A 128,561-nucleotide genomic window follows, 5' to 3' on the forward strand; every position below is an offset into this window, starting at 1 on the left:
CTGTATGCATTTGATCATTCATGGATAATTTTGCGATGCCTTTTAGATGAGAAGATATGGTTGGGTGTTATGAATTATTTTATTTTCATATTGAGATTTATATAGTATATGTTTCATTCATCATGCATGAATATATTTAATTGGCTATAATATTTATTTAAGTGCAACGGATTAATGTAAATATGTATATTTAAGTAATTCCAATGAATTGATACATGCGTCCATGAATATAATAGTTAATTGTATACAATGAATTGATATTATACATGAATATATTTAATTAGTTACAAAGAATTGGTTGATGCATGAATATAATTAATGAAATATATATAAATTCATTTATTTTCAATACATATGTACTAAATTTGTTGAATTTAAAAGTCTCTCTTTTAATTAATAAAATATTAATCTATCGATAAATTAAGATCTCTCTGAATTAATAAAATTTCATGGTCCCAAAATTATTTATTTATAGAGGTTTTACTGTAGCAGAATTGGGGTTCACGCAGGATTTTTTAAATCACAACTACCTGTTTAGCTTATTTTTAAAACTCAAGGGTTTTTTCAGCCATTTTAAGATAACACAGGGGGATATAATGTAATTTGGTATTTTTTAATATATTTTTATATATTGTAATTTATGACATTATTCGATGTATGTATTATTTTGATTGGTTATATTTTAATTCTTTGTTATCAGAATATACAAAATTTTATAGAAACTTAGGATGGTTGATTTTTAGACTTTTTAAAAATAATTTTGAGATGTTTTTACTTTTATTTTACTGTTATATTGAAGTAGTGTTTTATTATCTATACTATTATAAAAAAAATATCTTGTTTATTCACAAACGACGATTTATGATACCTCTATACCAACATTTTGTTATGTCGAGAATACCCCTAAATTAATTTTCTTTTCTTTATTTCTTACTTTTGTTCTTTTTTCTTTGTGAAATGTGATGCGTTTGGTTTAAGATATGAACAATTCTAAATTTGGTAAGGATTGATTAATGCCTTTTCATTACATATTAGGTTTATATATCTTATATATATATATATATATATATATATATAAATTATTTTATTCATGTTTTGTTGGGTGGGTGAAAATAATGTAAGTGGATTATCTTTATGGACAAGTGGATAAGATATGCCCAATTCTAAATTTGGCAAATCTTGATTAATGCCTTTTCATTATATTAGGTTTATATCTTTATATATATATATATATATATATATATTTAAATTATTTTATTTTATATTATATATATTTAAATTATTTTATTTTATATTTTGTTGGGTGGATGGAAATAATGCCGTGATTATCTTATATGAACAAATGGATAAGATATGAACAATTCTAAATTTGGCAAATCTTGATTAATGCCTTTTTATTATATTAGGTATATGTTTTATATGTATAGATAAATTATTTTATTTTATATTTTTCTGGGTGGATGGAAATAATGCCAGTGATTATCTTATATGAACAATTCTAAATTTGGGATAATTCCTTTCAAGTTTGAGGCTAGGAAACCTCTTCATTGTAGATTCGTTCGGTCCTACAGTAGGTTTAGCGTTCATTGTATTAGATGTGTTCAACCCTCGCGTCCTTCCATTACTGGATGCTTCGTTAGGCCACGACTCTTCTACTTTATCCCCGTATTGAAAGATTCGATTGCGATGTGTAACTAATTTATTATTTTTTATAATTCAAAATATTTTCGAACTCTGTTCATTAGAGTCAATTATGCCACTTAATTATATAAAATATAATCTAACAATTAATTATATAATTTACCATATCATTATCACTTTTTTTATGAGTCCATAAAATTTCCTATGTTTGAAAAAGATTTGGTTTTTAATTTTTTTTTTTGGTGATTTGTTTCTTGAGTTCATGAAATATATGATTTACTAATTATAAATTGTTTTGTTTAATTTATATTTATCTATGTTTTTAAATAGTAGATATTCCAATTTCACAATAAAAAGAAAAAGAGAAGAGCCCCAACACCAGGCCCGAGAGGTCCAATGGAGCAAGAGGATTTAGGAAGGCTCTCAATAACCTTCCCCTATTTTTGGCTCTCGACTTTCCTGCTATGGTTTTATGGCTTGTCGGTCAATTGCTTGCCAACTGGTGTCTTTTGCTTTTTTGACTGTTGGTGTCTTTGTTTCGACAGTCTTTTTATCTTATTTTTTACATTTTGAGATTTTTACCTCATTTTGTAAAAATTCTTTCTTTTTTCCTTCTTTGATTTTGGTTTGATTTTCTTTTTGAGTTATTCGGATCTTTGTCCCAAATTAGGGTTTTTCTTGTTTTCACATCAAAAGCGTATGTGATTGTGCTAATGTCCTACATGCATCATGTTGCATGCCGTCTTCCTTGTGGTCTCCATTGCTGTCAACTTATTTTACCAAACGAGCATTCTTCTCTTTCGAATAAGCTTTCTGCAAACTCGATGTTTTTTCGTATCATGAAGTTTAATATGAATCATTCATTTAATTTATTCAAAAATATTTTAAATGGATATTTGACTGGTGAATGGCACTGGATTGGCCATGGACATAATTAAGTTACACGGAGGAACTGCTGCCAATTTTCTTGATGTTGGTGGAAATGCATCTGAAGGACAGGTAATTCTGTTGTGGTCTCTGTCGAACACCAGTGTTCTTTTTGCTTTCCATGAGATTGCCATGCACAGTTCTGAACTCCATTATGTCTCTGTTCCGGGTTCAACTGAAAGTACCAGTGGTTGTCCGTCTTGAAGGCACCAATGTGAACCTAATATATTACATGTGTCAACTTATTTCAAACTTGTTGGTTACATAAAATTTGATGTGTGGGAAATATCCTAGGTTACAAGAGCTTTCCTTCTTTGAGGGAGTCAGCTAGTCTCTTGGAGATACAATAAGCAGTTGATTGGATAGTGATCATTGGGTTAACACCAACGGCGCTTGGGAGAACACTGCCATCACACACAAATAGGCCCTTTGCTTCCCAACATTCTCCGTTTTCGTCGACTGCTCCATCTTCCTCATTCGCCCCCATTCTGCAGCTGCCCATCTGATGAGCAGAGCAGTAAAGAGTCCAGTACTCTGATCTAGACCTCGGTCCTCCAACTGCTGTAACTGTGTCAAGAAACTCTTCCAAGTCTTCATTCTTAGTCCCTTTACACCTAATCCTCTGTCCATCACTTCTAAAAGTGCCCACTTCCGCAGCTCCCGCTCCAACGAGAATCCTCAAAGCTCGTCTCAAACCCGTTTTCAGATTTTCTTTGTCAACTGCACTCAACCTGTATTTGATGTGTCCTTGTTTTCTCACTTCCCCGGAGCCATGATCTCTGGGTAGTGCAAATAGAACTGCAGTTCTAGCATATTTAGTCATCCTGTCATTCATATCACGTCTCGAGACCCAAGGGAACAAGGCGCCGAATGAGCCAGGTCCAAGTGCTGCAGCTTCCACTATAGCTTGGATATCTGATTCTTGTTCAGATTGGACCTTATGGAGGGAAGTTAAAATCCCACCCTCAAAGCTTTTACCTTTGAGTTCTACTAAAGATTCTGGGAAGTATCCCCAAACCAATGAAACAGGGTGGAGATGCAGATTCTTGCCTATGTTCTTGTTCTGCAGTCCACTAGATATCAACAATGGGGGAGTGAGGAGAGAACCGCAAGCAGAAACAGTCACTCTTGCTTCTATTTGAAGCTTCTTCCTGATGTTCTTGTTTTCAGCAGTTGCAATCACTCCAAGGCATCTTTTTCGATCTTTTTCCTTGTTGTCAGTAACAAGCATGAGTGCTTCAGCTTTACATCCAGTTAAGATTACTGCACTGTTCTTGACAGCATCAACGAGCCAAGTGGAGTCAGTTCCCTTTTTATCCCCTCTTCTGCAGCCATAACAGCAAGAACCGCAGTAATGATAAGTCGATGAGTTTCTTGGCACAGGCTCAACTTTTAGGCCAAGATTTTCACAACCTCTCCGAAGAACTTGGTTTTGAAATCCTTCTTGCACACAATTTTCAGTGACACCAATCCTCTCGCACACAGCATCCACAGCAGATTGATATTCATGGCTGCCAAAGAGATGTATCTTATTTTCTGTAGACCATTCTTTCAGAATATAATCTGGAGTTCTTATGCAAGCCGACCAATTTATAGACGAACCGCCACCAAGCGCCGTTCCTGCCATGACCATTATTTTCCCATCTGTAGTTGTTAGCATCCCACCAGATTCATATAATTCAGAGAAAGCAGGTCCTTCAAGACCAGAGTAATCTTCTGGGACAAAGTAGTGACCTTTCTCCAGGATCAGCACTTTCTGGCCTGATTTTGCAAGAACCGCTGCAGCAACCCCTCCCCCACAACCAGATCCAATAATCACCACATCGCATTTGATCTTATACACATTTTCATTTTCATCCTCAGCAATGTTTATACCTTTTTGAACGAGGGATTTCTTTAGGGACAACTCATCTTCATTCATAATCTCGATAATACCTTTTTCAAGTGGCCTTTCTTTCTCGCGCTTCGTCTCTCTTTCGATGGCCTCCACCTGGTATCCAATTGCTTCCCAAGCAGGGTTACTTGAATTCTCATCAGTCTGCAGCACAAAGGGTTCCTAAGAAATATAAGAATCAATAAAGCAAGCCCCCGTTTACTTGGGAGAAAAGATCAGTGGATCAGAAGTATTACCCAAGAGAAAAAGACAAAGAGGCACATGATTTTCAGCAACAAGAAAGCTATTCTTAAAGGCAGGAACAAAGTTTCTCTAGACCATTTCTGAAGAATAGCTTCCCTTTTCTTCAAGGTTAATTCACAGAAACTGTGCACAAACGGCCACTTCCAATCCAAACAAATCCACCCACAAAGCAAAAGTGTTCCCAGTCTGCTTGACAGAAACTTTAACACTAAGCTCACTATGAACACGGCTGCCGGAATCCCCCTCTTCACCAATAGCTCTGCCACCTATTAATTTACAAGGACCAAGAACTGAGAATACATGAAACCATTTCGCACAAGAAGCATGCATAGTGCCCAATAAGCTGAAAAATCCACAAAAAGTCTACAACACTGCAGAATCTATACTTCAACTCAAGTCAACTTTCACTAAAGATCCTCCTTTAATAATGAATATTTCATCAAAACGTACAATCCTACAATAATCAACATCGAAACGAGACAAAGCACGGAAGAAGCTTCTGTCAAATTCGCCGCTGGAATCAGGTCTCATTCGTAATATAAGAACTACAATAGCCAAGAACACTATGAAGCGCTATAAACCATAACGAAACGAATCAGGAACCGTAAGCACGCAGAAAACATTACCTCATCAGGGCCTGAAGACTTGTAGAAGGAGTGATTAGGCTGGTGCAGCAAATTGGCGTCATCATTGTCATTATCATCAAGTGGGAGGGGAGGAATAAGGGTCTGACAAATGGCAGCCAGTGACTGGATCTGAGATGAAGAGAAGCCATGACTATAGCTGGAGCAGTTCCTCCTGCCTCCCCTCAACAAGAGATGGGGCTCTTCTCCCTTCATTACTGACCCGTTATCTTCTGCTCTGCTATTCCTTTTTATTTTATTCTATGATGATGACGATGATGTCTAATTCTGATATGATTATAGTATTTCACTACAATAATGTCTCCAAAGTGGAAGTGGGACTTCGGAAATTCTATGAGAATTTGATTTGACGACGTGAACTTATAGTCTTGGTGTGTTTGCAAAGATATGTATGATGAGCATTTCTTGAAAGTAGCGTTTCTCATCTGTCGGCTTCTGGATGAAATTTGGTTGGCGGCTTTTCCGTTAAGAATCAACTAATCCATCCAAAAATCTCAACCTAAATTAAGTTTAATCTAATCTAAATTAATTATATAACAGGTGTAATATATTTTTTATGTAATTAGTGTAAAATTCAGTTTAATATATAACACGTGTAATATACTTTTTTTTATAATTAGTGTAAAATTCAGATAAAATGAATTTTGTTTAGTCGAATTTGATTTTGATAAAAATATTTCCTAATTTATGAGATCAAAATTACGTATCATTTTCTTGTATTAACTTATTATTTTACATATAACTTATTAAATAATAAATATTTTTAAATGTATTTTGTTTCAAACAATATATATTAGAATTTGCACACACATAGGTGTGCCACAAATTAATAGTTATATATATATTGAAGGGCACCTTTGATCAAGATGCACAATTTTAACTTCTAAACTTTTTAGTTTTTTTTTATTAGGGAAAATAGCATTCTCAATTTCATAAATTAGGCATGTTTCATTTTTGGTCCCATATATTAAATGATTAATATATTTAGTCCCGTAACTTAAAACAGTTAGGATTTTTTTTTGTCTTCATCTACTTTTTCCACCAACAATTTAATAGTGTATGTCACGTACCGAACACGTGGCTGTTAAGTATTTTTTGTTAGAGAAAAAATTGACCCTTCTTCCTGCAATAGCATATAAATAGTCCATTTGACCTACTTACTTTATATTATTTTTATCTGGCTTCGACTTACAGAAATATGGAGAGTGGGATTTAATTTCTACAGAGAAGAGAGAAATCCCTATTTCTTTCCCCCTTATTTTTGAAATACTAAATTTGATAAGTCTTGAAAATTGGACATTTCATTTTTCAAAACTTGCATTGTTAAAATATTTAGGATAAATAATAATCCTTAATAAATAAGAAGTTTGTATCTTTTAGAAAAAAAAACGTAAGATATTTAAATTACTCTTTTTCTCATTTGTTTTCATTAATTGAAGCGATGCTTAAATTGCAATATGTAACTGTTTTTTAAATTGAATTATTTATGTGCTCTATGCATTCGAGTCAATTATTGCACTTAATTATACAAAATATAATCTAACAATTAAATATATAATTTACCATATTAATATTAATTTTTATGAAATTTCATATGTTTGAAACATTTTTCATTGTTTTTCTTTTTAATTTTTTTATTATTAAATTTTGTTTTCGTGAGTTCATGAAATGTATAGTTTATGTGTTAATTATAAATTTTGTGTTTATCTATTATTTCAAATAATAAAAAATATTTCAAATTCATAACAAACAGAAAAGAAGAACATAATAAGTTAAGGTATGATTATTTTTGTCTCCTTGATTTTTAATATTTTTTTTATTATCAATTATTTCATTTTGAGTTCGTAATTACGTGGTTTTATGTATTAATTAAAATCTTTTTATTTAATATTAGATTGTCGTTTTGTCTTCAATTAGTCGAGTTCGGGTCAACCCGAAAAAAATCCATGTTAGGCCCGGCCCAATTCAAAGTCATGGGCTAGTTGTTTTCATAGTATGATCATGAAAATGGGCTTGCAAACATTATCAAGGCCCAACTTATACCATATTCACTTTATATGATATTCAATCCTCCCTTGTGAGTTTTGAGTTGTATGAATATAAATGTATGTCTATATTTATATAATAATTTGTTATTTTTTCGTCTTGTTTTAACTTATTCAATTACTGATGTATTAATTTAATATTTGTTGATCTGAATTATTGATGTATTGAATTAATTATTAAATTTGAATATATTGATGATGTAATGCACGGTATACGAATAAAAAACATAAAAATTCATGAACAGACGTTTAAACATAATCGAATCATGCCCGTACATTGAACTTATACTAGCAGTTGAAGCGTACTTGATAAGTACGTATCATTTAAATTTTTATTTGCTAAAATTAAGTGACTGGAGAGACGGTTTCCTCGTGACCAAATGCAACTCTTCGCAATTCATTTTTCAAAGAAAGAGCGAAAAATGGAAGATTTTTTAAGTAAGAAATTTTGGAGAGACAATGCTAGCGAATTTAAAATTTTAAGAACGATACTGAACTTTAGGGACGAAAATAATATATTTCCAATAATTACTTTGAAATAAATAAAATCGAAAGTGCAGAAAAAATAAATTAAATTGCAACAGGCTCTTCTGTGGTTTATCGTAATTGTAAATATATATTTGCTGTTTAAAAAATTGCAAATAGTCTATTGTAATTAACGATTGTCTAACAAATATTATTTTTTAATGGGCTGTTACAATGGGGTATTTGTTAGACGGTTATTAATTTTAAGAGATTTTTATATTTTTTTTAAATAACAAGAGATATTCAAAATTTATGATAAATTTAGAAGAATTTATTGTAATTTATAAAAAAGAAAAAAAAAGTCACCCAAAAATGCAATTTATGATTTATTATATTTTCACGTAGTTGAAAAAATTTCCCCTCTGACATTAGTTTCTATTACAGTGAAAGAAATTAAGAAAAGGGAAGGAAGCAAAGACAAATTCTTGAAGCAAAGGTGAAAAGGTTTAAAATGGGGCAAAAGGGTAAAAAGCAGAAGAATGGGTCCCACGCGACAGTGAGGAATATGGGGAATATAAGACCCGGAAATGGAATTCGCATGCTCTGTCAAATGGATCCTCCGTACTCCTTCCCTGTCCACCCAATGAAAGAACGACACGTGGACGTAGATGCTTTAAGTAGTTACGCGTCGCTTTCTCATTTACAGAAGGGACAATCGGACATTGGCGGGACAAGCCGGCGGCGGCTGCAGTGTCGCTGTCGGCTCCGCCGCTGCGCTCTTTTGTAGCTCACTAGGGAGGGCCAGTGCCAGTTCTGTGTTTTTCTTTTCATTACTTTATCAAAAAAAAAATTGTTAGATTTTCTATTCTATTACGAATAGGGGAAATAGTTAAATTTTTTAGTATTAAATATCAATAATTGTGTAATAAATAATTAATTAATCTAAGTCAATAAAATATTTGAATATAAATAAGTTTCAAAGTAATAATAATATTTTTATAAGATTTACGTTTTCGCTTAATTGCTCGACATTATAAAATTGTTTCTTATTCGATCAACTATTGTAACTACAGATTTATAAGACGTGATGGGTCTCCAAGTGCATAATAAAAGGAGAGTGAATCGGCTCGAGAATGCGCTAACCAAAGCGAACGAGAGAATTAAAACTTAAAATTCTCCAAAAACAAACTCATAATCACAATAGGATTAAAGAAAAATTAAAATAAGTGTTGGTAATCATGTGATTAGGAGATATTAATTATTCAAGTTGTTGATTTGGAAGGGTAGAATGGGGAATAACAGGTAGGGGCTGCCTTTTTTAAACATTTTGTGCTGATTAAGAAAAAGGACAAGAAAGAGAATAATGCAATTAATTACCTGCTGGTTATTTAAGAGGATCACCGAATTAATGGGAGCCGTTGGATATTTCGGCGTTTAGATCAATAGATGTGATGTGATGGATCCCATCATTATCCATTTCGCTCCCCCATTCCCATGCAACCCAGTTTTCTATACGTAATTTGGACATGCGATCTACGTTATTAAATTATATACAAAATAGTAGATGATGATCAAAAGTATTATTTTTATAAATTACGGACTAAAAATTAAGAAGGGCAAACATGCTTAGTAGTAATAATAGTAGTAGTAGTAGTAATACTAATAATAATCCAAGTTTTTTATCATGAGTTGGTGCTATATTTTATATATATATATATATTATGTGTATAAAACTTAAGTTATTTAATTTATAGATATTTATTTATACATAAAGTATGATACAAAATACAATTTTAATTTATCATAACGTACTTGAATTCAAGCAAAATAGGAATATTAAATGTCATAAGAGGAATATTATAGAGCAAGTGTATATAAATTTATTATTTTTTAAACTTGAATTGAATAAAAAAATTTCAACAGTAAAGGTCCTTTTCATGCAATTAACCTTAAAAAACCGGTGTACTATATTTGTATGCTAAATATCACCACTGCGTAGATGACAGACAACAATAAGGACAAAGTTGTCATTCCACAGTGTTGCAAGGAATCAGCAAAACAAATCTCTGCAAACAACTTTGTCCTTTTGATCTCTACCTTTCTCGACAAAACATCCTCTTGTACCCCCTACTCCCCCCCCCCCCGGGTCCCGACCCCCATATAAGGCCACTCGCGATCTCTCTTAAAAAACATTCATACCATTTTCAGTCTCCCAACTCCAATGGCGGGATTCACTCACACTGTCGCTTTGCTCTCCCTTCTCACAACAACCGCCTTCATCTCCAGTTTTGTCGTTTCACAGCCGCCCCTCGATGCGGCGGAGCAAGAATCGGTTTACCGGATTCTTGAGTCTGTCAACTCTGGAATACCATGGCGCTCCTTATTTCCGGACGATCTCTGCTCCTCCTCCCCTCATGGCGTCGTCTGCGACTACTTCTCTGACTCCGCCGCCTCGTCGGACGGCCCCGGGACACCCCATGTTACGGAGCTCAGCTTTGGATATGTTTCAGACTATTCCCCCAACCCGCCCTGTGATTCCAACTCTACCCTCGACCCTTCCCTGCTTGTGCCGCTTTCCCATCTCAGGAAGCTCTTTTTCTACAAATGCTTCACTCTAACACAAGTCCTATTTCCAGATTTCTCGCCATTGTCTTCTCAGAACCGCTCTGCTTCCTTGGAAGAGCTGGTTTTTGTTGAAAACCCAGGATTGGTTGGGTCTCTGGATGGAAAAATCAGTAACTTGAGGAGTTTAAGGAGGTTGGTTTTGACAGGAAGTGGTGTTTCTGGCGGGATTTCAGATGGGTTTGGTCAGTTGGTCAATCTTGAGCAGCTCACAGTTTCAAGAAACAAGTTCAAAGGTGAGATTTTGATGGCTGCTTTTCAGAATTTGAAGAAACTGAGGGTTCTTGATTTAAGTGATAATGGGTTGGAGGGAAAAGTTCCAGAATCCATTGGAAATTTGAGCGAGGTGTTAAAGATTGATTTGAGCTATAATGGGTTGTCAGGGAGAATACCTGAAATCTTGAAGGGTTTGAAGAGTTTGGAGTTCTTGGATTTGAGTTACAACAGCTTTGGTAATTTTGGGGTGCCATTGTTCTTGGCTGAGATGCCAAGTTTGAGGGAACTGTATTTGAGTGGGAACTATCTCGGAGGGCAGATCCCGGAAATATGGGGAAATCTTGGGGGTATTAAGGGAATTGGGCTTTCAGGTGTGGGACTTGTTGGGGATATTCCCAAATCAATGGGGTTACATTTGAGAAATCTGTGTTATCTAGGGCTAGATAATAACAGGCTTGAAGGGGTTGTTCCTGAGGAGTTCGAGGATTTGGAGTTTGTGAGTGAGTTGAATTTGGAGAAGAACAATTTGAGTGGGAGACTCCCATTTTCTGCAGGCTTTCTGTCCAAATTAGGTGGAAAGCTGAAGTTGGAGGGCAATTCAGACCTTTGCATTGATCAGGCCTTAAGGTCTGCCAAGATCAGTGGTAGACTGGGACAGCTGAAAGTGTGCAGACAACCAGATATTCCCCAAACTGCCCTTTTCGATGTGAATTCTTGTCCAACCCTACATGCTGCTTCTTTAATGGCAATTATCCCTATTGGGCTTTTGCTTCTTTGTGTTTGTCTTTTTCTTGCGAGTTAGAGTGCTAGTTGTTGAGATGAAACATGTTACATATTTCTTGAGATGTATAAAAATTGCCCAAAAAACTTGATGAATTGTTGATAGAAAATCAGTTTTGGTCTTTTCTGGAACTGTTTTATTCAGACAATCTAGTGGGCAGTTCTGTCTGGATTGATTGACATTAATATTCACATGAATTGTTCCTGAATTCTGAAATGTAAATATGAAGGGATTCCAGGCTGTTGTGCAAGAACCTCAGAGAAAACAAAAGCCACATTCATGGCAATCATATTAGAAATGAAGCTAGTAGATGTGTTCTGATTCTATAATTAGTTCCAAATAAGAACAGAGATTCAGGGGGGAAAAGGGAGAAAAAAAAAAAAAAGAAAAAAAGAACAGAAGTTCATGGTTGGTTTACACAAGGGATCATCATCATCATCATAATCATGGTTGTCTAAAAAATTTTCCTCGACTGAGTGAGCTCTCTAGCTATCTAGGACAAAAACAGAAATGATTATGGATAAATGTAAAACCAAAACAAAGCAAACAAAAAACCAACATATATCTCTACTCTTCAGAAATTACTCTTCTTTCCTTCTCATTATCATTTACACTTGGGTTGGGATCTGATTGCTCGTTATTGGGTCCAGCATCGGATGTCCCATTAGAAGCGCTGGCACTGGAGTTGAGTTTGGATCTTGATCGAGTTGATCCACCACCATTGACCGCCTCCTTGGACTTCTTTCTACGTGTTTTCTTGGGGATATCCGGCCTTGATGGTGAATCGGACCCCTGGCTTGATTCTTGTAGCTGGCGAGCGGACCTAGTGCTGCCTTCCGTCGTAGTGGACTGGTTTCTCTTAGGTTGCCTTGATTTTGTAGAAGGATCTTTCTTCTTTGGTGAGCCACCAGGGCTGCCGTCTGCTGAGTGGTGGCGCCTGGAGGGTTTTGGCGCCTCAGGGGGGTCACTTCCCGGAGAATCTGTTGATCTGATGCTTCTCCTTGAATCTACAACAATCAAAATTCTAACACGAATGAAATGTCTCGTCGTCTGATTCTTCGTTCATCGTATGAGCAAGCGTGTCGTTTTGGTAAGACAATGCTATGTATTAAGGAGGAAAGAAGAGGATGAGAATTGATCAAACCTTCAGAAACCCATTTGATATCAGGGTCCTCTCTAGTTTCTCCATTGAGTTCGAGCGGTGCAGATTTAAACTCTTTCATCTGCACAACAATTTGAGCAACAAAAGGATTAAGGAAATGTTTTGTCCGAATGAATGTATGGTGTGATGAGGAAAGGGATGGACATTACCCAACTTGGGGCATCAACCGACGGTCCATCCCATCCTATGTGAGCGACATGCTTTACATCTGTGGGAAGACCAATCTGCATGTCTTGTTCTTTGTCTTCCTCTACATCACGAAAACCGGCACCTCAACTGTGATTTTATTACAAAGACAAAAGGGAAGAAGAGTGGATGGATGGACTAAGAAATACTCACCGAATATCTGGGAAATGTATCTGAGGCCTTTGAAGAGGCCTTTCACCTTAGTCGACATCGTTACGTTTCTTTCTTCTTTGTAATGGAAGAAACCTACCCTTGTAAGGAACTCAGTTTAATCCCATAGACTTTAACAATTCAATCCATGCAATGTAAGAAGAAATAACTGTAATGTCTGCACCAAATACTCGAGAAAGTCATAAACCTTTTTTTCTTATGGATTCTTCAAGTTCAAAAGAGAGGAGATCAAGAAGAGGAGAAAGATATCTGAATTTCCTCTCCGGCTTGGTTGACTCTTTTTTTTTTTTTTTAAGTTTTGTTTAATTTTTATGAGAAATATATGTGATGGGTAGAATCGGAGGGGCGGTGGTGTGAATGCGAAACCTTTGGTTTTCAGTGGCAATGATTGGTTTGGTTCCTCATGCATCGTTGAAACAACAGCAGAGCACCGTCGAATATTTAGGAAAGTAAGGCACCAATTTTATCCCAGAAAATGGAAAGAAAAAAGTAGGGATGGAGAGGACGAAAAAATAGAATGGTCAATTAGAACCAAGAAACATATTTGTTTTTTCACTATGATCGCGGGTAATGTACCACGGTTTTGATTTCTTATCATTCGTATTTTGATCTATTTTACTTCCATTTTTGTTGTTTGGGAGGAATTGCACCATAGACTTGAAGGTTTTAACTAAATCCAAAAAAAGATCAAAATTATCAACATACTGACGTGTGTTGTTTGCAAGAATCTACAATTTCATACAATATAGTAAAATACACGAGCGTTTTTTATTTATTTTTTAATAAAGCATTATTTGTTCTTTCTCCATCCTTGGACTAGATGTTAACATACTAAAGACGTTTATACTTGTTATATAATGATTTTTCTTGACTCTAATTATTAGTATCTATGTATGAAAGAAAGTAGATCTAAATAAATAGAATGAATAAGTAAAAGATTTTAACGAATCTTTTTGATGAATTAAAAGTATTGACACCATAACTTGATTGCTAAAATGAGCTCCAACCTCATATTTATGCATTTAGCTCCTCGAGTGAATTATGAAGATTGTTTTCTATAATAATTAAACATTTAAGTAATTAACCAAAAGAATTTCAGGTGAAAGTTTTTATGACTGCTTGTGTAAGAATACTTGTCTTTTGAAAAAGGTTAAAAAATATTTTATATATATATATATAAATTCTTTTCTCATGCTTATGGTCTTACAGTAGTACATACAAATGTGCTAAACAAATATAGATAAAATACTTATTTAAATTTATTTAATCTAAGAGATGAATTTAGTACAGTCAGAATCGAATTTAAAAATAGTTGAATGATTTTTGAAAACTTTATTACAAGATTGTTAAAGTTGAATGATTTCAATTAATTTATTTATTAATCAAGATACTATCAAAATTGAGTTTTAGAAAATAACAATAGTATTATTTTACGTAAATACCACTAAAACTAACATTATTATAAGGATAGTTTTGTTGAATCAAGAAATGAAAGAGACCTTTTTAGCCTACTCATACTTCTATAACAATATACATACTTCTATAACAATATAGATAGTGTTCCAGAAAACAAAGTTATAATAATATAGATAGATAGAATACTAAAAGTTGATCATGAAAGAAAGCTATCAAACCACCGCATAATTAGTGCTTCTCACCTTTTTGGCCTCATTATGTATAACTGCGTGATCTTATCTACATACCCAAAGAAGAATGAACAGCACTTAGCCAGAGAAATGAAGCAAGATTTGCTGCCACTGCCAGCGTAGCATAACAAGCTGCATTTACAGAGGGATGGGACCAACCCAAGCAACAAACTCACTAGATAGTGATTAAAGAATTACTGTATAGCAGAAGAAAAGAACAGCAGGTTCTAACATCCAACTTCACCTTCTTGCTAACCTTGGAATTGATGTGGGTTATGAATTTACAAAAGAAAGCCATGTATAGAAGTTCTTGGGTCAAAAGTACATAAATAAATTGTTTTTTGTTTCTGATTTATTAGCAAGGCATACTGCTTGATACTGAATAAGATTAAACCAGGATTTTAACAAGTCTTCGTTCGTCATCTATGATGACTTGAGACCATCCATGCCAACGCTAGCCTGCCAAGGTCAACATAAATAAATTATTATTTACACCAATTTTGAAGATTGCCTACCCCATTACTTAACATAAAGTATTTGAATTAAGCCTTACTAATCATATTCAGATATCAGAGTCTGAAAGAGGGGGAAAATAAAAACTAATCTAATGATAAAAACATGAAGATGTCCGCCAGAGATCTTACCAAGAACTTGTGGTTCTCCTCAAGAAATGGTGCGAAAGTGGCGCAGAATTTTTCGATATCACTATTCACGTCACCTTTGCCCCCTACGACTTCTAAGAACTTTGTCCTATCAGGAGCAAGCTTCATAGCAACCTGTAATTTCAGTTACGATAAGCATTTCAAAGGCTGATTTGGAGTATACATTGATTGCTAGCAGTCCGACATGATGTATGAGCTCCTGATAAAAGTTAACAAAGCAAATTCTAGAGAATGATTAAGAATGCAGTTAATTGTTCATGAGTTGATGCATAAAGAAGGGCTTTAACTGTAATGCAATGCTAAATGCTTGTATTGTTTCAACTCTAGACACAGTTATATCCATGAAGAAGAATATCAAGATGCCCTATAACTTCAGTATCTTCAACCAAGAAATTATATATTTGGTCAAGGTTGTTGGTGTGTGTTTTGATGTTGAAAAGTAGTGCTGCTCTCAGAGAACAGTAAAACTGAGACTGTGAATTAGACGCTCCTCGCATGTCACCATTGCCACCTTAATTGATCTCCTTTACTAAATCCCTGATCACAACCACTCTAAATGGAAATAATGTGCTTATGAGTGTTCACCGTAAAGCTTGAACTGGCTAGCCAACCATGCCACTGTTTCAGAGTCTTGTTGTATGAATCAGTACAAGCTTGAGACATCGCCCAGTCTTGATGGTGAATTAGATTCCGAAACAACTCCACCAAAAAATCCATAGCCCTACAAGTTACACAATGATGGTTTACATTTGCTGTCAAGCAACAGATGCTTGTTTTAGTAAGAACTTACAAATCACGTGCATGCATGTGCGTAAAATTGGATACGAGCAACAGAAAATTGATTATGCATTAATACAAAGAGACATAGCTTTAGCTCATTTCTACCTTGTCAACCACAAAAGACCATTGGTGCAACTAGATGAGCCTTTAGCAGTCTTAGCATCAACTTCTTCTTGTACCATGCTGTATAAATGTTCATACTTTGTTGGGTTGGTCAAGTATTTGTTCTCCAACCTCTACATTACAAGAAGTGAGGGTGTCATTTTGATTTAAGAATATGCTCAAGAACGATACCCCAGTGTGAGGCCAGTTAGGCTGATTAAAAGATAACACACATTGGGCAAGTATATCATATGCAGAGGAAGAAGTAAGTTGCTCACAGTTATATTGCCTCCGATATCAGATTTCACAAGTGCCATAGCCGCTCCAAACTTATCTGTGCACGAGCAGTAAAATGAGCCTCATTCATTAAATCTGTTCACCCACATTTATAAAAAGAACTAACCCATATAAGAACATACAGGAAAATGTAAATCTTAGTAGACATCTCAGACCTCAGGAAGACTCGTGAGAATACAGTGCCTAACAGAGAAACGACAAACATGAGACTTAACAGACACATCAACAGATACTTACCTCCCAAACAAAGCAAAAGTTCACATATTGCTTCCAGGTTCAATGGCAGCTCAACATTTACATAAAAGTTCATTCATCTAGAGTCCTGATTTATAACAAATTAGAGTTGCTTATTACATCCACTTTTAGCTATGAACTCAAGATTATTACTACATGTCCAAGGTGAAGGGTAGGAAAAGGAAAAACGAATCAACAACTTTAAATGCTTGACTGTATATAACCATATAACATAAGATTCATCATCTCCCCCCCCCCCCCAAACACACACAAAAGGAGGATGTCACTCATGAAACTTTTGCCTAAAGGCTGATGGGTCAGGCTAGCATGGCCAGGGAGCAAAGACAATAATAATGATACACAGTTTGTAATTTCTGCAAAAATGAAAAATGACCATAATAAAGAACCCGACATTTAAATTGGATCCTTCCATAAACTCAATAGAGATTACCTATAACAGGTAAAATAAGCTTGCATACATCCAAGAATGGCTTAGTCAGGATTACTCCATCTGCTGACTTAACATGCTTCATTCCATCCAATGCAGGGGCGAAAACTGTCCCTTCCATTTTCTCCTTAACTGCAAACATTGTATAATGTTACCTTTCAAAATAATGGAAAAAAAAATGGAGTCTGTTGGATCCTGGATTTGAAAGAATAAAGGAAAGAAACAGACTTCTCTCACGCTTTAATTTCTACTGAATAATATCGAAAATCTACAAATAAATAGACCAAATTTTACCATTGGAAATACAAGCCAGCAAAGTGGATAAATCACAAAAAATTATCTCCCTGAATTGTACTAAGTTGCCAACTTAAATCATTCTGCCATCCGGATACAAACTAAAGGAATAGGATTCGTCGTAGAAACTCAGGATCCAAAAGAACTCCAATCCAACATACCACCATTTAAACAGCACTCATACAATCGTCAATTCCATTCCTACCACACATGATACGGAACTGAATCGAACAATACCAGAAAAATCATTTCCTCAGCAGGCAAAAAAGAAAAAAAAAAACATCACTGCCTGACATTGACTCCCAACCTAGATCTAGAGCATCAACAAAAACTAAACAAGCCACCAGTGACCCCAAAAGTCAAAGAAATTCAAAAAAACGAATCTGATCTCCGATGCCGTAATTCAAGTCAAATACTGAGTTGACTACAGTTGATCCACTCCGATGTTCTCGCAATTGTTTATTTCATCAACACAAATTTCAACGAGCAATCACGCATCTAAGAAAACCAACAAATAACTAAACCTACCAAACAACCGACAAAGCATTGAATCGCATTATGAAACTGCACAATTACATGCATAAAATTGGCGGAGAAAACGCGAGAGATACAGATCCGGATGTACCTGAACGAATAGAGTGAGAGCGTAGATAGGACGGCGAAATCGAATTCAGAAACTTCCTGTATACATACACTACTAGTAGTAGTAGTAGTATGATATTTGATGGGGTTTTGTAGTAGTAGCTAGCTTTAGAGCAACGCTTTTTTCCCCCTTTAAGGAACGAATCTGCGTATTGATGTTTTGGTCACACCAAAAATATCTGCCTAAACTATACCCATATTTTTAGCATTTATACGCGAAAAAATGCAAGCAATTTTCCTGATTTGCAGTATCTGCAAAACACTTTATATATATTAATAATATATTTTATATGTGTAATTTTTATAAATATTATTTAAAATATATATAATAATAATAAGTTAATATTAAATCTATAAAAAATAGTTACAAGAAAATGAATAATTTTTTTACTTTTTCTTTTTTAAAAAAAAAGAATAAACTATGGAAAGATAATAGGGAAGTAGGAAGTTAAATTGATGGGTGGAAAGTTAATAAATAAATTAATTAATTAAATTAAATATTAAAATTTGACGTATAAAAGACACCAATTCATGCCTCTTCAATTATATATAATATAGATGAAAATAAAAAGCAAGATACTTTTTTTTTTTAAAATAAAATAATTTAACTCCTAAGTTGCTCCGTTTAAGAAAAAGCAGTGAGTAAATTGTTACTGTTTTAGGGATAATTTGCTCACTTAGAATATTATAGTATATAAATAGCATTAATCCTTGACTTACTAGTAAGTTTCAAACTATCGAGATGTACATGCAAAATAATTTAAATATTTTATTTAAAAATAGTGAGGAAAAAACGATAATATATGAATGAAAATTGAAGAGAGGAGAAAAAAAGATGATAAAAAAAAATCAAATAAAATCTTATGTAACATAAGTCAAAGATGTTGAAGTCGTCCTCTCTCATTGTGTGGGCACAATTAGGTATAAGTTGAAATTAATAATATTCTTCTAAATAATTATATTTATATCCTTAATGTATGTCTATTTATGCAAATTATCTCTATTTTTTATATAATTGTCAAAGTTATCCACGACAGTTAAACATCAGAGTAATTTAAATAATGTTGTTGGCGTTTTTGGGGAGGGGTGTGTGTATCATTTTCCAAAAAGCTGATTTCAAAATGTATAGAAGATTAGGAAATGTAGCCATAAGTATCCTCTTTTCTTTTTTTAATTTTATCAAAAAAATTATTTTGTGTATGTGGAGTGACACCCATTATAGTGGATTATGGTTTGCAGAGTGACACCAATTACTTTGGCTTTCTTTTTTCCGAAAATAAGCACAACACACAGTTACAAATTCCCCTCCTCTTTTACAAATTTATTCAACAGTCAGTATAAACTGGACAAAATGGAAAAGGAAAGAAGAGAAAGATTGTGATTCTTTAATTAGCCAGTTCAATTTGGCTGGGTTCAATTTACATTCCTATCATCAAAATCTCAGATTCAACTGTATAACAGAACGGGTGTTACTATAGACAATTACAATAACCGGGTTGATCTGAGGGTTGATTTCTTTTACAAAGAGCTGTGTGCAATACAACGACTAGGGACGATCCATGACAAATGCCTATCTACCAAGAAAAGTTGATTCCACAACTCAAAAAGAATGGATACAAAAAATACAACAAATAAAGAAACAAAAAAGATAAAAAGAAACTAGCTGCCACACTGCACAAGTGGTTACTCTGGTTGCTTTGCCTGCATTCAAAGTTGAGCAATGAGACATAGGATAAAGGCCAGAGGAATATAAGTAATAAGTATAGCAGGGATGCATCTTGCCTTGCTCAAATACTTCTTGTGAATTTTCAGTGCCTCTTTTAGTGCTTTTTTGGCATCCAAATTTCCTGTGATTTCGCCCAAGATCTAGATAGAGATTTCCAAATAGTGCATGTTCGTCAAATTAAAAGATGGACAAGCAATATGAAGTCGCCAGATCGGGGAAAGAAGTACCTTGACGACATCGTCCAGGCCTTGAGCCTCTTTCAGAAGTTGCTTATTCTTCTTTTCAAGTACACTAGCAACAAGGAAAACAGCAAGGGCACCTCTCTGGTCTGTCCATCCAGTTTTCATATTTTCTCTCTCAAACTTTCCATACTGCTTGAGCATCTTGTTATTTACTTTTTCACCATTTTTTACACTGCCAGGCTCACTTGACTCCTCATACAGCGAATAGATATTTGGATTATACTCCATGGCCCACATGACCTAAATTACAAATTTTAGCAAATAGCAGTAAGGGAAGAGAATCAAAGAATATAACCAAAAGTGTAGTTTGATAAAAACAGAAACCTGTTATAATATTTCCATCCAATGGAAAATGAAAAATGTGTGAACAAGGAGGTAGTCTACAATCTATGCAATTAAAGAATTTGTGCAAACCAGGGTGCTGAAAGGGCAGGTTCAAGTAAAGAATTTAAAGCTAGATGGTTTCTTTTACCTCCCAGAGATACATTGCATCCACAAATGAGAACTCCCTTCGGAAAAGAACCATTAGCATACGAATGGCAAACAAATATTCCCCACCATCCACCTCCTCTGCCAAATGGAAAGGTGGGCTTAAGTCAGGGGGAGAGAGAGAGAGAGAGAGTGAGCACAGACTATTATATCAATATACTCCTACAACTTTATTTTTGTTTCTTGACGCACACAGAAAAATTCTAGAGAGAGAGAAAGCATAATTATATCAATAGGTTCCTATAGCTTTATTCATGTTATTTGACACACAGACACCAGAATTAATCTTTTGCCACCCTTTCTAATGTTCCTTTTTGGGTAGGTGTCTCAGTCCATACACAGGGTAGAGGGGACCAACTAATATGGAAGACTCCAAAAGATCTCAGTCTTACTGCATGAATTTATTGCACAGCATGCAATGCATTCCTAGATAACCAATGAAACCCCAAACTTTTGCCCTCATATCGTAAATGTTTCCCGTTACTAAGAGTTAAATGTACAACTCAGTAGTCCTTTACCCGAAGTCACTTCAATGAAAGATATAAATCCTCTTATTGTGAGATGCAGAATTATACATGGAAAGTTCTACCAAGGAAGCTGCTATACCAAGGTGATTATGGAGCTTTGGGTCAATGGCTTTAATAATTTGGGCAAGCGTACCCAGTTGCGATTGCACTCCCATAGAAGTTGTGGTGCACCTGAAATTTTCTCTCTTTGCAAACAAAAATGAAGAATCAGTTATCAATGCTAGACAAGTTAAAACCTTAAAAAGTCATAATTCTTCATTTGAGAAATACCAGAAACACAGTCTACCCTGATAAATCTCAGAGGATATATAGCACTGTATCCATTAAAACACTAGCACTCCTACTCTTTGAGGAAATACAGAAATACATAATTTGAAAGTTAATCAACACTGACGTAATAAGCTCATCACCATTTTGCTTAGGGCAATGGAATCTTACTAGTCTACGCATTGCACGTTCGAAACACCAGAAGGCATCTGCTTCATTTTCAAGAAGGATAACCATTGGAGAGCATATATCATTCATTCCTGCTTGAGGGAACAAAATAAATACAAACGGGTAAGACGTTTCACAAGCAGTTCTGGTGCCTTGGGTTAAACACAAGTAATTACCTTGAACATACCCAATGTCTTTGTCCATCCAAGTGTAGACAGCTAGAACATCCCAGAGCTTTGCCTGATTAGCTTCATCTTCATAAAATACAAGAGTACGATCAGTCCGGACAACATCCAAACCTAGAGCACAAATTCCAGTGATTGTGTCAGTTGTAATAATCAGCAATGTATGAACATAACCCTTCAAGCATGTGTGGCAGAACCCTCAGAGCACAACTATACTGAAAAAGGTTGCATGAGTGAGCACATGAACCAGAACCATCATAAAAGGGACTCACAGGCTTTTACATTTTATTATCAAGAAATCAAATAAAAGAAATATGCACAAGAATGTTACAAGAAAATGAACAACACAAAATTCTCGACAATATTTAATTTTAGATCGAACTTAATGTGAAAATTAAACTATGCCCAAGGACAAACCAATTTGAGGCAGGCTAAGCTTCCACTGGATCTCCCTTTCATCTGAAGGGCCACTATTTGACATGGCACCATTATTATCTTCTGTGTTAGCGTCAGCGGAAGCATCTTGCACTGGGCAGCCATCATCAGAGATTATAGCTGTTGTGATGAACTTTCCACTGCCAATGGTGGGTTCCATCTTTTGACATACAGCTTTCAATGCAGCATACTGTTCCCTGAATGTAGACAAAGAGTAAATAGATGTGCTTCATCTATAGGTCATTGAAGTTGTAACTCTGACAATAAATCCACACACATATTTAAGAATATATGGAACACATAGTAGTGCAACCCCACCACGATCAAAACTGACAAAGAGGTCTTCTTCAGTAAAGTGTCCATTCCGGCATTCCCTCCACATCAACAATCAATAAAAAACCACAGCCATGTTTATCCCAAGCAATTAGAAGTTGAGGCAGATTCTCATTTTAAGCACATAACTTCTGATATTGCAATAAGCTCGTCAAACCATGTTACCAGTGGTTCATCATCCATCAATACTATAATGTGCCCCGAAAAATAAATCTATAAGATGTCAATAATGTAGCTTACAACAAGATGACAACAGATTTTTCTTCAACCTACAACTACAAATACTCGAAGTTGATGTTCTCACATGTGAATCGAGATGGACATAATACCTTATTGCACCAAGACCCCATATTAAGAAGCCTGAGAGGTTTTTGGCAATGAAATTAAGCAGCATATCACATAGTAGCACTAGCAATTGAACTTGAAGGGATGGAAGATAATTCACAGGTACCACTAGCCCTTTGCTTGACATATATACAAGTGAGGCAATTCCACTCAAGACTCAAGTCAAATTATCAGATTCGAAATATCATGTGTAAACAACCAAACTAAAACAAATTATTCCCATTTCTTCCCCGCATTCCATTAGCAAAAAATAGGAGAGACCAAACTTCAATTTCATTCACTTGTGCCTCAGCATAAATAAGGTCACTCGGTTATACTCAATAGCTTATAGGAGCTGTTTCAAGTGAAATAGGTTCCGTACCTTCTCCGCTCCCTGACTTCATTCCTTTCATCAAATGTGCTGTTGGGATCATAACATCCCAACAAGAACTCCCAGACTACCCCTTTAATTGTAGGATGAATCCCCTAATATAGTTGCCAAAAAAATGAAAGAAAATTAGCATTTTTCTAATCTACACAGCTAATAAGCTTCTATGCCAATGGTTATGCATGAATATTCTCTTTTTGTGTGAAAAAAAAAAATCCAGCTCAAACTGCATGTAAGTATTAAAAGTGTAGCCAACTTGATTTGTGTTCTAAAATGCCCTTTCCTTAATTGGCAAGCAGGAAATCCAACTTCCAAGAAGTAAAATCCTATGAGATTCCAAAATATTAGCAAAATAAGGTGCATGTAAGGTCATTTCTGTACGGCCATTTAGTATTAAGTCTATTCTAGATACCAAATAACATACATGTCTTTGATGCGACTTGCAGTCATAAATTGATGATCTCTAATCATTCAGCATAAATACAACTCTCAGCCGGATTAGCTGCAACAATAGGAGTTCCCCGATAACATGAGTATCTTTAATGGAATATAATGTTAGATTCATGCATGGTCCACGTGCACAGACATCAATGTTACGAAAAGGATGTAGATAGCCCCAAATTTCATGATCAAATAATCCTTCAACAAGATGAGTGATATTCTGATAAGCTGAACATATAAATCACTGAGACTTGTAGTGAAACAAGCACATGGTTTTTTGGGATATCGGAAGTACTGCAGGCCAGCACTTTTGCCCATTTTGGATACAGTTTTCCTTGCCCCATGTTGCCATGCAAGGTATCACTGACAAAGTAAAACAGGCGCTCATGTCAAGGAAAACCAATGAAGAGAAGGACATCAGTGCGGGATTGCCGTTTGAAGATTCTTATATCACTTATAACAACTAGTATTGTTGTGAAGGCAAAAACTCAATACTAAATGTACACACCAAAACTTAAATTTACCCCTCTTTGGATTCTCCTGAGAACACCAGCTATATCCAAATGGCCATCTTGAGAAAATGCTGCATTCCATCTTCTTGGACTAAGAGTCTTGCCTACCTGACAATACAGTCAGATAAAAAAAGATTGTGTTATCAAAATAAGGTCTGGAGCAAGTATGTCATATTACAAAAGCAAAATAACAGCATAAAAAAAAAAACAAGTACATTAAATATAGTGGTTTACGATGATAAGGATAACCATAAACAAATGGTTTAAGCACACAATATGCACTTCTCCCTTCCAACGGAGCATTTTCAGAAACATATCAACCCTACATGCACTGGCGGATGCAAAAATTACATTCAAAAGTCACAAGGATAACTCATCTGGTAGTCGAATATACGTTCAAGACTGCATGACTACTTCAAGAAATTTTGAATAATTATTGGATTCCTCAAATGACCGTGAATGCATCTAAATCCAACCACCCAATATAAACAAATGCTTAAAGTAATCAACTAAATTGGAAATCTGAGCAAGACATTTTTGCATACCCTGGCCTTAAATCTGGTCTTGGCAACATCAGCTAGGCATTCAGGTCTAATAGGATAGTAGGCATCCAACTCCTCAGTGGCTGAGTTGAAAAACATCCTGGTCGAAAATAAGCACCAAGTTATCCATAGCCACTACAAAACGTAGTTGCTTAATCGAGGGGGAGAACAGGAGAAGAAAATCAACAAGGGACCTACCCGTCTTTCCTGCACATCATGCACATAGAGTTTCCCATGTCGTCTAAAATCACCCAGATACAGACTAAAATCAACATTATTCAGAGACCCATGTTTACATAATAAATTAACAATAAATGATCCATCGGATATACCCATTTTATCCTCTTGCCAGCTAAATCAAGTTTACAATTTTGGATCAAACTTCCCCAGTAAATCCATCTCTCTCACAAAACTATTACCAAATCACGCATATACATACATAAATTACGTTCCCAATTTGTACCTCGGAATTGGCGTCTAATATTGCCGAAATTGGCACAGCGATTTGCGTATGAATTCTCGTCAACGATGCTCCAACGACAAGGCTGAGAATCGGAATACGGGTTGAAAAGTTCAGAAATGCAGAGAAATTTTGATTAGGGTTTGATGATTGAGGATGATGAAGAAAACAATTGTGGACGTCCGAAATAATTTGGTATGGTACACACACTACGCACACTGTGTAACGGTTCTTCGTTTACCACTCTTCTTCTGTATTTATGTGCATTTATATTTACCATTAGTTAATAATGAGACATATGTGCTTAAATTGTTGATATGTAAAATTAAAATGAATTGTCTTTTTCTATAATAATATCTTTTAGAAAAAAATTATATTTGAATTGAACAAAATAAAGAAAATATAATTCAATCATTAAAATACAATTTGATTCAAATTAATGTTGTTACTGCTTTAATCCTTTGTGGATTGCAACCCACCCCATTGTCTTGTATGCAAATTATCCGCAATACGGTTTTGTTAGGTTTTTTCGAATAAAATCCTAAAAGAATTAAGTCAATTCGCATGAAATAAAGTTGAGATGGAAAGTTAGAACTCACAATCATTAATACACACCAATCTAATTTACCCCACAAGTATTTATAGGATTCTATATATTAAAGCAAATAAGAACCACTTGTCAAACAATCAACCAACATATAGAGTGAATATCAATGGTGGCTCTTTTAGGCCGTTGGTTCAGGTGGATCGAATCGTTTCCGACACAACAAAAAAAGACGCAGACTTTTATTATATTTGATAACTTCAAAGTTTCAGAGGGTTAAAGGAACTTTTCATTGCATAATTCCTATCACAATTACAAAAATAATGAAAAAAAAAAAAGGGTACATGATAGAGAAAATAAATAGAAAACTTGTCATTATGTTTGGTTTTATATTTCATCATTTTTTTAGACAAGATAAAACACGTTCTATATTATTTTTATGTTTTTTACACATTATTTGTGTAATTTTTTTTATTTTTCAACTTTTTATATATAATATATATGTATACACTTATATATAATATAAAAGAGACATGATTTGACAATGGACAATAATTTTTGTCTCCAATAAATACAACATTAAACATACAATATTATTACATATACATATTTTTATATGTAAAATATATGTGATTCAATGTACAGTGATTGTTGTCTTCCAAATTCCAACATCATACCTATACCACTTATTTAAAATATTTTAAATTATCTCAAAACACAAATCCTAACATACCACACACATTTATTTATCTTTATTTTTTTCTCTCTATCTCCAAAATATCAAAATAAAACACTCAAAATACAAATCCAAACACTACGTATAATTTTCTTATAATAGAATGAGTAAATATTATTATAAATTTGTAAAAAAAAAAATAAATAAAAATTGCATTTAATATTTTGACTATGTTACCAAAGTTGAGAAGTTGTATATGTACAATACATGTGTGGGTAAATTGATCATATAGTGGTTTTTTCCTTTTCTTCTCTCCTTTCCATTCTTATTTACTCTTTACTTCCCTAAGTTGCACAAATACTTTTCTTAAATTTTTTAAATCAATTTTATGATAATTATTATATTCATTTATTTAATTTCAAAATACAAAACATACTACCACATATAACTAACAATTGCATTTATTGTATATGATTAAATGTTTTGTAATTATAGTATTTGAATTTGCCACGCCTACTTGTACGGTTGTCATGTTATTGAAGTATTGATTGTATTATGATTTTATCACGACAGAATGAATAATTTGATTTAAACAGATCACTAAATATTGAATAATTAACGATATAAATCAATGTAAAAAAGTCACCAATCAAAACGTAACAGATCATCAATTAAATTGTACATTTGTGTACTTAGTAAATACAATGTACTATAATAATAATTTAATTGTCGCCTGTATTAAATATATTATTTTCATCGTCGTTATTATTATTATTATTAATAAAATTAATAAATTGGATTCATAATGGGCCAGCATTACCGGGCTAGAGTCTATTGAAGTAACAATGAGCCCACAGACGAATCCATCACACCAAAATCCACGCAGCCCAATACGAACAGACAAAAACCCTAACCCTAATTCCACGTTCAGAAACCTTTCACTTTCACCCCCGCCCTTGCTTCCCACTCGCTTCTTCTCCTAGTCCGCATTCGCAGATTGTTGCCGAAAATGGTGAGTCTCTCGGAATGTACTTATGTTTTTTTACAGTAGTAGTGTAGATTGGATTTTGTGGATTTTGATTGTTTTGCTTTGTTTGTTTCGTGTGTAGCCGTTCAAGAGGTACGTGGAGATCGGAAGAGTGGCCCTCGTCAATTACGGCAAGGAGTATGGGAAGCTTGTCGTTATCGTTGACGTAATCGACCAGAACCGGGTACGTATCTTCGTTTCCTGTTTCATTTTTCTGATGGATTTTGCTTGCGTTATTCAATCATCCGGTTGCAGTCCTTATTATGACCTCCATTAGACAGTTTTACTGTTGATTCTGCTTCTTGATCTTCCTCTGTCACGGTTTATGCTTACTGTTGGATGTAACTAAGGTTGTTGCTTGGTCTTGCCTGTGTTATCTAACTCTTACTTTTGTGGGTGGTAACAATGGATTTTCCGCGGTTATCTAGATGGGTGAGAGCAAGTCAGACTGATGATTTAGGATTGGATTGGTTTCTAAAAATCAAGCTTTTTGTGTGCTTGTTTTTAGCTGTTGATGATTTTATATCAGTGGAAACAGAAAGAATGAGCTTCTTGTTACCAATTTTGACGCCTACCCTTTACTAGTGAATAGGTTATCTTGCAATATAGCCACTTGGGATGTTTGTGCAATATGTAATCATGCCGATGATAGATTATCATCTTATCATGAAACATTAATCCAAGTTTTTATGTATTATCTTCATCTCAATGCCATCACCGTGAATAGAAGTGAGGCATTAATGGATAATGACTCAGTCTGATTAATGAATTAGGGTATCAGCTACTGCCTGGCTTGCCCGGTAGCTAAGTTTGAATGGGGATGATGATTTTTAAACTTGTCCTACTTGTTTAATTTATACCATCAACTGACTAAATTTGGCTTCAATAACCCATTTACCGAATGCAGGCCCTAGTCGATGCTCCAGACATGGTACGGAGCCAGATGAACTTCAAGAGGCTCTCTCTCACAGACATCAAGATCGACATCAAGAGAGTTCCAAAGAAGAAGACTCTTATAGCTGCTATGGAGGCTGCCGGTGCGTGTTTAGATTTGGAGAAGATTATACCAACATTTGATTTGGAAATGAAATTATAAAGCTCTGTTTTTTTCTGGCAGATGTGAAGGGCAAATGGGAAAAGAGCTCCTGGGGAAGGAAGCTGATTGTTCAGAAGAGGAGGGCTTCCCTGAATGATTTCGACCGGTTCAAACTAATGCTGGCTAAGATCAAGGTCTGGACATTGTGCCATAGGCTATATATATTATATATATATCTTCATATACTTAAGTAATGAAACAGATATTATTTTAGAGAAGATGCTTCGAAATGGCAATATTGTTACTAGTATTGTGGACTATGATTGCTTTACTCATGCATAATCTTTTGGACCTTCTTACCGGTAAAGGTTCGTCAGAAGTCTGAATGTTTGTTATATTTGAGTTTGCAGAGGGCTGGTGTCGTCCGGCAGGAGCTTGCAAAATTAAAGAAAGAGAGTGCGGCCTGAGCAAGTATAATTTCCGATATTTAAGAGTTTGGCGTAGGGATATGAAAGTTGTGTTGGTTTATCATGCGGATTTACTTTCTATTGAATTCATTGCGAAAAGAAGAATACTCCAATTTTGGCTCTTATGATTTGAACTTATTTGAAAATCATTATTCTCTAAACCTTTTTTAAGCTTTGACATAGCCTCCGGCATTTCTCTTCCATAACTTCTGGGGCTTGCTAATGATTCTCAAATTCCAAGTTCAATTTGTTGCATGTTAAATGTTCTACATTCTCGCTAATGATGTCTTTTTCTCTTGTCGACATTGACGAGCCATTCAAAGTATGTGAATTAGTTAAGTTACTGCTGGGCAGAATTTCATGAGAACCTTAGGAATGGAAGCAGAAGTAGCTCTGCTAGAAAAATCTGTTACTTATAATATACATATTTGGAAACAATATATATACGCCAAAATTTTGTGAATTTATTATGTATTTCTAACTGAAGATCGTCGCATTTGAAACAATTAATTAATTGTTTCATTACTTTTCCCTGGTCAAAAAGTTATGTAATTGAGAATTCTATATATGATGTTGTAAGTAGAAGTGCCGTACATGTTTTAGAAATCACAAACAAATTTACAGTGTTCTGTTTACTAAGGTGGAAATCCAGTAACTGGTATGGTGGATAAATGCTTCTAATTATATTTATTTATTTATTTCACAAATAATCATATTTTTTATTAATTAATATGATTTTATAATTTCTCATTCATTTTATTATTTTTTGTTTTATCTTCGTGGCTTTTTTATTTAATTAAATAAATATTATATTTCCTACTAAATAAATAAGTTCTACACAAATATATAGATAAAGTTATGAGAAACATAAAATTATCGGGGTCGCAACTGCAATTTAACAAAAACTTCATCATAAAAAGCGAGAATATTAATATTATCAATGTTTTATTCTTCTTGAATTTTTATTATTTTTAAAAAAAAGTCGTTGAAAAATGTGAAAAAAAATTAAAGGTATTAATTCATAAAAATATTTTAATTTTTTTTATAAAATATATAAAAAAATATACCGATCGATTTATAAAAAAATTAAATTAAAATCTAATAGATGCAAATAAAATGAATTTATTGTTTGACGAATGTCGTAACTTTTAATCAATAAAAAGGTATTGTATAAGTATGTTAATCTTTAAAAAGAAAGTAGCAGTAATTTAGGGTGGGGAAACATGCAATTTGTCCCTGTTTTAAGTGCAAAATATTTTTATAGAACAAAAAATAACAATTTATTCTTCTATATTATAAAAATTAGAACAAAATATCCCTTTATATCCATGAGTATATTACACGCGCCCCTCTGAATTTGGAGATGATTTTTAGTTAATAATAATAATAATATATATATATATATATACATATAACCACCTTCTTCTTCATCTTACTCCCACAGCTGGTCGTGGCTGTCGCTCTCCAACCCCTCTCTCGTTGCCTATCCAGATTCGCCCCTTATCCTTTCCCCCATCCCCATCTCCCCTCCCTAGCTCCGTCGCCCCTTGGCCTTCCTCACCAACCCGTCCCTGTGCTCCCCTCCTCCCCTCCAATACCATCTTCCCTTCTCTCTCTCTCTCTCTCTCTCTACATATGCACATATATATTTTTGTTATATTTAAAATATATACATTATTGTATAAGCATATATATATATATATTTGTAGATATTTTATTCAAATTTAATTATGTATATTATTAATTAATTAAAACGAAACCGTTGATTTGAATGAGATGAAATTTAATTCATTGACTTATTAATAAATTTGGACTTTAAATTAAAATTAAGATCCAATAATCTTTAAATAAGAGTATAAATGTCATCTTAAATTTTAAAAAAAATTAAAAAAGGTGTGTGTAATTTCACAAAACGCATCGACGAATATTTTGCTATATTTTTTATAAAATAGAAGAATAAATTGGTAGTTTATTTGTTAATAAAGGGATAAATTGGATTAAAGGTGTTTGAGAGTTGGGGAGTGAGGAATTGAGAACATATTATTATGCTCCAGAAACAAATGGGATAATAAAAAAAGAAGAAGCGAAAAAGAAAGCTGGAAATCCGGAGGTGCATTCCTTAAACCCTCCAAGTCGAAGCACGAATACACGCACACAACACAAGCAGCTCACCGCGTACGCATAACAATACTATTGATTTATATAACTCTATATATATATGATCCGCATAGGTAATTGAATTCCTGAATACCAACATTTATCCGTGTGCTTCATCGACACAATGAACATCTTCTCCAGAAAACCTAAGCCCAAAGGTTTGTTTTCTTTACTTTTTTATTTATTGTTTCGCACTCTGACCAACTCTGCTTCGTTTCATTACTATTATTTCGATCATTTGAATGAAATCCATTCACTTTGTTGTTTCTGTGTGAATTCGTGTACAGTGGGTTGTCTCCTGAATTTTTATTTTGTTTTCTTCTTTTTTTTTTTTTTTGGGTTCTATTCGTCTGTACACTAGTCCAAATTTGTAATGCTTGATTGCAGAGGCGCTTCGGGAGAGTAAACGGGAAATGGCCAATGCTACTAGAGGTACTTGTTTCTGCTAGTTTTTATAGTCTGCCCGTTATGATTTCACTTTATACAGTTCTATGTTGTGATTCAAGTGCATGTGTTACTGTATTTACTTGAATTATGTAGATTATCTGTTGTATTTGTGTCGTCTGGAACAAGTATCATTCTTCCTGATGGCTTAAGCTGTAATATCAGTTAACAGCCACAAATCATAGTTGTTCTTTCTTGGAATTTTGAATTCTGTTAGTCGTCTCCTCTGTTTTGTGGATTGGTTAATGCTTGACATATGATCAATTACAAGACAGAAGATATGCAGTTTGTGGTGTTTTGGCCTTTTGAGAAAGAGAGATGGAGTTTTAGTTTCCAACTCACGTGTAGAAAGAGATGGTGATTATTATTTCTACGTTTTCGTTATCGTTTCTTAGATTATTATGTTTATGACCTGTTACTTGCGTGAGCAACACAACCCCAAGTGAAATATAGTTATATTTGGTCTGTGGTCTTCGTTTAGGTATCGAAAAGGAAATCCACACATTGCAATTAGAGGTACGTTGAGATTCTTGATGTGTTTTATTTACTGTTTTCTTTGTGTTCTTATATGTAAGAAGTAGGATGGTTGTTTTGTGATGCAGGAAAAGAGACTTGTCGCTGAGATAAAAAGGACTGCTAAAACGGAATGAAGTGCGTAGAAGATCTAAATTACATGGCTTATAAAGCCTACATAACGGAACCAAATTACCATCTGAGAAACTACTTCTTATCTCCTCATGTCTTTTGTTCTCCCTTCATTTTCCAGGCAGCAACCAAAATCCTAGCACGTCAGCTAGTCAGACTTCGGCAACAAATAGCCAACTTACAAGGTAGTCGAGCTCAGATGAGAGGTATAGCTACTCACACCCAGGTACATAATTAGATACTCAAACTCATTTGTGATGTTGTTTCAGTGGCTCTAGGACCCAAGGTAATTTATGTGACTTCGTATATCTGTTTGCAGGCAATGTCTGCCCAAACTTCTGTAGCTGTTGGTATGAAAGGTGCCAGTAAAGCTATGGCAGTGATGAATAAGGTTAGGTCATTAGTTTACATGTATTTTAATCATCTTTCTGATATCTGCAGCACAACATACCTGCAAACACAATAGCAAAATTATAATTGTATGAGATGTAAGTTCAGCAACCAGCGGGTATGACCATTGTCTAAATACAGTGATTATTTTGCAGCAAATGGCCCCTGCAAAGCAGGCAAAGGTGATTCGGGAATTTCAGAAGCAATCGATGCAAATGGATATGACCGTAAGTTTATATTTGTGCTGAGATATTACATGTAGCATCTGAAGTTAACATTTTCTTTCCTGTGCTTTCCTTTCCACGCATGCTCGAACATGTAGACTGAAATGATGTCAGATGCCATTGATGACGCTCTGGATAATGATGACGCTGAGGATGAATCGGAAGAGTTGACAAATCAGGTGATATTTTGTATATCCAAGTATTGATTCGTAAGTAGCAGCTTAGAACCAAGTCTAGTGGCCAAAGTTCTTCTGACTATTTATCTGGTGTTCTCCTTAATGTTGGTCAAGTTTAAGTGGTACCTAGATTCAGAAAGAGTGTCAAATGTTTTATGTTACAAAAGATAGATTTTGAGGTTCTGATGTCTTAGTCATCAATGGGCATCTCAAATTGCATATGGCACTGTGGAGGGCTATCACAGACAAGAATTGTATGTGAGAAGATGGTAGACGTTCTTTGGATGGCAGATCATCTAACTGATATCTTTGACAAAAGTCTCCTACTTTTCTTTTTGGTATGCCTTTCAGTCCTAATCTACCCCACCAGAGTGAAGAATGTAGTTGAGAGGGATTTTTGGCCATTTACATCTATGATATTCTATAATATCATACCAAGCACCAACTGTTAAACTTCCACTTCAACTCTACACTAATATAGACCAGCCATTTAAGTTTTGCACAAATGAGTATTGAAGATCTGCATACAAATTGTCCGTTGAGGGCGCATGAGATTTGGTTTACAGGTCTTGTTTTCTTACACTGTTTCACATTATGCATTTGAGCTGCAATACATTCACTCCTATGTGATAAATGTTTGCAGGTGCTCGACGAAATTGGTGTGGATGTTGCCTCACAGGTATGTTTTCTCTTGGAAAATCTTTGCAGTAGCAATGGATAAGCAGTTTTAACATCTAACAAGCAAGTTGCTTTTGTTTCCCAACTCACTTGCAGTTGTCATCTGCTCCCAAAGGAAAAATTGCTGGCAAGAACGTTGAGGATGTCAGCAGGTATCCATCTACTATCTTACCTTGTTCTCACTCGAGCACACATGCCGATCTTGTATTGTTTCTAACCATCTCCCTCTTTCTGTAGCTCAAACGTTGATATACTTGAGAAGAGGTTGGCTGCTCTTAGAAATCCTTGAGCTGCAATCAAGACATCTCTCCTGAGTTACTGTGGCACTGCTAAGATGGACAGCTCGATGTCTTAATTTTTACCCGTGTACATAATTCTCGTCAGCAGCTGTTGATCAACCTTTCGTGTTCTCGCTTATCTTTTCTTTTTGTTTGGTGACATTTTTGGAAAAGTTGCTATCTTATCTTTTTAATGTTAAAAGTACAAAAGTCTGATAGTATTTTAAGATAGAAGTAACTAAAGCCCCTTATGCTGTACAACTGTACCCATAAAAGAGATGAACAGATAAATAACCATATATGATATACCTCCAAATCCCAAAATCGCTCGGGACAGGAGAGAAGCATGCACCACGAAGAAGCAAGTCATTTTTTCCTCGGAACGAATTCTAAGTAAGCGAAATAACAGACAAAAAACATATAGAACGGAATAGAAAACTTGGCGTCTCTGTTATATTCATATACACAAGTACAGTTTAAGTTTAGAGCATTGTACAGGCACGTTCATGATTTACTTGACGACCTGTACTCTTTGACATCAAGAGCAAGTAGACAATTCAGCAAGTACTACATAAGAAGTTGATACACATGGGAGGGCGGTACATAAGCATTTATTATAGCTACTTGTCTTGTAAAAATAGAAAACAGCCGCACATAGAACTCATCAATTCCTTGGATGAGCATACATCAGAAACAACTCTCAACAAAAACGTGACCAGAAACTACTGTCCGGAGGGGGGCTTCGATGAGCATCAGTTGTGGTGTACGACAGCATTTTCACATTTACAAGGATAAGATAATGTGAAGATTTCCATTACACTTCACGTAACCGCTTTACAAGAAATGTTGCGGTCACTTCCTAATTGAGAGGAACTCGAAGCTTCGAAGAGGATCATCACGAGTGCCTTTACCAACTGCAGCTCGAGAAAAAGATGATGGCTTAGGCTCAATGGCAGGTTGAATTCTTTGTGTGGTGGACAAACGGCCAGTGCTTGAGACTATTCTGCTTGTGCGGCCGTCGGTGAGGTCAGCAGATGAGCTTGGTTTGCTACTTGTAACGGCTGCTCTCTTTGTGGAGTTGCCATTTCGAGAAGTGCGGCCTTTTTCTGAATCAGGTTGCTGAATTCAAGGAACCGTAAAAACCTCTTAGCATAAATTCAACATCAACACATTGACATTGGACATCAAGCACAATACAGATTACATTGAACACATTCAGACCACACTACAGTAAGTAGTTTTCTCAAAGCACAAGTAACGTGTTGATGGAGCTGACTTCATGTATTAGCTTTATATATCAAATTTTTGCCACCTCATGCCAGAGTGGAGTGGCTCGTCAATAAAAAGAATAATTCCAGGAATTCAGATGCAAGAAAATTATGCAAGCTAAAAGCTAAAATGATGCCTAGTTTTATATGGGATGGAGAAAAGAGGAAATACCACATCCTTGGATGAAGGCACATCTTCTGACGTCCTGTGTCTATGTTCACCGTGCCGACCAGAAGTTGTAGGGTTTTTTCTAGAGAAAACTTCAACAGCACCAGAGAATTTCTCTCGAATATCTTGCCCCACTGGACAAGACAACCAAATCAGAGAAGCAAATAGGAGATTCATAAGCAGATGCACATCATAAAAAAATGTACACTACAAACTGAATGTATTGATTCATGCAACTCAAAAGTCTCATCAAATTCCTCCTGTATTTAAATCTTAAGACAACATAATTTGACCTTCTCATGAGAGAGGTCTGTTAAGGTTATATCCCACAGCATTCACTTGTTTTCAGGTTTTAGAATGCTTCAAATTGGGAGTGTGCAAACTTTCATTACATGGCAGAAAGGCTAGAAGCTGAAAATTAATTCTTGTCATTTGTTTTAGGCATGATAACTTAATTAATCTGGACCCTATTTAATTTTTTATATTATAAAGATAATACACTTCAATATCATGTTCACATACTTTCACAAGCAAAGCAGCTATAGACCATTATCAATTCACAGATCATATAACTGCACCTCTGACCTACCTTCATGAGATTTATATTTTCGTTGCTTATTTTGGTCAAAGAGGATACCTGATGTTCTTCCTGGTCTCTCACCAGATGTTCCAGCAACAGCATTACCAGTCAGATTCTGCAATCAAGTCAATAACTAAATACATTCACACTATCCGAGGACAAAGAATATTAAGAAAAGATAAGAATATGCAAAAACATACCCTTGGTCTGGAGCTTGAACCAATCTGAGGATACTTCAATATAGTCCAATCAAACACATAATCAAATTGGTAACCTGCATGAATAATTAGCAAGTGCATGCTGAAACAAAAGATACTCAAAAAGAAACTAAACAATTGAAAAACACAAAACTTTTCACTAAGAACATCTCCGCTGCAAGAAAAAGTTGGTCAAAAAGCATAACACAGTTATATATTCATTACCTTCACGAATAAATAAGTCCCGGAAAAGCCTCTTTAAATAGGAGTAATCTGGCTTGTCCTCAAATCTTAACGATCGGCAATAGTGAAAATAAGATATGAATTCCGATGGATATGATTTGCACAGAACCTGTAATAATTGTACATCATGCTTATCTTTCTCTGACTAACCGGTATCTGATAAGTGATAACAACTCAAATACAGGGAGGAGTGCTTAACCCAAGATGGGGAACCCAGACCAGAGTTAGCAGCATTTAAGATAATATTAAGATACTACTTGATTAAACTACAATTTGGTCTTTCAAATCATACAAAACATGTACGAGGAGAAAACTTCATGCGAAACATAATTTCTTCGTTTTCAAATACATCATGATTCACTAATGTGTACAAGTTATGTAGATTACAATGACCAAAGTACTCCTTAACCAAATCTATTGAGGCAGGCAAATCAAGTACCAGGATTAGTTGTGATAATCAAGCAGTTGTAAAGACATAGCAGGTGTAGATTTTCAAGACAGACAGATTATAAAAATGGGATGGTAACTAACTATTTTCTGTTTAGAGCTTATCTTATCAGTTTTAGCATACTGGGGAACAAAACAAATTGAAACAAGGACAAGCCAAAATCAAATATACTAACATAGCACATTAATATGTACCTCAATTGGAGTTAACATTTTTTTTTCACTGATCTTGTCATATTTCTGCTTTTTGGTGCCAGCTTTAAGTCCCTGCCAGGGAAGGCTGAAATAAAAAGAAAATGTTGAATAGGTAAGGAAATGCAGAAGTCTGGTTACAATTGACGGATAAATAATTCAGAACAAGGTAGGAAAGATGCAAGAAAATTTAACGGGCGACATATACAACCAACCTTCCCCTCAGAAAATACATTAGGACATAACCCAGAGATTCCAAATCATCCCTACGGCTTTGTTCTGCACAGCATAAATGAAAAACAACCAGATGAAAGAAATTACATTTGAGTTCCAGACAATAAAAAGATTGTGATTATAGGAAACATCACTAACCAACTCCAAGGTGAGTATTGACACTGGCATAGCGAGCAGTACCAGTGAGATTCTTGTTTTCCCTGGGATGAAATGTGAAACAAATACTTGATCAGTATATTGATGCCAGTAACTCAAATATTGGCTTTGTGACATGAGCAACAATTACATTTTGAGATGACAACACCATATACATATACATCGTCATAAACCATTCAAGGTTTCCAGAAGGCACAGAACCCGCACCAAAGGAAGTTACAACAGACTTGTGGACACGGATTATGCTGCCTTCATACATCATCTATATGTGGCCAAACATTCTGAAAATGGATATGTAAGTTTTTCAAGATCTCAACCATTAATGCTTCATTTTCTGAAAGCATCAAAACCGTATTTAGATTACTAGAGATGCCAGAATCCTATGCAAAGAAGTGATATCATAATGACTCTATGTCCATGAAGAACATAAGAAAATGGTAAAAACTAAATCAACTGCATTTGCTAAACAATGTCCAAATTTGTTCGCTTATGAGAAAACAGAGAATATCTGAAGTCAACAAATTATGTTTTCTGGTTCCACCAAACAGCCATACAAACAATTCCTTGAAAAGAGTCAAAGACCATCCCTAAGTAACTAGAAACAGAGTAAAGCCGACCAGTTTCAAGACATCCTCCAGCAAGTTGCAAGTAGAACATTGAAACCTCAATGCATTTTCCAAATTAAAATTCTAAACATGAATTCTTTCTTAAACAGCATACAAACTTGATGTCAACGTTTATGAAGTCAGCATGCAAATAATGCGATTCCACAGAAGTAATGGAAGATACATAACTGCACATGCAATGGAGATATGCACGAAACAACACAATTTTGACCCAGTCAAAATATGTTACCTATATGGTATGTGCTTATGAGTTTGAAGATCCCTATACTTTTTGGCCAGACCAAAGTCAATGATGTAAACCTGCAATATACACGAAAAGTGTCCAGATATAGATGCCACCATAAGGCATGCGACAAACATTGGCATTTCAAAAAGCTCCATTGCTGGGGAACTATACGCTAGTAGTAGGACAATTTTCTCCAATCACTCAAAGAATTGAACATACGATTAAAACTCGGGCAAAACATTGAGCTTAGTACAGGATATAGTGCCATATTACCCTTTGAATAAGTGCTTTTGAATTAGTAATGTCATAAAACTAATTCAAGTGAGACAGTGCCTTGAGAAAAAGAAGTTTTTATGTTAACGAATAGTCTTATTCTTGGATATCTCAGCAAGAAATACGACAGATAAATTTGGGAGAGAGGGGGTGTTTTATATGGTGGCAGCACTAGAAAAACAATTTTCCATCCTTTGCTTTCAGTTTGACCAAGAAAGATGTTAAAAAGATAATTAAGGAATAGAAATTTGTATAGTGGTCAAGGATAAAGGCATACAAAGATACAAATGAGTAACAGTCTGTATGAGACCAAGAAAATTACACAGCATACAATCTAAATAAGCCTATGAAAACTGACAACGATAGAAAGACATGCCTGATTTGCTTTGCGCCCCAAGCCCATCAAAAAATTGTCAGGCTTTATATCACGATGAAGAAATCCTCTTGAGTGCATGTATTCAACTCTATTAATCTAAAAACAAAATACAAAGTTAGTTATCTTAGACTAGAATTGGTTGTCAAATATCAATCCAAGAAAACGCTTAAAAAATCACAAACACTTACTAGTTGATCTGCGAGCATTAATACTGTTTTCAAGGAAAACTTCCTGTTACAATAGTTGAAGAGATCTTCCAGACTTGGGCCCAGAAGGTCTATGACCATGACATTGTATTCGCTCTCAACTCCAAACCATTTCAAGTTGGGAATGCCCGCTATATGATATGAGAAAGCAAGAGACTTTTAAATTCATATTCAATTCATTTCATGCTTCAGAAGGGAGTGATTTCCACATAACTATCAATTTAATCTCACATTTACATGTAATTAAATGAATCATAAGAGAGTACACCTTTCTGAAGAAGATGCACCATTGCATATAACCATAAAATCATATTAAGAAACTTTAGTCTATATCTAAAGATTCTAAACAGATTTCAACCAAAATATTCAAGGACAGCGGAGAATAGCACAAATAAGTAGCAGAAAATTTGTAACTAAAATTTCTAGAAAATCATATTTGCAACTCTAATCACCAATTCAGAGATCATGGTCAATCAGGATGCCCTTGAACAAACATATTTGATGTCTAATCCAATAACTACATGCCTCCATGCAGTAGGCAATATTCTGCATGCAAACTTGTTGTGAGAGGGGGGCAAGAGGAAGATAGCAACTTACTTCCTCCTTGGAGGAGCATATAAATTTTTGACTCATAGTGAAGTTGAGGATGCTTGGTCTTTACAGGTTCCTGGTAATGCATCAGAAACAATAACAAATGGGTGATGATACTCAATATTTCAGTCGGTAAATAAACATAAAAAGATATAAGCTATTCTCAGAATATCAAATAAGAACTGAATAAAATTAACTAGCAGAAAGAAACAGCAGGCTGTTGTAAAAGTTAAGAGGCACCCCCATTAGGCTATGCGTGGCTCAAAACTGAAATGAGATATTATTAAGTTCAGTCCGGTTTGTCATAGTTATGCAAGTTACATTATGAACATCATAAAAGGTATTGATCTTAATAAATCTCTAATACTGATTAACTTTAGGTGTTGATTCCAGTAAGTTCATTTTATGATCGCATTAACAAGCAGACACTTGGTTAATTTTGTTTATTGGCTAGTCTTCCTTGGAAGAGGACCCAAAAATAAAATCATTTGTGCAGCTACCCAGTGTTTCAAACTCTCTGTCTTGATATGTAAAGTAACAATGATGTAACTGGACTAAGTAAACATAGATCCATGCATCAAAACAAAATCAGGACAGAAGGTAGTACGATAGCCAAGTGACATATCACAGCTACCATACAAATCAATTCCAACAATTGCTCAACTTCATACAACACGAAGAAGGGTTAATAAGAGAAGTAAATGGAAATTACACAAACAATACCAGCTTAATGGCAACTTCCTCTCCATTTTGTATGTTCACACCTGGATCAACAGAGCAAACAGGTGTATGTTTTGTCAATAAGAAAGAATACACTAGTAGCTCCTCAGAAATACAAAAAATATAAAATACAAAAAGCAAAAACTAAGCTTAACAAGACGATGAAAATAAGTAGTACCTAAAAAGAGTTCACCAAATGAACCACCCCCAATTTTCCTCCCAAGCTTAAATTTCCCACCCACAACATGATCCATGACAAGCGATTCAATTCAACAAGGCCCAAACTCCAAATATACCCCTCAGCTCCAGAAAGTATTAGACAAGTGCAGGCTTAATCCGGGACCGAAAAAACCAGAATTCCAGCCGATAAACACGCCCAAATAGTCCAAAAACAACGCGAAGGTATTGCAAGAATCCCGGTTCACCACAATGGATCCAAGAAATCAGCAGAGAATCATCGATCAATAACTCCCTTCTTTCCCCGAACTACATCCTCAAAAGGGCACAAACCCTACATCGAAACCCTAATTCTGAGCTCATCCCCCCTCCTCATTCGATCTCATTGATCAAAACCCAAAAATGACCGATCAACATCAAACACAGATATGCACACCCGCGCAGTAAGTTCTTTTGTCCAATTATTATAGGAGATGAATGAATCGGAAAAGGAATTGATGATGATGATGATGATGAAGAATAATACAAAGGGGGAGACAAATGACCGAAAATTGAGGGATTAGAGAGAAAAAAAGAGAGAGAGAGAGAGGGGAGAGAGAGAGAGCGAAACAACGGATTTCGTGTATGAACTTGTGTGTGTGGAAAAAGCAAAAATGCGAGAGAGAGAGAGAGAGAGATGATTGATTATGATTATAGTATATGAGTTGAGTGGTCGGAAAAAAGAAAGCAGTAGACACCTATTTTATTTTCTTTTCTCATTTTCTTTTTTCACCTTTTATTCTTTTTCATCTTTTTTTGTCTTTTTACTATTTTTACAATTATTAAATTACTATAAAAATATTCAATCAAAATTCAGTTTTTATCCCCCAACAACACATCAGCCTAACATGTCAATTTACTTGATAAAATTTTTAGACTTTAGTTGAAAAACTGTGAATTTATGTACTTTTATGTTATTATTTTTCATTATGATGTTCCTAAATGTTTTATATTTATAGTAAAAAGGAGTTTAAGTGATTTATAAGTTTTAAAGTCTTTTTTTTCTAACGAGACACGTTAATAGGTCAAAATCGTGGGATTTCTCTCTATGGAATCAAAGTTAGAGGGAATAATACCTTGAGCAATGAGGTATCTATTGAATTTCAAATCGTATTATTTGGTATCGTCTATGGGAGAAAGGTTATGTGCCCCTCCGAAGCCCTTTGTTTTGGGGCTAATGATGTAGGTAAGTGTCATATATTAATTGCAAACAAGTAGTTTGAATAATTTATAAGTTTTAAAACTTCCTCTTCCTAGCAAGGCTCCTTACTAAGATAAAGTTGCACAGTTCTTCCTTATGGGACAAAAACTAAAGCAAATAACACCTCATGCAACGGGGCACCGACCGTCGCAAGCCGAATCATTTAGCGCAGTCTGTAGAAGCAAGGTTATATGACCCTCCCAAACCTCTCATCTGGGGGTTGATGGTGTAAATAAGCGTTCTATATTTGTTGCAAATGAGGATTTGAGTGGTTTATAAGCCTCAAAAATGTCATCTTCCTAACGAGATGCCTCAATAAGAAAATTTTTCCCTATGGGACTCAAGGTAGAACGGACAATATTTCGCGCAATAAAACATCGATCGAATCACAAGCTGCATAAAATAATAATAAATAGAATAAACTTAAATTACATACATTTAGCTGGAATTTAGTAAAAAAAATTTACTTGCCAATTATTAAAGAACAAATAAATTTAATTAAAATTTTAAATTTCAGTATATTAAATAATATAATAAATTGTATTTAACTAAAGAATAAGGAGGATGATACCAAATTATTATGTGGTAGGGCAGGACGTACGAGTCCACTGACGAACGTGCAGACCCCTAATGAATGGATGTATATGTGTGAACATTATTCTATTGTTTAAGGTATTAATTATTGAAACCATATCATACAATTTTGTCTTCCAATTCTGTAATTAATTATTAAAATTGCTAAGACTTACAATATTTTGGTCCTTGGAGTTGGTGGGGTCAAGCTTATTAGACCATTTCTTCTCCTATATTATATATAATTATATTCTCTAATTCCTCTTAGTTTTTGCTTTGCTGGCGTAGTTTTTAGTCAAAATTATTCTTTGTATTAATCAAAAGTTATTAATTTCTGACAAAAAGTTATTTAAAATTCATTTTTATATGTGGTATTTTTTAAATATAAGTGGGAAAGAGTTTGATATAATGTCATTATTTTCATAGGAAAACTTATCAAGATTTCGTAATATGTTATAACTAAACAAATAATTATGTGTATATATATGAAACATTGTAATTATAGATGAAAATTAAACCGTATTGAGAGAGCGCAAAATGTCGATATTTTGGAATATTTAGAGCATTAAACTGTCCCGTTGAATGCGAATGGAACTGTTTGAAATTTTTTTATTCAAATTCATCGATCCGAATGTATTCTGACAATATTTAAAAGGTCTGGACAGGCAAACTTATTGTGAGTTTTGATTCAAATTCTGCATTATGAACATGATCTACCAACAACTTACATGCATCGAAATTAAACTAAGATCACAAGAAATGTAATTGTGATGGATGAGTAGTCTATCTGAAAGAAGTTTGTAGTGAAGTCCAAGCAGAGGCAGTGTACAAGCTAGTGTCCTTCCACCCCAGCCTAAGTGTTCCATCTCCCTGCACAAGACTGTATCCATTGGCAGGAGGGAACATGTTGAGTATCAGCTGTGCTTGCGCCATTGAGTTTGTGCTCATCGGTAGCTGCACGAATCCGTTCCTCGACAGTTGACTCCTCCAATGCCTCAACTTGTCTTCCCCACTCCGGGCGGGGCCTCCGATTGCCAGCACGTTGGTGATCTCCCTCTGTAGGAGGCAGTGCTCCACACGGTGCCGCCCTGGATCGTCGCCTGGCAGGAAAGCCCCCACTGAGTCGAAAAGGGTGGAGTAGTAGTGGAGGGAGCTCACAAACCTGTCTAGGAATGAGCCTCCATGTGCTATTTCTTGCTCAACTAATGTGATCACCCTCGGGCTCAGGCCCTGGAGGAGCCTCATTGTCTTCCAATCCGGGCCGGTAGCATCGTATAGTGAGTGCTGCATCCAGTGCACTGCTAGCGTTTCGCCTGTCCTGACGTGTAGTAGTGATATATCCACGATGTCTCCACACTTTTTGTCTACTGGATGGAACTCGAAGCACAATCCAAGGCGCCTGGCGAAATTGGAGAGTTGCTTGCCCGTCTCGGCTAATAACTCCATCGAGCTCCCCAGGCCCGTCATCCGCACGTGAGGTGGGCCCTCTGCCCGAGTGGCAAGAATGTGAAACAAGGCTGGCCATTGCAAGCCCTGCATTATGTCAAGATCAATGATGTGAATCCGGTGATCATGTCGATGAAACGCCTCCAAGATCGCCTGATTTGAGGTAAAGTGCGCGAATTTTATGAATGGGGAGACGTTGTTGTAGACTTGGAAAGCGGCATGGACAGCCTTGATGTCGATCAGGGGAGAGCAAACTCCTATCCAGGAGTTGATCACTCTACTCAACATGGCCTTTGCAAAGTAGGCAACCACTCTTTCTGCACAGGAAGCTCCATAAGGAGAGGCCATTTGTGATAGCTCAAGCAGCATTCTGTGGGCTTCACCAAGATTATCCTGAGATATGGCAACCGCACACTCCAAGAGAAGAGTAAGCAGGTTCAGGCCCGGTTCGTCGGCCCCCGGGCTTTTAGCACTACTGCTTATAATTCTTTTACTACTTTCAACACTGAGATTGCAAGTTTGATCATCTTGATCGTCACTGTAGTACTGGTGGTGGTTGTGCTGCAAGAAAACCGACCCCGGGCTCTCGTTTGAGCTCTTCCTGGCTACTTTTCGTGGCCGTAGCTCTCCAAGTAGAGCCGCCACGGTGCCAACCTCCTCATACACAGGCGGCATCACGCCCTGGAAGTTGCCGGGGAAGTCATTTTCATTGCTTTCCGGCAAGTCTTCTGTCATAAGTTGCTTAGTGACATTTTCTACCCACTGAGACAGCTGCTCATTTCTCTCCAAATTCTTACAAGAACTACTAACCTCAGAAAATCCATTCCCGGGGTAGCTTAGCTGCTCCTGAGGTTGCATTACATGCAAGAACCGAACAGAAATTCTTGTCCAAGTAAGAAGAATAAAGCTTGTGGTGGGAGGGGATGAGAGTGGGTGTGCAGACGAGTATTTGAAGAGTGAAAAAGGAGAAAAGAAATCGTCAGAAATTGAAATCAGGAGTTATATATTTTATTGGGGAGAGCTTTCGCCGGCATAGTGAGACAGAGAGATGAAGATAATGGCTAAGGGACAAGAACACGTCGGTTTGGTAATAGTTTTATGTAATAATTACTACGATTGATTGAATTTGTATCGTAAGTTTGTAAGTTATGTGCTGTTCCAAGAAACCTTTGATGTCGTGGACTCCACGGTTGAAGGAGTAAAAAATATGAGTTAAGGGGAAACTTTTAAAAAGTATTCCAGTATTAAAAAATATGTAGATTTTTTAGAAAATTTTTTATTCAAATCAACCACACCACACCTCTGGGGTAGGAAAATCATGATCGAGAAGTCATGTGATTGGTCATTTATTTTTCAATTGTCAATCAATCACATGTCAGGTGTATTACAGTTGTCGTATAATTAGTTTCAATCTGGCCAAATCTAATTCGGGTTAAAATTCCCCATAAAATTCAAGAAGGAATAAAGAAAAAAATATACAATTCTGATATCAGTGTGTAGAAATTCTTATAGATGGTAAATATAAAAGCATATTTTTATAATAAAATTTAATATTTTATAAATTCTAAAAGTATCTTATGAGATGGAATAGGATTGCACGCAAGATATATCAGCCATTGTTCCCGGTCAATGAGGTCAAATTTGCTTTAAATTCATATGTTAATGAAAATTTATCTGTCTAAATTAAATTTATTGTAATTATTATATGATTGATTGTGTTTTTAATGAATATATATAGCATATTTACCTTAAGATTAAATTAGATCGAACAGGATAAGAAAAAGAAAGAAGATACGCTCGTTGTTTAATACAAATGATCAAATTATTCGCATTTCCATATCATGCTCGGATACGCTCGTTGTTTAATACACCAAATAGTTAGATGGTTGACACATATCGCACTATTTAAAGATATCGGAAATGTAGCAAGTATTCATACGCTCGTTGCATAAAACATCATATGTAGCACGAATTTAACTGATGTAGCCAGGACTGTTGTTGGACAAAAAGCCAACAACAAAGACTTCATATAAAGAAAGGTTGCTGTAAGCCTGAATGTAGAAGCATTACTTGCAACCAAAGCATTAACTCATCAGAGATGTTAAGAACACTGTTTTCGATTTGTACAAAGTTCCAACTGAAAATCAGTTCTGTACTTTTCATACAACACTGTGGTTTTAACACAAGACAGAAGGGAACCACAAAGAAAGAATTAATTACAGACAAATCTGTCAACAAACACCCCTCGGTTATGGTTAGAAAGAAAATGGTAAGGCAATAAAATTCCAAATCAAGCGCTAGGTGCAGTTCTATGAAAGTCGAACCAACTTATGTTCATTGAAGAGAAAAGAGCACTATAACCCAATGGGAAAATCATTGTTCTGAGGAGCATGAAGAAAGAAATGGAGGTTATGCAGGGGTGATTAGCTGGATTACTCGGCTTTGTTGTGTCGCTTTTAAGAAAGGCCATCTTTGGGAAGGCGAACGATTCATTAAAGTTGGCAGAGACTTATTGGCTGGCTGTCTCAGATGATTCCGACTCCTCCTCTGTTGAAATAAGATGTGATAGGAAGTTATGATCACAATTATAAGCTTGATGCAAAAGTGTAAGGTATGATGAAAACCATTATTGCATATATTCCCACAAGTAGAGCATGCTTTCAAAGAAGCATACCAAAGAGTGATTTGATTGTTGGCCTCTTTGAAGTTGTCTTTTTCTTCTTTAGTTCAGCTGTGGCAAAAAATCACAAAACAAAAAAGATTCAGTATAAGTCACCATGAGGATTATACTAATGAAGCTACAGATTGTACTACACATGCACACAGATAAATCCACACCCACGCAGAAAGAGAGAGAGGGGAATACCCATTCCAGGTACTTGGTAATCATTCACAATCTCAAAGTTCTTGTATGTGTAGCCAACAAAGTTGATATCTTTGGAAGATAGCATCTGTAAGTGGAAAAAACAATAAGCTTAAGACCAAGAAACAAAAAAGAAAGGACTAATTACATGTTCAATATTTAAATCTTATGTCTGAATTGATGGATTTGGAGTTACGGATATCAAATCCACGATTACATATCTTTTTGAACTTGTTTAGATGATTCTATATTACTAAGGATGTCAAATCCTTGAATTCCTATTTTGTGATACTATAACGGATATAAAATCCGTTTAATGAAGTCATTTGAAATCATTTCTCCAAATTCTTTGTTCAAATCCAAACCTCTTAATCCAAATGTAGCATAATGGAACCCTCTTCACAAACAATACAACCTAAAACTGAGCAAAATGGTTGCACAGATATCGGGCAGGCAATTGAAATGGACGGTTATGGACTTATGCACAAAGTTCGCGGCAAATACTAGACATTTCAGGCAAGAGCTAAATATCCCAAAGAATGGGCAGCCATCTATTGTCCAAGCTTCATATCAATGTAATTTCGATTTTCCATGAGCTTCAAGCAAAATCTGCAAAAGCCCATGCCACACAATGCAAAATTACCTTAAATTCGACGCCAGCGCTGATAATTAATTTAATATTATGGGAATCACTCTCGTATGGATTTTCTTTCGCAGTCTTAAGGTTCTCTATAACTGTAGCCTACTTAAAATAGACTAATTCTGTCCATACTAGTTTACTTATGTCCTGTTCTCAAATTACAAGAATAAAAATGAAAATTGTTCTACTCTAAGATTATATAAATAAATACAGAGCTCGACCCAGCTAGATATTGCTGGGTTTTCAAAGAACAAACAGTAAACGATAATTCAGGAGGAAAGAGTAAAGTAAGTGGCTTTCAGCCTTCAACCTGTGTCCAAATCTTGTTTCCCTCGAAACCTTTTTCACTACCTGTAACCCATATGAGCAGTAGTACAGGTTTTTTTCTGTATGCCTAAGATAAAGCAAAAGCAAGGCCAACAGAAATGCAAAATGTAGTAACTAGTATTATCCATGTACAATTTCTCCCTATGTAGAATACTGCAAGCAAGTACAAATATGCACTACATGTATAATAACTGCATAAAATTAGCAACTGTTTTCAAATATACATTCAAGCATACCTTTCTCCATGGACCAGATCTTGAAGAAGTTTGAACATGATGCTCAGACTGCAGCCCATGAAACAGTTCTAGTTAGCTACAAATTTTCTTTGATATATCGTCCAAACCAAAAAAGTTTAAAAGATGGTCAATGTCTCATTTGGAGACACCAATACCTCTTCAAACTTCTCAAAATTTTGGGTGTCCAACTCATCTTTAACTTCAGGAATAAACGCAGCTTCCATATTGTATATGTTGTCCCAGTCAGTTCCATGAAACCAAGGATGGGCCTAAACAAGAAGACAATTTACCTAACTTTCCATCAACTTAAGTAAGTGATCAGAGAACTTGGCATAGAACACACCGTACAGCACCTTTATTTCATCTGCGCCTTTTGAACCAAGCCTCTGGTTGACACTGCAAAGGAGTTTGCTTATCAAGTCTTTTGCTTCTATAGAAAGTTTAGCTTCCTCAGGAAATCTTAGATGTGTTCTCCAGTTCACTATCTGCATTCAGAAGCAAGAGAACCAAAATTAAATTCAGATTTCTTACTTCACCTTCTCTACTATATTGCATCTAAATGCAACGTAAGAAACGTTTAGCATCATATGACGTCAATTAATTAAATCTGGTGAGGAACCAAAATGCATACAAGAAAGATCGAAGCATACATTTTGTTGTCATAACACCAGCGCAACAAATGAAAGGAGTATGCTCTCAACAAAGAAAAAATCATACATCAGAGTTCTGTAATTACTGATCCATTGAACAAGCATGAGCAGAATATGAGAAAAGTTTATCTCCTTAAACTCGAGACGATTATGGTCTTACCTTCCGACATGTGGACATAGGATCATCAGAATAGAAGGGTGGATAACCCACAAGCATTTCATACATGATAGCACCAAGTGACCACCTGCATAACAAGGGAACCTCATTGTGAAGTGTGAACGAGATCAACTTAGCACACCCTTAACCCAACAACAACCGGTGGGGGGGGGGGGAGCTTGGTTTGATAGATAACAAAGATCACAACAGAAGAGATGTCCAAAAAACATTTTATTGAAACATTGAGGAAAGACAAAACCAAAAAATAATTCATATATCAACAATCTCTCTCATACATGCACATATAGATTTAGTATATCTAATTGAAACTCAAGGTACATGAGGAAATATTAAACTAACCAATCACATTCCATTCCATAACCCTTCTTTAGCAAAACCTCAGGAGCAATATAATCGGGTGTACCAACAGTAGAATAAGCCTGCACCCAGAGAATAAGTAAGGAAAAAGTCTATTTCTCAAAGTACTTTCAATAATCTAAAGAACAATTGAGTCAACTAACAATTTCACTATAATTACAGTTCAACATGAATTCACAGGGCAAAGCTATGCAAAAGAGGATATGCTAGCAGCCAGTTACATATTAATATAGTAGTAGTGCAAGGTAAACCACGATTTGCCTATCGCCACACTTACGAGCATTCTCCTATTCTTCTGCCAATGTTGCAATTGCTCTTGTTGTGTCCTTTTCGGAGCTGAGCGTTCATCACTTCTTGAAGTTCCATCCATGTTTTCTCCAACTGAAAAGTCTTCTTCTATGGTACTACAGTCTAGAGGCTTGCACAGGCCAAAATCGGATAATCTTAAATGACCATATCTATCAAGCAGTAAGTTATCAGGCTTAATGTCTCTGTAGCAAATCAAATGTAAAGAAAAAAAGTTAGACAAACATAAATAGCACGGTCAGAAAGAGGAAATACAGCATGCTGACTTGAAACTATGCATTCAAACAAGCCATCTACAAACCTATGTATATAATTGTGTTTATGAATAGATTCAATTGCCAAAACTGTCTCTGCTACGTAAAATCTGGCCTCGTCTTCAGTCAAGGTATCTTTTCTCATTAATAAAGTCATCATATCTCCACCCGGAAGATATTCCATGATAAGATACAAATATTCATCATCTTGGAAAGAGCAATATAGCTTGACAATGCAATTACTCTCCACCTCTGCAAGTAGATTCCTTTCAGCTTTCACATGTTCAACCTAACAAATACACAATCTAAGGAGCAGTGACACAGTAAATATAATCATCTCAGAATCATCCGAAGGTCAATTATCAATTACCTGGCCTCTACGAAGCATTTCTGATTTCTTAAGCTTTTTCATTGCATACACAGAGCCTGTTGTTTTTTCCCTACAGACTCTAACCTGTACAGCAAACAACCAATCATTAGGATTTTTTATTTCAGCGCTTCTCTAATTAGAAGATATTTAGATATCCCAGAAAATCTGATTCTACAAATCCAATTAGAGAGCACCTACTTTAAAGCAATGGGTTTGGAATGGAAGCACTATCATTTGTCCACTCCCTTATGCGTGCTCCATATATATCATTTCTCAATTCAACATTCCATGATAATCCCATGAGTAAGGGTTTATGTATTTGCTCTCCTCAATGCAGGTCAATAACCTCAAGATATGAGTCATATCTAAAAAGTATTAAATGCGATCAAGCATTTAAATTAAGTTAGAATGGAACCCAGTCTTCCATCTCTCCGCCACATCGAAGAGCAGCTTTCCTATCAACAACTTTTCCCATCCCCTACCATAACTGCAATCACCACTGCTATAGGTACCAACGCCCACAGTCATTCCAGCTACCACCATCATCCCCGCTATTTTGCCATCATCAACCCCTTTTTATTCCGTTCTCCTAGTTGCAGAGGAATCTCTCTTAGCACCAAAAATTGGCTAATGCACTCTACTGACACTTACAGACCCAGAGGTTAGATAAACCAGGACTCGGCCAAATTGAGGTTCTTGGCAGGCTGAGGACTCGATAGGAGTCATGTATTATGAAGTTAATTCTATAAAATCAACTGGAGCAAGTTATGAAAACTGAGGCAGGCAAAATAGTTGTAGTAATTTTACCTCCCCAAAAGCACCCTTCCCAATCATTGTCAGCAATTCAAAATCATCAGCACCCATTTTGTGCCTCTGGAGACGCATATATTCAGTTTCCTTCTTTTCTAAAAATTTTAATAGGTTATTTTGATCTTCCTCGGATACATCAGCATCAGCTAGCTTCTTTTCGAGTAAACTTCGCCTGTTAACAAACAAATGTGAAACGAGAGCCACTTGTAAAGAGAAACAGAAAAGCGGGAATTCCTATCTCGTAAATTATATAAATCCAGAATATGATGGTGTAACGAAGTAAATGATTAGAGAAAAGATTCGCTGGGGATTAATTGAGAAGAATAAACCACGATTTCAAGAAAACTACTTTTTCTTTTTATTTTTCATTCAGTGAGAAAGAAACGAAAAAAGAAAACAGCAGTACAGAAAAATAAGGCAACCTGTGCCTTAAATTTAATTTTTCTAGTGACAATTTTTGCCAGTTACAACTAAGTAATCATACTGACCCAGGGTGTTGGCAAAGCCTTTTCGTCATTTCCTATTATTACACAATTGTTCATCTACTATAGCCATTTTCTTATATTATTATGACATTGTTCCTGATCATGGAATCACACATTGAAACAGAGAACCGCTATCAACCGCAAACACATGCATTTCAATTGCAAAAATTACTATCTGATGCAAAAGCGAAAAAAAGGAAATTCCTTGAACAAAATAGAGATGCAAGAAGCTCAATAAATGCAACATACCGCTCTCTCCTTTCCTGAAGATTTTTCATCTGCTCCTTGTAATGGTTTTCAATATATTGCTTGGCAGCAGCTACCCTCTGCTTTGTGAGATTTGAGGCTTCCTCTGCCGAAACTGGTTGTGGGTCTTCTCTTCCACTGTTTCCCATTGAATCCTTCTTTCTAGTCGATGACCTCAAGCGATCTCGTGGTTGAAACTTCTGGAACCAACTCCTTGCTGAATCCATTGATTTCTTATCCTCAGCTTAAGAGGCAATTTGTACACAGCTGCCCAGCCAAGTCTCTCATTGTACAGTGACACCATTCATTTCATGCACCAAATGAAAAACCCACCTATATTAGAAAAACAATCTTAGTACCAAGTTTGCATCTGAATAGAATAATGTATATCCAAGTTACTATATACGACACCAGGCAAAATCTCAGTGAATAACACCGGAATCACTTTAGAACCTTAATCATACACAGAAAATACAGTACATAAACAAGTTACAAACTTACACCAACCCTGCCAAAATAACAAAACCTACCAATTTCAAAGCATTATTCAACTCTTAACAAACCACAAAATATAGCAATTGCGTACATCACTCAAACACAAACAAAACCGGATTCAGCCACATGAACAAGATTCAACACAAAAACTAGAAAATTTGATCAAGATGGAAAAACACGAAACAAAGCTTCCCACAAAAGGAACAAAACACATCTTCCCGTTCTGGCGGCCTCCATGAAACCACCACTCTATATTTCACACCAAAAGGAGAAACAAAACAAAGACAACAACACCAACAGGAACCAACAGAAAACCATACCCTCAAACGATCATAACACCACCTTGATTCTTGAAACTCCCTTGAATTGGAAATAACCTCAAGAATTTCACCAACCCTGTTGGAAAACCCACGAAAAGTCAACGGCCCAAAATTGCGCAGAAGCTCCAAAAATCCACTCAAGAACATGCGCCACAAAATCAAGACACAAGATTCCAGTCCCCAGAAGAGATAGATAAGAATGAGAGAATAATCCAGCGAAGACAAAAGGCAGAGCAATCGGCAGAAAGATCGGGTTACCGCCAAAAATCCTAAGAGACGGAGAGAGAAAACCGATCCGCGAAATACAACCGTGCACGTATACACCTATACACATAAACAAATACATAACATTATTGATCAAATTAAAAACAAAAAACTAATCCGCCATTTTCGCAGGTCGGAGAAAGTAAGGTCACCTTCGCATGATACTAAGACGTTTTCTCCACTATTAATAACTCTTTTCTTCTTCTTTCTTTCTTTCCAACTTCCGCTCAAATTTATTTCTCCACATTAAATACTCCGTACATGACCTTACTGTAACGTAACAACGCAGTACTAATTTATTATATCTTATATAAAATTATATGAATAAATTCAAATAATTCTTATTAAAATTTTAATTTTTTTATGTTTAAATTTATTCATTCAAACATAATGTTTTATTATCTGTGCTGTATGATTGATTTAATTGCATTAATTTGTGTTAGGAGTTGACTAATAAAACCACTGCACATGGATGTCAATGCCCTTTAATGTCTTCTTCTGCAACAATTATATATATAAAAGATGGGCAGATTATGCAGTTGGAATCTATTAATTCCACATTATTATCACTATTTGGTAATTTATGATTTAAAAAAAAAAACCTTAAATTTGAATAGTTGTTTTCTTTTTTCTAATATAGATTAATTATCTTGATTTTGAAATAATGTGATTGTGGGTATTTATTGGATAATTTTTATATATATAGAGTAAATTATTATAAATTCTTATGAGGTTTGTCATGATTATAAATATCAATTCATGATGGGTATCTTTCAAAAGGGTATTTTTAATTTTTTTAAATAATAAATTTAAAAAATATCAATGTAATTTATCCCATGTATATGATGAAGACAAATTCTGAATATGGGTGCATAATAATATTCTTGGCTGAAACCTCAACATCTGTTTGGTTGTGTCTGGCTTGTAACTTTGCTAGGCTCCACTGCTGAGCACGGAGTTATGATAGTGCTCGTGGGGACTTCTAAAACATGTGGGGTGAATTTAAGAATCCCAACGCCATTCATGTCGTCTGCCTTAATGATAATAAAGTTGGGGTTTTAAAAACACTTCTTTTCCCCAATATTTTAAGTTCCAGTTATAAGAGTCTCTCTATTTTTGCAATAACAAAAATCTTATCTTAAAAAGTAATGGGACATGAATCCTACATTGCGTTTGACAATTTTGTACGTGTCTCATATGCAAAGACGAGTAACGGGGTTAACATGTAAGAGAAAGTGAGAATAGAGATAAAATTATGGGTGAGGATGATAAAATGGGTGGACGTGTCTTGGAGTAGGAGAAAATGAGTCTAGATTTGTTTGGCAAGAAAAAGTGACACGTTTAGTTGGTGTTCTTGCAAATCAATCCCATTCACCACCTACAATTTCTGATATTTTGTGACTTGTGTTGGAAGAAACAAGTATAGGCATAATTCAAATTGTGTGTCAAAAGGGTTTCACAAGATAACGCACATATGCCACAAAAGTAGCATCCATGAACAGAAAATGTGATTTTTGCCAAAATGAGTGAACTGTAACGATACATAAGTGTGAATGAAATTTTCAAATCATATGACCCTAAAGACGAATAAGAAAGAAAGCAGACACATATGTTTTGTTTTGCTACAGCAGCAAGAACAAAACTTCTATAAGCAGATGCATACTTTGGACTGTGGGGTGGGTTCGATCTTGACTGAAACACAGCGGATCAACGGTAGTATGCCATATGTCTTGAAGACCTAAAAGGAGAATTATCAAACGGAGAGGATTTCTGGAGTGGGGATGGAGAGTTGACTGGTTTTTTCTTTTCAATCTTAGTTTCAGTCCGGAGCCACGACTCAACGACAGAGAGCAAATTCATGTTATTCTTCAGTTCTTTCAGATCAGCTAGTTTATCTGACCTCTTCAGTACACCCTCTTGAACATAAACAAGATCGGTTGCCCAGGTCTCCAGCCCATCAAAAATGTGAGTTGCATAAACAATTGTTGCTCTTCTCTGAAAATATGACATCAGATGAACGGACTTAACATTGCATTTGATGGTTTTTTATAGTTGCGGACTACATAACCCATCACGTATTGTAAATAACTTAATGCATAAAAAAAAAGTATAACGAGCAATTCCTGATGTTACTCTTAACACATTGTAGTCAAACCAGATATGGTGACGCAAAGAGGCTTAAGAAGCAACTAAGTTCCCTTGGTCCGACTGTAGAGAGGATTAGCATGGCATACCTGTTCACACTCTTCCTTGAAAAATTCCAGCAAATCCATCCTAGCCACGACATCCAGGTCGACAGTGACCTCATCAAGCAAAAGTACCTGGATAGACTAGCTCATTATTAGCAAAACGACCAATAAACAGAACAATTCCAGACAGAGACTATTAACATGTAATCTACGCCACTTAAGATTGATAACACATAGTAAATTCGATGCCTTCACACCCACCACTAGAACCCACTTACGTAACATACCAACTAAAAGAAAACAACTCCTGAACAGTCAGAAATAATGTATGTATAGCTATAGAAAGTGAAATAAAACAAGAAAGCAGCCATGAACTCCAATAGAATTTAACATCTCACTGATCACACATTTTGAGACAGCACATAAGCACAACCTAGAGAAATTTTAGGGTATAAAGCTTAAACATTATCATCATCTGGTCAGCTATGCAGACAAAAGTTACCTTGTAAGGATGAAGGAGACCCATGCAGATCTGGACTCGACGACGTTGACCATCAGAAACTTTGTGCATTCTCCAATGAAGATCAATATCCAACAACTCAATCAGCTTATCTCGCCTAACAGGGTCAACCCCTTCAACTAGATCACAACACGGAAAAGCAAAAGAAACTTTTGGTAATTCCTTAATTTCTAATTCTCACCAGACTCAACCGATAACAACCCCTTGGATAGAAAATGCAATATAAACTATCAACTTTATGTAAATAATTTAATGCAATGGATTCGGGAAAATCCACAACCACACAGAGTCACCAAAAACTGGAATCAAGAACATTCTGCACTGCTAATATGAAATCTACCAAATGGATTAGTCACGAATTGATGTTGAAACCAGATAATCAACCGTATAGACAAATAACGAATAGAAATAGCCATCCTACGCACCTCCAAAAATCATATGTTCTGCAGAGAAGTCTCCTTGGAGCGGCAGCTCGCCCTAAATTTTCAGGAAATAAAATAAAAAAAGAAATAAACTCAATCCAACATCCAAATATAGACATACCACAGATGAAGCTGGAAAAACCACTATCATCTTGTTGATAAAGCACAATAACAATAATAATGATCTCAGCAATTAACAACACATTAAAACTGAATAAGCTTTTTGACAACCAAATTCTACAATCTCACACCAGACCATGGAAATACTGAGTAGCAAACTTATCAATACATGTAATTCTTGCTAAGCAGAAAAATCAATTAACACCATTAGACTTCAAAAAACCACAATGAAAACAAACTTAACATTTTCGGTGAGTTTATAATACAAAACGTAATCCATGAAGAGAATTTAAATGGATGGAGACAACTCACAGCAGAGCCCACAGTTTTACTCCAAGATTCTCCCAAATATGCCAAATCACCACTGCAAACGAGACTCGTGTCGTGAAAAGCCGAACAGTTCAACACTCTCACCACATCTCTCCCTCCCACCATATGCTTCCCCGCCAATATCCTCAGCAAAGTCGTCTTCCCTGTTCAAAAAACCAACACTAGATAATAACACAAATACGGGATTAAAAACATTGAATCCGCAAAGAATGAAAACGCGCACCAGATCCATTGGCGCCCACGAGGAGGCACCGCGATCCTGGGTAGATGTTGAGACTGAAATCGAAGAACAAAGGGGAATTAGCGTCGTAGGAGAACTGCATGCCGCTAACTTGTATACTATGTGATTCTTCCCCCATTTTCTAATCACTACTGATGGGCTTGGTTTGCCCTGGGTGGATTTCTTGAGTTCCGGAAGCGGCGCCGCCAACCAACCGCCGACTGGTCTCACTGCTGCTCCCCCTATGGATTGGCGGGTGCACTGCCACGGGTTCAAGATCAAATATATGGACGGGATGCAAAACAGCTGGAAATCTTGCACCTACCTCATTAATTGGTCGTCAATTCTGAAGAAAAACAATTTAGATTTGTTGAAAAGTGAAAATTACTAGACTAAGAAATCAATTTGATCAAACTATCAAGAAGTTAATCAAATCAACATGATAATCTGGTAGTTTATATGGGTTGAAAGGGATCTTTTACAGTTTTGGTTTTTTATCTCGATTTTATCTGACTTCTCTAATATGCGTATCTTAGTGTAAATATGTTGCTTTTTTTCTTTTTTTTTTTTTTTGGGGGGGGGGGTGTTGGGGGGAGCGTTGTCAATTTTAATGTTTGAAAGTACATTGAAAAATAAGAATAATTCGATAGATTGGGATATATTATATAATCAGTTTTGATGATTGGTTTAGTGGTATTTGATATAATTTTTTGAAAAGATTAAATGAAAATATACTTAATATTACTTTTAAACAATATAAAGAGTATTACAAACGTGTTATTATACATACTATAAGAGAAAGGATGCTGGATGGATTATGTTTTGATTTTGAGCATTTTTTTATAAGGATTAATTATTCACATAATCCTTTTGAAAATTAGTCGTTGTGGCACGCATTTCTGCATGCATATAATAAATAATTTTTTACACTTAAAAAATATTATGCATAAAAGCAAAATATACAAATCACTACATTATATTAAAAAAATAAATAACTAATTTCTTAGTTAAATATAATTTGAAAAATTGAATAAGATAGTTATTTTATTAGTTTAAGGACATTTTTAATTTTATAAAAAATTGATGAAATGGTGTCATTAACCGTCGTTTATGTGTATAGAGCCCTTTTCATTTTAAATTAGTATATATATAAAATTATACTTTCTTAAAAAACAATTTCAAAATTATATTTATATTCTTTTAAAAAATTATCGATTTACATTTGACTTTCTTTCATTAAGATTTGAACGATAATATTGACATAAACAAATATATATATATATTAATTTTATCTCTAATTTAATATTTTTATACTTATAAAAGAATAAATAAAAATATATATACATACTAAATAAGAATAGCATCATTACATTTTTTTTTTCTTATAAGTAGAAAATTATACGGAAATCATTTTCTTTTCTTTTCTTTCATTTGTGGATTAGCGCGCTTTTTTTCATAATTTCACGATTTTATCCTCGAGGATACAACCCGTCTTCTCTTAACTTGTTTCATTTTATTCCCCTCTCTAAGAAGGAGTTCAACTCTTTATCCTCACCTCTCCCCTCCACTCCAATGGTTTCACTTATTGGAATGGAGCTTACTGTTTCTAAAAGGGATACTTTGCTCCGAAATCTTAAAGAAAAAGCCACACTCTTATCTTTTTTACATAGATAAAACAAGAATGAATGATATTATATATAGATAGAGAGTTTTTCTTTTTTTCTTTGGAAGATCTTGGTCCCGGACAACGAGCAAATAATAGATTTTCTTTCTCCCCAACCTCTTCACATTTCCCTTTCGACATTTTTCCTCTTTCTTAATACAACAGCATCAAAGACACCAAAAGTTGTAATCTCAAGTCTTCAGAATGCCGCCCAGCCAGCTGCAGAGGTTTTCGCAGACTCTGATCCAGCACTGGATGGAAGGTTCTTCTGCAGTTCCAACCAATAGGAGGCAAAATAATATGGTGAATATTTTATCTTGCTCACTAGAACATCAAGAACTACTCACAGCTTGAAGCTAAAAGCACACACAGGTCATAAGTTTGGAGCTAATGCACAATGATATACCTTCATGCCTCCATGGCACAAAGTTGTTTCATTTAGAATGCAGAAAGTCTCAGATTTTTTGCATGCACCCTCTGTCTATCCTACACAAAACTACTTCCTTCAACTTTTGTTTTCACACAAGAGTAGAACGATTATCCAGCAAGGTTAAGCACGCGATACTGGATATAGATAAAACAAATGACTACTGAATATGCTTAAGTAACTGAATGCCGAAGAGAGTACATCTAGACCTCTTTAATAGATAATCCGCAACGTTCCTTGTATAGAAAGACTGAAAATCATATAAACAATTGATAATAGTGAAATGGTGAACTACACACATGATCAATTGCCACTGACCTTGGTCTGGGGTCCTGTCCCTCTTCTAGAAACACTCATGATCTTTATCCATCTAGTAATGTTCAGAATTGCGCCATCAATTACTGATAGCCCTTCCAACATTAAAACTTTCTTTGTTGACTAGAAAAAGAGTTGAAAGGCCATCAACTAACCATAGAATTGCATGCTGAATTTACAATTATGCAAAAAAGATCCTTGATTATAGTTTCTTCCTGAAATTCATTTTTAAACAGCAAAGTTTCATTTTCTTACCTCAAGGATTAATTGGCTCAGATTACATTAGATTAGATAAACTCACAATTATCCACCAACAGACCCAAGAAAACTCAGAACACAGAGGACTCTCCCATTATGGAGAAAGTCATATTGTCCAGCGTGAAGAAACATAGCAATAACCAGTCAAAGACTCAGAAAAAGAAAAAAAAAAAAGAAAAATAGCAATACTGCTAATTCATCTAGATGAAAAGTTGCTTTCCGTAAATTAAATAAAGACATTGAACAATAAGGTCGAAAACTGTATCTGTGGAACAGTAAAATGTTTTACACAGAAAACCTTATATCAACATCGTGAAGATAAAAACTAAAGAAATAGACAAGTTACCAAAAACTAGCTTAGATGACTGGAAAAAAATAAGACATACCTCAAGTTGAGAGAGATCTGAAAGAGCATCAGTTGAGTGCCTTGAATTCTCCTTGGCTCCTTTAAGAGCAATGCCATGACTGCCAGAACTCATCCTTGCGGCAGCAGCATCATTGGGCGGCGGAGGAAGAGGAGACCTAATTTTGATTGCTCCACCAGGTGGGGGAGCAAGGCTTAGAGATTTAGGTTTTCCTGTTCCAGACAATCCCGCAGCGGAAAGCATGCCTGTTTTACTTGATGGTTTATTTTTTACATTTATTCGAATCGTTTCCCCTTCCTAAAGAAAAACAATTAAAGTTAGCTCCAATTAATTTTAGATCACGCGAGAGGACAGGAAAAATGACTGTGAAAACTTGTACTAGAAAAAAGAAATAATTTTAAGACACTAAAAGCACATTTAAAGTTAGGCAAATTTTGTTTAAGAACAGGACAGGAGGGGAAAGACGGCTGCCACAATTCATTTCTAGAAAAAGAAATAATTTTAAGACTATTAGTTTATTACCACTTACCATAATATATTATTCTCCTTCAAACTAAAAATCACATATTGCAAATTAAGTCCATTATCGTGATAAGAAAGACAAGAACAACATTCAGAAAACTAATTCATCATATGGCTGCAGGTAGGTATTAATTTTTGACACAATCTATAACTGCATATATAACATCCTGGAATAGTATATAACTCATAAAAAGGAAGTAACAGCATTAGTTTCTACAGAATCTTAGTTTTGAAGAAAAAAAAATAGCAATTAGGATTAAGCAATTCCTCACTTAGAGACTCTTCTGATACTAATCACATGCTATTAATAGTGCAAAGAGAATGAACTAAAAAATGATCAACTCCGTGGAAGTTGAATGAGTTCAAGAATTGGTCGTTCCTACTTCTCTGCGGAATGAACTCAATCCTACATTTCCTATTAGCGCATCTGTTTGGAACTAGTGCTGCAGTTTTCTACCAAACTAAGATTAGGGAGGATAGAGAGACGGGCCTAATCTATTCCAGACTAGATCGATGCCAAACACAACCGAAGTTCAGTTCTCGTAGCTGTTGAAATGCGTAAAATTGCTATATGTCTCATGCAAAAGCATTTCGCCAATGCCATTAATTGTTTCCTCCTCAGGCTCACATCACTAGCAACCATTATTCGACTACCTAAACTTATCCAAAACCATCCGCCTAAAAATCAACAATGAACAATTACCAAAAATAGGTCATCTCCAAGAATTTTAGGAAATTAAACAGCAAAATTCCTGGTCATCACATTCTTAACCTTCAATGTAAATACAGCAAAACGTTAACATATTTAACTCTAGAATCAGAACTTCCATTTAGGAAACAAAAACACCAAGTAAATCACCTTCAATCTGTGATTAACCGCAGGATGTAAATCAATATGCCCCTCCTCCCCACCCTCCCCACCGCCAGCGCCACCATTTCCCATCTCCTTCTCCACCTCCCTCTTTACATACTTCTCGTGATCCGACAACGCAACATTGAAATCAAACGCCTCGTTCCTCTCATTAAACCCCAACCCTATAAACGCGTGTTTCCCACGCCCGTCCTCGATCCTCAACACGAAGTACCTCGACGAATCCAATACCGACTCCACAGCAGCCTCCCTCTGGCCCGGGTTCACAAAGCAAGCGGCAAAGAGCTCACCCGAGTTCGGGTCCTCAAGTCGGATCTCGCATCGGGTATCGCATGAGACTACCCGGAGTCGACCCGACCAGATCTTGTCGGACTGAAGCCACTCGCCGCACTTGTAGCCGCCGCTGGTGGGGCGGGGAGGGATCTTGTATACGGAGACTTCACGGACTACTAGGAGGGTGTGCTCGAAGGTCTCCTGGTCCTCCTCGTAAGCCATAACTACTCGATTTCAGAGCTCTGAATTCGGGTGCAATGGAATCCGGGATGCTTTTAACAGGATTTTTGTTAGATGGGTGGAGCCGGCAAGTGGAAGAGACGTGGGTTTTAAGCGTGTATACAGATACTGAAATGTCAACTGTAAAATAGTAGTAGCCATGCGGGTCGGGTGGTGACCCGGGCCAACTGATGCGGGTTTATCAATTTTGCAATATTTTAATTCAAATATTTTACTATAAAACAATAAGTTTCTCTTTATTAGTTTTTGCAATTCATTAATAAAATTATAAATATTAACTTTTTTCCAAGGAATTTCAAATAAATTCTTTTTTTACTTTCACTTTTATATTAAAACACTTATAATTTGTTGGAAAATTTCAGTTTCGTGTAATGAAATAAACATTTTTGAAATATAATAATCGGAGCTATAAATAAAAAATATTTAAAGCCCCGTTGGACAAATAATATCTAGCAGTTAGAAAAGCTATCTACGACAATATAATTAAATAGAAAACTTACAACGATATTGTAATAATTTTCAGTCCGATGGTAGTCGTAAGAATTAACCAAATTGCAGAATTGGCCGCTTGCCTTGAAGAAAAATAAACGCTTCGTATCAAGTTCTTTGGGTACAATATTATTTCTCCCAAGATAAAATGGTTTCATTTCATTCAATACAGCACTATACTGACAAACACCTTAAAAACACTCAAAAACTCGTTGCAAGAACACTCAGTTGCTGTTTAAAATTGAATATTTTGATTTATTGAAAATTCAAAATTTAAATTGTTCCAAATTTTTTTGCTGCAAAAACATATATCCTAAGACATTCGCCCAAACACCCATTGCTCAGAGCTGGGGGCAAGCGCGGGTAAAGCACCCCCATGTTCACTCTAAACTCTATAACATTTGAAACTCGTATTTAAACTTGAACTTAATATAAGGAGTTAATTGTATCAATAAACTTCTTATGTGGAGAAAGAAATATGAGTGTATAACACTCACTCCCGCAACACCTTGTATACTTATCAAATCCTAACATACCCTAGTGTGGGACAAATATTTTTTCTCTTTTTTTCAATCTAATCTACGAATTTCTTCATATAATTAATTAAAATTACAACACAAATTTCACTAACTCAACTTATATATTTTTTTACAACACATTATCATCTAAGCAATAAGTGTTGGTGCTTTTATTTACTTGTTTGTTTCTATATTGGTGTCCCAATCGAATTCAATTTCAGGAAAGAATCTTTTTACTTGTAATAAAAGTTTCTATATAAAGATAATGTGTGATAACAAATAGAAATAATGAAACAACAACAACAACGGCCTTAATCATTGCAAGTGAGCTTATTAAAGGAGCAATATTGCTGACATGGAAAAATCCTAATTAAGTATTACTTTCATTTGTTGAATTTTCGACTGTATTAATTTCAAAACTTATAATATGAGAACGAAATGTAAAAATGTCGAGATATGCATCTTGTGGAGTGATTTTACATCACTTTCGTATAAAAAAAATTCAAGTTGGAACCCTGATAGATCTAAGGAGTCGGAAATTTTGAGGACAAAATCAACATAGTTGAGAGACCGAAAGTGATATTTACCTTAATTAGAGTATTAAGTACACAACTATTTAATTGAATTAACCTTTATTTTTGTCATGGGCGTAGCTCTTTTTGCTTTAAAGGAATCTTGAGCTAGGGGTGTTCTTACGGGCTAGATCTTGGGCCCGGCCCACACTTAAGAGCCCATTTGGGAGAGGGTTCAATTGGAATTTCAGAATACGTCACCCTTTACACCAGACTCTACACACACAGTCTCTGAAGCCAAACTCCATTGTTCAGTCACTGAAACGAAGACTCCAAAAAGTCGTCTTCAAGTTTGCCAACTCTCTCAATTTTTATTTTTTCACATATTGTAGAAATATTGGGGTTTCAATTCATTGATTGTCTTTTCGATTCAGCAATAGCTTCTCCAGGGATGGCCAGAAACTTGGGATTTCTGGTTGTAGCGCTTTTAGTTCTGGCGTCGAGCTGTGACTCGGCCATCTTCAGCCCGGTGTCCGAGTCTCATCGATCTGCGGCGTTGGAGCTCTTTTCGCCGATTGATGGATCTTTTGGAAGGTGAAAATTTAAACCCTCTTTAAACCCATCTCTCTCTCTCTCTGTCTGTCTGTCTCCTGCGTGCCTGTTTTTATGTTCTTGCAATCTAAAATTGTTTCTTTCTACCCTGATCTGGAGAAAACATCGCGGTGGTGTGATTGCGGAGGCAAAGGGGAAAGATTTAATCTTTCTAAGTATTATGGCCTCTTACGTAATGATGAATTGGAAGATCTGTTGTTCTATATAAATAGTAGAGGGCGAATGTGATTAATTGAGCAATGCCTTCGTGCTGAAGGAAGAAATGACTTAAGATTGTTTCTGTTCTGAGCATGCAGCCTTAAGTTCTATGCTAATTGTAGCTGAATTTATTGTTTGCCTTCATTCCCTTTGTTAACAAACAAGTGTTGGTCTGCAAGATTGGTTCTGCTTGTATTGTCTTTTTATAACTTTTAGTTAACGTGGGAAATTTATTTTTGACTCCAGTGTTGGGACTGTATATGCATTGTGCTAATCCTTCATCCTTTTATGTTTTTTTTGCCATCATTTGTAGAATAATACTGAAAGGAAGTGGATGATTATAATATTCGATGGTATCCCAACTTGAATAATGCAATAATATTTTTTGATTCTTTTCTCAGCTTAAAATGACAACTTCTATGCAGCCTGCTTTGTCTGTTATGTCCTTTCAGCATTCTGTGAAGTTAACTTTTATTGTAGCTTTTTGTGTTGAAAGTATGAAGCTTAAACATTAGTGATTTAAGATAATTGGGGTTCTAACTTGATTGTACTTATTTCCAGTCTGGAGGAGACATATGAGGCACTGAAGACATTTGAGGTTCTTGGTATCAAGAAAAAGCCTGATATAAGAACTTCTGCTTGTGCATCCGTAGTGGACACTCTACAGTCTACTTCTTCAGCATTAAAGGATTTATTCCATGCATTAAGAGTAAATGGCATCCTGAAGTGTGATCTAAGCAATGAGGCTTTTACGGTATTAAAAATTCTTATTTCCTGTATCAACTTCTTTTTGTTTAGAACTTGTCATCAATTGATGTGAAATGTATTTTACTCACTTTTTACCCTTTTCGTCTGCAGGGAATTGAATCTAGACTTAAAGATTCTCTAAATGCTGCCAATTCACTTCTTGATTTTTATTATTCCATCGGAGGTTTAATGCTTGTAAAGGTAGGGATTTTGTTTACTAAACTCTATAAAGCTCTCTGAACTCTGAATCAATGTTTTTATTAGGTTTCACATCAACTTATTTATTACAAAGAATGAAAGAATACTAAGTCGTAAAACTAGGTCCTTGAGACGTAGCATTACGTATGCTGCTTGTATATGTTATGAATATTCGACAAGATTGCTAATTTTCTATGCTTCTCTTACATTCTAAGAGAACCACTGAGTTGTTATCTCTACTAGTATTTCTTAACTACTTTTTCCTGTAACTTGTTTTTCAGTTATTTCTTGTTTTGGCATGTAATTTTTATGCTGTGCTGAGTTCGAGCTTTTTATCTTATTGACTTGCTGTACAGGATCAGACTTCTGTAGTGCATGTTCATCTGGGAGATGCTGATAAAATTTTTCGTTCTATAAAGGTCAGTTCTGGACTTTGTGCATATCTTGGATCAATAACTATGCTTTGTTTAAAGCCTGTTGCTCTATGTAATTTTTTTTTGGATCGCCTAACCTTGTTGTCAATCTTAACAGGCTCTCAGTCAGAGTGATGGGAGGTGGCGCCTTAGTTCCAACAACCCAGAGTCTAGTAATGATGCTGCTGGTAACTAATGGATGCTCTATATTTTAAGTTACATATGCTAGCCAAACATAATTTCAGCCTCATATAGTATCATGGCTCTTGATTGACAGATAAAATATTTTTTATTTTTTTACTGTAGTGTGGTATCTTTTACTTGTTGTTTCCCACTGTGCTTTATAGTCTTCTGAGTACCCTTACTGATATTTTTGTTTTACAGGGATAGCACTTGAAACCCTGGCTGGAGTTATCTCTTTAGCATCTTCTGAGATTGATCATTCTTTGGTGAGTGAGTCTTTTTTATTTTTACTTCTATTACGAACAAATTGTGACTGTATCCGGACAGCTATATTGGCTATAACTTTTATCCTGCAAATGTTATAGAGAAAACACAGTTACTCTCACTCATCTGGCCTGAGTGTAATAAGTCAATTGACATCAAAGGTGCTTAACTTGTCGAGTGTCTTTTCAACGAGACGACACTGATTTGTTATAACTATTATACCCATATTCAGGCTAGGTTATTCAGTTTATGCTTGTTCCTATCTTTTTCAAGTTCATTGAGTACATTAATCACCAAACTTGTCTCTCAGAATATTATGAGGCTATATACTGCATGTATATGAGCTATACTGACCTTTATGGCGGTGTCCCTATTATCTTTTGTCATTCTCTTCCATGCATAACTCTCACATTTGGCAATTTCTCTTTAATCCCCAAAATTTTCAAATACAAATATTTGTCCTGCAATTTTTGGCTTCTCCTTCCCTGAAATTTGATTATCAGAGAAAACTAGAGAAGGAAGTAAGTTTAGAATGAAAATTTAGTTCTGATATGGGTTTTGACTCGGCTGCTTTGTGGGCAGAAAACATAATGAGGGATCAGTGATATGACATATCTTTTCAAGATGTAGAGTAGGTGGAGATAGGTGCGAAATAACTTTTGGGGAATCTTAGAGTTTAGGATTTAGGGTAGGTGGGTGAGAGGTCTTCCCCAGAATCCAAAGTATTGCATGTTTAAGAATCTTTTTCCCCTGAAACATAAGTTCATGAAAATACCGTGGCATCCAACCACAGCTGTGGTAGCTAATTCTGATATTCTGATCCAAGTTTGCTTTCCATACCAGATTGCCACTTTGAAAAATGACATTGCAAAGCTCTTTGATGGTATTGAAAGATACGGTGCGTGCTTCTCCCTCTCTCTTTCTCTCTGAGAGTGAGTGTGTGTGTGCCTGTCTATCTCCTTTCTTGTGTATCTTTTTCTTTTATGTATATATATGGGCTTATAAATTTATTAAGATTACTTTAAACACTGTGAGCACTTTAAACATTGTGATTCAATTATGCTCACCGTACACCCTCTAATCTACCAGCTTCAATAGGTCGCCCTTTTTCCTCTTGAAATTCTAGCAAAATGTCCTAAATGCAACTGTAATCTGTGTTTTGATGCCACCACATTGATATTAATTTCCTATGTTGGATGCTGGTTTTGCTTCTGCTATCATCTTCTATTATATCTAAAGTGGTGAATCAAAGATTAAATTTTGCTATTGCTTTCACTTTTTCTAGAATGTAACTCGGCTTATAAGATCAATTCATTCTTGCGTCATACATCTTATCTGTGCTGTTGGGACTCTTCTTTTTCAGATGATGGGACTTGTTACTTTGATGAGAAACTTGTTGATGCACGTGGGCATCATGGTCCTCTTTCAGCCTCTGCATCAGTTGTCCGTGGAGTCACAGCTTTTGCAGCAGTCACCTCTGAGAGTTTAAATGTATGTTTATTCGAGAATATGGATTCTAATTTGTATAATGTGTACTTTCCTGTAATTCTTTGTCTTGAGACCTTCTGAAACTATTGTATTTGTCAACTGCAGCTTCCAGGGGAGAAGATTTTGGGTTTGGCTAAATTTTTCCTTGGCATTGGAGTTCCTGGAGGTGCCAAAGACTTGTATTACCAAATCCTTGCCTTGGCTTGCCTGGAAAACATTAGGCGAGTAGTTACATAGTTTTCCATCTCACAGTCTCTTTTGATGTGTTGCCTCTTTTCCTTCTTAAGATTACTTCTTCATGTTATTCTCTTAAAAATTTGATAGTTTCTGAAAGCACATTTTAATTTGAAATTTTCTTAGTTGTAGTGCTCATATTTTCTAGCTGATCGGGTGAAATTTGATACTTCCCGAAAATGATCCTTACATATTTTCCTAATATCTTCAGGGGATCGGTTCCTCTGATCTTATCGCTGCCAGCAACTGTCCTTTCAGTCACCAAGAAAGATCAACTTAAGGTCTGTTATCCTGATAGTCTTGTGCCCTCATTTAATTTGATTTACTGCATATCACTTTCCAGTTTTCCATTGACTCACATTCTTCCATCTTCTTTTCCCTCTGGATCAAGTTTTCTGGTGTTGACTGATATAGGATGAAGAAAGATTTAGCTCACATCTAACCATACTCCCGAATTTTCTGCTGTCTGCATGAAACTGTGTCCATGATGAATCTGTGTGACAAAAATGTAGTGAACTGTAGACAATTTATAGATTCCTACAATGTTGCACTTGTGTGGGCCTGTACTTCTTGCTCATCACGCTGTCTACCTTGTAGGTTCGGCTCAGTACTGTATTGGGTTCTTCTGCTCCTCCTTTGTCGGTCAAGCTCATGCAGATTTTTGTCTCTGGTTCGAAAGATGCTTCTATCATTGACCAGGTGCTTCTTTTTAGTAAAAAGCTGCTTAAGAAGTTACAACTTTTTATCTGATTACATTGAAATTCATCTTCATGTTTTCGTAATACAAATCTAAGGCTTTTGGATTCCCATGATGCAGAAGCTCAAGTTTGACCCTGACAATTCAGTGCATGTGTTGGAAAAGTTGCCACCAAATGTTAATGTTGGAAACTACATTTTCTCTTTCGAGGTACTTACCTTTCACATATTCAACACCCCTCTAATATCCCATAGTTATGTCAATCTTCCTCTTTTGTGCCTGTTCTTGACGGTCTTGGTTCATAATTTGTAGGTTGTATTTGACGACCCTGAGCATAAGAAAAACTATGTGACTGGAGGACGAACTAAAGTACCAATTCATTTTACTGGAATCATTAAGATTGATAGTGCAGAGATTGCAGTACTTGACAGTGATCTTGGGAGCATTGAAAGTCAGAAAAAGTACATGCTTAACTTGTCTATTCAATTTTACAGGATGATTATTCGCCTTGTTCTTTTTTCTGTTTGATTAGTTTTCTGTCCTGGAACTTCTTGTATTTCTTTTGGACTCTACTCTTTTCATGTTACTTCAATTCCTGTCTTATGTCTGACAGCTGTTTTCTCCCCATAAGCAGTCGTATTCTCTGTGTTGTTTTTAATTTTTTCTTCAATTGTCTACACACCCTAGCAAATTCGTTTTCTTTTTATTCACCTTCAGCAATTTGTTTGGGGTAGTTTGGGTGGAGGGTGAGGTTTGTTTATCTGAGTTTTATTGCAGTTCGTCACCTCGCTGTTTCCAGCTCTTTTATTGATTCTTCTTTCTGCAAGTGTCATTCTTTATGGAGTCCGACTAATTGCATATGATTTATCATATTTCAAATATAATATTCGTTTGTTTACAATATTTTGACTTTTAGTGTGAAAGGGCTTTAACAGAATTTGTGCTTTGTACTGTGTATTCTGATTCAGGCTGGAGTTACCAGGAGAAAATGCCGTTGCTTTATCAGCTAATCACCTCCAGAAGTTGAGGTTGTCCTTTCAATTGATCACACCTGCTGGACAAGCTTTCAAGCCTCACCAGGTTTTCATTATAGTTTGTTAAGTGTTTGCAACTATATTCTTTATTGATCAAGTTTCTGAGTACCATTTTCTGTTCAGGCCTTCCTAAAGCTGAGACATGAGAGTGGAGTTGAACACATCTTTGTGGTTGGGAACTCGGGGAAAAAGTTTGAGATCGTTCTAGTTAAGTGCTCTATAACTACCACAACTTCCTGTCTTTGAATTAAATTCTGCTGAATTCTCAAGGATTTATATAAGTCAAACATTCGCTTAGGCTGCAATTTCTATGTGGCATGTGGAGTTATGATTATTAGAATTGATGCAATTGGTTTAGTATTGTTGTTCCCACTACACATGAGCTTCAAATTTTAGTTTAATATTGCGATTGGTTAGATTTTTCATTCTTCGTATTTCCTAGCCTAACTTTTGTGTATCTTAATGGCATTTTGTCTTGTAGGATTTTCTGGGGCTGGTTGAGAAGTTTTACTATTTATCTGGTAGATATGAAATTCAACTTACAGTTGGAGACTCTGTCATGGTAAAATACTGTATGAAGCGAAAGCATTAAGTTCATCTACTTTCGCTAATTCACTTATGGTGAAATGCCTGCTTATGCCATCATATATCTGATCTAAGTTCCTCTGGTTTGTCTATTTCAGGAGAACTCTTTCTTGCAACCTCTGGGCCACATTGAATTAGATCTTCCAGATGCACCTGAAAAGGCAGCACGTCCTCCTCCACAACCCGTTGACCCATACACCAGATATGGGCCTAAGGCGGAAATAACTCACATTTTCAGGGCTCCAGAGAAGCGCCCCCCTAGAGAGCTTTCTCTTGCTTTCTTGGGCCTAGTTCTCTTACCATTTTTTGGTTTCTTGGCTGGGGTACTTTTCAATTAATTTTTTCTCTTCATACTTGCATAAGAGAATAGTTCAGATTTTTCAGTGATCCCATCCCCTCCTGTTATCTAACCACTACTCTAAGAGACGAGGCTAAAAATTATGTACTTTTGATCCTGCAGCTTGTGCTCCTTCGTGCCAACCTCAAGAATTGGCCCAAGTCAACTGTTCCTGCAACTTTTGCTAGTCTCTTCCATCTGGGCATTGCAGCAGTTCTGTTACTCTATGCATTCTTCTGGTTCAAGGTCCATCTCTAATTTTTCTCTGATTTGAATTTATCTTGTCTGTTTGTTTCCTTTTTCAGTATTTGCTACATTATTGTAACTGATAGTTTTCCTATTAATTGGTTCTTATTTGGAAGATGGCTTTGCCTTCTTTATGAACTCAATTACAGAAATTTATTGCTTAAAAATGTTCAAGTTTTCATTCTAACTATGATGTTCTCTTCATGTGTGATCCATCTGCACATACCCCGCTGTTAACATTTCCACTGAAATCGGCTCTCTGACCACACTCCGATTTTCTGTTATCGTAAATGCTCTTGTAGAGCTCACTTACGAACATTATGAGTCATGGCATTCCAACTTGTAATGTTTTCTTTATATGTCATAGCCCATCCACTAACAACAAATTTGCATTTCACTTGCAGTTGGATCTATTCACAACATTGAAGGTACTCAGCATATTGGGTGTTTTCTTGATGTTTGTCGGACACAAGACACTATCCCACCTTGCATCCACGTCGGCCAAGTTGAAATCTGCATGATAGTCCTAATCCCTATTCTGAGAGCTTCAGGAAGAGGAAGCTACTAAAAAAGAGAACTAGGTTTGAAATTTTCATTCAATCTTGTCAAGAACAGAGGAAACTAAGCTGTGTAATTGCACCAGAAATTCAGGACAGAAAATTTTGATATTTAAGTATTAGCAGACGTCCTACACAGAATTAACCGTTGGTAGGTGTTTAGGCATGGATATGTTAATTCTGGGCATAGCCAAACACGAAGATAAGAGACTTGTGCTCTGCCAGCCAACATCATAATTTGTCTCAATTGCGCGTTATATTGCAGGTAATCGCATAGTAATCCTTATTTGATCTTCAAGTAGCAGGTGACCGAATGCGGATTTTGATCGCTCCGCCTCTTAATTTTTTTGGTAATGTCTATATCAAAGTTGAACTCAAGCAAGCTACTAGGATGAGCTTTGTTTACAGTAAATTCAGATTGAAGAAAATGAGCTGAACTGACGCATTGACTGATCAAAATAAGCTACATGTTATATTATAATATTTTGATTATTACTAACCAGTGTGCATAACTTACATGTAGAATATGCTAAAATTATTTAAATTACTCATACGCCCATCTTAACTTGGGATACTTGTACGTACAATTCTAGGGGACTCAATTGACTCTCCAGTGTTGGATGATAATTACTAGCAACAAGACACACTCGATGAATGTAAAAAGTATTAAAACTTTCAAAAACCTCCTAGACTTTTTATTTTTGAATTTAAAGAGTTCATTTTATCCTTACAAAAATTGCTTGCTGAAAAAAAATTTAAAGGAATTTCTGAAATGTCAAATCATCCTTTGTATCATTTTTTTTTTCCTAATTCTGATTTTATTTATTCATCAAACTCTTTTTATTATCAAAATTTTAAAGTATTTGGAGCTCATAATTATTTTAGTTTCACTTATTGATTAAACCAGATTAAAAAATAAATTTATACATACATATATAAATATATATCTACTTAAGAAAATATACGATTAATAAAATTAAAATAACAGAGGAACTAATAACAAAAATAAACAATTAATACATATTTCTAATATGTATTTATATATGTATATGTATGATAATTATATAAATATGGTAATTATATGCACGTATAAATTTATTTTAACTTGATTTGATAAACAAGTGAAATTAAAATAAAATGAGTTTAATTATTTTAGAATTATAAAAATAAAAAGAGCTTGATGAATAAGTGACACTAGAATTAGACAAAGTTTTTGATAAAAAAAAAAGATTTTGACATTTTAGAAATCTATTTATTTATATTTTTCACAAAATATCTTTTATAAGGGTAAAATGAATTTTTAGAACTTAACAACTAAAGTGGAGGGGAATTTGATAAAAAGTGGGGTGAATCGTTTAGGAGTTGTAATGCAAAATGGTATTATTAAAAGTTGGGCTTATTGATGGGCTTAATTGATGAAGACGGTGGGCCAATTGGTCCAACGGTAGGCCCATAAAGGAAAGCCGCCGTACTACTTCCTCAACGGCTCTACCGACTTTCTTGATATATGTACGAATACGGAGGCAGAAGAGACAAGAAAATTGAACAGAAGAAGAATAAGAGGAATCCCAAGGAGAATCTGCTGAAGCGGAAACACAAGAAAGGAGAGAAGAGAATGAAAGGTTTGTTTAAAGAATCTCAGAGTATAAAAGATCAAGCAAGTGGAGAAAGGGTTTAGTGCTAAGGGTTCTATCAAATTATGAACAAGAAAATCGCAGAATTAGAGCCGTCAACAAGCAGAAAGCGCACGCGAGATAAAGAATCCGAGCCCGAATCGGAGGATGATGTTGAGAGTTCGCGTTCTCTGTCCTTAGGTAGAAACCACGCGTATTTCTTGATGAAAGTGTAAATGGGCTATAATTTTTTTGGGGTTTAGGGCTGTTTCTTCCTTCATTCCTTGTTCTTTTTGTTCGTTTTTTCTTTTTCGTTTCGTTCCAAGATTATGTTTCTCGGCTATTTCTGTCTTTTTACTCCCTACTGACGTTGTTTTTGTATTTTTTGTTTATACACATGGCGGTGTACAGAGGAGAATTTCACGTTCAGTGATACTCTGATGGCTCTTCGGATGATGCGTGCCCAGTTTCCTCACATTGAAAAAGTGAGTAGTAATTTCTTTTCAGTTTTTTTTTTTTTTTTTTTTTTTTGTTTTTGGTTCTTTAAACTTGAATTTATTTTCAGATACTTGATTGGACTATAGGGTTATAAGGAATCCTCTTGTTTTGAGCTGCTAATACCGGTGCATTTTCTATTGGTAGAAGTTTGGAAGTGCTGTGAAGAAGTCTGTACATTGCTGTCTATGAATACAAACTCTCTTTTTTGGTCTTATAGATGTCCATCATTATCCACATCACACAATCTAATGGTCCAAACCAGGTCAAGAGAGTTTCTAAAGATTTGGTTTAATGTGTAATCTTGGACAAGGATTATGTCAGTATGGGTTTGGTCCTGTAAGGGTAATTTGCAGGGCATTTCAAGAGTTATTATTACACTGTGAGAACTATTTGATGGTCTTTCCGGAAACTAATTTGACATTGCAATTTACTGAGGAACGTGATGTCTTGTATAGTTGTATTGTGGTAGCTTTAGTTGTTCTCTTTAGAGCAATCCAAATGCAGGAATGGTGCAAGTATAATCTTACTTTGCTTGTGGCACAGATAGAAATCCTCTACCCTTAATATAATCGTAGTTTGCTGGATTGGCGTTATCATTGGTGCACGATGGAGTTGTATTATCTTAGTTATGTTTCTTTGTTTTTATTTTGATATTGAGCACTTCTGTTCCTCTGTGTAATTTCTTCTCCTAGTACTCTGGATTGTGCTAAGTTAAGTTTTTGTTTAGCAATGTGGTTGTGGATCTGAAAATGCTTTACTACTAAAATGTAAACAATTGTTGTCTTTGTATTTTGCTAGTTAACTATTTATTTAGCACTTTTTCTGCTGAAACATACTAATAGGCAGTTGGCAGTGCAATGTGTTTTATGCTATCACAGTGAGTTGTATTCCCTCTAGAAATAAACTACATTTCTGGTCTTGTATTCATTCGGAAATTTCAACTTTGGAGTTTCATGTTGCCTTCAGGTTTCAGTTGAACCTTTTGTGTTGCAGTCACAGTTGTACAGCAGCATAAAGGATAGGACACAAGTGGATAGGGAATTAGAGGTGAGGTAACTTTTATACGAAGCATTTAGTTGATTTTTCCTACCAAAATAGGAAGCTCCCTGTCTCATGCATTCTATAATGCATAAATTTGGTGTTGGTGCCTCTTGAAAGAAATCAATCATACTATTTTCCCCTTATTTGGGATATGCCATTGTATATTCAACATCTTTAACTTTTTTTTCTTTTTGAATATTTTCTTTCTGTTTCCTGAAATTATGCGTTTAGCCATTTCTACTTGTTTACTATTCCTCAATATCAAGTTTCTGATAGTAATATTGTGTAAATAGTCTTCTTATGGGGTTACTATCATAAGCTTTTATTTTCATCTTTTCAATGTATCGTTCTCCTTTTGATTCTTCTTCTTCATGTATTTCTATGAGTTCTTGTCATAATCACGGATATTTTTTTAAGTGAATTTACAGGAATGATTGTAGAAGAGAATATACGATTTGTCTCTCTCTCCCTTGCTCCCTCTGCCTGATCTCAAGCTTTTCAAGTGTATTGCCAACTATTTTTCTCTCTGTTAATTTGTCTGTTTCTTTGTCATATTCATTGTTTCTGCTTAAGTTTTTGTGGAGAGACCAAGTGTGCTGTGTTTGATCGTGCATATTTCTTATTCCGTTTATGTACTTTGTTTACTATAATGCATGTTTGATTTTTGTCTGCATTATTTGGAACATCATAAACACAAAGCAATATTTGGCGAACACTTTTTTCTTTCTCTCTGTCATCTGATTTGTACTAATTATTTTTCTCTATTCATAGCCCTTCTCCTTTCTCCATTGTTTGTTCCAATTGATGCATGTCAGTATATTTTCTTATCTTCTGCAGTCTTTACGAAGGGACAAACTGTTGCGGATGTTTAAGTTAACTACTGGACAGGACGATCATGCTGTAATGTTTACAGAAGATTACCTAAATCAGGTTGGTTTCCTTTCATTTAAATATCCCTGATAATCCTGTTTTATTTATAGATTCCAACTTTGTATGTTATAGCTGTTCATGCTTTAATATATTTTTCTCTGGATATCTCTTGATGTTTGTATGCTGAGTTGATTTTTTCTTGTGGTTCATATGACAAGAATTGACTTGTATAGTCTTCAATATCTGGCTTTCCAAAACAAAATTTTTGGCCTAGTTAAAGATGGGAGTTGAAAATATGTTTGAAATTCACCCGTTGACATCCAAATGTTGGAATGAATTACCAATAAACACCCCAAATGAATTGACTAATAATTGGTTCCAAATTGAAGTCCATAACAAAATTTGGGCTTTATATACGTTCAAAACACATGAGTTCGTGATAAGCCCATACCAAATTTGGGTCTTATGCATCTTGATGGGTTGACTAATGATAAACTCAAACTTTTCTTTTATTTTGGATTAATAATTGGGACAAAGCATGTTCAATACGGGTGTTAGAAAACTGATCCATGTCAAAGCCTATAGTGTTTAAGCCTAATAAAAGTGGGCCCACACGACCTAAGTTCTTGCTCATGCCTATAAGACGGGGCCTTTAATACACAATGAGGAGATATATTACAATAGGCAAATACATACAACAAATGATGATTATTGTGTTTTCTGCAGATTCAGAATTTCTCTGAATACCGACCTTTTGAGCTTCCTGTTCTTCCTTGCAAATGACTTATCTAATTTTGTGACATGTTGAAATTAGGTTATAGACTCAGAGTGTTAACTCTCCATTTAGTTTAAACCTGTGGGAGTGATGGAGTGCTATTCCATGCTTTCTCCATTATACTTGAACATAGTATATGGTATATAGTACCTTATGCAAAACTAACTTGACATAAGTGAAAGAGTTTGGCAAGTTATGCTATTAGGGGTTATTGGGTATTGTTAGCATTGCATTTGTCCGATGTTCATTTTCCGCACTGAGAATATTTCCTTTTATCACACATTACAGGTTGCGTTTCTCAGAATACAGGAGAAAAGGACAAGAGCAAAACAAGCTAGTAGCTTCTATCTCATCTAGATAACTAGCACATATATAATGAATAATCTGGAGATGATGAAGCAGATAGTAGAATTGGAATGTGTGGTAGAGATTGCATACTACTTTGTATCTTGATCTAGATTATCAAGATACCAATGGCTATGTTGAAGGTTGTTCACATACATTTGAAATTGAGTTTGTATTTTCATTTATCTGAAGGATTTTTTTCAAAGATTTCATAATAAAACCTCTTGAATATAAATTATATAATTAAAAGAAGTGTACAAGCTTCATGTTACCCTCAGAAATCATTCTTTCTGAGTTAGAAGTGTTATACTTTCTACGAGGGTAGGACTTCTGTTGGATCACAAGAAGATCTGTCATTAAACTAACTTTAGAACTTAACTTTTAATTTGTGTTGCAACTGTCACTAGCTTAAAACGTGTTTCATTGAACTTGCTTTTTTTGAGTTTGTAATTGCCTTTATTTTAGTTGGTACCTGTAGAAGTAGTGATTCTTGGGGGGGTGGAATCCGGTTTAAAATACTATTTATGTGTTTGATTCTAGCAGTAGGATGTTGACTAAAAGATACTTTTCTTCTATGTAGTTGATTTTTCAAATCCTCGCGATATTTGAGGAAACAACAGGCCTATAGTATACTCAACTGTCCATGCCATGGACCTTGTCCTTACAAAGTAATCTTTTGATTTTTCCTGAATCCTGATTGATTCAATCGTTCATGGAATTGGTTGGAAGTTTTCAGATTGAACGGGTTGTCAGAAGAATGGAAGAAAAGCAGCAAAATGACCTCACAGTTTTCGAGTGGTTTAAGATGCATGTCATACAGTCGAAGCTGGATACAAGCATTGGTCATCAAGAGCTTGTCAGTAACCTATTCCTAGAATTTTTCATACTGTGGCTACTTTTTTACTTTCATACTTGTTTTGGAACATGTCAGTTCATTTACACGCTATACTGATTAAACAATCACATGAAAGAATTTCTTCGCTGAGTCGAATTGGTGGGAAGTGGTTGTCTTGCCGTTCTGAAGCCCTTTCAGTGTGACCTTATTTTCAAAACTGGTATTACCACAACCGTTTCAAATTTCTGGGTGATTTGTGTTGAGCTTTACGCATCTAGTGTTATTTATCGTAAATGATAGTTCAGAAGTAAGAAAGCACCCGAATCAAGCCCCTACTCCTACTGATAATACCCGTGCTCAATGTGTATTGTCCTCACATTATGGTACATGTTATAACTCCATATCCACGCTCATTGGTTGCGCTTGGGCTGTTGTTTGCTTGAGTCTATTGATTGTTTAATTTTTGAAAGGTATAAGGAGCTCATGTCTGGCACATTCTTTTCTTGTGCCAAGTCGCAAACAAAGCTGTCCTTTATGCTAGGTTCACTGACTAGCCTTATTCATATCTTCTGCTAGGTTGGTTACAGAGAAAAGTTATGTTTGAGTGCAAACTAAAAAAGAATGACTACCTTGATCTCAAAACATCAACATGAAGCTGGGACTCCTTGAAGAATTATCTTTCTGATCTAGATTATTAATTTGTCATCTGTCCGTTCATTTTTTAGATTTTTGACACTTGAATACTGTTTTCATCTTATGCCTTGCCTTGGATGTGCATTCCATATGTCATTTGAATATTACCATTTAACAATACTCTGACTAAGAAGGCACATGAAAGTTTGGAATTACTTCGAAGTGGATTCCATATGTCATTTGAATATTACCATTTAACAATACTCTGACTAAGAAGGCACATGAAAGTTTGGAATTAGTTCGAAGTGGATTCCATGTCATTTGAATATTACCATTTAACAATAATCTGACTAAGAAGGCACATAAAAGTTTGGAATTAGTTCTAAGTGGATCTTATAGCTTATGCTTCCAAGATGACGGTTGGCATTATTTATCATAGTCATAGTAATTGTTGAGAGAATGCTGCTTTTTAATTTGTTTTATTCGTTGGGAAATTATGTATCTAAAGAGTTGGATCTTAGCTGTGTTGTATAATTCTGAATTCTTTTCTAAATGAGAGTTAAGTGAATTTACACATATTTGTGAATCTGTAACTGCCATGACCACCTTGATTGGACTCATTTCCCCTTGAGCAGCACATTTCATTCTCCACTTTTTAGCAACTTTTTGCGTCAGAACATGTATGCATATGCATATACTTACATATAAAATCTTGATCAAATCGACTAATAGTTATGATTTTTCATGTTTCGTTCAAGGCACAAGTGTTGCTGATTATTGGCAACCATACTTTCTTTTGTGCCAGTGATTTACTAGGGTCCCTGCAACCCCTCTTTCAGAAGTATTAATGGTTCAAAAGAAGTTACAGCAACTGTGCTTTAAGAATAATTCTTACTGTGTGCTTCAGTTATATAAGAACTCGGCCACCAGCTTGAATGTATGGTTGATCCCCTTTGTTGTTTCCGTGCAGTGTTCACTTCTTTCATTGGGGGGAAAGGTGAAAGATGAACAAATCTCTCAGTTAATTAATGCTGGTCTGCTTGTGAGTATACTAGAAATTCTCCCTTTTTTCATTACAGAGCAGTCAGGCTAAAGAATTTTCATCAATGGGTTTGTGAATTCATCACTTTCTTGAAAAACAACTTAACATGTTTTTATCATAAAAATCTCGTTTTCAAGTCTTATTTTGGCAATAAATGATTTGTGTTTTTCCAATAAGTTCCTAACATCTCTACAGTGTTATTAATGTGGGTCTTGGAATAACAAAAATAAGAGCAGTTAAAAAAGGTCACTAATGAATCTTGGCATGTTCGCGACCGTTTCGGTATGATGCCAGGACTTCAGATAAGCTCTTTGTTAATGAGAATGAGTTTAATAAATATTGTCATTTGAAACAAGGAAGTATAAATCCTGGTGTAGGCTTGCCTTTGTATGTGATTTGTGCAAGTACCGTTTTACAATCTTGTTTTGTTTAATGCAATGGTTCCCAATTGTTATGTTCCTCTTTAACGTTGCAGTCTTCTTCTAGATTCGCCAACTTATTGATGAAAATATGTATTGGTTTTCAATTCCAAACATTGGTTCAGTGCTCAAAGGTCTCTCACAGGTAACAACCCGATCTTGCTGCTCATTAGACTGTTGATGCTCAGAACATAATTAATTCTTTTGGTAAATGTCCATATACTGTTGGGTTCTTGTTTTGCTGATTTTCACAGTAACTACCGGTGAAATTATGTGATATCATGTTCCAAAATCTTGCTCATGAAAATGTTTTTGTTACTTGTGAAATTTTCCATTTAGATCAACTACAACGGCGTGATATTTACACCATTTCAAAGAATGCACTACTGCCATCTTGTTCTTTGTGAAAACTGTCAGTTTTTATATGTCAGTGAGGAGAGTTCAAGCAATCGATTCCACTATGAACCATTATCTTCTAGCGGGTGAAAATTCATCCAAATAATCTAAATGCTCATATGGTACAAGCTGGGATCTTGATGATGCAATTGTGTGATGTCTATGTGACAACCCTGTCTGTATGGAAGTTAGATGACTATTTCAGAATTTTATCTTGCAACTTAATTTGCCATTGAGGTCAGCATCAGTTGGTTTTTCCTCTCATTTTACCACATTTGAGATTTGTAATTGATTAGTTTTGTGTTGAAGCAATACAGTTTACATGAATATAAAATAAGGGCCGGCATTTCATTTTGTTTGGATTGGTCGGCACTTTAATAATCACGCCTGCGTTGGCAATTTGATATGTAACATGCTTGTGGATATTGCGTTTAACTTCTTAATCTCAGGGAAGGAAGGAGCTGTTGTCTTTTCTCAGCCGTAGGAAGTACAGAGAGATGATGATGGCTACTTTAGAGAAGAAGCGCCTGCGACTTTCTCCTCTTGATATGAGATTTCATCTACGAGATCTCATCGGTTCCGGCCACCTCAAAACCGTTCAGACACCCAGTGGCCTCATTGTTCGGGTTGCAAAGGATTAAAGTTCAGGTGAAAATGTTACCTACTTTCTTAATCACATTTGCAGACTCGTTAACCAAAACAAGCTAAATGTTTGTTGATTCTCATAATTGTCAAAAGTTTCTATTAACAAACCAGTAAACCTCGACATATTTAAGGCTTTGTCACTGTCTACAGTTGGGGTTTCAGCCAAATGCATACAGAGTAAACGACTTAATTTACTGTATGATCTTTTGATACTATTTTGTATTTTGGATTAATCATATGTTAACTCTCTTGTTAAAATAATCAAAAAAGTTTCTCCCTAGACAAAAACTGAAAAAAAAAGGCAACACGGCTCTCTAAACCCTCTTAAAAAGGGGGACAAGTTGATCACCTTCTGCATGAGCGGTTCACGTTGTCCTTTTTCTTATTCAGGCATTTTCTTGGCCCATTAGTGTTTTCACAGGGGTTGTTGGATTTAAGCCCCAATTGGTCTTGTTATAGATAATTGCTTCTGAATGCATCTCTTTCTCCGTCTCGGTCTAGTTCATTGAATTCGTACAAACAAGCAGAGATTCCTTGTATTTTTGTCATGTACTAAGATGAGAACTGCTTTTGGTTGAATCTGCAGGAGGAAACGAGCGTTGTGTGGCACTTCCGATTCGTTTGAAGGAAGGTAGCTTCGTAACAACGTTGCCGAGTGAGTGCTGTCTCTATCATAATAGCTACAGTTCAATTTTCACGGCCCAATAATTGTGTACTAAGACAGGCAGGCGTACGCCCTTTACAAAACTTCCCCATCTTAACTTCATGTCATGCATGCACCATTTTCCACTCTTACATTATGAGACGCCAGAAGCCATTTTTACATGGTGCGTTCTATGTCTGTGCATAAATATCGAAACTTATGAACAATTAAATATTCGACTTTTTTTTATAAATGGAAAAATTGTTTTAGTTAGCAAGAAAACATAACATCGTCAAGTCTTATTGTTCGTCTTTTGATTTACAATTATCTTCCATAGTTGAAAAAGATCGATCCATTTCCATCCCTTTGATTCCATCTCTACCAGTAGGTATTTTCCTTCCTGAAGTTATGGCGTTATTTTGTCGAGTTCTAATAGAGTCGTCTCAAAACTGAGTATCCTTTATTTACTTGCCTATGTCGTTTCGTGTATATATGATGTTTTTAGCTTATTCTCAAAGTATTTAAATACATAAAACTTATTTATATATAACCTCAATAGTCTTATTAAGCATAGGCCATATACTTTACGCAGTTTATCCCCTTATGTTTTTAAAAAATAATAAAATTACGCGGTTCAATTTTTTTGCGAATAATAAATATGGGAAATACTGATGCCGTTATTTGTTGACATTAAGATTTGGGACATGATCCATGGGGACCAGAAGCTTGATTCTTGTGATTTGTTCAAGTGATTGGACTATGATTTTATTCGTATTAGGGGTGTATTTATAAATTAATTAGAGCGCAACGTATGGGTCTTAATCAAGAGAGACAATTATCTGCTCACGTGTAATACCAATTAATTACATCCCCTAATCATTTGTTAAGCTTACTAAATACTATCCACAAAGACAAGAAATATTTATATGCATATATATATGCATTATGAAGAATAATTTCAGATGTCGAAGTACTACACGCTAAAATGACTTCTCCGTTGCTAGGGATCTCTTTTCTTTTCTTTTCTTTTCTTATCCAAACAGTGCCTAATTTTTTCTTTAATCCAAACAAGTAACATAATTGTTAATCGAGTCTAATTCAATTGGTAAAATTAAATCTTATGATTTTAAGATTATGGGTCTGAAATGTGTGAGGACGTTGTTCTATTTTCATAGATATTTGGTATTCATTATTGCAATCGATTATTCAATAAATAACAGTTCGTTGCTTTCATTTTAAAAAATAGCGGCATATTAGTTTATCATTTTCACTTTTAAAGAATAGACGCAAATTTGAATGGGATACTTTTAATAATATATTATATATATATATATATATTTGTATACATATGAAAAAGTATGTATACATTTATTACACTTGCACAAACATTCCTTTTTATATATTAAAATAATGATACGAAGCAGTTTATTGACGAATAGTGTATAAAAGTAGCACATACTTCATAAGTTTTAACATTTTATAGCCTAAAGCATACAAATATAAATTTATAGAAAGAAATTAGCATTTCAATCTATTATTATAAGTTTGTGATGGTATTATTTAATAAAAAAATATTTTTACTAATTTAAAAATTTGAATCATATCTATTGAGTTTAGTTCAGCCCATCAGGGATAAATTGAAAAGAATTTTTTAATAGGTCGAATTCTGAATTTTGGTAAATTTCATTTAATACTCGGTCAGTCTCATCCATACAACTATACAATATCTTTTATTTTTTTATTTTTTTTAAAAAATAAATATGGAAAGATCATCACGACAAATTAATTTATTAAAAAGAAGATTGGTAGAGGAATTGTTTGAGGGATTTTGGTGCAGAATCCAAAATAATACCAAAGTTGGAGTTTGAGTTCAAAATTAAATACAAATCATTTCCAGAAAAAAGTGTTTTTCCCCAGGACATGTCAACAATGATTGGCCTTAATTGCTTGTGCAGTTGGGGATCCTCTGGATTTCAGTATCACATGTTTCTGCCATGTGCACACATCCCATTGGATCTTCATTTAGATTCCACCCCCACATCAAATCATAATTTTATCAAACTTTGCCTTGGAAGAAATCCAAAAAACACACCCCTGTTTTATCATTTGTGTGGTTTTGACGGTAAGGTTGAGGACTCGCAATCTCAAAATTGTGAGTTCGGGATGATAAATTTGGGTTGATATCTATTTTTTTAGTTGTTTTTTGTTATTTATTTATTTTATATATATTTATTGATTTGAAAATGTCAATTAAATTTGAATATACTGAATAATATAACGAATCGAATCATAAAGATTTGACGTGAGCGGCCAATGAAGAATTCATTTTAAGAATTCATATGACAATGTTGATAATAGTTAATTACGTGGTATAATTTACACAAATTTATTTTCAGGAAATATTATGTATACGGTATAATTCACATAACTTGTCTTTTTTATACCCAACATCAAAATATATTTGTTGATTGTGGGTTGAATTTTTTATTTAAAATTTTATTATTTTTTTAATTACATGTTGGGTATACATACAAAATTTATGTTATCTATTGTATTTCATAAAAAAATTTATACACATAACGTTGAATATATATATATATATATATAAATTTAATCTGATAAACCGACAATTGAGATTAAAAAAGAAAAACAAATGATTGGTTAATTAATGAGAAAAAAATGGTCCACTCCTATATATATATATATATGGTAATGTCGGACGTCATAAGAGTACAGATAGACAATTGGGACATAATCAGAATGATTTGTTATGTAAATTATGTTGGCCTTATTTAAATAAACATTTGATATATGTATTAGAAATATTGCACGTTATTTAATGTTGGGAGGAGACATCACTGTTTGCGCATGCAATTTTTGTCTCTCCAACACCCCCTCACCCCACCTTAATATTCATATAATCATGCTTTTTTTCTACAGTACATTATTTATTATATCGTTCAATATATTTAAATTTAAAAGTTAATTTAATATATTAATATTTAAAATTAATATATAAGTTTAAATGAGATAAAGAAATAATAAATTACTATAGATGCGAAATTTTACTTTTAGTCTCATAGGATAGAATGATCAATACTTTTAGTCATCTGTTTTATGAGAATTTCAAATAGTCCTATAATTAGAAAAGCTCGACACATTTAGTCTTATGTATTATAAAAAAATTTAAAATGGTTCTAAAATTAAAAAAGTTCGACACATTTAGTCACATAAATTGCGTAAAACAAATGACTAAATGCGTTGAGTTTTTTCAATTTGAAACCATTGAGGAATGATGACTAAACGTGTCGAGTTGCAATCAATTTTATGAGCAATTGAAAAATTACGTAAAGGAGATAACTAAATGTGTTGGACCCTCTATCTTATGCGCTAGAAGTGTAATTTTGCGTACTATAGACCAAATTCATGAGACTCGAACTTGCAACTCTTGGATTGTGAACCTCAACCTTACCAATCAAGCAACGACTGAGTGGCATATGATCATGCACTTAAATATCCCAAAAAACAGACGTCCACGATGGATCGATTAGGAAAAATTCTTATCCAAATTACGTCTAATCTGATTTGATCAAACCAAGTGATATTGTTATATGTGTTATGTGATTAATCGCTTTTCTTAAACTATAAATCAATTACATAATAATTGTATTTAAATTAACAAGAAACTCAATCTGATTTAAAATTTTATGAACGAAAGCACGAATATCTGAAATTCGGACTTCAAAGATACATCAAAAAGAATTATATACAAACACAGGCTGCGGTGGCTGCGGTAGCTTGAAAATCACGGTTGTTATGCGATTTATGTCGACGGCTGCCCCCACGACAGCAACTTCACTTCTTTATTTTTTGTATGATCAAAAGCTCCACACACCACTACTGTACTATGATGAGACGCACACAACACACACTGTTCATCACTTTGTCACGATAGACGCAACGATGATGATCGGAATCTAGCTGGTACTTACGGATTATCGGTAAACTTATACTTTTGGTCTTGTGACTTTAGGTTGTTGGTAATCAGTGATTTTATAATTTATTTTATTTATATTTAATTTTTTATGAATTTAGTGCTGAGCGTCTCACATTTGGTCCTCTCTTGACAAATTTAGTTTTATATTGATAATTTTGATCCATTTCACACTGTAATAAATATCATTTTTTATCTTGTAACTATGAGTTGCTAGGACCAAAATTGTCAATACAAGATTAAATTTGTCAAAAAAAGGACAAAGTGTGAGATGTTTTGGACTAAATTCGTCAAAAAAGGGCTAAATGTATAAATAGAGTAAGTTATTGGACCAAAAATACTAACAACCTAAAGTTACAGGACCAAAAGTATAATTTTATCTTTTCCTTTTATACTAAGGAAAAATTACAACGATCTTCTCTGAGACTCCACATAATTACGAATATTCTTTCATTGTTTGAAAAATTATTAATACCCCATGACTTTAACGATCGTCTAACAATTAGTTCATTCTATTAGTATTCATTGAATTTTTATCCATTACTCCTTTCCTATATTTTTAATTGTATAGTCTATTAGATCAAGGGGAAAAAAATTGTATGAAATTCTCTGCTTATCCACCAACAACAGAAGAGAAAAGGGGGAAAAAAAAACATCGAGTTGTGAACAAGGCGGGTTATTGGTAGGTGGAGAAGAACTATCATCTTTGTAGAAGTTGAGTTGTGAAACGTATGGAACCATGTCATCCACATATACCTCCATGTTTGTATGATTTCTTTGGTGTTGTAAGATATTTACGTTGTCATATATAGTACAAGTGTAAGGATTTAGTTCACAATCAATATTTTTGCTTAATTTGTTCATCGAGAGGTCGCTCTCTCGAGTTTATGATATATGTCCCTATACATCTATTATTCTGTATGTCCGAAATTTTAAAAAATCTTCGATTATCTGATAACTAACTTTCTGTGGCTCCCGCAAGCAAATGATCGATCCAAGACAAGAACATCAATTGCAATCATACATGATATTTTTGTCTAAATTATTACAGTATGAATCGTATAAATACGGAAGACGACAATTTTAGTCCTATACGAAGTTACTTTAATAATTTTATAAATTTTGTATATTAAGAACAAAATTGGTCGGAATTTTATACAATATGATGGTGTATGAGTTGTCTCTATAAAAGGAAATATAAACAGTACGTAGCAAACCCTTGTTGCACAAGTTAAGTCGCGTTTGCATGCTTTGTCACGGGGGCCTCAGCCTCAACCCTTAGGACACACGCTTTATCGTATGATGGTGGATTAAGCGTGTTGCGAGCAAATTAGTGGACACATGTCGCTATACCAAGTGTGCCATAACATGCCTACGTGTCCTGTAATCCGCAAATGCGACATATTGTATACATTTTTCCATTATTGCAAGTCACTAATAATAAATAGATCTCTCGAACGTGTTCGAGGTTAAGAGTTTGAATTCTGTCGGACATATGAAGTATTTATTCGTCTCATTTTATGTGAGAATTTTGTTTCATTGTTTTTAATTATACGATATATTAATTAAATTAATGTATTACTTAATTTATTGAGATATTAATATAATTATTATTTTTAATAAATTATAATTAGTGCAAAATTAAGGGGAGTAACTATAGCTAGAGAAAATATTATATTGAGGTAATTAATTAAACCTTTGGGATACGTATAATATATGGACTTTTCTCACTAAAATGACAACTTTGTTTCTTTATGTATATTTATAGTCCCTTTATTTTCATGTGCTTTATTATTGATGTATAATTCTCATATATATATATATATATCAATAATTGTTAGAAGATCACATAGTTACTATCGACTGGATTTTGATTTGATGTAAGAATTTAAATAAAAAATTCAAATAATTCGATATTAGAAAAAAAATTTAAAATTCAATCATTTTTTAATAAAATATAGTTCAAAATTATAATTGAAGAATTACATTTCAAAAAATTTGAAATTATTTAAATAAATTAAAAAAAAAATATTATCCATCGTCGATTCAAATACAGCCTTAGATTTTTTTCGAAAATACAATCATACCGTCGTAGAAAAATGAAAATAATCAAGACAAAATTAATTAATTCGAGTAACCAACTTTTAGGACAATAATTTCAAGAAAGATAAATACATCGTACATTTACACACACACACAGGGATAATAGCATTTTTAGTCTCATAAATCAGGGCCATGTCACTTTTGGTCTCATTTCTTACGGAATTAATTTTTTGTCCCATAACTACAAAAACTAGCACTTTTGGTCCTCATCCACTTTTTTATCTACAATTTAACAATGTCGGTCACGTGCCTAGCATATTTAATTATTTTTGGTTGGCACATCTAGGTACGTGCGCTATATCGTTAAATTGTAGACAAAAAAGTGAACGAGGATAAAATATACTAATTTTTATAAGTTACGGGACTAAATATTGCTGGTCCCATAAATGAAACAAAAAATAAAACGACTCTAACTTATGGGACTAAAAATATTATTTCTTCTACACACATTTGATCACATATATATAGTATCCCAAAGTCATGAAACAACTTTTTTTTCTTTATAATTAATTTCCTCAAGAAAACAACTTAAAGTGAGACATTTTCTTGTCCAGGGTCAAAAAAACCAACTTTAAAATTGTTCCATCTACACTTTTCTTTTGCACATTCATCATCATGATATTGATACCTCTAATGATGTAATGAAAAAGCAAGCAGATAAAAAAGGTTGTGTTATATATATATATATAGCTTTCCCATTTTGTCAAAAAGTATGCAGTACTACTGTGATTTTATCTCCAAAATTAAATTAACGCAAATTTACATTTTTATCCTATAATTTTAAGTTATTAGTACATTTGCTTCTATTATTTTACCATATTTATATATTTAATCCTTTTTTTTTATGAATTTGGGCCTAAATATCTCACATTTGGTCCTTTTTGGCAAATTTAGTTCTGCTTTGACAATTTTGATCACGTTTACACTGTAATAGATCTGACTTTTGATCTTGTAACTATGGGTTGTTAGGGTCAAAATTATCAATACAGGATTAAAATTGCCAAGAAAGCACCAATTATGAGATTTTCACAACTAAATTCATAAAAAAAGACTAAATATGTAAAGAAAGTAAGTTACAGGGCCAAAAGTGTTAATGACCTAAAATTACAGGATAAAAAATATAGTTTTTCTGTAAATTAATCTTGCAGAACAAGCTTTAGTTAATTAATTAACTTTAATAAATAATTATCATAAATGCTAATGATGATTAGTGTTTCTCTATAGATATTAATTATTAGAGTAGTTAATTCTGTTGTAAAGTGAAGGGATTAAGAAAGAGTGGATATATATATATATATATATATATATATGGTTGTCAACCTCTGTGGAGAATCTTAGGACAGTGAATCAATTAATTAAAAATATATTATATAATCTGATAGCACCAATCCTAACTTATAAAGTATTAATTAGCCTAAGGGAGCAATATAACCAAAGATGCCATCATGGGTCCCTTTATATATTCTTGTGCTGACAACTCAACAGATTAGGATTTTTCATTTTTTATTTATTTCATAAATATTAAATCAATTTGTAATTTTATTCAATTAAATATTTCTATGACTAATTATAAGAAAAGAAAATGTAATTTACCCCATTTTAATATGAGAATGGAGAAAAAAAACTCCACGTAAAAAAAATAAATAGCAAATTGCCCCTCTGTCTAAACCATTCGAGTGGAGTAATTTTCTTTATTTTTTAAAATACCGAGAGTAATTTATTAATTCTTTTTTTACAGAGTGTTTTTTACCCGTTTTACATATATATGACAGGGTAAATTGCATTTAACCCTAGATATTTTATAATCCAATTTTTGTGGGTTTAAATAAAGATTATATATCCATTATGAATTATTACATATATATATATATGTACATTTAATATTAAATACAACTCAAAATATAATTTGACATTAATTTGCAGTAGTTTTTATCTTCATAAAAATAAATGTCAGCCACAATATCTTCTTCAGTTTTAGTACTTTAATTCTATACAATACGAAATTTTCATTACATTCCCAAATATCCTCTTCAAAACTTCTCAATTTCAAATAAATTTCGATGCAAAAATTATTTATTTTGATTTTTTTAAATTTGTCTGTTATTAATTTTAATTTTTTAAATTTATTCATTTTAGTTTTAATCCGATAACTTTCAAAATTGCTTAACTGTAATCTTTTGACCCAATTTCAAAATTTTTTACCCCTATACAGCTTTTCAAAAATAATTTTAGTCCATATATATGTCCATTCATTTTGCATATCGTAACTAATGTTCGCTTAGAATGGTACAAGAGTTTAGATTTATTAAAGAAATATTTGTTTATATTACACTTAGAATATTAGGATGGACTATTAGCCTTTACCATCAAAAGGGCAAAAGATTCATAAATTAGGCTAAATGACCAAATCTACGTAAAATTGATAGATAAAGGACTAAATCTAATATTGCCAAAGATAAAGGACCAAAATAAATTCAAACAAATATTATAGGACGACAATTTCCTTTTTCCCTTTTCTATTAAATTCATGCAACATTCAATGTTTTAATTTATGTATTGTGTACAATATATAGATTATTGTCACATACCTTTTATTCTTTAAAAAGATAAAATCTATATAATTAATTATCATTAGAAAAAAAAAGTACAAAATTGTGTCGAGTTTTTAATTAACCACAACTATACAACAGTTGCTAGTCATTTGTTTCTACGAGGCCAAAAATTTAACCATAGTTAAAAGCCATGGTGAATATTTTGGCCATATTGCTTCAATCATGATATATATTAATTAATCGTAGTCAAAATTTAAATTCCACATTAATTTTATTTGACCATGATAAATAGTTTTCGTCTAGTATGATCTTAAATCGAAGTAATTTATAATGTAAAAAAAAATTAATTTTTTATAGTGTATTTAATTATTCAACACATTTGAATTAAATCACACACCCAGAAACCCTTTTAAAAAATTAGCTTATAATTTCTTGCGGCCATGACTTCAAATTATTACATGTATATGTCCAGTTGGCACAATGCAATGATTTTGGTACCAGCTGACGGATTTTCGAACATGGTTTTAAATTTTTAATTTTAAAACCCGCAGCAAAATCGAATTTCATTTGTTGACCATAGTGCAAAAATTGCCACAGCTCTGACAATTAAAATAATTAAGATAAAAAGTAAAATTAAATATTAAAATGCAATCTCGTCATTTGGGAACATCAAATGTTACTTTTTGCAAGAACTTGACAAGACGTATTATGTTGACACGATCCAGATTCCTACATCTTTAGGGGAAAAAAAATATATGATAGGATTAAATTACATATGTGACAATTATCCCTATTACACTTATTAACATCTACATGAATGTTTTTAGGGTTTATTGAAAAAATTATAATTTATTCTCTTTGTGATTATGTTCCTATTATTTTACTATTCATGAAACGTGATTTCATAAGTCACAAAAAATTATAATATTAATCCCACAAATTTTGCTGAGTAACTGATCAGCGGTTTAATAGAGGGAGCACCTGCTCTATTATGTATATAACGAAATTTATTTTCAAAACAATAAGATCAAAATCATAAAAAATGATATATAATTTGTTGGACGTTAATTGTAATTTTTTATATTTTATATATTTTTTTTTAAATTTGTAATTTTTTTTTTGAATTTGAATATAAGTGAGGAACGTGCTTGAAAACCCATTTTCCTAATGTATCGTAGTTTCAAGAAAATCTATGATTTTAAAGATTAATTATTTTGAACGCTTTGCCAAATATTTATTCTTGGAGTATACGTAATTACACATTATCTTTGAATAGTTAAGACACGTATATGGCAAACTCCTACATCCCTAATGATGTATATGATCTATGCATCATAAAATATTTCTTCACACTTGTGATCAATAATGCACATATATATACATGATATCTAAGCTGGCAAATTAAAATTATTTTTTTTATAATTATATATATGTTAAAAAATAAAGTCTTAATGGTTAAGGCTGATGTCTTATAAATTAGTGGACTCCCTTTATTAACGACCCATCAAATTAACCGAGAAAGGCGCATTCGTGGTCTGGAAAAACAATTAGAGCAAGATTCATCATATTATAGTGATCAATTGTTGATGAAGAGAAAGACACGTTCGTAATCTAATAGACTAAATTAGGCTTGTAGAAAAGCTAAGATCACTTTTGTGGCTACATGTTCACTCCATCCATTGCTAAGGCGTTAATCTGTGTATGTGGATTTTTTTTGTTCATCGTATATTCCGATAATGTCGTTACATTAAAATATTAATTCACGATAATAAAGAAAGAGATATTTGATAAAAGTCAAATTGAAAATTTTGTAAGATTGAAAATTATTATTATGAGATGAACTAAAAGTGAAAATTAATGAGAAGGGATACAATAATTAAGTATATATATATATATATATATATATATATATGATGATAGAAGTAGTTTAGGTATCAATTAGGGATTGGGTAGAAAGAAATGATGAGAAAGAGATGTTGACAAGTAAAGGGTCCATCCATAGTGTCCCCATTTTGAGGCCATGACTTATGGAAGTGAATAATCTGAATGGACAGTTTGAAAATTAGCACAAAATAATTATTGGCTCTAATCCAAAGATAAGAAGAATATGAAGCCGTCACTCTTTCACCAACATCAACACCCCCACCCCAACCCCACCTAACCTCCCAAGAAATCACTATGCTGCATGATCATAACATGAACCCTAACCCTAAATATTTCCATAACTATCTCTAGGTATATATTTTCTATCCATACATATCTTGGATTAATCTTCCTCATCAGTTAGGAATTGGGTTTTTCAGGGATTAATAATTAATGTCAGGTTTTGATGACGTGTACCAACATTTCACATCAGAAGCAATATTGGTTTTTGAAAAATAAATATATATATATATCTCGATATTCTAGCTAGTATATAAATATATTTAATTAATTACATATTTTATATTCTCGTGAAATTTTTCCGTTTTTCCTTTGGGCCAATTATCAAGATTAAGTTATATTGGAGTTTTAGGATTTGATTAAAGGAATTTTGAATTTTTTTTAAATAATTATTGTTTCTTAAAAGTGGATTTGATGAAAGTGATGCCATATTATTAATTCTTGTAATATATATATATATATATATATTTTATATATCACAAGTGTTCTCATCATCCCATATTGAAGATAAAACTAATTATTCTGTTTGAGACGGGAACGAAAGAGTTAAATCCCTCTCGATAAGTGTGATTCTACAAATTCAAATCCTTTCATTGCTAAAAATCCGTTTTAGGGTTGAGCTCACGCACTTACCACTAGACCAATAATTTATTCGTACGTATTATCTAGTGCTGTAATCCTAGATCGATGATTAATTTTTTTAAGAAAAAACTCATCTTTGAAAGTTGAGTTTTATAAATTAGATACAAGAATATTTATAATATATATATATGATGATGATGATGGCATAATTCAAGATTTTCTAATTTGTAATTATGTTTGTTGGCATATACCTTGACACATATGGGGTAGATTCTCTTTTGAATTCAATCCCATTGCATTAGGTGACTTTTAGTCTTGTCTTGGAATTTTGGCATGTTAATTCAAAATACATGAATAATTGGACTATATATGAACACAAATATATATTTATAGGAAAAAATAAAGATTCAAATTGGATAAGACTATACCTTAAATAGAGAGTGGTATGTAATAACATTTTTTTTACCAAAAATTATTCCAGGGCCAAATAACTAATTCCCATACATGCTAATTAATTAAACCTTTAATTTCTCAACAATTTTAATTTAGATCATTTTCTTTTTTTCTTTGAGGTTAGGTGGGGTGGGGGTGGGGGTCCGTTTCAATTAAAACCCTACTTTTAGCTTTTCTTTTGGCAACAAAACAGATTATAAGTTTGTCATGAATTAATATAAGGAGGTTGGGCGAAAAAGTTGTTCAAAACATTAGTAAGGAATTAGAAGTACGTAGTCGAGTTGTTTGTCACATGATGTAATAATAGTCACAAACACCGTCGCCACACACACACACACACATATATATATATATAAATATATATTAATTCACCATATATCTCAAATTCTTTCTACCTATATATGTACGTAGCTTATAATTATATTGCAATGGTACGATAATTTAATTTGTGGACATGTTAATGAGCAAAATCATATATCTACCGATGATTTCCTCTAGAGGGAAAAAAATTATGCATATCATTTTAATTATTTAATTGCATGCCTCAAACTCAACTACCAATTAATCGGTGTCGGTTCTTTAATCTTTGCTTTATATATATATAGATAGATAGCTAGATATCATTTTCGATGGTTTTTTCTCAAGATTAAATTATATTAATAGTGTATAAATAGTCCAAACAATAATTATATGTTTTTTGCCTTTATTCATATATAGTTTGGGACCATTATGATTCGGCTTGAAATATACGACCTCGACGAATGACTTCGATCTTGCCATGTAATTTTCCCAAATTTATGATGGACTCTGAGGATTGAAACACATACGTTAAGCTTGTCGGATTCGTCCCCGACTAAGACCCTCCGATCTTGAAATTAGTTCCGATCGAGATAGAAATATGCGATCAATAGGTAAACGGCAAAAAATAATAAATGGTAGTTACCTCGAATGAATCGTATCTGAAGTATTTATAGGATCCAATTTGATACTATAGATTAAACCACGTGTCTTTGTCTGGGATTCTCCCAGCTCTAATCGTACGGTGTATACTCCTTCCTGGTGTATCGGGTCGGATTTGGGGGTTTCATGAGCGGGGCGAGTACGATCAACCTGACCCGTGACCTTACATGCGGACCCCACTGAAAATGTCCGTTTTGCCCTTAGTGCAGGATTTTTTTATTTTTTTGGTGAGTGATATCCATTACATTATATAATATATATAATTGTTAGAATATATATTAAAATGTGAATTATCTGCTGTTATATAATTCCAAAAGGCAGTCACTTCCGATCATATATATATGTATATGTTGTAATATAATTAATCACACGTTGTAAACTAATTATTTTGGAGGGTGATCATCAGAGAGATACAATTAGGACGGTCCCATTCATGTCATGATCTGTGTCTCATACGGGACACCTAATTATTGTCATTAAATGATACATCCTATGACAACTATAATTTTGTCTTTGATGTTCTTATTATTACTCTAATCTTTCCAAAAATGATTATTATTATTTTTACATACAATTATTGAAAATATTTTCTCTTCTACCCTGCGCATGCCACTATTATTCGACTTACCATTTCTAAATATATAGATAATCTAGTACGTGTTTCTTTTCTCCCCCATGTATATAGCGTTTAATGCATTTTTGGTCCCATAACTTAAACAAGTTATCTGTCATTTTCGTATAGCATTTTGATTCAAAAATTTCTTAAAATAGGTTTTCGCAATTTCAGTTCTTTCTTTTTTCGTTGGAGTAATTACTGCACTTCCACAGCAAAGAATGGTGAACTCCGACAAAAAAAAAATAGATTGGAATCAGAAAAATTAAAAGAAACGCAGGACCAAAACGCTACTCTAGAAAATTAAAAGACAAAAATGAGCCAATAGAACTCCCAATTCTAAAAAGTCATGTTGCTGGGATGCACATTTATTTTCCCAGCGGGATGTACGGGTGAACCCCATTGGAGAAAAGGACTGAAATCGTGCATAATGCTACTCTATAAAGTTAAAGGACAGACACGTCAAATAATAGCCTAATTTACAGAAATCAAAATACATTTAAGCCAATATATATATATATATATACTCTAGGAATTTATATATTATTTAAGAATTATTGGACTAGGATTTGATGTCCTTCGTCACTGGAAGGTTCAATATCGGAAAAAAAATAGCGAGGGGTCCACATTATATATATATAACTTTGCGTCGATCTAAAATTCTTCTGCTTGGGGATGATTATAAAGATTGGACAGGGATGATTTTTGGAATTGCATGATTAGCAATCTACGTCAGAATGCCTTGTCTTCAATTGTTTATCATCACTTCAAGTTAAAGTCCTAGATCTATTGGATGTCCCTGATGAGAGGACATCACGTACACCAATAATATATATATATATATATATATGTATAATCCCTTCCAATAATTTTATTTTTATTTAAAAAAAAAAGAAATCCCTACGAACCAATAATTTATAAATAATTAGAAGTCGATTTTTATGAACCGAGTTCGTCTAGTGACATGTGATGGACCCATCGATCGAGGACTTGCTAGCTAGTATGCTAATTTTTATTGATATAATTTGTGATTTATGTGTGTGTTGATACATTTTGAAGAAACCCTCTGCCTTTGTTTGCCCTATTTTAACCTACTTACTATTTTTTGCAACATATATATGTTGATTTAAATATAATATGTGTATTTATTCAATCATATATCATGATCGATGGGTACAAACACCTAATTGATATATACCAAATTATTCATCGTATTCGATTATTTCAAAATATATTTATGTACATGTATAATGTACATGGTCAATCTTTCATGTTAAAATCAGATATATCTCGATATGGTCACATCTGTTAAATCATCAGAGTAATTGTTGAAGAAACAAACGCGATTTATCTTGGGAGTTGATCAAATTATCATAGGTAGAATGATTGTAAATTAATGAATTCCGTGTCTAAATTAAATTAACTTTTATCGCTGATAACTCGCAACTTAATTCCTACCTATTATTGTCAAAAAAAGACCATCTCAAAATCTGTCGCGAATATTTTGCCGTTGCGAATTTCTGTCTGAAAATAATTAAGTGTTGTTTTTCTCGCGAGAATTAAGGGATTATATATATATATACACATACACTGAATAAGTTAAAGGAAAAACAAATAATTTGATTAATTTGTCTGCTAGTGTTTGTATTTATTTACACAAGCACCTAAAAAGGGTCAGAAAATGCACAAGTTACAGATATTTGAATAGGCATATAGTTAAAAGTAGTAGTTTGGAGGTTCTATATATCCTCTTGTGGGATTTGGATTTTATTCCTATCAGATTTTCTGTTTCAAATCATATTTCATTTTCTACTGTATTTAATATATACACATCATAATGTGTATAAATTTTTTTTTCTAAATAAAATATCTGATGTTTTCTTTATACACTTTGCATTTGTATTTTGAATGTGGAAAATTCTAATTCAAATCGGATTGTGATTGATGTACAATTTAAGAGAAAGTGACCAGTCACATAACGAGTGTATTATAGTTTACTACGTGATTAACTTAATTGGTTATTACTGCTTTATTGCAGTACCCTAAAGCCCACATAAACATTTCTTCTGACTTAGGTTTTTCTTGAAACTTCCCTCACACACACACACACACACTATTATATAGATATAAATGTGTATATATATATGTAACTATAACTAACTACACAAGAATATATAAGTTGCTAGAATAATGTAAAGAAAGCGCAAGTTGGGCAAGGCACTTGTCAGTTATCGTATCTCTATATATAAATATGCATGACTTTCTCCTGTAATTAATCTTATACCACCCACCCCACCCCACCCCACCCAAGAAAAAGGTAGAGATTTTGTGAGATGAGCATCCTTCTATAGACTAATTAGTATAGTTGGTGATATTTGAATTGTGGGAAAATGGGTCTGAGGGAAATCGGAGAAACACTGCCACCAGGTTTCAGGTTTTATCCGAGCGATGACGAGTTGGTTTGCCATTATCTGTACAAGAAGATTGCTAATGAACAAGTCCATAGGGGTACTTTGGTTGAGATCGATCTTCATACATGTGAGCCATGGCAGCTCCCTGGTAGGTTCTCATCTTCTCAAAACACCCCCCCCCCACCCCCCACCCCCGGGGGTAGGGGGTTGGGGGGGGGTGTTAATCTTTGTCTTGTTTTGTTGCAAAGTTTTTTATGAATGACAAATGGCATGTGAATGTTGGTTTATATATATATATATATATGTGTGTGTGTGTGTGTGTGTGTGCGTGCGTGCTAGAATTCTTGGTTTATGAGCTGGGTTGTATGAGCATGAACTGTATTTATCTTAATTCAGACCAGTCATTAATATTACTTCTGTCAATATGGTCAAATTGATGATGCAATAATTTGTATAAACCAGCTGAATTTAGGTGCGTGAGTGTGTGTATGTGTGGAGCAGACAGACAATATGGAGAAGAAGATAATCTTGAACAAGATTTGTTCGAAGAAAAGGAAAGTTTAAGGCATTGGTTCTTGTTTTTACATAAAAAAAAATAATAATAAGAAATTAAGAAAGGGTTGTGTTTGTGAAGAAAAAAAGGTGAATCTGTTGTTGTCTTGTTTCTTTCAGGGGACAGAACTGAAATTTTGATTGACTTATGTGCTTCTATGCATGTGTCTTTTGCTTTAGCCATGCATATTTTTGCCTTAAAGTGTGACGGAATTCAGAAAGCCCCTTCTCTTTTCCTTCAAGAATAAAGGGTGGAGCCATTTTTTAATTTACGCCTTTTTCATAGGAAATTCTATCCCCATCGATTGAGTTTGGTCTGATCAAAACTAATTATCTGACAAGTGTAATACCATTATCGTGTAAACAAATATAATATCTCATAGATTCAAATGAATCTTGATTTTACGTCCAAAAAGAGATAAAAATTTAATCTTATAAATTGATATTCCATCTCGAAATATACTTAGTATAATATAAAATATATTTTTTAAATATATAGATTTATCCACGTTACGTATATATACGACATAAAATAAATATATATGATAGAGATATGAACAGAAACCGCATTTCATCATGCATGATAAACTACTACAAAGAGGAATATTTGATTGTCTTTTATCGTTTTGTTCGCTCTCTCCCTATGTATGAATGATCACCAAAAACTAATTTAGGACAAATATTTAAGGATGAAGGACGATGATAATTCTTCAAGTAATTAATTGTACTGAATCATGGGTGAAGACAAGAAGTGTGACATAGACTTCCTACCATAGAATTACAACTTTAGTTTCTCATCTCTCTCTCTCTCTTACATATGTAGACAAGGCTGAGACAATTTTCCTTTCTTTCATATGAATCCTTTGTGAATGCCACAAACATCCCTCGATGAGAATCTTAATTTTGTGACTTATAACCAACTTTTTTGTCACTTTAGCAGAAATTGTCATACATGCAATGAACATATATGTGTGATCACATACAAGTATTGTTTTTTAAGTATGTGTTACATATATATCACCTTTGCCTTCACCTATACGTAATTTAATTTTTTCGTGCCAACTTAACATACATTCATTCATTTATTTTAATTATCGAGTCATAACATACTATAACAAAAAATAATATAACTAAGTGACAATAATTTTGATTTTGTTATTATATGTGAAAACTTTGCTAATTGTTTATAGTGAAAACTTTAATTATCCAATAGATGTGGCGAAGCTGAACTCGAACGAGTGGTACTTCTTTAGCTTCCGTGACCGGAAGTATGCAACGGGGTTCAGGACGAATAGGGCTACGACGTCGGGCTACTGGAAGGCGACGGGCAAAGATCGGGCAGTGCTCGACCCTAGGAGCCGGGCGGTGGTTGGAATGAGAAAGACTTTGGTTTTTTACAAGAATAGAGCTCCTAACGGGATCAAGACGGGGTGGATCATGCACGAGTTCCGACTCGAGAACCCTAACGTGCCTCCTAAGGTTGGTAACTGCTGAGTCCTATCACAGTTCTCCTTGTCTTCTTCCTTTAAGGTTTGATTTAATGTTAATTTGATCAAATTATGGCTAGAGAATTATGCTAATTATCTTGATTAGGAAAAAAGAGGAAGAAAAGATATCATGTGATGTTGAAGAAAATTAAGGACATTTTTAAAGTTATCGTAATTATAAATGATGTTGTAAGAAACTTGAACGAAACTCCGTTGAAACTGGAAAATATTCTGTCCATATCCTTTTTCATGTCTCATACAATGAACTCTTTCACATGCCTTAATTCCCGTTTCTGTGGGCTCCTAATCATCTTTGTATACACACACAAACAATATTCTCAGACATGAAAACCCTCTTAATTAACCTTAAGTATCGCGGATTTTAAGAAATATTAATATATATTTTATTATATATATACATACACACACGTGATATCATGATCAGGTGTATATATATGTAAAGTGAAATATAAGATAAAGTATCAATTTATAATAAAAGATTCTAACAATTATTTATTGCTATGTACATATATTTTTACTAGAGCAAATATTCTTGAAATTAATTCTTGCCATTCTGGTCCCTATTTTCGCTCTCTGACTTTGGAAAAAATTATAATTTCAATCTTTTACGAATCTACTTTAGTAATTTTCTTCACAATAATTTTAAAAATTTCCCACAGTAGTGACAAAAATGAGTGGAATTAAATTACTAAGATGTTTGGACCAATATTGCCAAAATGGTTTTGGTCGAGACTAGAATTGTTACTGCCATACTTACACTACTAAACCATATTTTTTGCAAATTAATTATGTTGTAAGAATAGAAACAAAAAATAATAATATTACAACTAGCTAGCAAGCTATCAACTGTACAAACACATGCACTTAAATCCAAGGCTGATGATCAATTTGTGATGACAACATTGACAGGAAGACTGGGTACTATGCAGAGTATTTCACAAATCCAGATCATCATCATCAAGTGATCATCATCATCATCAGAACAGCAAAGAATCATCGATCATCCCACACAGCACCGATCTGTACGCTGATTCCACAGCTGTTGCCACTTCCCCCAATTTGGCTGCTTCCCCCACAAACAACGACATCCAACATGCCTATCAAAACATCATCACTTCTTTTTTCCACACCCAAAACCCCAGCACCTCCCTCGGCCTGACGTCGTCCCCCCTCGACCACCCGGCCGCCTACCTCCACGACTGCATGCAGCCAGCTCAAAACAGGATGGTTCTTGAGGCTAAGTGTGAGGATGACTACGGCTTCTTGTTCGATTTCGATGCCTCCAATGGTGTGCCTTCCAGTCTTGAAGATATGGGGTTTGATGATGATCATCATCATGATATGTAACAACTAGGGTTTCCTTCGTGATCTTGGGATTTGTGGGCTTGATCATCATCGTTTTATTAATTTGGTGTATATGTATGTATATGTGGAATTGCATGTGAGAATTCATGTGATAGCTAGGTGATAAAGTGTTTGAATATTTCAAAAGAAATTGTTTAGGTGGTATATATTCGATAGTTAATTAGGGTTTATATTATATATATAAAACTTTGCGGGATTTTGTTTAGTTTTTTTGCTATGTTTTATTATTTTTTCGAATAAAAAGATCCATTCATTATCCCATGACATGGTTTGTATATAGATTAAAAATAAATTATTATACATTGATTAATAATTAATAATTGTATATAACTTGTATTTTTGGTAGGGAATATATATGCAAGACAAGAAAGGATATGAAATGAGTTCGATCACTTCGGTCTTTTCATTTTTCGTTTCCTATAATAATGTTGGAGAGAAGCATATTCCAAAATAAAGGTTTATGTTTGACTGATCCGAGTCGGGTTTCATCGAAGTTGATTAAATTAATAATATATTTATTATATGATTAGGTTGAATCTAATTGAATTTGAATTAAAAATTTCTTATATTTGACTATTTTCTAAAGAAGTGGTTGTGTGTAGTTCAATGCAATAGCATATAAATCTCACAATTTTTTGAGTTCGAGTCCAACAAATATAGGTATTATTTAGTCGACTTTTTCTAATAGTAGTATGTTGTTTCTTTTGTTTACTTTGAATTTGTAAATTAATTTAAAAATATTAATGTATTACGTACTACTGGAACAATAATATGTTGGTTGATTCAAAATTACATTAAAAAGAAAACTAAATATTTAGCTATTTTGCATGTCCTTATTTAGATTCTCAACCTTATCATCGAAATAAATAAATAAATAAATAATGAATGGCATGTACGAGAAGAATTGCTATATTGAATTTTAGTCAATTGTATATATATATAGAGAGAGAGAGGGAGAGAAATATTCGACGAAGAGGAAATATAAAATTAATTATTATCATTAAATAGAAAAAAGAGGAAACGGTTTTCCGGGGGGAAAACAAATAATTATAGAAAATAGAAAAAAGATGAGGCGGTTTCGTTTCTATAGTCCAAAGTTGAGTAAAAGGGTTTCCCAGAGTTGGTTGGAAATTCGAAATACAAACATAGCCCTAGTTTTTCCCTCTTTCACCAGAATTTCCTGTTTCCCAATTGGAAGGTTATCACGCTTATTTTTATTCTCGGTATGAATTTCCTTTAATCTAATTCAGTTTGTACCTTGCCTTTTTTTTTTTTTTTTTTGAAATTTGAGGTCGTTTTCATAGTCGGTGAACTGTAGCCGTTGCGCGTGAGTTCGTGCATTGAACTTGTTGTTTACGGATGTGAAGTTCATAATGATAGATATGATTATGATCTTAGTTATTCACGTATTTGAGAAAATCGAATTAATTGCGGGTTTAATGTTGGGAGTTATATAGCTAAACTGGAAAATTTTGGCGTCAGTTGGTGGAATTAGGCGCTGGAAATGGAAATTTATTTACTTTATAGCTACATTAAATGTTTGGTAGAGTTCGTTTGATATATGATTGAATTTGATCTTTCTGTGTTTCTGAACCGTTTAAGTGTAAGAATGGAGGTGTTTAGTTAGAATACGTCAAAGTTTTGCATTGTGAATGTGGAATGTTTTCAGAGGTCGCGAGTGCAAGTTATTGGCCTTTGACCTCTTACATGTTGTAGCTATTGGGGAATTATTTTGCGGGAAAAGATGTGAGAAGATTTTGGCTGAATTCATCAGTTGCCTAAAATCTTTTCCATGTTATTTTTGAAGTGATTTGCTTTGTTTTGTTAGCTATGGGTATTCAACAGATGTCTGTTAGTGTTTCATATGGCTTCAAACTGCTCAATACACATTATGTTGCTTTTGCATTTCTCCTTTTCTGTTTCTGAATTCTGTTTTCATTATGAGCCATATGAATACGATGGTTAATATATTCTATTCTTTTCTATTTTTCTCTGGCTTATTGCAGATAGTTTTCTGTATAGTTAATGGACAACTAGGTGAAGTGGTACAAGTGCTCCATCATTTTTCAAGTGTATGCCCCTTCTGGTTATTTGTTTCCCTGATGAGCTTTTGGATCACAGTTCTTCATCAATGTGATTTTTTTCCCTCCACTTTATAGAAGTGATGGGGACAAAGCGATCTATAAGCTATGTTACAGACAACACTGAAGAAAACCTCTCAGTTCCACCTGGATTTGTGTCACTAACATCCTTTACATTGAAGAGGAAGGTGACTGATCAGGAGGCTGCTGATCCCATGGCTGTAGCTGGGGAGTCTAGATCAGTGTTAATAAGTGGTCCTCTTAGCAATGTTGACATTGAAAAGCTCAAGACCTCATTCACACAGAAACCTTGGATTTGTCACGATCAAGTTCCACAAAAATATGACTGTGAAGAGACTGAAGTTGAAATGGTCTTTCTCTTCCTTCTTCAGCTGTTGTGTTGTTTTCTCTTCTTTTCCAAATTCCTCCATGGGTGTCACTATTTTCAATCTGTAGACAAAAATACGTTAAATGTCTTTTTGGTTATGTTAGGCAGTGGACTAACAAAGAATTTACAGATTAGACGGTAAGGCAAGAAACTTCAGAAATTATAGATTTAGCGAGAGAACACAGTCGGCTAATTTGTTTTCTCGTGGTTTACTGTTAGACAAGATGTATATATTGCCTGATGTACACATAGAAGTATTTCAATTCCCACTTGCTATGATGTGGAGACACATCAAAAATTGAGTTACGCGTACCACTCACGTGTCTGATACTTTATTAGAACATGAGGATTTGACCTCTTGGAAACTCTGTGATTGCATGTTGGAATTCCGAAATGTAGCCAGAAAGTGAAGATTAAAAGTAAAGGAACATAACCAGACCGGTCATTGAATTAGTATGAGATATGTCCTATAAGATAGAGGCTAGTTATGGGGCAATTAAACTATTAGATATCTTCAAACTGTTGCGGTTTATCACTAAGTGGTTTATTTTGTCGTCTGCTTTTGAGTTTAGCTTACTCTTTGTTAGGTAGTATATAATATACAGTCAGGTGATTTCTGGAGCATTTGCGTCTGTACAATGACGCGCAAAGTTACTTTCTCTGCTAGCCAACTGTAGTTGGTTATCTGGCAAAGTGGTTACTCTTTGTTAATGCATTTAGAATGGGGGTTGTTTCATTTTCCAGTAGCGGAAGTTTCCAGAAATTTTCAGCTACTGTTGCATGCAGTTTGGCATTTTCATCTGCTTTTGTTTCTTTTTTCTCTTCCTTTTTTTTCTTCCTTGGGTGAATGGAAATGGTAAAGAGTCCCTTTTAGATGGGTCCTTTCTAGTGGCTGACATTCAAGTCCTCTGTTCCCAGAAAGATCCAATTAGTGCTTTCCTTCCAAAAGGGGTGATCCGGGGATGCGCAAATTGCAATGATTGCGTGAAGGTCCCTCTCTTCCTCCCTCACTCCCTCTCTCCCTACTGTTTCATTAATAAATAATTGTTGTTGTTTGGAATAAGTTTGTCTGGTGATAAACCGTGTGGGAGAACTATCTTGTAGGTCACTGCTAGGTGGCATCCTGAAGAGGCATGCTTGCCTGCACTTGATGATGCTCCGATATTCCGACCCACTGAAGAGGTATTCTCTACTGTATCCACTTTCGCTTCCTTGTCCTTATCAACCATTGCATTCTGTTCAACAGGAAATGCTTTGGCTGGTAGATATTGGCTATCTGCATGAGCTCAAATTTTATGGCAGGAGTTCAAGGACACTCTGAAATACATAGCAAAGATATACTCAAAAGCAGAGAGATATGGAATCTGCCGCATTGTTCCTCCTCCATCCTGGAGACCTCCATGTGTTCTTCAAGATAAAACGACATGGGAAGCTTCAAAATTTAAAACTCACATTCAAAAAGTTCATGGATTGGGAAATTTGTATTTGAAGAGAAGATTATCTAGGTTCAATGAGAAGATGGCAGATGAAATGTCAAAAGTTGCAGCTAGCATGGGACTTGAGTCTTGTAATGAAGTTGTAGCAGACTCTAAGGAATCTAAGTCGATTGCGGTGACTTCTGAATTTGAGAACGGGCCTGAGCTCACCCTGAAAAGCTTCAAAAAGTATGCTGATGATTTCAAGAGGCAATACTTTAGCGAGGATGGCAAGGTTAAAGATCCTGATATAAGCGTGATTGCAGTCCAAGAGCAATGGGGACCACTAATTGCAAGAATTGAGGGTGAATATTGGCGAATCGTTGAGAGTCCAAGTGAAGAGATAGAGGTAAAAAAGTGCAAATACCTTGTCGAACAACTGCAACATATTTCTTGTTATTTTGCCTCATCTTGGGAATTTGTTCCTTTAGGTACTTTGTGGTACTAACCTGGGTTGTCAAACCTTGGGAAGTGGGTTTCCCAGTAAGGGCGGTCCAGCAAGGAGTATGGATGATTACTCTGGATATGTGGAATCTGGGTGGAACTTGAATAATACTCCCAAGCTCTCTGGTTCTCTTCTTCCACTCGGATGCTATAACACTTCTGCCATTTTAGTTCCTCAATTGTTCATTGGAATGTGCTTTGCATCACAGTTTTGGGTAAGATTTTGAATATCTTGAAGTTTTGGGCTCTTATTATCCTCTGAATATTTTAAGGGGTTAGTTTCTTTCGTGATTGTGTTGTACATCATAATACATAAGTTGTTATTCTTCTGGAAAGTATAATTTTATCTCTTTCCCAAATTTTAGCTGCGCATGACTGTTTTTCTTGTTGGAAAACAGAGAAATGAGGAACACGACTTGTATTCACTATCTTATATGCACTTGGGAGACCCTAAAGTGTGGTACAGTGTCCCTGGAAGATATCGCTTCAAGTTTGTGGAAGTTGCAAAAAAGCTGTTTCCACAGTTGTCTAAACATCCCAAGTTGCTCCATGAGCTTGTGAGTAACATTCTTCTTTTGTAAGTGGTCCTATATATATACACACACGCATATAAGAGAATGATTATATGCTGACTGGTATTGGTAAAGTAATTTAATATCCCATCTTGTCATAATTTTTTTGATCTTCTGCACTATCAGGATATAGAAATAAATTGCAACCAAAGCTGCTGTTTTTCAGTTTATATTCTTAATATTAGGTTGATGGCTTGAAAAAATGTGGAGAATATTGAAAATGCACTGGAGATGGGAAGTTATGGTTTTATGGATTTGGACCATGAATTTGCACTCTATAGCTGCCTCCTTTTTCCCATTCTTTTTCCCTTCCCCTCCGTGTTTTGAATGAAGTTTTATCATCAACATGAAGTCAGTGCATGTTTATTATTACTTTTTTGTCTACCTTTGTATGTTATGTGCAGGTTGCTCAACTCTCACCCTCTATGCTAATGTCCGAAGGGATACCTGTATACCGTTGCGTACAGAATCACTCGGAGTTTGTTCTCATCTTCCCTGGAGCTTACCATTCGGAATTTAGTTGTGGCTTTAATTGTTCGGAAGCAGTGTGTTTTGCCCCTTTTGAGTGGTTATCTCATGGGCAGGACATAGTAGAACTGTATGCTGAATACTGTTTGAAGACTTCAATCTCTCATGATAGACTGCTGTTAGGAGCAGCAATGGAAGCTGTAAGTACACAGTGGGACTCTTTTGCAATGAAAAACAGCTCCTTCAATAATCAACTATGGAAAGGTGTCTGCGGAAAGGACGGGATCTTAACAAAAGTGCTCAAGGTATGCCTCGATTTGCTGAACCCTTAAAGAGTTAATTTTATACAGCACTGCATTTGAATGTACACATGGTAATGAAGTTCTTGGAGCATCTACATTTGAACAATGTTCTATTGCTCTGTCTGCTGACTTGTCTTATTCATTTATTGCTTTTGCCGTTCCTGATTGCTCAACAGCCTATATACTTAATCTTCCATCTATTAGATTTCATTTTGTGCATAAATTTTTGAAGTTATTCTTTATTTGGTTAGTCTCGTGTCAGAAATGAAGGCATAAGGAGGAAACATCTTTGCAATCTATCGCAATTGAGGGAATTGGATGAATTTGACATCACCACTAAAAGGGAATGCTGCATATGCTTATATGATTTATACCTTTCTGCTGCCAGCTGTTTGTGTTCCCCAAATAGATATTCTTGTCTGCGTCACGTCAAGGAGCTCTGTTCTTGTGCTTGGGGTACCAAATATTTTTACTTCAGATATGAAATTGCTGAGTTGAACGTCCTGGTCGAGGCTCTAGAAGGAAATCTAAAAGCAATACATAGCTGGGCCAAGAGGAAGGACGAAACAGATGCTTTACAGGAACTCAATCCTCGTAATAATGTAGGGGAACAAGAGAAGCCCAATGTCATTAGTCCAAGAATGTCTGCAGGCTCTCCCTATGAATTGAATGGCAGAGCTTCCAACAAAAACCTTGTACCAGCTTCCAATTGGGCCAATGAAGAGAATAAGAGTACAGCGGGTAGTGGTCCTGCATATGAAAGGAATGTGATAGCTTCTAACAAGAGTGTTATGCCAGCTTCCGAAAGAAGGGGGGCTAAAGATGAGTACGTATCCATGACTTGCATGTTTCCGTCTCCTGACACAAGTCTCGGGAACAATGCCCACCATTCTGCTTCAAGCTTGAGCACCCAGAAAAATGTAGCTCAAACTGTTGTCATTCTGCTCAGTGACAATGAGGATTAACCACCGTGAGTCCGTGAGACCATGGCGTAACAGTAGCTCTGAGAACTGTAGATCCATGAGAGTTGCATATACACACACACAAAATATATGTAAAGTTACGTATTTAATTATGAGCATAAAATTTTGTCACCTAGTGTAGGAGCACTCTAAATAATCGTGGGATCTTGGAGGGCTCAAAAGTACTTGCTCCAAAAGGAACACTAAAAGAATTTTGGCCTTCCTATTGTAGAAATATGCTTTTGATATCACTTCTCATAGTGTCAAAATAGGATATTTGGTAGAGATTTAGGAGATCTATTCATATTCTATAGCTTTGTACCGCGTCAATGATCGATTATTGGTCATTTTGTGCCTAAGATTTGGGTCAAGTTACGTGATGAATGCATGCGTCAATTGTCAATTATTGGTCATTTTTTGCCTAATGTTTTTGGTAAAGTTCCGGAATGAAAACAATCATTGTGCTTAGTTGTCATCGTTGAACTCAAAATCTGCCACTTGGATCTAGTAATTACGTGCTGATGCTCACCAACATAGATTACGAATTCTGGTGCATGTTGCTTTATTACAACCGCCAAATTGTCGTAACAGTCTCCATCAACCCTTGCAAAATCGGGATTCATTATCAAAAGATATGAGAACGATAAAAGAGCTCAAGGTAGACGGAAAACTCTAATTCAGATTGGATTTTGTAGAACTGAAATTATTATATGTGAAGTATACTCACAGTGTCTTTGGTATACAGTTGTGATTTGGTAAGAATTTTTTCAAGATAAACATAAAAGAGCAATAACCCACTATAATGCCTTGATGTTATGATCTCTTTGAAAATGAGATTTTCTTTCTTTTACGATACGGAAAGTTTTTGTAGTAACTCTATGATATTAATTTTGGAATAGTACTATATTGATGAATGTTCATATTGATTCATATTATATAGTCATCATTTTAAATTAGATGATTTGTTAATTTATTAGGAAAAAGTAATTAAATTTGGAGATGGAAGTTAGATGGCCGGTAGGGCATGCAATTCATTGAAAGACATGAAATTAAATAAACATATTGGGTTGGGAAAAGCGGAGGCGGGCGGCTGTCGGCCGTGCGTACAAGAGGGTAAAATGGTAACGCTCATATTGTTACTGTTGTGGGGGACTGAAAAAGTGTAGATGGGATTTCACCCAACACCACCACCTGCTTTTTTGTAAGCTTCACATTCCTCCCAACCCCAACCCTCAATTTTCTATTTTTTTAATATTTTCAAATAATATTTAATTTTCTTAACTTTATTCCTTTTTGTAAACTAATTACAACATACCATCATTAGTTTTCAAGCATTGCTTACAATATCAAATTTATCGACATATCTCAAAAGCTCGACATTTAGTCAAATTGAACAAACATTGTTGAGATTCGACAACTAAAGACTTATTTTAAAGTTGCACAATGTACGAACTTAAGGTGAAAACATTATGGAGCCAGTACACATCCATAATATAGTAATTATTTTAAGAATATTTTAATTATTAGATACAAAGACATTTAGCATTTCTTTTTTTCTTCATGGCTTTCTATTGAAAATCGAATATTAAGAGTTCTCTTTTATGTGTTATAACACCTTGTTTTTTTTTTTTTTTGATACTTTTATTTTTTTCTGTTGGTCAAAAGGAACCACATAAAATTACAAAAGACGAGTCAGGAATTTCAAACTGAATTCTTCGAGCCTTATGCGAACAGTTTCATAAAAATCTATATTTAATATTTAATACATTGAATAGTTAGACGAGTGATGCATATTATACTTTTTTTAAAAGTAAAATATATAAAATATTAAGTGTAAAATGAATTTATTGGATTATTAATTGGGAATGAAATTGAAATGGAGCGGGGTAAATGGTAACGGGTAGTGGTGCGCTGTAGCCGACACAAGTGACAGAAGCGCACGTGGCATCTGGGATTCGGACCCGGGTCCGGAGGGCCCACCCGCACGTCAAATCGGATTGACCGGAGAATGCGGGATTCTCGTACGATCCCATCCCCTTTTTGAATTCTGCGACCTGTTTGCCTTGTCACTTTTATTACTTTTTCATTATTTTTGTTTATTAGACCTATTAATTCCTTAATTTATTAAAATATTCATCTTTTCTATAAAAAAAAAACCATCACTTTTTTTAATTATTATACTTCAATTATATAATAAGTCCGCAGTCGATCGTTATTTTAAATTTAACTTAATCAAGTCTAAATCGAAAAACTAATTTAAAGTCACTCCAATTTGGATTTTGACAGAAATATTTAAATATTGATAAAATTGAGGTCTCATATTTGAAAATTTTGTGAGTTCGAGGCCATAAATGTGAATACTTTTATCTATTTTTATAGTAATTTTTTTAAATATTTTCGTTGATTTGAATTATAAATTTATTAAAATAGTTGTGTAGGTAGGTAGGTAAGGCATTATTATCCAGGTCGAAAACCCTAATTAATCCTTCTCTCTTTTCTTAGTATCAAAACGTTGGTTAAAATTCCATTAAAAGGCATACCACCTACCTAGGCAAAGCGATGCCTTAATTAATTTAATTGTGTAAATTATAACGAGTTTTTTTTTAAATTTTGTATAATTATAAATTATTTTTAATTATTTAAAAAATTATAAATACTTATATGATTTTAACAGCCATCTTATATTTAGCTAAATTCGTTAGTTTCTGTTAGGTTCTCATGTTTTTTTTTTTTTTTGGTAATGAATTAATTAAAATGTCCTTATGGATTATAAATTATAATTTCACTTATCTTTTTAAATTTTCTAAATCTTTTTATGGACTAAGAAGATAATTTTCTTTTTAATAATTTTGTCATATATCTTGTTCGATTTTTATTTTTTTTTAAAAAAAATGCAGCAAAGACAAATTGATAATTTCAAATCTCTGTTCAATTATTACATAAATTTAATCAAAATCAATAATTTTTTTTAATTTTTCAAATAACAATAGTATCAGATAAGCTTATTATGATTGACCCAAATTAATTTATTTTGTGAGGGAGGCGTTATATAAATTAATTCTGAAAGCATTTGGAGAATGGTGGTAGGATGTACTGTTGTTTTACCCCCTCTGTGTGTGTGTGTGTGTGTGTGTGTCATTTGTTATATTATTTTGTAATATTTGTTTCCTGAAATTGCTCAGTTGATTGGTACTATACATATATTTATGTCTGTTTTAGGAAACTGTTTCTTGGGAATTGCTTAATATGTAATAATAATAATAATAGAAGGACATGTAGTTTCATTTCTTATCTAATTCAGGAAACAAATCCAATTCATTTCTTTACATTTTATATATATATATATGTAAATATGCTTAATAGCCTACTTTTTTTTTTAATGAATTGAGACAAGAAATAACGCTCATAGTAACAACATATATTATTTACAAAATAGTGGAATTGATTTATTAGTAAAAATTTTACTTATTGATTAGTTCGACATTAATTTCAACAATACATTTTTTCATAATTATTGAGTTATTTTTTTATAGTGAATAAAGTACTGCGTAAAAATATCCATCAGCATGTATGATAATGTGGGGGAAAATTATACTTTTAGTCCCATAGAATAAGAGGTTAAACACTTTTTAATCCTCCGCCTTTATGAGATTTTCAAAATAGTTCTAAAATTGAAAAAACTCGATCTTCTACATTACGGAATTAATAGGACTAAATGTGTCAGTTTTTTCAATTTTAGAGTCATATTAAAAGTATCATAAAACAGAGGGCTAAATGTATTGAACTCTCTATGCTATGGAACTAAAAGTGTAATTTTGCCGATAATGTGACATTATTATTTTGTGGGTTCTTTAATTTGAGAATTCTACTGACAAAGCATCCAATCAGCCCCTCTATCCACATAACCGATGACTGAATTGCATATTTGAGGGTAGCATTTTAAGAACTATAATTACAAATTATTGATAATTAAGCGATGACTGAATTATTTCCTTTTTCCCATGTCATTAGCTTATTTGCATTTAGTACAGTGAAATTAAATTGCACAAAATTAATGAATTATGGGTATTTAATTGTCATCCGTTTACTACAAACCTCAAAATGCCACCCTCCAAACACATAGGGCATATAATGCAATTTAGTCATTGCTTACGTGGTTAAGGGGCTGATTGGATGCTCGTTAATGAAAATCTCCATTTTTTTTTTTTTAAATAATCTATTCATCAACATTATGAGCAATTTTTGGGTGAATTGTAAAATCCCGACAATCAGAGTCCTCTAATTACTACAAAATATTGAATTATGGGTTATAATTTACCATTTCTATAGCTAGAGTTCTTAATTAAACTGCCACTCCCATTAACATACAGGGTACTAAATTCAATTAACCAATCAACAATATTCAACTTAATTACATTATAAATCAACTTATGAAAATATAATCAAACATTTTAAAACGATATATATGTTTTGGTTCATGACCATCATAATTTCAAGCTTTTTTCAATTTTTGGGAGAAAAATCTACAAACAAAATGAAGAATTATTTACAGGATTAAAATTACAACTTCTAATCGCACAAACCCCAATTGTACTATGTAAACCCCAATTACTTATGGGAATGAAAAGATACTCATAAATCTGAACCCTGGGATTAGAGGTTAGGGATTAGAGAAAAATATGGATTTTTCGCTATATTTTTGTGCATATATAAGTGATCCTAGTACAAACTTTTAACCTAGCAAACACACGAATATATATTAAGGTCTGGGTAGTACCTGTATGGATGAGAATTATAATTTTAATTCTATAAATTAGTCGAGAGTCGACATTTTTGGTTCTCATGTAAGTAGCATGTGTTGATGTTCCCTATAAAATCGAAAAATCCCTAACTTAAAAAATTGCCTACCAATAACAATTATACCAAAATTATCCTCACATTATCCAAAGTAGAAAAAATGTTAATTAACCCTCCTATATTTTAGGTCAGAGAACTTTATGTAATTGGAAATTTTATATATATATATATATATATATATAAATCATGAAAAAAAATAATCAAATAAGACAGCCGTGAAGTTGTGATCATATACAACAAACATTGGCAAAGGTTGTCAAGTTCTGAACATTAATTCGTTATTACTGTCACCAAAAACAGCCATCAATTCTCAACTGTAAGGGGGGAAATAAAGCTTGTCTAAATGTATTATTTCACTTATGATTCTATGATTGGTTTTTTATTAATTTATCAAAAAATTATATTTTTCCATAAGTTATAAGGACTTGTACATTTTTAGTCTGATTATATTATTTACGGGAATATCGAAATTATTCCCATATTCCTAATTTTCTTTACATGGGACTAAAAACCGTATCAATCTTAATTTATGGGACGGAAAGTATAACTTTTGTTTTAAAATATTTTTGTTAAATAAAATGTACTCTCTTATACTCCATAAAATTAACAAATAATTAAAGGTAAATAGTTATAAAACACAGTTAATGGTAGATACTAAACCGCACAAAAAATAAATTATAATTTACAACCCATAATTTACTTTATTTGTAATTTTGATCCTATTATTTTACGACTCAACAGACTCAGTCCACCAGTTTTAAAAAAAACTACAATTTACGTTCCATTACGCATGTATACGTGCTTCATCTCTTAATAATTTAATGAGTCATGAGACATAAATTGCAATGTTATTGAATTTGTTCGACTAAATCTATTAAATTATAAAATAATGGGATCAAAATTATAAATAAAATAAATTATAGAATGTAAATTGCAATTTTTTTGGCACAAAAATACTACAACGGAAGAATGATTGAAACGAGTAATTAAGGGCCAATCATATGCATGTTGTCGGCCAAATTTGAAAATCCTTATCCTACACAAATATATAATTTTCAATGTTGCTACAGAGACAGAGACATATGAAGGAAGAAAGCACACTTTTACTACAACTCCCACGTTAGAAAAGAAAAACTGTCAGGAATGTTGAAGAAATACATTGAAGCTGCTACATCTTGTCCTTTTCCACAAACTTGGATCTGACTCGATTTTCCTTCACACACACACTACTATTTCAGGAATTCATGCTGTCCCAACTCCTTTTTGTTTTTTCCTTAACATATATAAGATGCCCATCTAATATCAACGTTAGCTTTCATCAAATTAAATTCATCACAAAATAAGTATATAATTGATTATTTTTTTAAAATTATACACAAATCACACAACAAATATATAGCACTTGCTATATATATAATTAATTCAATCTCGACCAAACCCAATTTGGGTTAAAAAAGATTTCAAATTTTCTATCTAAACTATATATTTCTATTTTTGCACTTTATCACCGAAATTTTTTTTTTTTTTTTGTCAACTTACTGTTTCAACTTTGTGATATATGCACTTTTTTAGAAATAACTTTTTTTGTTGGTTTTTTTATCAGAAAAAGAATCACATGTTGTGCATATGTCAAAAATATCACATTACATAATTATTAAATATCGCATGTTCACTGCACATAATGTTTTTCAACAAAAAATTTGGTTGAAAATATTAATAAATGGCAAGTGAAAATTTTTATAAATTTGATATGTTAAATTTACACAAATAAAAATAGATACAAAGTATAAAAATGAACATATTTCGAATAAGACAATATAATTAATTCAAGTATTAGTTAGGGTGTATATATTAGTGTGTTTGCTGCAAGCTTCATCAGCTGTCGTCGAAATGACAGCACTACAAATAATTCCAAACTCAATTAAGAGACTTAAATCTACTGAAGCCACCTAATTAAGAGACTTAATTGTTCATGGAACTACATTAGTTAGTTCAATAATTACCTTAATTCTTCAGACAGTAAAGCTGTAAAAAGTTGTTGAACTATGAGAGAAAACAGCAACAGTAGAAAGATTGATGAGTTATGATAAAGACAAAGCACTCAATTAACAGCACTGGAATTTGAAAAATGGATCGATGGGTTGCATGGTAACGAAAAAAACACAGAATCTAAGAATGAGGGTACATTAATTAATTACTCCCATCCTACAACATTTTAGAACAACAACTACTTTGGTCTGAAACTGCTGCTTCTGATCATACTTCCCGACACTGCTACAGTTTCTTTTTTCTTTTTTTTTCTTTTTTGGGTTTTGTTATCAAGAAAAGAGCAACCCTCGAACCTACAAACTGATGCAAGGTAAGATAGATAAGATTAAAACAGGAAAAAGGGAGCTATATGAATTAAGATCACATCGTTTCAAGCATCTAGATATATAGATAGCCGGATTCTTGGAAAAGACCCAATTAGGAATAGTTCTTGCAGCGCTGCTCAGCTAGTGTGCATGTTAACTAACCTTCGCTCGGCGGCGGGGGTTGTGCAGGAGGCGACGACCCGGCAGTTGGCTGCTGTGGTGGGCGCTTCCTCTTTTTCTTCTCGTAGCTGATTCCTCTAGCCTTTGACTGCAAATCACGGACTTCCCGGAGGTAGAGACGCACAGCTCGAGCTCCAAAAGGGTTGGTTTCAGGCTTGCCGCCGTTTTCCTCGTAGGCAGCGCGGAGGCGACCGATGAGGGCGTCGAGGCTGCCCCAGGCCTGGCGGAGCGGGCAGGGGCAGGGGGCAGGAGGGTTGGGGTGGCCGTAGAAGGGGCAGATTGGGGTGTGGACTTTGGTTTTGCCGAACTGATCGAGGTAGCGGAGGAATTCGAGGACATGGGCGCCGCTGCAGCGGCTGAGGGAGAGCGGCGGGCGGTGGTTCTTTAAGTACTGGCCGAAGGTGTTCCAGTCGCGGCGTTTTTGGTTCTCGTAGCGGCTGAGAGTGGAGCCCGACGAAGACGTGCCGGCGGAGGAGGAAGTGTTGCCGGTGTTGACGCTGCTGTTCTCAGAGTTGGAGCTTTCGATTTCAGGAAAAGATGATGAATCCATAAATCCACCCAAAAAACTGTCAAAAAAACAGCTTTTGCCCTGTAAAAAATTTATATTCAGACAAAAGGGTTTTCGTTTTCTACGGAACTGTGAACAATCCAACAAGTCTTTCTAGGGTTTGGCAGAAAAATCAAGAACAATGATGGTGTTCTAGGTGAGTGAGGAGTAGAGGAGCAAGAAGGATGACGAATTTATAGAAGAGTAGTTGTGATGCAATGATAAGACCTTTGTGTGGCAGTGGAGCTATCAAACACACAATCATAGTGATCGAACAAGATCAGAACTAAAAGGGGAAGAAGAAAAGCAGGGTTTCTTGATTGATATATGAGAAGATTGCCATTTTGGTGAGAGAGTCAGGATGTTAAAATAGGGTATGTAATTGACTGATGGATGGATGGATGGATGAATGAATGAATGATGGATGGAGGAGAAGATATAGAGAAGTGATCAGATCCCTATTGGGAATTCTTCTTTTCTTGCTGTCTGTTTTCTGTTTGATGAATACTAAAACAACTCAAGTTGTGAGAAGACTGTGAAATGCTTGGTGGATTCTTGAGGATTTGCTTTCCCAAAATGGGGGAAGCAACTCATCTCTTCTTCTTCACTGAACTGTTAGTCCTCTTACTTTCAAGAGAGAGAGAGAGAAACAGTTTTAGGGCTTTTGTGGAAATGCAAGAGGCAGACAGTAGGTTGAGATGGAGACAGGGAAAAAGGTTGGAAGATGTGGTAATAATAAAGGTGACAAACAAACACGACTTTGTTTGAATCACTTAGATTTGAATATGGTAAAAGTCTTAATGTAAATGATTAAAAAATATAAGACATTTTTTTTATTTTAAATTTCATCTTGTTTCCTATTACATTTAATATATACACTCCACGTATATAAAAATTAAGTAATGTATTTTAAGAATAATCGAATTTACACTCCCATTTTATAATCTATTAATACAAAATATTCATAACAGTCAAAAAATAAAGGTAATTTGTATAATAATATTAATATTTTTTGGGGTATGTGTAATTTCTCAAAAAATATGAGTAGTTTATATAAATAATATTAATGATTCTGATGGATGTATGTGTAATTATTCAAAAAGCATGAATACTTTAATTGTGTAAATAAACAATTGATTAGGAAAGGTAAACATAACTATACACACGTAAGATATATATAAATGATATTAATAAAAAAAATACAATATGATGATTTGAAATAAAAAATTCAACTCACTCAATCAATCATAACTGTATCAGGAAAAAAAAAAATTGATCACATTTTTATATTTTTCAAGATTGATGACATATATATTTATAAAATGTGGATGGGTGATGAAGAGTTGGTTTATTAATGGAAATTTGGCGTATTGATAAGAAATTGCATGTGTAATATTATTATTTATTAATGTAGCTAAAAGGGCATAGCCATAATTGAATGCTGCCTAACAAATTAAACTAGGAATTGGGATTCAATCCCATTCATCATCATATTCATATGACATGTAATGTTAGCCACAGCTACTCATACTAAATGCTAATATACTAAACACAAATCCTGTGCAAATATGTGGTCGAAGACTTTTAAACAGTTGGAATATATATATACATTGTCTAGGAAGTAATATATATATATATATATATATATTTATATCAATGCAATTCTTGCATGAAGCGTACTTGACCAAGTACGCGACTTTGTTTCGTTGCTTCTATCTCTTATTTTCATTTTAGAAAATAAATAAGATAATATTGTGTGTTTTTAAATCTTTTTAATATGTTATAGGTTTTTTTGTTATTTCGTATTATTAATGTAAAATGATATCAGAGTTAGATTGGATAATAAGTTTGGAGTTCAGATCTCATTGCCACACATTTATATAAAATTGTAAAAAGAAAATGGTGGCGTGCAGGGTTTGCATGTGAGGGTTGGAAAGATGGTTTGCTTAACAAAATATTAATTAGGAAAAAAAAATCCGTCCAATAACTTTGACCCGAATTTCTTTTGGGTCCTTTAAGCTTGCAATATTAAAGTTAGTCATTTATCTATTAATTTTGTGCAGATTTAGTCGACCTTTGACCTAATTTAGGACTCTTTTGCCCTTTTATGATAAAGTTTAATAATCTATCTTAATGCTCTTAAAAAACCCAACATGGTTTTAAAATAAAATTAAGTTTTTATAAATTCATACGTTCTATGTGAACATTAGTTATGAGATGCAAAGGGAATGGAGATGGACTAAATTTGCTCTTTAAAAAGCTATACAGCGATAAAATTATTTGAAATTAGGTCAGAGGACTAAAATTACACATTTCTGAAAATTACAGCACTAAAACTAAAACGCGTAAACTTAAAGAATTAAAATTAATAGCAGACAAACTTAAATAACTAAACAAATAATTTTTCCTATTAATTGTCCAGTAACTTTGTACTATCGCTGATGAGGCTAGGTTGATTGGCGAAGCTGAAAACCCTGCAATGTATAGAATATTATTCTATTTTAATAATGGTATATATAGTTATTGACTAGATATAATTATATGATATCGATGATTAGTATATAATTGTTGTTAGATATTAACATTTGATATTAATAAGTATAATCAATACATCTTTTATAGGTTGATATATTTAAGATTTTAATCCCTATATATATATATATATATATATATTTAATTACAGTAGCTGAAATTTCAAGAAAAACACACATTAATATGGAATAGTGATTGGATCTTTGGCTTCCACATATATTGTAAATGTGCATGGACGACAGAGATGGATCAATGTTGATGTCTACCATCACACCATGAGATCCATTACATGATCATCCATTTTCCGTATATGCTAAAATGTCTACAGTTCGTTCTTCTGTTACAGAAAGCGACTAACATATAATTATTCAGACCATGAGATTCAATAGGTCAGAATATCGATACAACCAATTATATAGTAAATATAATTTAACGTAAATTATAACGACTTCTTTTAAAATTTGTGATAATTATAAATATTTTCTCATTATTTGAAAAATTACAAATACCTCCTTAGAGTTATAAATACCATCTTATGACAACTCATTGTAAGAGAATATTTGTATTTATAATATTAAGAGAAAGCAATAGATGGAGTTGTCTGAATTATGTGAACAAAGGAACGTGAGTGTTGTATTTTTTAAGGAAGAAATAGAAAAGTAAAAAGGGAGGGTGTGTGTTTTGAGGATGTCCCTATTTTCAGGTACCAAACCATGATACCTTGTTTGCTCCAACGTATAATTCACATATAAATTCTTCCTCCCCATTTTCGTCAAATGTTTCCAACCTTTATTTTCTTTCCTCTTTTACATTCGTTCTTACATTGCATGAGTTTCACGATTTTATTTTTAAAAACTACTTTGTTGAGGGAAAAAGATCTTGGACATTATAAACAGTTCAAATCCATCGTCTGCAATCAATATGGGACGTTTCTCTATATTATTAGCCCTCAAATAGGAAACTTAATTGGGGACAAAATATTACCTCATCTCCACAAACAATGCAAAAAATAATGGTCAAAACAACGGCTATGCGCATTTAAAATAATTACAAAATCAAACATACGACATCTTCACTCTTTTCAAATTTTACTCGATTTTGGATAGTTCATCGTGTCCTTTGTGCGTTCTTCTTTTCTCCAACGGCTAAAAATATTTTAATTGCAGTAATAGCTTGAGTATAAAATTAATATGATTACAAATTATAAAAATATTCCAAATATTTTTTCCTCAATTCGGAATAAAAATATATAATAAAAGATGGTTTAATTTCAGGACTATCATTCATCTAAAATTATTTTATTTAAAAAATAAATCATGAAGATACCGTACAACAGTGGGAGCTATTTGTGGAGTAGACGTGTTAGAATTAGAGATACGCAGATACGGGCCACTCGACTTTTATACAGTCCACGTCCACATGATACATAATATACGTAGGATGTGTGGTCCAATTCTAACATGAATTTTCCCTAATCCGGACATGCACCACTATACACCTTCCCAAGTACATCATCTATTTCATAAATATGCACCCCTTCTGCTCTAAACATTAAATTTCTCAAAACAAGTAAAAAAAGTTAAAACGGAAAATATATATATATATATATATAACAATATTCGTTTGAACTCGATTTGATAATCTTTTGTGACGTCCCTCTCGCACAGAATTTGAGCATACTCTAAAGTCGTGGAGGTACTTGTCTTGTTTCTATGAGGTTATAAAACTTTTTAAAAGAATAATTACATTTACACTCCCTAATTAATGATCTATTTACACAATTCACTTTTATTTTTATGTAATTGCAAAAATCATCCTTATCAATAAATAATCAGTGATAGTTTGTATAATAATGTTGATGTTTTTGTATATTTATGCTGTAATTATCAAAAGACATAAGTAATTTGTATAAATAGGTCATAGATCACGAAATGTAAATGATTATCCCTTATTTAAATAAACTTAGGCAGAGACACCCTCAAAGAGGGTGTTTGGCCAAATTTTTTATAAGGTCTTATAAGCTCGTACATCTTCTAAAATATTTTTAGAGCTTGTAAAATATTATATCTTATTTTGAAAATAAATTTATGACATGCTTGTATAAAATAAGATTATCCAGCTTATAAAATATTAGTAATTAATGAAAAATTTGTAGTTAATTTGAAGAAATTTATTAAGATTTTAAAAATAAGTTATCAATTTCTTTGTTTCTTTTTAAAGAACTTATAAGCTCTTAGTATCTTATTTTTACAGTTTATAAAATCTTTTCCTAAAAAAATTATGAAACACGTTGTGACATCTTATAAGCTTTAAAATATCTTATCTAATATTTTAAAACCCTTAAAAGCTAACCCAAACACCGTCGAACTCCACTTTGAAAGTCAATCTTAACTGCAGAAGAGGAGCAGCAGGAAATCTTGAAAGTGAACCAAAACAGAGCTTTGGCATTTTCCAGATATTGGGTTCTTATAGCAGCAAGAACAAGCATAGAGAGTAAAACAGCAATATAAGCATATACTGCTTTTCCGATGACTTGCTTCTTCCTCTTCCATCCGGGACGAGCACCTTATGAGCCGATGGTGGCACTCCCCCCCTCCCCCCCCCCCCCCAAAAAAAAAAAAAAAAAATAGACAGTTGATCTCCAAACTTCCTACGTTTATAACTCACTTGAGATTGTGATTTAGCTCCTTCCAAGGGTCACATTTGGACTGAAAGTCGATTTAAATGTAAAAGAAGACCAACAGAGTATCCTGAAGGTGAACCAAAGCAGAGCTTTGATATTTTCTGGATATTGGGTTGTCAGTAGCTAAAACAAGAGACCAGTACAAGTGTCGGATAACGACGGTGCTAATGAACCGGTTGAATTCTATCACTTGAGAGAGTGGGAAATGATAACAAGAAAGAAGATGGAGTAAAAAATTGTGGTGATTAGCCATAGGAGCAGAAATTCTGCATTTAGCCTCATGATGTACAAAGGCATCTTGTGATAGTTCAGACAATGGTTCACAACAAGGACTAATATGAAAAAATGACCAAAAATGTTGTGTAACAACTTAAGGATATATGTACAAAATACTGTACAAACTACTTCCATTAATGCAGCAAAGAACAAAGGAACCACAAACCAAAACCTCGTGGGAAAGAACAGCCAACTATGGAGCTACCAAGAAATGCTCTAACTCTATATGCATTTCAGACGAGCTTTTCACAACTCACAACAAATCTGTAAATTTTAAGGAAAATGATATTTTCAGAACCTCTGTTGGGAGATGATAACCTACAATAGCCACCAGAAGTAGTACAAGAAAACAGGAATTAATGTTTTTTCTTTGCCATTTCATGGTCTCCCTCTTGAAGTGGCATTCTCACGCTGGCTGCGGAAGTGACTGAGAAGCTGTTGGGCCTGGTTCAAATTAAGGAAACAACCGATGGAATATTACTTTTCTGTCTACGATTATAGAATCCAATGCCGTAACATATACACAGAGAGAGGTTTTGTTTTGTTTACGGTTCTTGGAACATAACTAGAGTGTATACAAAGATGCCAGCTAAGAAGATGAGGTGAATGGAGCTACATACCTTTTCCTTGGCTCTAGGAGTGCCAGACTGAGACAATGCGACGAGAGGCGGAACAGCTCCTTCTTGCAAAATGCTCCGACAATATTTGGGACTGTTAATGCACAGCTGCAATAGTATAGAAGCAGCATTTTCCTTTCCCCTTGGAGAGCCTGTCTCAAGTATCTCGACGAGTAACGGTATGCCTCCTTCTCGAGCAATAGCTGAGCATCCTTCCACGACAGTAGACAGATTTGCAAGAAGAGCTACAGCTTTATCGACCATTTCTGTTGCGGGGTCCAAGAACCGCACTAAGTACTTCACAGCTCCTGCCTGAACTATACGAACCTTATTTTCATGAAATATAGATAGGTTAAATAAGGCAGTTGCAGCATCTTTCTTTCCTCGGAAAGTGCCCGATCCTAAAAGATCAACCAGCGCTTTAACTGCACCAGATCGACCTATCTTTATCCTGTACTCATCCAAAAGCGATATGCTAAAAAGAGCAGCTGCAGCATTCTCTTTCGCTCCTGTGTTTCCAGTTCTCAAAGCATGAATAAGCGGTTCCAGAGCACCTTCTTCTGCAATCCTGGCCTTGATGCTTTCATTAATTGATAAATTTAGAAGTGCAGTGACAGCATGTTCTTGAGTCAGCTCCACATCTGAGTGTAAAAGAGAGATTAGTGGGGCAATAGCCCCAGATTGGCCAATGATTAAGCGGTTGTCCATATTATACTTTGCAAGAAACCGTAGTTCTCCAGCAGCTGCAGTTTGTACTTCAGTCGAAACACTCTTCAAGTCATTGATGAGTTTTTCAACATAGGAAGTAGAAGTCAATTCATTATACCTTGACTCAGATGTAAATGTAGGAGTTCTAGGTATATTATGGTTTCCATTCACAACCATTTCAGCCATTGTGTTGGAACTGTTGTGCTCTTGTCTAGATAAAGGAGATGGCCCAGGAATTTCATTTGGCAGGGAAGTTGAGCAAGCAAATTTTACATCACCCAGTCTATCACTCACGTTATCCTGCTTAGGCGATATTCTTGGAATTCCTATCTCCACTGATGGGACATAATCAATGCTTGAAACAGCACTTGACGCTGACTCACTCCTGCTGTGAACATATGAATGCTCCGGGGAAGACTGGTCGAGTTTGTCAGTCTCCTCTCTAAAAACACGATAGCCTTCATTGACCTTCTCAGTCTCAGAACCATGTCCAACTTCATTTGAGGATCTTGGTACAGAATTTCCCATTTGTGATTGCCGATCAACTTCACAACTGACGCTCTCAGAACAACATTGATCTTCTTCCGTATTTGCACTGGCAGGATTTTTGGAGAGTTCTACTCTGTTTTCACTGCACCAATTTGCTATGAGGGCTTTAACCGTAAAATTGGGAATAAGATTTTTATGTGAAAGTCTGCAACCGGTTTTGGGGCATGTTACTAGCCCATGATCCAACCATTTCTGAATGGCAGCACGCTCATAAGTTTGGCCAGAAGCAACAATTACAGGATCCAGCATCAGCTCCAAAGATAATGGACAGCGGAAATATGATGGTATCTGAATACCATTTAGGGATTTAAAGTTCCCTAGCTCAACCACACAATCACGAATGTGAGATATAAGGTCTACAGTTTGAGAAATTTGATCTAAATCCCCTTTTCCTTTGCTGTCTTGAGCTTTTTGTTTCTCATTTTCAAGTGCAATAGACTCACTCAAGAGCTCTTGACTTGATCCCAAGTTGAAGGACTCAATTATCTCCATAAGGTGTTCCGCATCAGGAGTTTTCCCTTCTTTTTGGCGTCTAAGAATCTCTTCTATGTGTTCTGATAGTTGTCCTAGCTTCAGATTTTGCGACTCTTGCACACAGAACTGAATAGAAAATCAAATTTTACATTATTTTTGCTATCATCATATGGGGCTGTGTGGTGGTATCATAGAGCTGCGAATACAAGTATTCCATGTGCAAAGATGCAAAAACAAAGTACTAAAACAAAATAAAGATATGTAAGTATTGTTAACCAACAAGATTGGAATAGAGAAGCTCAGAAATGAACCAAGGTTCTGAGATGACTGTATCCTTACCTGAGCATTAGATAGAGTCGAATTAGTTGGTAATGATTCAGATAGTACATGTAGGACGAGAGATAGCTTAATAGATGAGATCTGAATTTTCAGGACGTACGGCTTACTTTGCAGCACCTGAAAATATAAAATAATGGAGTACAAAAAAATTATGAGCAGGCAAAATGATCAAAAATTTTAAAGTATCTCCAGTACATTTTAAAAATTCAGAAAGTACATTAGATTATGAATAACAGGTTTTTGATAGGTCCCATCGATTTCAAGTATTTGTATTTACACCAAAAGGAAACAAGAAAGAGTAAGGTGATGTTCAATCAGAAGTTACTCACAAAAAGAAGCTTGCTCTTTCTTGAAGACCATTTTTCAAGGAACTCTCTAGCCTCATTCACAGCTATATCCAACTCTTCACACTCTTTAGACAAAGCTTCACCCTGAGGTGCTTCGTGATCGGCAACATCATCAAGGATGGGTTTCAAATGTTTCAGTAAAGAAACTAAATTTCTATAATCCTCCTCAGCTGGCATCGTCTTTGATATACGACAGGTTACCAGATGAGCAAATCTAGAAATACTGTTAATAAGGCATCTTAATGATGTTAAGTCCATTGACCTGTTAAAAACAAAGTTAAAAGATAGCTAATCAAATTAAAATAAGAACTGGAAATGAAGAAATAGAATTTAAATAATTCAAACTGAAACAGCTGAAAGGTTATAACATGGAGAGATACTCCAGCAATGAAATATGATCCATGTGAGTTACAATTTCTTTGGTCTCAAGCACTAAAGACAAAATTTCACTTGCCCACTTAGTTCATTCTTCTTCCAGGCTCCATCATGGTTAGTTGATCTAGATAACTCTAATCAGTAACTTTAATTGGTAAGGTGCTAATAACTAGGAAAAACACATGAAACACAAAGAGGAACAATCCACTTCCCTTGTCTACTGTAGAATCGGGGATCCCTGAGTGCTAAGTCAAGGTCTAGAAACAGAGATCTTCAATAAACATAAAAAGGAAAAAAACAGATCTCCAAACAGTCCCGTCATGCATATCAGAAGAAGACAAAAGCCTATTAGCTGTATGTTTCTTTTTTTTTTTTCCCTCAGAGTACTTATCTAGACCAACCAAAGTGATCGATAGTATGCTAGATCGTTTCATGAAAGTCATCCAACTAACACGCATGTGATGCAAATTTTCATTTATTGCAGAAGCCAGTATGCATGCAACTGAACAGAGACTTACATAAAAGAACCCACAACCATAAAATTACCAAGAGAAAGTTGGTCGAAAATCATCTGAAGACTACATTAAAATGGTGGCAATATATGATTGAGACAAGATGTAAACATGCCCATTATAGAAAATGAGAGGTTCTCTGATAGGTTAATAGCTCATAAATACTCCGTCCAAGAAGTCAACCACTGGCGAACTATAACATGATAGTAGAAATGACAGCAATCACAAGAGTCAACAGCTAACGAATTGCATTTATCACAAAGGAAGTTGAGAAATGAAACTAGGACTGCTAGCATAAAAAGGATCACCAGGCACTAATAATTTCAATCACCACAACTGAAGAAAGATGAATGAGAACGACAAGATATAAACATTTAAGTACACTACAAAAGCACTTTCAATATACCTATCATTTCTCCAGCAAAATGGCTGCTCTCTAAGAATTGTGGCATACGTCGCTAAGAACTTTCACCCTATAAATCTTTAGCATTCCACTAGGTACATTTCTTTTGATTAACAATATGCCACACGGAAGGAAAGTAGGTAACGCCTTCCCTCCATTCAACAAGAAACAGAAAACAGCAAAGGGAAAAAGGGATTAGACCCTCAATCAAGAAACATGCATAAGCCAAATTCCAGCTACATGCCACCAAGAATCTTTCAAATGCAATTATCTTCTTCCAAACCAAGAAATTTGGCTTTCTCCAGATAAAGACAGACTAGCCAAGAAACAAAAGCAGTGTTAATTGGTCATCTGCCCGACAGAAAGAAACCGACACTGATCAGACCAACTCATCAAGGGACAAGGAAATCCTCAAAGCATCTCCAAACCTAAGGTCACTTAAACCACTCTGTATATTCTGAAAAATGCAATACATTCAAGAAAAAAGCTCAAAAACACAAGACAATTTTATCCACTGCACATATTCACAAGAACACCTAAATGCAAAAAAACAAAAACTGCTTAATTGATGAAAATTAGAGTAAAATCATGCAAACGTTGGGATAAAAAACACCACCTGTGCGGGTATGCCTGGGAGCAAGAAGATTGAAGAGAAGAGACAACAAGCAGATCTTGATGACGTCCTAGAAAAAAATCAGGCTTTAACATGAATATTCCACGTCGTTGATCTATCAGTCATCAAGAATCAGCTGGGAAATTCCAAGAAAAATATCCCTTTTGCTATTTTTCCAAGAATTCTCGGCAACCCTCTTCAGTGTGCTTCATTTCTGGAGAGAATGAAAGAGCTGGAAAAACCAAGGAAAATATTGAAACTCAAAAAAGAAATTAAAAAGGGAAAGAATCTGTGGGGCCCTTATATAGCTGCAAATTTGTTGGTGGTGGGGGAAGAATTAATTAATGATGTGATTATGAATCGGTTGTCATTATTAAATAATTAGGGTAAAGGATTAGGGATTGGGGAAGTGGGGGAATGAGAGGAATCTGTAATCATGATTAGATGGAACATACAAAAAGTTTACACCTTTTTTTAATCAGCTGATGAAGTGGAATGATATCCAGGAAGAAGATTTCTGCCCAGGAGGAGAGATGTGTTTGTTGCTTGCCAAACTTACTTCTTTGTCCTTCATCAAAATTCAAAATTTTAAATTAGTATTTCAATTATTACATACATTATAGTATAAATTTCTCGATATGTCCTGATATCAAGTCTAATTACACAACCACCTTTTATCCTATGTTCAATTCTTGAAATTACGATTGTAATTACAAGACCCCGTTTATTCAGCATCGAAATTTACACAAAAAAGTTTACATGTAAATTTATAAAAAAATAAAAAATATTTATGTAATTAGGTAGAATTTTTAGAGAATATAAACGTAATTTACCTGATATTATAATTTAGTATTTTATTTAAATGTGTGTGAAGTTAGCTAGATTTTATAAAAGGTAGATAATAAATTTAAATTGAGACGAGGAGATCAGAAAAATATTTTAAAACAAATACACACACGTATTTAATAAGATTTGAATTCATAACGTCGAACCTCAATTTTTTAAGACATCATTAATACAAAAGATTATTACATTAAGGAAATATTGAATATTATATTGTAAGAACCTCAGATGAACTATCAAGTGAATAATTAATTAAAACATTGGAGTAGTTTGATGAGGACCACAAATTGTGTAGAGTGTTGAAGCAGTAATCATGAAAATTGAGGGCGGATCATTCTGTTTTCCCCTTTGAAGGCATGGGACTCTCATCAACTCAATAATCAAGGTCAATGAATAATCATTTGCAAACCAAACAGTGCACTATCCATTCTTGTTACCTCAGCTTTGACCAACCTATTCATGTCGGCAAATACTTCAAACTTTTTCATCAATTTTTCACTACTTGTTTAAGCTCTGTTTTGGGTTAATAAAAAAAAAATGAGGTGGAAAATGATTTCTGCTTTTTCGACAGTTCAATTCCAATCATTACTCTAGCTCAAAACATACTTTTGAGACCATAGACTGTTTATAAAGGTACTTACGAACTACCCATCAATACAGTTCTCATATCAGCAGAGAAAATCAAACTCACATTCATCTCGCTAAAAGTAATATATTCTTACTAATTGATGCAGTTTGAGACCTGATGTGTCTCATCGCATAAGATATCATCCGTCTTAATATCATATTAATCTCATTATTTTATCATAAAAAGATATCTCGCTAAAAAAAAAAATCTTAAAACTTATAAGTCATTCAAATCCTTTATTTACTGTCAATATAATACGTTTGTCTGCATCGCGAACTGAATGTGAAAATGAATTGGATGTCCCCATTTTGCCTAGAGCTTTCACCCCACCTCTTAATTTTTCAAGACTCCCTACCAACCGGGCAGGGAAAACTAGTCAAACGTGAACGGTGTCTCATTCGAGTGGCAGAAATCAATATTGTACGAAGTTGCAATAATAATTTTTTGGTTCCAATCCCAATATTTGAATGATTTAACATGTATCTATTTTATATTAGTCATCAGTTTTGCATAATGATTATTTATTATGCATAATTATTATTGGTGTCCTAATATAATTATTTAATTTTATATCTATAAAAAGGATATTGAGTTAAATTTATTTGAAATTTTGTGTGAACTGCTATATTCAATTAGATAATTTTTGAGCTTACAAGATAATTTAGAGAGTCGGGGGAGTTGACTGACTAAATTAAAAAATAATAAAAAATCCATATATTTTTGTAAGCTATTCTTGAATATTTTAAAATGGATATATTTGATATGAGTTATTCACGCATTGATAAAATGCGATCAGAAAAATTATAATATTTTTTTAATAATAATAATTTTGTATTTAATATTTGAAAGTACCTAAAATTTTACGAATAATATATACTCTAGTCTTATAAACTGCTTTAAAAACTTTATAAATTTACCAAAACACCCTCTTAACAACCTTGCTGAAAGTAAACAACAAGTCAAACATAAGTTTCATAATCCACTATATTTCTCATTAATCTTGATTTGATTAGGTACGAATTATACCTATATAATATATATATATAAATGGTTGCCAGCTAATAAAATTGAATAAGCTGGCTAGACAGGGATGTTTTTGTCATTCTACTTGGCAAGCAAATTACAGAGAATCTCTGTTATTTATAAAATTACAAATGTATATATTAAAGTTGTAGTTGTATTACAACTAATCCCATATTCAGTGACGAAATTTCATACAAACACCCTTAATGTACATTATACTAACACCCACATAGGAGGTGGGTTTGTAATTTTACAAAGAGTAAGGAATATTTGTGTATTTAAACTTAATTCTAGGAGTTGTCCATGTAATTTATCTTTTTAGGGGATAGATTACAATGGGCTCCACTGAAATTTGTTATAATTACAAATATCCCCTTATTGTTTGAAAAATTAAAAGTACCCATAGAATTAATGATTGTCTAATAAAATATCCCACATAACAGTCCATTATAGAGAATATTTATTAGACGATCATTAACTTTAAAAATATTTATAATTTTTTTAATAATAAAATATATTTATAATTATTACAAATTTTATAAAAGCCCGTTGTCATTTGTCCCTTTTATTTATGTGGATATGGGGGTAGCTAAACCAATATTTAAAAAAGATGAAATTAATTAAGGATGAAGTTGGCATTTCATTATTGTCTTGGGCACTAAGGGACAAGCCCTCCATCAACCTTGATTTGATATTTGATGGGAATAATGTTGTCCCTATATATGTAAGCCAGATTTTGATGTATATAATGTTGAATATTAGTTTTGGTTGTTGTGGGGAAAATATTGTAATTTTTGAAATTATGGTGGGTGGATTTGTAATGCTTATGTTCCAAACTGCAGGATTTGATATTTTTAATTAAAAGTAGTGACACACTCTTGGCTAATACGTGGCTAAAATGGAATTATATATTAATTAAGGGGGTGTTTGGAAAAAAAAATGAATTAAAATATTTATTAGTTTATGGTCAAAGTTTATTGAGTTGGATTTTTGGGAAAAGTTTGTTTGCTTTTCGAAAGTTGAATTTTGTCTCTCGGTGTTTGCAATAATTTTATTTTTGAGATAAGAATAAATTATGGAAAAAAATCGTTAATTAGAAAATTGTATAAATTGAAAATGATCAAAAAATAAAAGTTAAAAGTGAAAGAAAAACTGAATTTGAGTGTTTGGTATCAATTAATTAGTTGAATTGGTATCAATCTACTACACAAGTGCCATACGAAATTAAGAACGATAACACGTCGTATAATAAATACAGATCGACTTACAAGCCATATTAAATAATATGAGACAGTAACTCGTATAATAGGGTACGAATCGACTTGCA

The 128,561-nt window shown here is 34.2% G+C and overlaps 17 protein-coding genes, 1 long non-coding RNA gene and 1 pseudogene across 41 annotated transcripts; 7 read left to right on the forward strand and 12 right to left on the reverse strand.

Moving 5' to 3' along the window:
- Positions 1–2,783: 2,783 nt before the first annotated feature.
- LOC105163440 (long-chain-alcohol oxidase FAO2) lies at positions 2,784–5,725 on the reverse strand. 2 transcript variants are annotated; one of them, XM_020694795.2, is made up of 3 exons: positions 5,332–5,725; positions 4,699–4,971; positions 2,784–4,624 (listed from the first exon to the last, which is right to left on the reverse strand). In XM_020694795.2, the coding sequence occupies exons 1-3, from the start codon at positions 5,542–5,544 to the stop codon at positions 2,864–2,866; spliced, it is 2,247 nt and encodes a 748-aa protein (XP_020550454.1). In that variant the 5' UTR covers positions 5,545–5,725; the 3' UTR covers positions 2,784–2,863. The 2 variants fall into 2 exon arrangements, with proteins under 2 accessions (XP_020550454.1, XP_011080081.1); XM_011081779.3 differs by having other exon boundaries at positions 2,784–4,606; positions 5,332–5,723.
- Positions 5,726–9,990: 4,265 nt separating this feature from the next.
- On the forward strand, positions 9,991–11,587 carry LOC105163439 (ROP-interactive CRIB motif-containing protein 7). Its single transcript, XM_011081778.3, has one exon. It carries the CDS (start codon positions 10,081–10,083, stop codon positions 11,497–11,499), a length of 1,419 nt encoding a protein of 472 aa, XP_011080080.3. The 5' UTR covers positions 9,991–10,080; the 3' UTR covers positions 11,500–11,587.
- A 176-nt stretch (positions 11,588–11,763) lies between these two features.
- On the reverse strand, positions 11,764–14,678 carry LOC105163437 (PAK-box/P21-Rho-binding family protein). Its single transcript, XM_011081777.3, has 4 exons — positions 12,980–14,678; positions 12,790–12,890; positions 12,623–12,701; positions 11,764–12,485 (listed from the first exon to the last, which is right to left on the reverse strand). Exons 1-4 carry the CDS (start codon positions 13,035–13,037, stop codon positions 12,046–12,048), a joined length of 678 nt encoding a protein of 225 aa, XP_011080079.1. The 5' UTR covers positions 13,038–14,678; the 3' UTR covers positions 11,764–12,045.
- Positions 14,679–14,868: 190 nt separating this feature from the next.
- GLTP1 (glycolipid transfer protein 1) lies at positions 14,869–18,260 on the reverse strand. Its single transcript, XM_011081776.3, has 7 exons — positions 18,086–18,260; positions 17,170–17,298; positions 16,466–16,521; positions 16,191–16,321; positions 15,891–16,026; positions 15,288–15,419; positions 14,869–15,102 (listed from the first exon to the last, which is right to left on the reverse strand). The coding sequence occupies exons 2-7, from the start codon at positions 17,285–17,287 to the stop codon at positions 15,067–15,069; spliced, it is 609 nt and encodes a 202-aa protein (XP_011080078.1). The 5' UTR covers positions 17,288–17,298; positions 18,086–18,260; the 3' UTR covers positions 14,869–15,066.
- A 1,206-nt stretch (positions 18,261–19,466) lies between these two features.
- On the reverse strand, positions 19,467–25,404 carry LOC105163435 (rab GTPase-activating protein 22). 3 transcript variants are annotated; one of them, XM_088881262.1, is made up of 13 exons: positions 25,145–25,404; positions 24,880–24,922; positions 24,685–24,781; positions 24,152–24,247; positions 23,181–23,284; positions 22,124–22,338; positions 21,698–21,820; positions 21,525–21,613; positions 21,166–21,271; positions 20,543–20,640; positions 20,056–20,310; positions 19,885–19,968; positions 19,467–19,803 (listed from the first exon to the last, which is right to left on the reverse strand). In XM_088881262.1, the coding sequence occupies exons 2-13, from the start codon at positions 24,915–24,917 to the stop codon at positions 19,786–19,788; spliced, it is 1,323 nt and encodes a 440-aa protein (XP_088737388.1). In that variant the 5' UTR covers positions 24,918–24,922; positions 25,145–25,404; the 3' UTR covers positions 19,467–19,785. The 3 variants fall into 3 exon arrangements, with proteins under 3 accessions (XP_088737388.1, XP_088737389.1, XP_088737387.1); XM_088881263.1 differs by lacking the exon at positions 24,880–24,922; XM_088881261.1 differs by having other exon boundaries at positions 24,880–25,404.
- A 1,828-nt stretch (positions 25,405–27,232) lies between these two features.
- Positions 27,233–29,052, forward strand: LOC105163590 (large ribosomal subunit protein eL14z). Its single transcript, XM_011082002.3, has 5 exons — positions 27,233–27,373; positions 27,471–27,572; positions 28,296–28,425; positions 28,506–28,618; positions 28,835–29,052. Exons 1-5 carry the CDS (start codon positions 27,371–27,373, stop codon positions 28,889–28,891), a joined length of 405 nt encoding a protein of 134 aa, XP_011080304.3. The 5' UTR covers positions 27,233–27,370; the 3' UTR covers positions 28,892–29,052.
- A 1,704-nt stretch (positions 29,053–30,756) lies between these two features.
- On the forward strand, positions 30,757–34,093 carry LOC105163433 (vacuolar protein sorting-associated protein 2 homolog 3-like). 7 transcript variants are annotated; one of them, XM_088880914.1, is made up of 11 exons: positions 30,757–31,206; positions 31,410–31,480; positions 31,764–31,849; positions 31,974–32,008; positions 32,095–32,363; positions 32,457–32,528; positions 32,683–32,754; positions 32,850–32,930; positions 33,571–33,606; positions 33,702–33,757; positions 33,843–34,093. In XM_088880914.1, the coding sequence occupies exons 5-11, from the start codon at positions 32,139–32,141 to the stop codon at positions 33,892–33,894; spliced, it is 594 nt and encodes a 197-aa protein (XP_088737040.1). In that variant the 5' UTR covers positions 30,757–31,206; positions 31,410–31,480; positions 31,764–31,849; positions 31,974–32,008; positions 32,095–32,138; the 3' UTR covers positions 33,895–34,093. The 7 variants fall into 7 exon arrangements, with proteins under 7 accessions (XP_088737040.1, XP_088737038.1, XP_088737037.1 ...); XM_088880912.1 differs by lacking the exon at positions 31,764–31,849; XM_088880911.1 differs by having other exon boundaries at positions 31,436–31,849.
- On the reverse strand, positions 32,127–33,902 carry LOC148787955 (uncharacterized). The gene is made up of 2 exons (XR_016065672.1): positions 33,778–33,902; positions 32,127–32,588 (listed from the first exon to the last, which is right to left on the reverse strand). It is a non-coding gene; the product is annotated as an uncharacterized LOC148787955 (long non-coding RNA).
- A 218-nt stretch (positions 34,094–34,311) lies between the features above and the next one.
- LOC105163434 (casein kinase 1-like protein 10) lies at positions 34,312–41,236 on the reverse strand. Of its 2 annotated transcripts, XM_011081773.3 has the most exons (14): positions 40,566–41,236; positions 40,391–40,431; positions 39,674–39,743; positions 39,059–39,207; positions 38,871–38,966; positions 38,225–38,295; positions 37,352–37,413; positions 37,195–37,258; positions 36,983–37,067; positions 36,323–36,449; positions 36,101–36,174; positions 35,958–36,015; positions 35,324–35,454; positions 34,312–35,002 (listed from the first exon to the last, which is right to left on the reverse strand). In XM_011081773.3, exons 1-14 carry the CDS (start codon positions 40,639–40,641, stop codon positions 34,736–34,738), a joined length of 1,371 nt encoding a protein of 456 aa, XP_011080075.1. In that variant the 5' UTR covers positions 40,642–41,236; the 3' UTR covers positions 34,312–34,735. The 2 variants fall into 2 exon arrangements, with proteins under 2 accessions (XP_011080075.1, XP_088737035.1); XM_088880909.1 differs by lacking the exon at positions 40,566–41,236 and having other exon boundaries at positions 40,380–40,431.
- A 1,799-nt stretch (positions 41,237–43,035) lies between these two features.
- LOC105163589 (scarecrow-like protein 23 pseudogene) lies at positions 43,036–44,750 on the reverse strand (annotated as a pseudogene).
- Positions 44,751–45,853: 1,103 nt separating this feature from the next.
- Positions 45,854–52,927, reverse strand: LOC105163432 (uncharacterized). 2 transcript variants are annotated; one of them, XM_088881251.1, is made up of 16 exons: positions 52,777–52,926; positions 52,619–52,684; positions 52,361–52,436; positions 51,549–51,878; positions 50,812–50,986; positions 50,005–50,088; positions 49,682–49,923; positions 49,352–49,565; positions 49,057–49,136; positions 48,700–48,784; positions 48,243–48,374; positions 48,045–48,158; positions 47,890–47,937; positions 46,690–46,774; positions 46,498–46,554; positions 45,854–46,370 (listed from the first exon to the last, which is right to left on the reverse strand). In XM_088881251.1, the coding sequence occupies exons 4-16, from the start codon at positions 51,770–51,772 to the stop codon at positions 46,333–46,335; spliced, it is 1,578 nt and encodes a 525-aa protein (XP_088737377.1). In that variant the 5' UTR covers positions 51,773–51,878; positions 52,361–52,436; positions 52,619–52,684; positions 52,777–52,926; the 3' UTR covers positions 45,854–46,332. The 2 variants fall into 2 exon arrangements, 1 of the variants encoding a protein (XP_088737377.1); XR_016065820.1 differs by lacking the exons at positions 45,854–46,370; positions 46,498–46,554; positions 46,690–46,774 and having other exon boundaries at positions 47,884–47,937; positions 48,233–48,374; positions 52,361–52,684; positions 52,777–52,927.
- Positions 52,928–54,119: 1,192 nt separating this feature from the next.
- LOC105163431 (ABC transporter I family member 19) lies at positions 54,120–56,926 on the reverse strand. Of its 2 annotated transcripts, XM_020695103.2 has the most exons (7): positions 56,751–56,926; positions 56,429–56,686; positions 56,188–56,348; positions 55,759–55,810; positions 55,316–55,452; positions 54,859–54,945; positions 54,120–54,619 (listed from the first exon to the last, which is right to left on the reverse strand). In XM_020695103.2, the coding sequence occupies exons 2-7, from the start codon at positions 56,562–56,564 to the stop codon at positions 54,332–54,334; spliced, it is 861 nt and encodes a 286-aa protein (XP_020550762.1). In that variant the 5' UTR covers positions 56,565–56,686; positions 56,751–56,926; the 3' UTR covers positions 54,120–54,331. The 2 variants fall into 2 exon arrangements, with proteins under 2 accessions (XP_020550762.1, XP_011080072.1); XM_011081770.3 differs by having other exon boundaries at positions 56,429–56,926.
- A 1,170-nt stretch (positions 56,927–58,096) lies between these two features.
- ABCI18 (non-intrinsic ABC protein 4) lies at positions 58,097–61,469 on the reverse strand. Of its 2 annotated transcripts, XM_088881252.1 has the most exons (4): positions 60,835–61,469; positions 59,475–59,750; positions 58,834–58,953; positions 58,097–58,356 (listed from the first exon to the last, which is right to left on the reverse strand). In XM_088881252.1, the coding sequence occupies exons 1-4, from the start codon at positions 61,339–61,341 to the stop codon at positions 58,288–58,290; spliced, it is 972 nt and encodes a 323-aa protein (XP_088737378.1). In that variant the 5' UTR covers positions 61,342–61,469; the 3' UTR covers positions 58,097–58,287. The 2 variants fall into 2 exon arrangements, with proteins under 2 accessions (XP_088737378.1, XP_088737380.1); XM_088881254.1 differs by lacking the exon at positions 58,834–58,953 and having other exon boundaries at positions 60,835–61,466.
- A 1,609-nt stretch (positions 61,470–63,078) lies between these two features.
- On the forward strand, positions 63,079–70,969 carry HAP6 (ribophorin II (RPN2) family protein). 2 transcript variants are annotated; one of them, XM_011081767.3, is made up of 20 exons: positions 63,079–63,217; positions 63,313–63,472; positions 64,250–64,442; positions 64,547–64,636; positions 64,990–65,052; positions 65,165–65,234; positions 65,431–65,495; positions 66,337–66,391; positions 66,857–66,984; positions 67,087–67,202; positions 67,427–67,496; positions 67,813–67,914; positions 68,033–68,122; positions 68,225–68,373; positions 68,881–68,992; positions 69,070–69,153; positions 69,428–69,508; positions 69,630–69,854; positions 69,992–70,114; positions 70,519–70,969. In XM_011081767.3, exons 2-20 carry the CDS (start codon positions 63,330–63,332, stop codon positions 70,633–70,635), a joined length of 2,076 nt encoding a protein of 691 aa, XP_011080069.1. In that variant the 5' UTR covers positions 63,079–63,217; positions 63,313–63,329; the 3' UTR covers positions 70,636–70,969. The 2 variants fall into 2 exon arrangements, with proteins under 2 accessions (XP_011080069.1, XP_011080070.1); XM_011081768.3 differs by having other exon boundaries at positions 63,137–63,228.
- Positions 70,970–72,169: 1,200 nt separating this feature from the next.
- LOC105163428 (Serine/Threonine-kinase) lies at positions 72,170–80,713 on the forward strand. Of its 4 annotated transcripts, none has more exons than XM_011081765.3 (9): positions 72,170–72,485; positions 72,696–72,769; positions 73,776–73,829; positions 74,661–74,753; positions 76,550–76,669; positions 78,252–78,323; positions 78,810–78,887; positions 79,588–79,786; positions 80,370–80,713. In XM_011081765.3, the coding sequence occupies exons 1-8, from the start codon at positions 72,371–72,373 to the stop codon at positions 79,777–79,779; spliced, it is 798 nt and encodes a 265-aa protein (XP_011080067.1). In that variant the 5' UTR covers positions 72,170–72,370; the 3' UTR covers positions 79,780–79,786; positions 80,370–80,713. The 4 variants fall into 4 exon arrangements, with proteins under 4 accessions (XP_011080067.1, XP_088738023.1, XP_020550769.1 ...); XM_011081762.3 differs by having other exon boundaries at positions 72,172–72,485; positions 73,749–73,829; XM_088881897.1 differs by lacking the exon at positions 76,550–76,669 and having other exon boundaries at positions 73,749–73,829.
- Positions 80,714–96,053: 15,340 nt separating this feature from the next.
- On the forward strand, positions 96,054–99,887 carry LOC105163427 (NAC domain-containing protein 21/22). Its single transcript, XM_011081760.3, has 3 exons — positions 96,054–96,405; positions 98,023–98,288; positions 99,227–99,887. Exons 1-3 carry the CDS (start codon positions 96,237–96,239, stop codon positions 99,662–99,664), a joined length of 873 nt encoding a protein of 290 aa, XP_011080062.1. The 5' UTR covers positions 96,054–96,236; the 3' UTR covers positions 99,665–99,887.
- An 807-nt stretch (positions 99,888–100,694) lies between these two features.
- On the forward strand, positions 100,695–106,777 carry LOC105163425 (putative lysine-specific demethylase JMJ16). 5 transcript variants are annotated; one of them, XM_011081755.3, is made up of 10 exons: positions 100,765–100,905; positions 101,689–101,754; positions 101,842–102,134; positions 103,070–103,141; positions 103,256–103,333; positions 103,454–103,975; positions 104,058–104,285; positions 104,469–104,627; positions 105,047–105,415; positions 105,664–106,777. In XM_011081755.3, exons 3-10 carry the CDS (start codon positions 101,847–101,849, stop codon positions 106,375–106,377), a joined length of 2,430 nt encoding a protein of 809 aa, XP_011080057.1. In that variant the 5' UTR covers positions 100,765–100,905; positions 101,689–101,754; positions 101,842–101,846; the 3' UTR covers positions 106,378–106,777. The 5 variants fall into 5 exon arrangements, with proteins under 5 accessions (XP_011080060.1, XP_011080057.1, XP_011080059.1 ...); XM_011081757.3 differs by having other exon boundaries at positions 101,845–102,134; XM_011081754.3 differs by having other exon boundaries at positions 101,689–102,134.
- A 6,519-nt stretch (positions 106,778–113,296) lies between these two features.
- Positions 113,297–115,024, reverse strand: LOC105163424 (protein LIGHT-DEPENDENT SHORT HYPOCOTYLS 3). 2 transcript variants are annotated; one of them, XM_020694154.2, is made up of 2 exons: positions 113,748–115,024; positions 113,297–113,580 (listed from the first exon to the last, which is right to left on the reverse strand). In XM_020694154.2, exons 1-2 carry the CDS (start codon positions 114,313–114,315, stop codon positions 113,459–113,461), a joined length of 690 nt encoding a protein of 229 aa, XP_020549813.1. In that variant the 5' UTR covers positions 114,316–115,024; the 3' UTR covers positions 113,297–113,458. The 2 variants fall into 2 exon arrangements, with proteins under 2 accessions (XP_020549813.1, XP_088737060.1); XM_088880934.1 differs by having other exon boundaries at positions 113,297–115,021.
- Positions 115,025–119,843: 4,819 nt separating this feature from the next.
- Positions 119,844–125,127, reverse strand: LOC105163423 (ARM repeat superfamily protein). Of its 2 annotated transcripts, none has more exons than XM_011081751.3 (5): positions 124,744–125,127; positions 122,820–123,099; positions 122,491–122,607; positions 120,424–122,277; positions 119,844–120,247 (listed from the first exon to the last, which is right to left on the reverse strand). In XM_011081751.3, the coding sequence occupies exons 1-5, from the start codon at positions 124,833–124,835 to the stop codon at positions 120,182–120,184; spliced, it is 2,409 nt and encodes an 802-aa protein (XP_011080053.1). In that variant the 5' UTR covers positions 124,836–125,127; the 3' UTR covers positions 119,844–120,181. The 2 variants fall into 2 exon arrangements, with proteins under 2 accessions (XP_011080053.1, XP_011080054.1); XM_011081752.3 differs by lacking the exon at positions 124,744–125,127 and adding an exon at positions 124,131–124,443.
- Between the last annotated feature and the right edge of the window lie 3,434 nt (positions 125,128–128,561).

The sequence above is a fragment of the Sesamum indicum genome, linkage group LG6 (genome assembly GCF_026168435.1).
Source record: "Sesamum indicum cultivar Baizhima isolate 11 linkage group LG6, ASM2616843v1, whole genome shotgun sequence".
NCBI classification, from domain to species: domain Eukaryota; kingdom Viridiplantae; phylum Streptophyta; class Magnoliopsida; order Lamiales; family Pedaliaceae; genus Sesamum; species Sesamum indicum.

What these genes read in the sequence shown, in the direction of transcription:
- LOC105163428 (XM_011081762.3), top strand. Translation starts at nt 72,371, where the DNA reads ATGAACAAGAAAATCGCAGAATTAGAGCCGTCAACAAGCAGAAAGCGC. An exon ending in TTCGCGTTCTCTGTCCTTAG is followed by an intron (nt 72,486 to 72,695) that starts GTAGAAACCACG and finishes GGCGGTGTACAG; the next exon opens with AGGAGAATTTCACGTTCAGT. An exon ending in AGTTTCCTCACATTGAAAAA is followed by an intron (nt 72,770 to 73,748) that starts GTGAGTAGTAAT and finishes TGTTGCCTTCAG; the next exon opens with GTTTCAGTTGAACCTTTTGT.
- LOC105163424 (XM_020694154.2), bottom strand. Translation starts at nt 114,315, where the DNA reads ATGGATTCATCATCTTTTCCTGAAATCGAAAGCTCCAACTCTGAGAAC. An exon ending in ACCCCCGCCGCCGAGCGAAG is followed by an intron (nt 113,581 to 113,747) that starts GTTAGTTAACAT and finishes ACCTTGCATCAG; the next exon opens with TTTGTAGGTTCGAGGGTTGC.
- LOC105163439 (XM_011081778.3), top strand. Translation starts at nt 10,081, where the DNA reads ATGGCGGGATTCACTCACACTGTCGCTTTGCTCTCCCTTCTCACAACA.
- LOC105163431 (XM_020695103.2), bottom strand. Translation starts at nt 56,564, where the DNA reads ATGGGGGAAGAATCACATAGTATACAAGTTAGCGGCATGCAGTTCTCC. An exon ending in CGTGGGCGCCAATGGATCTG is followed by an intron (nt 56,349 to 56,428) that starts GTGCGCGTTTTC and finishes TTTTTTGAACAG; the next exon opens with GGAAGACGACTTTGCTGAGG. An exon ending in TCAAGGAAGAGTGTGAACAG is followed by an intron (nt 54,620 to 54,858) that starts GTATGCCATGCT and finishes TCATATTTTCAG; the next exon opens with AGAAGAGCAACAATTGTTTA.
- LOC105163437 (XM_011081777.3), bottom strand. Translation starts at nt 13,037, where the DNA reads ATGTCGACTAAGGTGAAAGGCCTCTTCAAAGGCCTCAGATACATTTCC. An exon ending in ATACATTTCCCAGATATTCG is followed by an intron (nt 12,891 to 12,979) that starts GTGAGTATTTCT and finishes TTCGTGATGTAG; the next exon opens with AGGAAGACAAAGAACAAGAC. An exon ending in TATCAAATGGGTTTCTGAAG is followed by an intron (nt 12,486 to 12,622) that starts GTTTGATCAATT and finishes TGATTGTTGTAG; the next exon opens with ATTCAAGGAGAAGCATCAGA.
- HAP6 (XM_011081767.3), top strand. Translation starts at nt 63,330, where the DNA reads ATGGCCAGAAACTTGGGATTTCTGGTTGTAGCGCTTTTAGTTCTGGCG. An exon ending in TGATGGTATTGAAAGATACG is followed by an intron (nt 66,392 to 66,856) that starts GTGCGTGCTTCT and finishes CTTCTTTTTCAG; the next exon opens with ATGATGGGACTTGTTACTTT. An exon ending in AGCATTGAAAGTCAGAAAAA is followed by an intron (nt 68,374 to 68,880) that starts GTACATGCTTAA and finishes ATTCTGATTCAG; the next exon opens with GCTGGAGTTACCAGGAGAAA.
- LOC105163433 (XM_088880914.1), top strand. Translation starts at nt 32,139, where the DNA reads ATGAAGTGCGTAGAAGATCTAAATTACATGGCTTATAAAGCCTACATA. An exon ending in CGATGCAAATGGATATGACC is followed by an intron (nt 32,755 to 32,849) that starts GTAAGTTTATAT and finishes TCGAACATGTAG; the next exon opens with ACTGAAATGATGTCAGATGC. An exon ending in GTGTGGATGTTGCCTCACAG is followed by an intron (nt 33,607 to 33,701) that starts GTATGTTTTCTC and finishes ACTCACTTGCAG; the next exon opens with TTGTCATCTGCTCCCAAAGG.
- LOC105163440 (XM_020694795.2), bottom strand. Translation starts at nt 5,544, where the DNA reads ATGAAGGGAGAAGAGCCCCATCTCTTGTTGAGGGGAGGCAGGAGGAAC. An exon ending in AGTCTTCAGGCCCTGATGAG is followed by an intron (nt 4,972 to 5,331) that starts GTAATGTTTTCT and finishes GTAAATTAATAG; the next exon opens with GTGGCAGAGCTATTGGTGAA. An exon ending in TCTTTGTCTTTTTCTCTTGG is followed by an intron (nt 4,625 to 4,698) that starts GTAATACTTCTG and finishes TATATTTCTTAG; the next exon opens with GAACCCTTTGTGCTGCAGAC.
- LOC105163432 (XM_088881251.1), bottom strand. Translation starts at nt 51,772, where the DNA reads ATGGATTCAGCAAGGAGTTGGTTCCAGAAGTTTCAACCACGAGATCGC. An exon ending in GATCTGGTCCATGGAGAAAG is followed by an intron (nt 46,775 to 47,889) that starts GTATGCTTGAAT and finishes TTCCACTTACAG; the next exon opens with ATGCTATCTTCCAAAGATAT. An exon ending in TTACCAAGTACCTGGAATGG is followed by an intron (nt 46,555 to 46,689) that starts GTATTCCCCTCT and finishes TTTTTGCCACAG; the next exon opens with CTGAACTAAAGAAGAAAAAG.
- ABCI18 (XM_088881252.1), bottom strand. Translation starts at nt 61,341, where the DNA reads ATGGCTTACGAGGAGGACCAGGAGACCTTCGAGCACACCCTCCTAGTA. An exon ending in CGGTTAATCACAGATTGAAG is followed by an intron (nt 59,751 to 60,834) that starts GTGATTTACTTG and finishes GTTTTTCTTTAG; the next exon opens with GAAGGGGAAACGATTCGAAT. An exon ending in GGACAGGACCCCAGACCAAG is followed by an intron (nt 58,357 to 58,833) that starts GTCAGTGGCAAT and finishes TTGGAACTGCAG; the next exon opens with AAGAACCTTCCATCCAGTGC.
- GLTP1 (XM_011081776.3), bottom strand. Translation starts at nt 17,287, where the DNA reads ATGGAAGGGACAGTTTTCGCCCCTGCATTGGATGGAATGAAGCATGTT. An exon ending in GCTTATTTTACCTGTTATAG is followed by an intron (nt 16,522 to 17,169) that starts GTAATCTCTATT and finishes GCTCGTGCACAG; the next exon opens with ATAAGTTTGGAGCGGCTATG. An exon ending in GGTCTTTTGTGGTTGACAAG is followed by an intron (nt 16,027 to 16,190) that starts GTAGAAATGAGC and finishes TGTAACTTGTAG; the next exon opens with GGCTATGGATTTTTTGGTGG.
- LOC105163423 (XM_011081751.3), bottom strand. Translation starts at nt 124,835, where the DNA reads ATGTTAAAGCCTGATTTTTTTCTAGGACGTCATCAAGATCTGCTTGTT. An exon ending in TCCCAGGCATACCCGCACAG is followed by an intron (nt 123,100 to 124,743) that starts GTGGTGTTTTTT and finishes TGTTTTTAACAG; the next exon opens with GTCAATGGACTTAACATCAT. An exon ending in CGACTCTATCTAATGCTCAG is followed by an intron (nt 122,278 to 122,490) that starts GTAAGGATACAG and finishes TTTTCTATTCAG; the next exon opens with TTCTGTGTGCAAGAGTCGCA.
- LOC105163435 (XM_088881261.1), bottom strand. Translation starts at nt 24,956, where the DNA reads ATGTTGATTTTAGTCTGTATCTGGGTGATTTTAGACGACATGGGAAAC. An exon ending in ATGATGTGCAGGAAAGACGG is followed by an intron (nt 24,782 to 24,879) that starts GTAGGTCCCTTG and finishes ATTTTCGACCAG; the next exon opens with GATGTTTTTCAACTCAGCCA. An exon ending in GAAGTCAGGGAGCGGAGAAG is followed by an intron (nt 22,339 to 23,180) that starts GTACGGAACCTA and finishes GTCTACATTCAG; the next exon opens with GGAACAGTATGCTGCATTGA.
- LOC105163427 (XM_011081760.3), top strand. Translation starts at nt 96,237, where the DNA reads ATGGGTCTGAGGGAAATCGGAGAAACACTGCCACCAGGTTTCAGGTTT. An exon ending in TGAGCCATGGCAGCTCCCTG is followed by an intron (nt 96,406 to 98,022) that starts GTAGGTTCTCAT and finishes ATTATCCAATAG; the next exon opens with ATGTGGCGAAGCTGAACTCG. An exon ending in ACCCTAACGTGCCTCCTAAG is followed by an intron (nt 98,289 to 99,226) that starts GTTGGTAACTGC and finishes CAACATTGACAG; the next exon opens with GAAGACTGGGTACTATGCAG.
- LOC105163434 (XM_011081773.3), bottom strand. Translation starts at nt 40,641, where the DNA reads ATGGATCATGTTGTGGGTGGGAAATTTAAGCTTGGGAGGAAAATTGGG. An exon ending in CATAAGCACATACCATATAG is followed by an intron (nt 37,414 to 38,224) that starts GTAACATATTTT and finishes ATTTCATCCCAG; the next exon opens with GGAAAACAAGAATCTCACTG. An exon ending in CAATACTCACCTTGGAGTTG is followed by an intron (nt 37,259 to 37,351) that starts GTTAGTGATGTT and finishes TATGCTGTGCAG; the next exon opens with AACAAAGCCGTAGGGATGAT.
- LOC105163590 (XM_011082002.3), top strand. An exon ending in ACGTAATCGACCAGAACCGG is followed by an intron (nt 27,573 to 28,295) that starts GTACGTATCTTC and finishes TACCGAATGCAG; the next exon opens with GCCCTAGTCGATGCTCCAGA. An exon ending in AGCTGCTATGGAGGCTGCCG is followed by an intron (nt 28,426 to 28,505) that starts GTGCGTGTTTAG and finishes TTTTTCTGGCAG; the next exon opens with ATGTGAAGGGCAAATGGGAA.
- LOC105163425 (XM_011081754.3), top strand. Translation starts at nt 101,847, where the DNA reads ATGGGGACAAAGCGATCTATAAGCTATGTTACAGACAACACTGAAGAA. An exon ending in GTCCAAGTGAAGAGATAGAG is followed by an intron (nt 103,976 to 104,057) that starts GTAAAAAAGTGC and finishes TTGTTCCTTTAG; the next exon opens with GTACTTTGTGGTACTAACCT. An exon ending in TCTTAACAAAAGTGCTCAAG is followed by an intron (nt 105,416 to 105,663) that starts GTATGCCTCGAT and finishes TTATTTGGTTAG; the next exon opens with TCTCGTGTCAGAAATGAAGG.